The 128,138-nt window shown below is 46.9% G+C and overlaps 1 protein-coding gene across 5 annotated transcripts; it reads right to left on the bottom strand.

Moving 5' to 3' along the window:
* Positions 1-30,601: 30,601 nt before the first annotated feature.
* Positions 30,602-126,640, bottom strand: KIZ (kizuna centrosomal protein). Of its 5 annotated transcripts, none has more exons than XM_064475927.1 (13): positions 126,497-126,640; positions 122,415-122,477; positions 119,339-119,501; positions 109,922-110,014; positions 96,129-96,774; positions 95,436-95,751; positions 66,567-66,714; positions 59,046-59,211; positions 58,149-58,214; positions 48,029-48,133; positions 45,382-45,478; positions 37,682-37,725; positions 30,602-30,687 (listed from the first exon to the last, which is right to left on the bottom strand). In XM_064475927.1, exons 1-13 carry the CDS (start codon positions 126,583-126,585, stop codon positions 30,617-30,619), a joined length of 2,067 nt encoding a protein of 688 aa, XP_064331997.1. In that variant the 5' UTR covers positions 126,586-126,640; the 3' UTR covers positions 30,602-30,616. The 5 variants fall into 5 exon arrangements, with proteins under 5 accessions (XP_064331997.1, XP_031290185.2, XP_031290186.2 ...); XM_031434325.2 differs by lacking the exon at positions 30,602-30,687 and adding an exon at positions 35,853-36,055; XM_031434326.2 differs by lacking the exons at positions 30,602-30,687; positions 126,497-126,640 and adding exons at positions 35,853-36,055; positions 123,460-124,830.
* Positions 126,641-128,138: the final 1,498 nt, after the last annotated feature.

Below are 128,138 nucleotides of genomic sequence, written 5' to 3'. Positions count from 1 at the left end.
ATTTTTAAGTGTATAGAGGAGTTCTGAGCCCCAAAACTTTGAGAACCTCTGTCTTAGAACATAAAAATGGAAATGGAGTCTGCAAGTTTCTGCTCTTAGAGCCCACCCAAAGCTACTTTTTCAGATTTCCATGATTTTGATATATTCTGATCTTGTCTCAAATGCTCCTGGCAACCTAAAACCACGTGAAGTCATTATCACCAGGTGCAATCCACAGGTACAAATGGACATGACCTTGGTGAGCAAACATACCAAACATGTTTGTTCATCTGCAGTCCTGTCCTCACTGAACTTCAGAATGCAGCTCAGAAATGTGAGTACAGAAAGGTAATGCAGAAATGTGACTGACTGAAAGATGTGTCTGGTTTTTTTTTAAGGCCTCAATATGTATATTTAGCTCTAAACTTTCTCAGTCACTGCTCACACCTTAAGTTAACCAAAGACATAAAACAACAAACAGCATACCCAAAGTGTGGGAAAACAGGGTGTGTGTCCATAGTCAGATGGCTTGGGAGCTCTGGGTTAAACTGAGTTGAGTACACTACCTTTCTGTGGCTGTCTTAGAGCCTGTTTGCACGCCCCATCTCTCTGTTTCTCTAACCAGGAAACATCTTTTTCTGGCGAGGCATTTCGTGGGCCTTGTAACCCTCAGCTGCTATGGGAAATGATGCTGTGTACGTGTGTGATTAAGCCATGACTGGTGTTTTAGCAAGCATGGCTGTGTGTATTCCAGTTTCAAAGAACAGGATTTGACCAAAACCACAAATTGAAATCCATACTTGTTGTTACATAGATTTTGAGGACAAATCTCATGTTCTGAAACATGACCCCAAACAGTTAAAGTCTGCTAACACATGATTTGCTTGTAAAGCAGGTACGAGAGGTCCTAGATCCAGCACCATGAAAGTGTCTCAGTCTATTTCATTCCATAATGTGGTACTTGAGAAAATTCTGGCAGATTTCTGTTTATGGCCACAGGTTATATTGTCTCCTAAAGAAAAAAGACATTCTGTCTCCTGAAGTTTACAGAAGTCACATGTTCAAGGAGATGAACGGTAGTAATTCCCTCCAGGGGTATAAATGGATGGAAAAGGCCTCGTTTAAAGGGCAATAAAGTGTGAAGTACTCAGAAGTGTTGAAGGTGCGACCTTAACCCTGCAAGCTGATAGCAGGCCCAGACGTTTATTTACAGTGACACAAGGGACACTGATCTGCCTTTCACTAGAACATCTAATCCCCCTTGTTAAGGTGTGTCTTTAGTGGACACCTGCTTTCTGTTCAGAGTTGGCAAGCTTGGAATACAAATGTGACTGCCCCGGCTGACATTCCTGACTGAAAAAAAAATCATGGAGATAAGAAATCATCAGGGAAATATATCAACTCGATTTCAGTTTGCCTCAGAGAGGACCTTGCCTGAAGAGGATATTGGCTTTGTGGTAGAAATTGTGGTCTGTCAATTACAATAGAAGTGGAGATGAATTACTGAGGCGCACACGAACCCCAAGATCTCTACTTAGTCCCTAAGTACGATCGTAACAATTGTAGATGTCTCTTCCTGACGTCAAGTTGTTAACAGAGTCCAGTTTTTGGAACAGAAAGTCAACACGAATCAGAAACACCCACAAACACTGCCTGTCTGCTCCAGCCAAGGAACTGAGGGAGATCCGGAGTATGATTCTCTCGTCAGGACCTTGCAGAGGATGATATAATGCATAACCACGTTCACAGCTAAGTAGCAATAAGCCATTTGGTTTTTTTTTTAATTGAAGTATAGTTGATTTACAATATTGGATTCATTTCTAGAGTACAGCATAGTGATTCAGTTTTACATATATATATATATATATATATATTCCTTTTCATATTCTTTTTCATTATAGGCTATTACAAGTTACTGAATATAGTTCGTTGTGCTGTACAGTAGGACCTTGTTGTTTAAGCAATAAGCAATTAGAATAGCAATTCAAGAAAAAAAGGGGGGGGCACAGTTATTTTCCATCAAATTAAACAAACACAGCTTACTGTTAAGAGTTCAGAGCAGAAAAAGAAAAGGTTGGTGGGAGCAGGGAGTCGAGCAAGAATTTACAGGGCAAGTGGGATTGGGAACCTGTTTTGAGGAGCGAGCAGGATAGAGCGAGCTTCACTAGAGCCCGCCCCCAAGCCCCGCACGCATGCGCAGGCTCGTCTCCTTTCAGTCCTGCGCTTTCTGGCCGCGGACGTCACACTGCTGTCCATGGTGCTGAAGTGCGGGGCCTTTATGTCCCGGGCTGCAGCTCCTCTTCATACGAGAGGACCAGCACCGTAGGAAAGTCTCTCCTCTGTCCTCCTTTTGCCTTGTGCAGTGCTGTGCCCAGTTTTGTTTTTTTTTTTTTAAGGGACTCTACTGAGATATAATTTATATATATTTAAATGTATACATTTTAAGTGTATATTTCAATGAATGTTGACAAAGATACGCACTTTGGAAACCACCACTACAACCAACATACAGAACAAGTCCATTGTCCTCCCCTCCCCCCACAATTCCCTGTGCTCCTGTGCGTGCAGTAACAACTCCCTCCTCACCCCCAGCCTCGGGCAGCAACTGTTGACCTGCATTTTGTTAGATTCGTCTTTTTCCTAGAGTTTCCTATAAATGAAAGCTACCATTTATAGTCTGTTGTTTGACTCCTTTTACTCAGTATTATGTTTTTGAAATTCTTCCACCTTGTGTGAATCAGTCTTTTTGACTGTATAGAGGCACCACAATTTGTTGATTCATTCACATGTTGATGGATATTTGGGTTGTTTCCAGTTTTTTGAAATGAAGCTTCTATGAACATCCATTTACAAATTGTGTGTGTGTGTGCGTAAATACTTTCATTTCTTTGGAGCAAATACTGGGAATTTGGGTTGCTGGTAGGTGTTGTAAGAAACTTGTTGTAATGTTGTAAGAAACTTCCAAACTGTCTTCCAAGTAGCTGTACCATTTTACCTAAACATATGTTTGATGATCATAGGAATGGCCTCCGTGAGCATTCTTGTCATTGTCAAAAACCCTGGGAGGCTCTCTGATTTCTATGGAGAGGAATTCATACTCTGGACTAGTGTCTTTCGTCCTCTACCATCTGCCTTTACTTTGCTTTTTTACCATCCTGGTATATACTTACTTCACTCATTCATGCACCATTGAATTACTTGCTTGTCCACAGTTGAGCCAAACGTAAGTGACAGTGCTTCCAGGTCTGCACATGGATTTGCACTAGTCCAGCTCCTCTTTTTGCCTCATTGTCCCTGTGACCACACACCTACCACCCAAATGTTCAGGGTTAGGCACCAACTCAGATGCGTGACTCACCACATTCTTAAGACAAATTTCACAGACAACATTAGTCTGAAATTGTATTTGTCTCTAAACATTCCAAACATGTTTCTAGGATTTCTGAAATCCCCGCTTTGAAGGGAGGGGAGTACAGAGGGCTCTCTCTTCACAGATTCAGTCTACAAACATTTAGTGAACATCTGCTTTGAGCAAAGATGGGAGATACTGTAACCAAGCAAGACCCTGTGGGGCCTTCCCAAGACAGACTCCTTCCTCATATCTTCTGCTGTAGCTCCTTTCAGAAGGACCCAGGTAATAGTATCTCATGCAGATTTCCTGAGTTTTCAGATGCTAAAATCCACCACCAAATGGAAGAAATCAACTATTCGATGATCACAGGCATGTAGCCCCCAGACTTTCTGGCACCTAAGGACAACTTGATGGTGAGCGATCAGAGAATTGTGCACAGCTGACCACATAGCTTGGGATGTCCTTCCCTCAGCTTGTCTTTAAAAAGCCTCAGCTGAAAAGCTTTAGGGAGCTCAGATTTTTTGGGCACGAGCTACCCATGCTCCTTGCATGACTCTGCAGTAAACCTTTTTCTACTCCAAAGCCCAACATTCCAGTTTGTTCTGCCTCACTATGCATCAGCACACAAACTTGCCTTCAGTAACAGTTTTGGTGAAGCCAGCCTAGGAGTTTGTGCTCATGGTGGGTCCACCCCAGCCAGCAGTAGCCCTTTCCCTAGCAGCTGCCAGAGCTCATTTCACTCCAGGGAACTGAGAGGGACTGTCCTTGACGGGTGCTGGCCGACCCAGCATGAGTCTGTCTGGAGCTGAGAAACGTCCAAGGCTGCATCTGCATTCGGTGTCGCTGGAGGTGAGTGGCTCCAGCTTACACAGAATTCTCTCCACCCGATCTGGGCTCATCCCCTTGTGGGAAGTGAGCCACCTAGGCTCATTGTGAGCCACTTTGGGTCTGTTCTCTTTTGACGGCTGGGAGGATCTGATCGGAGACCCCCACCTGGGAGTGAAAGTGGGATTTTTAGATGGACACCTCTGATTGTCTGTGCGACCATAGCTTATGTGTTGTTTGTGTTTTTGTGGTATCGTTTTAGAGCGAGCGACTCCTGCTTGTGCAGGATGGGAAAATTCTACCCGCTCCACCTGGGCTCATTTCCTCCTGGAAAGTGAACCATTCTGGGCTCACTGGGAGCCACTCTGGGTCTGTTCTCTTTTAGAGGGGGGCCAGGCCACTCTGGAAGCCTCTGTCTGGGAGTGGAAGTGGAGTTTTGGGGCTACACCTCATCTGATCCTTTGTTTGTGAGACTGTGTTTGTTTGTACGTGTGTGTATCGGTACTCGCATTGGCCGGTTGAGATGTCTTTGCTGAGTAACAGGGCTCGCGTGGGACAAGTCCAGGGTATCCCTCCCTATGGCGTTGGCATCACCTGGGGTGGAGAGTTGGTTGAGATTCTCCCCTTTTGGATTGATGGGTGCTGGTTGGGAATCTCCCTTTTGGGGCCAAGGAAACTGTGACCCTGAGAGACTGTTTTGGATTGTTTTCTTAATTGCTTGATATTTGATAACATCAGCTGTGAATAATTCAGTGTGGCTGCTTGGAGCTCTGTTCCAGGACATAGTCGCCCTAGGGAATATTTTGCAAAACTGGGAGATCTTAAGCTATGCTCCCATAAATAAAAGAAAATGATACTTTTTATTGTAACACTGTGGGTTCAGTTCTCTCTGAGATCTGGAGAACAGTGGTGCCTGACGGCCCTGCTATTATATCAAAGCAGGCCGTTTGCAACCTGGCTTTTATCTTAAGGGTGTGTGTGTGTCTCAGTACCCGAGTCCAAATCCTGTTCTACCTGGTTTTACTGAAAGTGTGAATGTGAGTGAATAAATGACATGTCTGCTGGATATTTGGGAACCAGAAAAAAAAAAAAATCCCTGAATACAGCCAAGATGGTTGGGTTTTGTGAAAACAGTTAGAGGAGGAATTTGCTCTTCTCCTCCTGAGTCTTTGAGACATAAATGATCTACCTGGGCTCAAGAAAAAAAAAAAAAAGTTTTGGTTTTTTTTTTAAATTCAAGTGGAAAAACAGATCCTTGGTTCTGTCTGTCTTTATGTGAAAAACTAACTTGTAAATGAGCTCTATTTAGTTGACTTGGAAGTATTTAATTTGTAAGCACTTACTTTTAAGTGTAAAAAAAGCTAGACAGAAGAGATTTCAGCTTCCCATGATCTAGGAAATATGCAATACGGATCTGATATTAAAGCTAGCTTAAGCTTATTGGTATAATCAATGTAAAGTTGTCTCTTACTGTACCCAGGTTTACTGAGGGCCAGTAAGTTCATGTTTCTGTTGCAGAGTTTGTTAGCAGAAAGAAAAAATTAACTCGGTACGTTGAAATTCTTGAGTGAATTAAATGCAAGCGAGCTTCTGGGTGAGCCCTTTAGAAGCAATTGCTTTAGGAATGTCTACTTAGAAATGAGCTCTCCAGATATTTGGTAACTTGAAATGTTAGGGTTGTGCTAAATTAAATTAAACAATGAAAGTTTATTGAATGGTTGAAAGCTAGGTCATTCCCAAACAAAATAAGATACTGAATCACTGGAAACTGAGATTTTTAACAGTTGGGGGTTCTAATTTAAATATGTAACTAAAGCTTCTAAAAATAATAAAGGAACCATTTCAATATACAATAGGAAAGTAAGATGATATGCTTTGAGTTAAAAAAAAATAGTATGAGGAATGGAATTGCATTTTTTTAAAAGAAAGCATTTGGTCCTAGAGCTGGTTATTTCTAGATGGGAAAAAATAAGGGACAAACTAATGTGGTTACAGGAAGTTGTGGAAAGTTTGTAGAGAGGGAGCCCTGAGAAAGGAGTTCTGCACATGGTTAGGCTGAGATGAGGTTGAATTTAATTGGGTGAAAGGATTTTGTTATTAAAAGGAGGCTGGTGCAGGACTGGATCTGGTTCCTCTCTGTTAAGAGAACAAGTTTACTTGGATTGCTTCTGATAGCAGACCGTGTGAAACTTTTTTGTATTTTTGATAAACATCCTATGAAATTCTAATTAACGTTCTTTTGACTTCAGCTAACTTTGGGATGCTTCCGAGGGCCCTTGAGGCATCTCAGAGAAAAGCACTAAACTAGGACGGCTTGACATGCTGAATTGCACAGGAAGCATAATCAACTGAGTGATAAACCTCCTCAGGCTACGTGGTGTGGATGAATGTCATTAATACAGACATTCTGGAAATGTACAGAGTTTCTGAAATTTGGACACGTCCTGGTATAATGCTGCCATCATAATTCTGGTTGTTCCCTTAGAATGTTGGGTGTCACAGTGACTTGATTAAACCTCCTTGTCAAGGACTTGGTGGTCAGACCGTTTGCCTTGCCTTCTTGGGTCTTTTGTCATTTTTAGACAGTTGAGCTGATGCTTTGCAGGGCTGCTTCATCTTGAAGAGTATTCATAAATAGGGCATTTGACAAGTGCAGCTTCCTTTAGGTGGTACCACTGAGATGGGTAAGTTATTTAAGGTTCTACTGGAGACTGATTTCATGGAACTGTTGCTAAGAGGGGTTGATTACGTGGCATTTGGTGGAGTGAACGTGGTTGAATGTGGTTGTAGGTTTTTTGGGTTTGTCTGAGATATGGCTGGCTTTGAGCTATGTTTTGTAATTGGACTATTTACCAACTGTCTCCTTTGTCTCCCTATCAATATTGCCTCCAATGTTTGGGATAGAAAGAGAATTCCCGATTGGAGTTGACACAGAGTATAACTACTCATGACGGATAACAACGCTTGCTTTAAGTCCACTGCTGAAAGCACATGTGCGGTGCTTGTGTAACAGCAATTGGGTGTGAGTGGTAAAACGTGTGGCCTCTAAGGTGTTTCCCCATTTACACACCTCTGAGCCTGCTCACGGTCTCTGATTAGTTCCCTCCCCTCCTTGTTGATAACTAGGCGAATATAAAAGAGGGCTAGCGCCGAGGGACGTGATCTAAACCTGGGGCAGAATCTACCACCTCAGCGTCAAGGGACAGATATTTTGATCATCAATGCTTCCTACTGAAAGGTTTGTAATCAAAAGGAGAGATGATGGGAAAATCTGCACACATTGAGGTATGGGGAAGTCATTCTGCCTTGTGCATTGTTTGATGTAAACTTTACTGACCAAAGTGGCCTGTTTTATGGCCTTTTGGACAGGCATTGTACATCTGTTTTGGCCTGGAGGAGGGGAATGCATTTGAAAGTCAAAATGGAGTAGCTGTGGTTCATACATCCAGGGTAAAACTAGGTGGTCACTGTGGACCTGATTTTAGACACATTCCTGTACTGTTGAGAACTCTAATTTTCTGAGCTGCGTCATGCTCCAGACACCACCAGCCATCCCTAGAGCAGTGTCTACTGGCAGCTGCAACCTTATGACCTCAAGTTCTCTCCTTTTGTAACTATTGCATTTTTAGACAATAAAATTGCTTTAGATCAGGTATCAGCAGAAAAAGAGACATGTAGTGGCCCATAGCTCTGGTTTTATGTATATGTTAATACCACATCTAAAGTCAGAACCTACTCAGATAAAAGTAGACAGCCAGCTGCATGTCCCCGCAGAGGGCCTGGTCTCCAGGCTTCCTCTCCGGAACTCCTTGGGGAATGAGACCTTAATCATGCAAGACCAGGACTTGGGACTCAGGAATCTTTCCAGCTCCAGGCCCGTGCCCCGGCCCGAGGGAGGACTCCTCCCTGTCTCAGTGGGAAATTGCCGGAGTGGTGCCCACCCCACGCCCTGAAACACTTGCGGAGGGATGAGACAGGATTGGCGGCGGGAACTGAGTTCCTCTGCCGGGTTTGTGACGAGCCTCTCTACCCAAAATGCCACCCTCCGATGCATGCAGTGTGGCAAGAGGGATGTGGTGTGACTGCTGAGGTGGGTTAGAGAAGGCAGACAGCCTCTACCTGGCTCGATCTCTCCCCTTCTCCCTTTCCTCCCTTCCCCCTTCACCCCCCTCCCCCCCCCCTCGGTCTCTCCCCATCACCATGCTGTGAGGAAACCCAGCAGCCACAGGGAGAGGCCGTGTGAGGTGTTCTGGCCGACAGCCCCAGCTGAGGTCCCCGCCTTTGGATAATTCCAGTCCCCAGCTTTTGAGCTTTCTGGCTGAGGTCCCAGACAACACAGAATGAATTGTCTCCACTGTGCCCTGTCCAAATTCCTTTGCCATAGAAACTCAGGGATGACAATAGTTTTGTGCGACTGAGTTTAGGGGCAATTGGTTCTGCACAAGAGATGATAGAAAACACCCCGTGCTCACCATCCAGAATAAACCAGAGCATTTCATCCCCCCAGGAGGTTCTCTTGTGCTCTTTGCAGTCGATGCCTCCCCCACACCAGAGGCTCCTCTCTCACTGTCCTGCATTGGTTTTGCTTATTCTGCAGGGGGAAGACCCTGGGGAGGAAGGGAGTGAGGGATCTAGGCGGAGGGACCAGCCAGCGTAAAGGCCCCCAGACAGGACGGATGGAGAGTTGGAGAAGCAGCGAAGAGGAGACTGACGGGGTCTGAATGGTCAGCATGGGAGCCCGGGGTGTCTGCAGGTTGCAAGAACCGGACGTGAGGCCTGAGCCCTCACTTTCCACTTGTTGAGGCCTAGGTCCCAGTCAAGGCCAAAGACCCTCGAGGAGAACAAGAGAAAGAAATCCTGAGAGCCTAGGAGAGACTTCATGCTCAGAACTAGGAAGTTGCAAGACAGAAGCAGCCCTACTGGCACCCTGGGGTGGAGGTGAAGAAGTTGTTTTGCCCTTTAAATAAAGCCCCTTATACGTCGCTCCCCCCGGGCGTGAGGAGGTTCCCTGACAGCGACCTCCAAAAAGAGTTAGCGGTGCCGGGTATCAGGGAAAAGAAAACTGACGCTTTTAAAAACGTGTTTTATTTTGAAATAATTTCAAACCCTCAGAAAAGTTGCAGGAATAGTACAAAGAATCCCATATCCTCTTTATTCAGACTCATGACTTGTAATCATTTCCCACATCTGTTTTATGGTTCTCTCTCTCTGTCTCTCTCTCTCTCTCTCTCTCTCACACACACACACACACACACACACACACACACACACACTCTCTTTCTCTCTCTTTTCTGAGCCATCTGAGTACGACTTAGAGGTAACATGCTCCTTTACTCCCCAGTATCTGAGCGTGTTTTCTATGAACAGAGAAATTTGCTCACACAGCGATCACAATCAAGAAAGCCATTGATAAAATACTTTTACTAAGGGAACATTCCCTGTTCCCTGTCCCCGTGTTGCCGTCTGCCCAGCCTCCTCCTTTACGGCCGCTTTCCCAGCCAGGGCGCAGTCGGGGACCACACTCTTGCACTGGGTTGTCTTGTCTTCAGCCTCCTTCAGCCTGGGGCAGTTCTTACTCCTTCCTTGTCCTCTTGAGCTTCACATTTCTTAAAAGTACAGGCCAGTCCTTGTGTAGGAAGTCCCTCTGAGAGACCGGCTGGCGTTTCCCCATGACGGCTGTTGGATTATGCATTGGGGGGGTAACTGCCCAGAAAGGGAGCTGTTTTCTTCTCCGTGCATCTCGGGTCCGTGTGCCCCGTGCTGGTGGCCTTAACATTGATGTCTGCTTTCTCCACCATAAAGTTCCTGTATTTCTCTTTGTAATTAAGGAGCAACTTGAGAAGGAGTAGTTTGAGACTATGTAAATATCCTGCTCTCAATCAAATGCTCATGCGCTAGTGTTGGCTTCCTGCCTCGGTATTATGACAGCTGCGCAGCGGAGATGCTTCTAAGTGCGTCACTCCTCCTACATTCATTACTCGGCGTTCTGTGGAGACATAAACAGGAGAGAAAGGGAAGCTCCTTTTACAGTAGAATGCCACCCGATAATGTATGCTTCTGTACATACGTACACACACACGTAGATATATACAGATACACCAATAATGTATATGTAATTTATATAAACTCTGCAGTATCCTTGGCATTCTAATGTTGAAACTATGTGTATGTGTAAATATATATGCACACTGTGTGTGTACGTAAACTGCCATGGGCCGGTGGATTCCTATTTATAGTTTAACCTGCCCTTATTTATCTTGATGCTCCAGTTTGGTCGGTGGGAGCCCCTTCAAGTTAGCGTCTGCTTCCTTTTGCTATATTTTCATGGCTTTTAGAGTATGTCTTTTCTTTCCAGCACAGTAAGATGTTTCCAGCTCATCTTTATTTATTTATTTTTGGGAGGGAGGGGAGGAGATAGTTAGGTTTATTTACTTATTTAATGGAGGTACTGGGGATTGAACCCAGGACCTGGTGCTTGCTAGGCTCGCACTCTGCCACCAAGCTACACCCTCCCTCCTCCGGCTCATCTTGAACTTCCCCTGCTCCAGTGCTGGAATCAGCCATCTCTCCAGGGTGCCCCTCGAAGCCCGTTACGTTTAGAAATGAAATTCAGTCTAATGAAGACGCAGACGTGTCCGTGTCTAAAAGCCCCACGTGCTCCGTTGGTCTATCCACTAAGCTCCCCGTCTTGTGACAACAAATCTTTCCTTCAACACCGACATTCCACATAAAATTGAATTTTATCTCATTTGATTTTCTTTTACGTCTTAATTATTTGTGGTTAACTCACTGTAGAATGATTATTAAAAAGAAAATTTTGACGTACTCTGTTTAAGTGTCTTATGAAGTATATGATACATTTTCCTCCCTTTTGCTTTGTGCAGAATGAGCACTCTCAGCCATACGACGGGATGGGTAAGCTTTTATAAACCCATTTGGACACCTACTTAGCCATCACGTGGAGTACTGTTTGTATGGGGAAAAGCTTTCTGTGGGTAAAACAACCAATTAAAGGACTTTGAAAGACAGGTTATTCACAGATGTGTTCAAAAGCCAGGTGAACCAGCCAGTAAAGTTTAAATTCCCCTTTACTCCTGAAATTCTCTCTGTAATACCTTTTGAAACTTACTCAAAGCTCGATCTTGCAGTTGGGGGAAAGCATCCTTCTGGCACAGGACTCAGGCACAGCATCCTCTCCCAGGTCCCTCCAGGGGTCAGTTCAGGAAATCCCTGCCAAACGAACTTCAGGGGAAAAGCGGTTGGTTTCTTCTGTCGCATGTCTTGGAGACACGGTTTGCCCGAAGTGTTAGAGCGCCGACAAAACCAGGTGTGAAGGATAATTTGTTGATGCCACAGAGGTGCAAGGCAGTTCTTCTCAAAGTGTGGTCCTTGGACCAGGAACTTGTAAGAAATGCTTGTTACGAGCCCCTGTCCCCTCTAAACCTCTGTGTCTGAATCTTTGGAGGGGGGGCCCAGGAGTCTCGTTTGAACACACCCTCCTGTTGATTCTGATGTCCCTCAAATTTGGGAGCCACTGTTCCAGGGAGAAGGGCGAGGGTGGGGGCTGCAGAAGCCAGCTGGCTTCCCTGGGAGCACAGGCTGAGAGCAAGAAAGCGAAGCATCTCAGACTCGGAGGCAGGTCTCCTGCCGCCGGTGGAGCTCAAGCAGCGCAGCTGGCCCAGAACCACGCAGGCAGATGAATCTGAGCCTCCAAGGAGTGTTCTGTGTCCTCAGAAAATCCACGGTGGACAGTATTAAAAGACACGCTGAGCATGGCGGGGAGGGTATAGCCCAGTGGTAGAGTGCATGCTTAGCATGCACGAGGTCCTGGGTTAAAAAATAAATAAACCTAATTACCCCCGGCCTCCCACCGCCTCAAAAACGCTGAGGCATCTTAAAATTTTTAGGGGTTTATTTGAGTAAAAATCAAACAAGAAGGAAGCGGTAAGGAGCACGTCACCACCAGGAGCTGGGGAAAGACTTTCACAGAGTAGAGCTGAAAGCAAAGCAAATGATTTTTTTAACTGAAATGTATTTGGACATAAAACATTGTGAAAATCTAAGGTGAACAACCTATTAATTTGATGCATTGTGTGTATTGTAATGGGATCACCAGTGTAGCAATAATTAGCACCTCTGTCTCGTTACATAGTTATCACTTCTTTCCAGGGGGTGGAGTGACTAAATCCTAGTCTCTTGGCAGGTTTGGGGATGATAATGCAGCACTGTGTCTGTACGTGTTATACTGGGTATAGATCGCCCAGGCTTCTTTACTGCTCGTTGCAGGGACCCTTCCACAGCATCTGTCCTATCCCTGCGCTGCCCTGTGCTGGGCTGCCCTTAGGTTCTCATGTCTCAACCTGGAGGCGTTTCAGGCATAAGTTTTGGTTTGCTCAGCTCGCTGTGTGGGCATGAGAGCCACCTCAACCTAATGGCCTCTTCTGAAAATGAGTTCAGTGCCAGTGAGAGCAAAGGTACATCTCTGCTCGCCGCCGTGGCGGTTCCCCAGCCCGCGCCTGGCTCTGTCTCAGCACAGTCCTGGGGGCGCTGGTTTTCTCCTGTGGGTCAGACCTGGCAGGTGAGGACGCGGGGAATCCGAGGCACGGAGCGAAGGGAAGCCCAGGTGGACCTTCTTGTGGGGAAAGCATTGGAGGCCGGGGGCGGAGGGCTGATGGGCAGGGTCAGAGGTGCAGGGGGCTTCTCCCCAGTCTGTGGTCGCCTCTCGTCGGTCAGGGAGCAACCCCTCACCCTGCCCTCGTGATGGGAACGTGGCCTGGCCACCTCAGAGTCCTGTCTGTGATCACCAGGGTGGGGAAGGATGGCCGTCAACCTAAACGGCAGCTATGATCATATTTGATAACTGCCTAATGTCTCAGACTAAAGGTTTCTGCTGCCCTAGAAAAGGAGCTGGCTGCTTTCCACGGAGGAAGCAGAGTTAGAATGGAGGGGTCAAGAGGGGTCATGGGCCAGCTCCACAGCTGAGCAGGCAGATGGGGACCCACTGTGCGGCTCTGGCCTCACGTGGGCTGACGTCGGCTCCCGCTGTCTGACAAGAGAGGCTTGGAATGACTTGAACTTCAGACGTCTGCCAGAAATGATGACGCTGGCTGCTGTGATGAACACTCCTCTGACCAGGCAGCGTAAGATCCAACCATGCGCTCCGTGTTTGATGAGCTCAGGCCAAGATCGGCCTCCGAGGGGAGAGCCTGCGTCTCTTCTGCTCACTCAGAGCGGGACTCGAGAGCCCTACTGGGCCAAGAGCTCTTCAGGGATCTCCAGGCTGCCCAGCAGGGGTGCTGCCGACCTCCCGGTTCTAATCAGTGGCTTTTCCCCTGAGGCCCTAGAGAAGCCCGGACTGCAGCCTGTCTTCCCAGCTCTCGCAGGGCTGCTTCCGCAGGAGGACAGGGGAGCATTTAAGTCAGCTGGACATCTGACTTCCCAGGCCTAGTGCAGCCGGAGGCTCCTGCAGCGTTTTGCTTTCTGGGGGTTTCCTAGGGGAGAGAATCAGAGGCAGGAACTGGCTAAACCAAGGTCACAGTCCCTTTCCCTCTGGGCAGAGGGCTCGCAGGAAAGGGCGCCACCTTAAAAGGACTGAGATCACAAATAAACCTCCCGAAGTGCTTGTAAGCATTTTTACATTTATTAGAATAAAATATTGCCTCCCCCATGCGGAGTACAGGCAGTCGGCGCCCCAGGCTCCTTCCACACAATGCCAGCTGGAAGCGTGTGGGTTTACCTGGCTTTGGGCCAGGTCGTGTGCAAACCGAGAAGAGCGGTTACTGCGCCTGCGCCCGTTTCTCCGGGCGAGAAACTTTGTGTTTGCTGTCCTGACTAGCGCTGCCAGCCTCCCGCGTCCTGAGCTCCCGTCTGTCCCTGCGGACGCTTGCCCGCCTTTCCCACCAGCACAGGCAAGTTGTTTCCTTTGGGTTGTTTCTTTCACCCTCTTCTTACCATTGCTGCAAGACACTGTCACCTTCCTCTCCCCGTCCCACTCCCAGGTCTCACACTTTCTAAGCACCCCCGACCCGAATGCTTCATCTCTGCTCAGAAAAGGTAGACGTGAGGGGGCCGGAGGCTCCCATGGTGGGGGAGCTCTTGGACTTGCTACCCAGAAGCCAGTGATCCACCAGGAAACAGAATTAACCTGGGACGAGACCCATGAAGAAGCCAAGACGCCGAACAGCGAGGACTCGAGGTGTTTATGTGCGACCATCAGTGAAAATGGTGCTCGGGGAGGCCCTGACTCACCTAGGCTAGGCGAGTGGTGCCAACCGCAGAGCAGTGGTGGCCCTCGTGACGCCCACGGCCTGTGAGGGAGGAGGGCAGGAAGGGAGCCCAGAGTTGCCCGGGTGAGAACCACACCATGGCTTCTAGTTGTGATCTTTTTCTTCAGTGAAATGCCTTTCAAGAATTCTTTTTTTTTTTTTTTCATTTCTGTAATGGAGGTGCTGGGGGTTGAACCCAGGACTTCGTGCCTGCTGAGCACATGCTCTGCCGCTGAGCTGTTTCCCTCCCCCGTCAAGAACTCTTCACATCTATAAAAACCAACTGCAATGAGGAAGACTTAGGCTTCCTGGAGTTAAAATAAAAATGCTGTAAGAGAGATTTGGGGGCACAAGTCGTGAAGTTAGAGTAGGGACTGCTGTTGGACGGCCTTACTGAGTTACTGCTAATTGTCTGAATTGTACGACAGTGACATTATTTGGTGGGAGAGGGCCTCCTTCTTCAGAGACTCAGGCTGGGGGATGCAGGCCGTCAGGAACAAAGGGGAGGTGGCCATGGGGACAGAGCGTGCAGGGCGTCAGAAGGCCCAGCCATCTGCTCAGGACCAGTCGCAGCAGGTGGGAGACACCCCGCTGTGAACGCCCGCCACCTGCGGATAAACCCACCCGAGGCACAGAGACTTCCAACAGCCATGGCTCGGCTGCTCCCTCCCTGTACTTGGGGCGGGTATCCCATCTCTGCTTCTCGCAGCCTCCCCGCCTGTGGTGCCCCAGAGGGCGGGGGCCGAATGGAACGCCTGGCCATCGGCTGGGTTCCTGGGTTCCCGGACACACATCCGTCCTCTGCACGCGGCTAGCGTGGGCTTCCGCCCAGCCCATTCTGGGCTCAGAGCAGCCAGACTTCTTCCCGGCCCCCGGCTCCCCTCAAAGTGCAGAAGTGGAAACTGCCAGGCCTTCCTCAGCTTCAGTCCTGGCTCCAGGTCACAGGGGCGGGCCAGATTCAAAAGATGTAAAGACCCAGGAGGAGGGGGCTCCTGGGGGCCACCAGGTGGACAGCCCACCACGCACAGAGGTGCAGAGCGGTGGCCAGAGGAAATCAGCTGTGAGCCAGCAACCACAGGACCAGGGCGCATGAGAGATGACCGTGTCTCAGATATCTCCCCGATCACACCAGGGCACCTCCGTGGAAGCGCAGTGACCAAGCTGTTCCACGGGAAAGGGGAAAACAAGGGTTCCCTTATGCAGCCCCTCCCCAAGGACTCAAGAAGCTTGTGTGCACGGGGGATGTGATGTCAGGTGTTTCCTGGAGCTATCTGACCATGGCGCACACTTTTGAAAAAAGACTATCATTTGCGACATTAGGAGTATAAAGACTCCAATTTGGATTTTTTAAAAACTTAAATTTAATAGCACTTTTGAAAAATGGTAAAATATACATAAATGTACCGATCATCGGCATCTGGAAGTGAAGAGTTCAGTGGCGTGAAGTACATTCACACTGTTGTGTGACCATCCCCACTGTCCCGTCTCCAGAACTCTCTGCGTCTTGCAAAACTCAAGACGCGGCACACCTGAAACCCTTAACTCCCCGCTCCCGCTCTTCCCAGCCCGGCAGGAGCCACTGTTCCACTCCTCGTCTCTATGAATGTGGCTACTCCAGCTCCCTCTGATTAGAGGAAGCGCACAGTGTTTGTCTTTTTGTGACTTGTTTACAGCTGTCTCTGCTTTCTTTTGATGACTGTTTGCAGGGAGTATCTTTCCCCATCCTGTCAGTTTCAGCCTATTTGGTCTCTGGATCTAAAGTGAGTGTCTTGTGAGCAGCATGCAGCTGGGTCACGTTTCTTCTAATCCATGCCGTCAATCTCTGTCTTTCGATTGGAGAGTTAAGTCCACTGAGATTTAAAATAATTACTGATAAGGAGAGACTTGTATCATTTTGATTTTTTTTCCTATATGCCTTACAGCTTTTTTGTTACCTCATTTCTTGCGTTTCTGGCTTCTCTTGTGTTTAGTTGATTTTGGCAGTGAGATGTTTAATTTCCTCCTCCTTTCCTTTAGTGTATGTTCTATAGCTATTTTCTTCGTGGTTACCACGGGGATTATATTTAACATCCTAACGTGACAACACTCCAGTTGGAATTTATGCCAACTTAACTTCAATACGTATAAAACCTCTGCCCCTGAACAACTCTGTTCTCACCCCTTTTTAGTTATTGGTGTTATGAAATTATGTCTTTTTTTGTTGTGTCCAGAACACACTAGCAATTCGTTTTCTATGCATTAAAACGTTAAAATTTGTATTAAACAAAATGTAGAATAACAAAACCAAAGTTATAATAACAGCTTTAAAAATAATACTTTTGTAACACCTTTACTGTGGTATGGTTTCTGTTCAGTAAACTACACATATTTCAGAGGTACAACTTGATGAATTTTGATGGATGTGCACACCAGTGAGACCACCACCACAATCAAGGTAGCTGTCATTTCCATCACACACCAAGAGGTGCACATTTCAAATTCCCAATTTACCCTTCCCACCCACTTTAATCCCAGGTAACCACAAGTTTGTTCTCTGTGACTGTGAGTCTGTTTCCGTTTTGTGGATAAGTTCATTTGTGTCCTTTTTTAAAGATTACACATGAAAGCGATACCATATGGTATTTTTCTTTCTCTTTCTGACTTACTTCACTTAGAATGACCATCTCCAGGTCCATCCATGTTACTGCAAATGGCATTATTTTATTCTTTTTTATGGCTGAGTAGTATTCCATTGTATACATATACCACATCTTTTTTTTAATTGAGTTATAGTTAGTTTACAATGTTGTATCAATTTCCAGTGTAGAGCACAATTTTTCAGCTACACATGAACATACATATATTCATTGTCACATTCTTTTACCACATCTTTTTTATCCAGTCATCTGTTGATGGACATTTAGGTTGTTTCCATGTCTTGGCTGTTGTAAATAGTGTTGCTATGGCACTATGTGTCTTTTTATATTTTCCCCCAGATAAATGCCCAGGAGTGGGATTGCTGGATTATACAGTAAGTCCATTTTTAGTTTTTGAGGAACTTCCAAACTGTCCTCCATAGTGGCTGCACCAATTTACATTCCCACCAACAGTGCAGGAGGGTTCCCTTTTCCTCCACAGCCTCTCCAGCATTTATCATTTGTGGACTTTTTAATGATGGCCATTCTGACTGATGTGAGGTGATATCTCACTGTAGTTTTGATTTGCATTTCCCTGATAATTAGTGATGTTGAGCATCTTTTCATGTGCTTGTTAGCCATCTGTCTTCTTTGGAAAGATGTCTAGGTCTTCTGTCCATTTTTGGATTGGATTGCTTGTTTTTTTTATATTAAGGTGTATGAGCTGTTTGTATATTTTGGAAATTAGTCCCTTGTTGGTTGCTTCATTTGCAAATATATTCTCCCATTCTGTAGGTTGTCTTTTCATTTTGTGGATGGTATCCTTAGCTGTGCAGAAGCTTTTAAGTTTAATTAGATCCCATATGTTTGCTTTTGCTTTTATTTTCATTACTCCATGAGCTGGTTTAAGAAAACATATTGCTATGATATATATCCAAGAGTATTCTGCCTATGTTTTCCTGTAGGAGTTTTATAGTCTCTGGTCTTACATTTAGGTCTTTAATCCATTTTCAGTTTATTTTTGTATATGGGGTCATAGAATGTTCTAACTTCAGTCTTTTACAGGCAGCTGCCCAGTTTTCCCAGCACCACTTACTGAAGAGACTGTCTTTTCTCCACTGTATATTCTTGCCTCCTTTGTCATAGATTAATTGCCCATAAGTGTTGGGGGTTATTTCTGGACTTCCTATCTTCTTTCATTGATCTGTGTGTCTGTGTCTGTTTTTGTGCCAGGACCATACTATTTTGATTACTGTAGCTTTGTACTGCAGTCTGGAGTCTGGGAGCGTGATTCCCACAGCTCTGTTCTTTTTCAAGACTGTCTTGGCCATTTGGGGGCTTTTGTGTTTCCATACAAATTTAACAATTTTTTTGTTCTAGTTCTGTGTGAAATGTAATTGGTAGTCTGATAAGGATTGCATTGAATCTGTATATTAGCTTGGGCAGTATGGCCATTTTAACAATATTGATTCTTCCAATTCAAGAACACAGTATATCTGGCCATCTGTCTGTGCCATCTTTCATTTCTTTCATCAGCATCTCACAGTTTTTGGAGTGCAGGTGTTTTGCCTCCTTAGGCAGGTTTATTCCTGGATATTTTTTCTTTCTGATGTGATGGTGAATGGGACTGCATCCTTAATTTCTCTTTCTAATATTTTGTTGTTAGTGTATAGAAATGCAACTGATTTCTGTGCATTAATTTTGTATCCTGCAGTTTTTACTGAATTCCTTGACGAGCTCTAGTGGTTTTCTGGTAGCATCTTTAGGATTTTCTACGTATAGTATCATGTCATCTGCAAACAGTGACAGTTTTACTTCTTTGTTTTCAATTTAGATTCCTTTTCTTTTCCTTCTCTGATTGCTGTGGCTAGGACTTCCAAAATTATGTTGAATAAAAGTGGTGAGAGTGCGCATCCTTGCTTGTTCCTGATCTTAGAGGAAATGCTTTCAGTTTTTCACCAGTGAGCATGATGTTAGCTGCGGGTTTGTCACATATGGCCTTTATTATGTTGAGGTATGTTCCGTCTATGCCACTTTCTGGATAGTTTTTATCCTAGATGAATGTTGAATTTTATCAAAAGCATTTTTTGCATCTATTGAGGTGATCATAAGGTTTTTATTCTTCAGTTTGTTAACATGTTGTATCACATTGATTGATTTGCAGATATTGAAAAATCCTTGCACCCCTGAGATAAATCCTGCTTGGTCATAGTGTATGTTCCTTTTTATGTATTGTTCGGGTTGATTTGCTGGTATTTTGTTGAGGACTTTTGCATCTATATTTATAAGTGATACTGGCCAGTAATTTTCTTTTATTGTGGTATCTATATTTGGTTTTGGTATCAGGGTGATGATGGCCTCATAGAATAAGTTTGGAAGTGTTCGTTCCTCTGCAGTTCTTTGGAATAGTTTCAGAAGGACAGGGGTTAACTCTTCTCTAAACGTTTGGTAGAATTAGCCTGTGAAGCCAACTGGTCCTGGACTTTTGTTTGTTGAGAGTTTTTAAATTACTGATTCAATTTCAATACTGGCAGTTGGTCTATTCATAGTCTCTATTTCCTCCTGGTTCAGCCTTGGCAAATTGTCTCTTTCTAAGACATTGTCCATTTCTTCTAGGTTGTCCTTCTGGCTGGCGTACACCTGCTCACGGTGGCCCCTTATCATCCCTGGTATTTCTGTGGTGTCAGCTGTGACGTCTCTTTTTTCATTTCTGATTTTATTAATTTGGCCTCTCTTTTTTTCCTGATGAGTCTGACTAAAGGTCTGTCAATTTAGTTTATCTTTTCAAAGAATCAACTTTAAATTTCATTGATCTTTTCTAGTTTTTTAAAGTCTCTTTTTCATTTTTTTTCTACTCTAAATCTTTATGATTTCTTTTCTTCCAGTAACTTTGGGTTTTGTTTGTTCTTCTTTCTCCAGTGGCTTTAGGTGTGAGGTTAGGTTGTTTATTTGAGATTTTTCTTGTTTCCTGAGGTGGGCTTGTGTCACAATAAACTTCCCTCTGAGAACTGCTTTTGCTGCGTCCTGGAGGTTTTGGGTCATTGTTTTCATTTTCATTTGTCTGATAGTATTTTTTTATTTCCTCTTTGATTTCTCAGTGATCCATTGGTGGTTTAGTAGTATGTTGTTTAGCATCCATGTGTTTGCAGTTTTTGCAATTTTTTTTTTTTTTGTAGTTGATTTCTAACCTTATAGCATTATGGTCAGAAAAGATGCTTGGCATGTCAATTTTCTTAAATTTACTGAGGCTTGCCTTGTGGGCCAACGTGTGGTCAATTCTGAAGAATGTTCCATGTGCACTTGAGAAGAATGTATACTCTGTTGCTTTCGGATGGAATGCTCTGTAGATATCAGTTAAGTCCATCTGGTCTAATGTGTCATTTAGGGCCTGTATTATTGACTTTCTGTCTGGGTGATCTGTCCATTCGTGTAAGTGGGGTGTTACGGTCCCCCACTATTATTATGTTTATTGTCCATTTCTCCTTTTATGTCTGTTAACAGTTGCCTTACATACTGAGGTGCTCCTGTGTTGGGTGCATATATGTTTACAATTGTTGCATCCTCTTCTTGGATTGATCCCTTAAGCATTATGTATTGTCCTTCTTTTTCTCTTGTAACAGCCTTTACTCTAAAATCTATTTTGTCTGATATAAATATTGCTACTCCAGCTTTCTTTTGGTTTCCGTTTGCATGAAATATTCTTTTCCATCTCCTCATTTTCAGCCTGCATGTGTCTCTAGCTCTGAAGTGGGTCTCTTGCAGACAGCGTACGTATGGGTCTTGTTTTTGTGTCCATTCTGTCAGTCTGTGTCTTTTGGTTGGAGATTTTAAACCATTTACATTCATGGTGATTATCCATACATTTGTTCTTATTGCCATTTTGTTAATTGTATTGGCTTTGTTTTGTAGGTCTTTTTCTCTCTTCTTTTTGTTCTCTTTTCTTGTGATTTGATGAGAATCTCCTTTTACATTTGTTGTAAAGCCAGTTTGGTGGTGCTGAATTCTTTTAGCTTTTGTTTATCTGTGAAGCTGTTCGTGTGTGTGTGTGTGTGTGTGTGTGTGTGTGAAGCTTTTGATTTCTCCATCAAGTCTGAATGAGAGGCTTGCTGGATAGAGTATTCTTGGTTGTTTTTCTCTTTCATCACTTTAAATATATCATGCCACTCTCTTCTGGCCTGTAGAGTTTCTGCTGAAAAATCAGCTGATAACCTTATGGAAATTCCCTTGTATGTTATTTGTTGCTTTTCCCTTGCTGCTTTTAATATTTTCCCCTTATCTTTAATTTGTGTCAATTTGATTACTAAGTGCCTTGCTGTGTTTCTCTTTGGGTTGATCCTGTGTGGAACTCTCTGTGCTTCATGGATTTGGGTGACTGTTTCCTTTCCCAAGTTAGGGAAGTTTTCAGTTAGTATCTCTTCAAAACTTTTCTCAGGTCCTTTCTCTCTCTCTTCTCTCTCTGGGACCCCTGTAATGCGAATATTAATGCACTTTATGTTGTCCCAGGGTTCTCTTAAACTATCCTTGTTTCTTTTCTTTCTTTTTGCTGTTCTGCAGTGGTGATTTCCACTAATCTGTCTTCTAGCTCACTGATCCATTCTTCTGCCTCACTTAGTCTATTCTTGGTTCCTTCTAGTGTATTATTCATTTCAGTGATTTTATTCTTCAACTCTGTTTGAGTATTCTTTATATTTTCCAACTCTTCACTAAAAACTTCACTCTGTGCATCTGTACTCCTCTTGAGTTCTCTGAACATCTTGGCCATCATTACTCTGAACTCTTTCTCAGATAAATTGCCTGTCTCCTCATCACGTATTTCTTCTGGGATTTTATGTTGTGCCTTGGCCTGGGAGATATTCCTCTGCCACCTCATATTGTCTTTCTTTCTATTTGTATTTTTAGGTAGATTAGTTACTTTTCTTGAGCTTGGAGAGGTGGCCCTCTGTGGGAGATGTCCCATGCGTCCCAGTAGTACGCTTCTCTCATCGTCACCCAAGGACCAGTGTCACCAAGGACACTGCTCCCAGTGTAGACTGGCCTGTGTTTGTGGATTCCTTCCACAGGCTTTGGGATTGTTGTTTTCTTATTTCTAGTATCTGCCCCTGGTGGATGAGGCTGGACTAGAGGCTTATGCAGGGTTCCTGGCAGCAGGAGCCAGTGCCTGCCCACTGCTGGGTGAGGCTTGGTCCTGGACCTCTGGTGGGTAGGGCTGTGTCTAGAGACCTTTGTGGCTCGGGAGGTCTGCTGATGGGCGGGGCTGTGTTCCCAGCCTGTATGATGTTTGGCCTGAGGCTTCCCAGCCTTAAGCCTGCTCGCTATTGTGGGGCACTAGGTCTTGGTGCTAATGATCCAATCAAGATGTCAGCCTCCAGGAAAGCTCATGCAGATTAACACTCCTGGAATGTCCGCCACCAGCTTTTATGTCCCCTGAGTGAGCCCCAGCCATGCCGCACATCCTCAGGAGAGACCCTCCAAATCCAGCAGGCAGGCCTGGCCCAGGTTTCTATAAAATCACTGCCTCTGCCCTTGGACCTGGTGCACGTGAGATTCTGAGTACACTTCCCAAGCAAATGAAGTCTTTTTCCCCCAGTCCGGTGGGGCACCTGGAGTTAAATCCTGCTGGCCTTCAAAACCAGATGTCTTGGGGTCTCCTCCTCCCAGTGCTGGAACCCCGGGCTAGGGAGCCCGATGTGGGGCTCAGAGCTCTCACTTCTGTGGGAGGGCCCCTGCGACTTAATTATTCTTCAGCTTGTGGGTTGGCCACCCCGGGGGGAATGGGGCCTGATTCTATTGTGAGCACAGCCCTCCTACCGTCCTGCTGTGGTTCCCTCTTTATGTTTCCAGTTGCAGAAGATCCTTTTTGCTAGGTTCTGGTCTTTTTTCCCCCCGATGGTTGTTGAGCAGTCAGCTGTGGCTTTGCTGTAGTCATGAGGAGAGGCGAGCTTGTGGTCCTACCACTCCACTAGCTCTCCTAAGATAATGCTTGTGAAAAAATATATTAGTCTCTTAAATCATGTAGAATATAAAAAATTGAGTTATAAACCGAGTTTCAAATAACACTAGCTTTTACAATTGCCCATGTATTTATCTTTACTGAGATACTGATTTCTTCACACAGCTTCAGGTTACCGTCTAGTGTCCTTTCATTTCAATCTGCAGGATTCCTTTCAGTATTCCTTGCAGGGAAGGTCCAATGGAAACCAACTTTCTCAGCTTTTGTTTATCTGAGAATGTCTTAATTTCTGGGGCAATTTTGCTGGATGTAGGGTTCTTGGTTGACAGTTTTTTTCCTTTCAGCACTTTGAATACAACTGCCCCACTGCCTTCTGGGTGGACAGTTTTGGTGAGAAATCTGCTGATAACCTAACGGAGCACCCCTCGCAGGGGATGTGTTACTTCCCTTTTGCTGCTTTTAAGCTTCTCTCTTTTCTTGGCTGCTCTGCCGCGTGATTGTAGTGAGTCTCGGTATGGGTCTCTGAGTTCCTCTTACAGGAGTTTGTTGAGCTTCTGAAATATTTACAGTCATGTCTTTCATCAAATTTGGATGAAATATTATTTTCTTCAAATAATCTCTGTCCCTTTCTCTCTCTCTCTTCTCCTTCTGAGACTCCCAAATGTGTTTGTTGGTCCAGTTTATCATGTCCCACAAGTCCCTTAGGCTCTGTTCACTTTTCTTCAATTTTTTTATCTTTCTTTTCCTCAGACTCAATAACTTATTGTCCTGTCTTGAAGTTCACTGATTTTTTTTCTTCTGGCTGCTCAGAATGCCTTTGAATCCCTCCAGTGGATTTTTTATTTCAGTTATACACTTGTCAGTTTCAGAATTCCTTCTTAGGTTTCCTGTCTCTTTACTGATGCTTCCACTTTGCTCGTATGTTGTTTTCTTGACTCCCTGTGTCTCCCTCCAGTTCTCTGAGCGTCTTTAAGGCGGTCGTCTTTGTCTAGCAGTTCTGCCCTCCGGTCTTTCTCAGTGGTTGTTTCTGTTGGTTTCTTTTTTTCTTTTTCTTTTTTCCTTTGAATGGGTTGTTCTTTCCTGTATGCTTTGTGAATTTTTTATTGAAAACTGAACATTTGAATCTAATAATGTAGTAAGTCTGGAAATCAAATTCTCCCCCTTCCTCAGGGTTGGCTGGTTTTTTTGTTTTGTTTTGTTTTGTCTTGCTTGTTGTAGGTCATGTATAGGCTGGGGATCAGCCTGAGGTATAAACATACGTTCTCAGGTCGTTTTTCAGCCTGCGTATTTCCCTGGGCTTATGTGGTGACTTTATAAATTCCCTCGAATTTGTGGTTCCTTGCGGAAGTCCTGGATTTTAAATATCTGGCCCCCAAAAGGGAAAAGTGGAAAAACAAAGGGAAGGGGAAGGGGGATGGATCCTGGCCCTTTGATTCCCCTGGAAGTTGATTCAGCTGGACGGGGAGGGGCTTGCAGCACTGGAGGGGTTTAGCACAGGCCACCTGCCTAGTTTCTGCACCTCCAAGATCAGAAGGAGCAATCAGAACACAGACCCCACTTTCTGGAGGTCAAGGTCCTCATTGCCTGCTCTGGCTCCCAAAGCTGCCCGTAAGCTGCTCCAGGAACTCGGGCACAGCTGCCTGCCGTGTGGATAAGGGGTGTCGGGGGGTGGGCATCTGCCACCATGCTGGGAGCTGAAATTGGCCAAAATTAGCTGTAATTTACCACACAAGCCCTCCTCCAGAAGTTTAGAGCCTTGATGTAGACCCCAGAGTCCCAGGACAGTTTCATCGTCCACGTTCTGCCAGTACAGAGACAGGTAAGGAGACCGATTCCTGGGGCTTCCTGGTCCACCACCTTCCCAGAGTCCTCCCTCTGCCAATTTGGATCCTTGCCCTCTGGACACGCAGGATGAGTTTCTCACTGCATCATAGCTGAAGCTTCCCCCTGCCTGTCCTCAGTGCCCGCGTGGCACCTGTGCCCTGCTTCCCACATGCGTGTTAATAGTCTTTCTCCTCCACGTCCTCCCAAGGGCACTTGCTGAGGCTCAGCCTCACCATGTGAGACTCAAGAGCCCAACACGAGCTCTCTTGGAATGAGAAAATTCTAACAGCTCACAGGGAAAAATGATTCCCTGGTCACGGGCCTCTCGCATCACACGCGTGCCCAGAGTTACTGAACCCCCAGCAGACCACTTGCCAAACTCCTATTGGTCCTTTGAGACTCAGCCCGCAGGGAACCTCCTGACTGAATCCACGCACAGGCAGTCCTTTGTGTGTTTGCGCAGTGCAGCAAACAGGAATACTGTTAGCTGATGTTCATTGCGTGCGCTTGTTAAGTGAGTGAGTGTTACTTCTTACGGTATTGCAGAAATGTCTCTGAGAACTGTTTGATCCTTGAGACCAAGTGCAGGCATCTCTGAAAAGGGAGAAAGAACTGGTCCTTGGCAAGAATTGGGACTGGGATGCAAGGCTGACAGCCATCCTCGTGGCCCTGGAAGGAGCCGTGCACAGTTTGATTTCAGTTGACTTCCTACCGTGGTCATAAATGTGCTCACAAGTGCGAGGAAGGCCTGGGAACAGGGCCCTACAAACGCCCCGTAGGAAAGCACTGCGGTGACTGAGCGCAGGGGGCTGCGGAGCGTCTTGCTGGCTGTTTTCTCCAGCACGTTCCCTCGGTTGGGAAGCATCCGGCTTTAAGTCTGGGAAGGCAGGAGGTGGCTGGCGTCCTGTCTGTCAGTATCATCTGTCTCCATCTCGGAGCTGCCAGCCCGACAGCTGGGGAAGAGCAGGATCAAGTTGACTGGCAGGATGTTTCGCATCAAATGAGCTTGTGCGGAATAATCGTGTGATAAATGAGGCTCTAGAGGAACCAGGGTATTGCCCTCATTCCAAAAGTGAGATGTGGCCTTCCCCAAGCTCACAGAGCCATCTGTCATCAAATATCAGCCCTGGTGTCGGTGGCTGGCCTGGCCGGAGGAAATGGGAAACATTAGCTAAGGGAGGCAGATGACAACACCACGTCTTTCAAAAGAAAAGATTTACAGGGCGCTACCTCCAGGAGCCAGAGATTTCTGGAAGATTTTGAAGTCACTGTATAAAACCACTACCCAAAGCGGTTAGACTTGAAATCTTGGCTGCTGAATGCTGATGCCTCTTTGCGCGGGATGAGCTCAGTGTCTGTCACTCGGGGTAAGTTCTCCAGTAATATAGTCCTTATCTGCTTGGATTTGGGGCTGGTGGTGCCGCCATCCCCTTTAATGTGTTTTCGCCAGTTCGCTACATCAACATGTGAGCGTCACCGAAGCACTCTGCTCATGACACAGGTGCTGGTGACAGGCATCTGGGAAGTGGATGAAAGCTTGAGAGCTGGATGACAGCTGCTAGGGTTGTAGTTGTTTTTGTTGAGGAAAAGGAGGAGGGAATTCACGAGCTGACCTGTGAGAGAGAACGGGGCGTAGGCACACCTCGTAGGTCCATAGGCCAGCGGCTGGGACCGACCAGGTGGCAGCGGGGAAGGTCTGGGAGGGGCAGAGAGGCACGTTGGTCATTGGAAAAGGAATGCGATTAGAAAAGCAATTCACTGAGATGGAAAGTTCAGGGATAGCCGAGTCCCAGATGCTGCAGACTTTATGGGCCTTGTCTGCGTAGGGCGTTCAGCCGGGCTGGCCCCGGAAGGGTTTAGTCCTGGGGGATGTGTGGTTTCCTGCTGTGATGCGAGACCCTGGACAGGCCTCCATCGGGAGCTCTGGGGATGGGTCCCGGGGACAGAGCTTAGTAAGGTCGACTTTGGTGGTTCAACTGGCAGAATTCGCCTCTGATCGGGTTTCCCTGTTTAGAACAATCCCTCCGCAGTGTGTTCCAGGAGCAGGACTGGGGGACGTTGGCGGCACAGACAGTGGGGTGATGGTCCCGCCCCCTCCCGCCCCCTGCCGCGCGCCCTGCTCACGGCGGAGCCTGCAGAGCTGGGACCCGCGCTGTCCACGCACCCCTGGGGCCAGCGTCCGCTGCGGGCTGGGTGCCCCCCGTCAGCCGTGCTGGTGTGAGACCTGGAGATCGGCTTCATTCCAGGGGCTGGGAATGGGGGTTACTGTGTGATACTGGGGCACAGAGTTCCAGGGGCACCAGACGCAGCACAGCCCTGGAGAGGGATGGTGCGGGCGGCTGTGCAACAACATGAATGGGCTTCCTGCCACTGAACCGGACACTTGAAAGTGGTGATGATGGTAAATTTTATGTGTATTTTACTATAATTGGAAAAATATTTTCTAAATGAAAAAAATTTTAAATTAAGAAAAGAAAAAAATCATTCCACTCTTGTGCATGTGTAAAGAGGAAAATACAGGCCAGTTAAATATGTTCATGCTTTTTAAAAAAATTTTCTTAAAATTGAGAATAGTTGATGCACAGTGTGGGATTGGTTTCTGGTGTGCAGCATGCTGACTCAGTTAAACATGCACACACTCACATGTACATTCTTTTTCATTACAGGTTACAAGCCGTTGAAAATAGTTCCCTGTGCTCTACAGTGGGACCTTGTTGTTTATTCGGTGCATAGTAGTTTGTATCTGCCCATCCCAAACTCCCGATTTATCCTTCCCTCTCCCCTTTCTTCCCTGTTGACCATAAGTTTATTTTCTGTCTGTGAGTCTCTTTCTGTTTTGTAAATAAGTTCATTTGTGTCATTTTTTAGATTCCACATATAAGTGATCTCACATGAGATTTGTCTTTCTCTGTCTGACTTCACTTAGTGTGATGAAATGGCATTGTTTCATTCCTTTTTTATGGCTGAATAATATTCCATTGTGTGTATATATACCACATCTTCTTTATCCAGTCATCTGTTGATGGACATTTGGGTTGTTTCCATGACTTGGCTGTTACAAATAGTGCTGCTGTGAACATTGGGGTACATGTGTCTTTTTGAATTATATTTTTCTCCAAGTATACGCTCAGGAGTGGGATTTCTGGATCATATGGTAAGTCTATTTTTTGTTTTTTAAGGAACCTCCATACCGTCCTCCATAGTGGCTGCACCAGTTTACCTTCCCACCAACAATATAGGAGGGTTCCTTTTTCTCCACACCCTCTCCAGATAAATCGTTTGTAGACTATTTAATGATGGCTATTCTGACTGATGTGAGGTGATACCTCACTGTAGTTTTGATTTGCGTTTCTCTAGCAACTAGTCATGTTGAGCATTTTTTCATGTGCTTGTTGGCCATCTGAATGGATTCTTTGTAGAGATGTCTAGGTCTTCTGCCCATTTTTTGATCGGGTTGCTTGCTTTTTTTATACTAGGTTGTATGAGCTGTTTGTATATTTTGGAAATTGATCCCTTGTCAGTTGCATCATTTGCAAATATGCTCTCCCATTCTGTAGGTTGTCTTCATTTTGTGGATGGTTTCCTTAGCCGTGCAGAAGCTTTTAAGTTTAATAAGATCCCATCTGTTTATTTTTGCTTTTACTTCCATTACTCCAGGAGCTGGTTCGAAAAATACATTGCTGTGATTTGTGTCCAAGAGCATGTTTTCCTCTAGGACTTTTGTTGTATCTAATCCTACATTTAAGTCTTTGATCCATTTTGAGTTTATTTTTGTGCATCCGGTCAGGGAATGCGTGGAGCACTCTTGGTGGTAGGTTTTTCCCTTTCATCACTGTAAGTTTCCTGCCACTCCCTGAAGGATTTTTGCCGAGAAATCAGCTGATAACCTTGTGGGAGTTCCCTTGTATGCTATTTGTTGCTTTTCTCTTGCTGATTTTAATACTTTCTCCTTATTTTTAACCTTTGTCCATTTGACGACTACGACTACGTGCCTCTGTGTGCGTCTCTTCGGGTCAGTCCTGTGCGGGACTCTGTGCCTCCTGGACTTGGCTGTTTCCTTTCCCAGGTGGGGGAAGTTCCCAGCCGTGATCTCTTCAGATATTGTCTCAGCCTCCCCCCCACCCTGCCGGGCCCCTGTAACGCGAGTGTCGTGCACTTAATGCCGCCCCAGGGCCCTCCTGAGCCTTCCCGTTCCCGATCACTGCCCCCTCTGCCCTGCAGCAGTGGCCTCCTCCGCTGCGTCCGCCAGCCCGCTGGCCTGTTCTTCTGCCTCGTCCTCCGTCTGTTGGTTCCTTGTAGTGCATTTTCATTCCACTTGTTGCATCTTTAAGTCTGTCCAGTTCATCTTTATATTTTTCACTCTTTGTTTGAAACTTCTAACTCCCCGCTCTCTGCACCCATTCGTGCCCCGAGTTCTTGGCGCATCCTCACGACCGTCACTGTGAGCTCACTCTCGGGGAGACTGCCTGGCTCCATGTCACTTAGCTCTTCTGGGCTTGTGTCTTGTTCTTTCGTCTGGAATTCCTCTGCCGCCTCATTTTGTCTGAATTTCTACTTTTATGTTTACTACGTGGCAGGTTAGTTATGTTTCTAGACCTCGGAGAAGTGGCCCTCTTTATAAGAGGTCCTGTGTGTCCCAGAGGTACACTCGCCTCTTGTCACCCAAGGGCCAGGAGCCGACCGGTCCCAGGCTGCGGGACTGTTGTCTTCTCACTTCCGGCTCTGCCCCCTGGCGGTGCGGATGGTCTACGGGCCTCTGCGGGCTTCCTGGTGGGAGGGGTCGGTGCCCGGCCTCTGGCGGGTGGAGCTGGGTCCTGGCCCATTGGTGAGCAGGGCCATGACTAGAGGCAACTGTCAGGAGGTCTTTAGGCAGCCTGTCTGCTGACTGATGGGGCTGGGTCCCACCCAGGATGTTGTCTGGCCTCGGGGGTCCCAGCAGGTAAGCCTGCAGGCTGTTGGGTGGGGCCAGGTCCTGGTGCTAATGATGCAATCAAGATGTCAGCCTCCAGGAAAGCTCAGGTAGATGAACACTCCCCGGATGTCTGCCACCAGCTTTTATGTCCCCACCATTGTCACCGTTTCATCCAAGCCCCTGGCACCTGTTCGGCAGCTGCTGATCCAGCACTGACTGACTCTTGTCCGGCCAGCACCACACAGCCCAGCCTCAGCTGTTAAATCGTGGGGCGAGTGAGCCCGAAGCAATGACATATTTCTCTTGAGTTTTATTAGCTGGTGAACTGGATGAGCCTCAAGCGCGGCGGCCAAGGTGCTTGATCCAAATGGAAATCTCCTTCCCTGTCTGAAACCCCCCAGTGGCTTCTGAACACTGACCAGCGGAGCCAAGTCCGTGCTCTGCTGCTCGGGGTGCAAAATGCTTCACCATCTGCTTCTTAAAAAACTTACGAACTATGTGAAGCTCACAAAAGTGTGGAGAAGAACGTAACATGAAGTCTCTGCCCAGATGTGACAAACAGTGGCAGCTGTTGACACTCGGCCGTACTTGCCTGGAATATTCGATTTTTAATCTAAAGGAATAAGCAGTCGCTGGGGCGTCGGTGTTCTGTGTGTGACCCGCCCCCCTGCGGTCCCCGTCTCACCCCGGAGCCGGCCGCCCTCCTGGAGGTGTCGGGGGCCCTCCGCCCATGTTCTACACATTCACTTTATATGAACCCTTTCCTCTCTATCAGCCACACGCTGGACTGTTCCGTGCTTTTCGCTTTCATATGTGTTTTATTAACTGTATAAATCCCCCAGCAACATACGTCTTACAGCTTTCCTGGGGGTGGGTGCTAATGTTTCCGAACGTTCACCATTTTGAACAATACGGCAACTGACGTTTGGAGCGTGTCTCTGTGTCAGTGTTGCTCCACAGCAGCTCTGTTAGGAGAGACAGAATAAAGCCACACGTTGGACTCATATATGTCACTTAAAATGTTCTCGTAGCCACATTAAAAAATATGAAAAGGGGGAGGGGAGGAAAAAACATAAAAAGAAACTGATGCAATTAATTTTAGTAACATTTTAACCCAGCATGCCCAGTGTGTGCATTTCGGCATATAACCAGCATGTTAATGGAACATCATAGTCTTTCTTTCCTACCAAGTTTTCAGATCGATACGAAGTTTCCGTTTGGGTCAGATATGTCACTCCTGCCTGGTGATCCCTGTGTAGGACGCTGTGGCTGGAAAGCAGACATTCAGAGACGAAATCACAGGGTCGCGGGGCACATGCCACCTGCAGCCTTGCTTGATATTACAAAGGTGCTCATCACAGTGTGTGCGGGTTCCTCCTTCCGGGTCCTTCCTGACTCGGTGGTCTGCCTGGAACCTCGGCTCGGCTGCCGGGCGTGAGAAGTGTTTGCTTCACTGCTAAGTCTGGGTGCCTTCTGATGCTCACTGATCAGTTGGCTTACCTCTTCTGTGAATTTCTCATTCCGACCCTTGGTTCGTTTTTCTGAGTTAGTTTCCGTATTGACATGTGATCCTTTATGTACCCCAGCGGCAGGGATGTGATGGGCAGGCACCCTACAGATGTCATGTTCCGGCCCACGCTTTGTCTTTTCCTCTTGCCAGTGTCTTCGTCACACAGAAAAGCTTAATTTCAGCGTAATGTTTACCAGCATTTTCCTTTATGACTTTGTGCATCTTCTGTGTGGGTTAAGAAATTCTTCCTTGCCCGGAAGTCTTAAAGACACTTGGCCTATTTTTTTTTTCTTTAACAGGTTTGAAGTTTTCCTTTTCGCATTTGGCTCTTTATTCCAGCTGGAATTTCCCTCATGTTTAGGGTGATGTAGAAATTTAATTTTACCACCATATACCCACCAGGATGGCTTCTGGAAAAAAAACCCAGAAAATAACACGTTGATGAGAATGTGGAGAAATGCAAACACTCGTGCACTGCTGGTGGGAATGTTAAATGGTGCAGCCACTGTGGAAACAGTGTGGAGGTTCCTTTTAAAACGAAAACTAGAGTTACCGCATGAGCCGGCAATCCCGCTTCTGGGCATTTACCCACAAGGTTGAAAGCAAGTTCTCAAAGAGGAATTGCTTATGCTCACGCTCACAGCGGCTTCATCCACAGTAACTAAAACACGGACACACCCCGAGCATCCATTGATGGATGATGGAGAAACAAAAAGAGGCACATATATACCATGGACTATTGTTCAGCCTCATAGAAACGGGACATTCTGACGCAGGCTGCAACACGGATGAATGTTAAGGATGTTACACGGAGTGAAATAAGCCAGGTGCTGAAAGGCGAATACTATGTGATCCCACTCCTATGAGGCACTTAGGCTCGTCAAGCTGTAGAGACAGAAAGCAGGCTGGTGGCTGCCGGGGCTCTGGGGAGGGAGGACGTGTAACGGGGAACAGGGTTTCAGCACTTAACGGGGATAAATGTGGAGGTGGTTGTGCACCATTATGAATGTATTAGATACCACTGAGCTGTACGTTTAAAAATGGTTAAGACAATAAATATGAAGTATATGTAATCAAATTTTTTTTTAAGTAGGAAAAAAGGTACTGGAGGAAGTGGAAAGGCATTAAATGTGCCATGGATGGTTAGGTGGATGGGTGGATGGGTGGAATGGTTGGATGGGTCGATGGGTGGGTGGATGGATGAATGGGTGGGTGGGTGGATGGTGGGAGAGAATAAGACAGCGAGGGAAGGAGAAGGGCCTTCATTTTCTCTAACCCAGAAAGAGAGAAGATGCCAGGTATTAAGAGATGGCCAGGAGGGGAAAGCAAGAGAGCTTCTACCTCAGTCTCAGAGAAGCAGGGCTGTCTCCTGAGCCCGGGGTAGGGGTGCGAGGCTGGCAGAGCGGGTGTGGGACATGCTCTCTCAGGAGCAAACGAAAGGTGGCTACAGATGTCACTAACCACTGAAAGAGAAACTGATGCAAAATAAATATTTTATGATTGCCAATAACACATTTAATTTCGTGCTTTGCCATGTGGATTGCCAGTGGGTCCAGCACCATTCATTGCAAAGTCTGTTATCGCCTCATGGATTTCTGAAACGACATGTCTGGACCCAGGTCTCATGCCTGGGAGTTTTTCTGGGGCCTCTGTTCTGTTCCACGTTTCCATCCCTGGGCCAAGACCACAGGCCTGATTACGGTCTTGATAATAAATCCTGGTGTTTGCCGTGGCCGAGCCTCCTCCTGCCTGTCCTTCAGAGCTGTCTTGACCCTTCTGGACCTTTAATTTCCTTATTTAAACATTTAATGACCAACGTGTCAGTTTCTGAAGACGACCTGTTGGGATTTTGATTGAAATAGCATTGACTTTTTGAATCAATCTGGACAGAATTTGTGATCTGATCAAATCTTCCCGCCCATGAACATGTAGTTCACGACCGTCAATAGCTGTTTAAAATGTCATCTTTCACTAATTTCTTAAAAATTTTAAGATTTTTGACGTGCAAGGTCTATCACTGTAAACAGCATCTTTAAGCACATTGTTTTCAGGCTGGTGTCATCATCCTGCTGGCTTTTGAAGCTGCTCTTATATCAAAACCCTCCCTGGTTCTCATGCTCTTCCTGGAGGGCCTGCGTCGTCTTTGCAGACACCGTGGAGGCGCCGACCTGCGGCCATCCCTTTCTCCCTGCCATGCTGCCCACGTGTCCTACACCAGCTTCACATAGCGACCGTGTCATCGACATGAGCTCTGTTGTGGCTCTGGGCCCTTAAGCTGTCCCTTCTCTGCCCATAGAGACTCCTGCTCCCTCCAGCTCCACCCTCTCCCATACAGATGTCACCTCCCATGCGAGGCTTCCCTAAGGCAGCCCCAGAGGAATGGTCTGTTTGCACCCCTGAGCTCTGGGGGCGCAGGCAGCTACCAGAGCGTGTGGCCACCATGTGGCGCACTGCAGGCTTTGTCTCCTTTGCTGGAGTGTGGACACCAGAGGGGAGTGACAGTCAGATCCGTCCTCGTGTCCCCAGGGATGAGCCCCGTGCCCAGCACACGAGAAGTGTCGGGAAGGCCTTGCTGACGGGGCAGATGGTAAAGCCGCGTCTGCACTCCAGTTGGCAGGGGCTGGGAGGTGGCCACCCCACGGCTAGGATTTAATCCTTCGCACTCTGGGCTCTGGGGCTTGATTTCATCATATTAACTCAGCCCGTGAAAGCTGGATGTATGCGCAGGAAGACCAGCGTCAAACAGTAGCGAAACACGTACTGGTCTCTGTTTCCCGACACCAAGCTGCTAAGATCTGGGGAATTTCCTGGGCAGCTGCAGGGTGCGCCGGTCACTGGGAAGGCCAGGCCGTGATCAGGACCCTGCAACTCTCAGCTGCGACCTCCTGGGCTCCGGCGAGCGGACGGGGCTGAAAGCGGAGGTACTGAGTCGGCCGTGCCTGCGTGATGAAGCCGGGGTGCAGCCACCGTGGAGGCGGCCGGCAGGCTCCCGGGCGCTGAGCGCCCCGCGGGACCCTTCCTGGTACCTGCCTGCTCGCCTCAGCCCTCGATCATCTCCTTTTATTATGAAGTGGTGAACGTGCACAGGGGTTTCACTGGGTCCTATGAGCCATTCTAGCAAATTAACAAACCCCAGGAGGGACGGTAGGGACCCATTTGCAGGCCAGTCGCACAGAAGCTGGGACCTGGGGGCCCCTGGAGTGGGGTCAGTCTGGCCTGAGCCGCGAACCTGTGGGGTCGGCACTAACTCCGGGGTCAGACTGCCCTGAACTGTGGGACGTGCAGCTGGTGTCAGAGCTGGTTGATGTGGGAACCCCTGGCCCCCAAATCTGGGGTCGGAAGTCTCGAGTGTGGTGGTCGTCCGAGTGAAAGGCAGATGCAGGTGGTGAAGCCAGGCCGTGGTGCGGCCCTCACCTGGGAGACAGGCCCCGCGGCCCCGGAGCTGCACCCCCGCACGCGGCCCGGCACCCGGCCCTGGGCGCTGCCATTTGCTTAGTAGAGTTTTAAAGTCAGTTCTCTTCTCTTCCCTACAATGTATCGTAAAAGGATACTTTCTAGCAGCTCTTTACATTTTAAACCAGGGTCACTGGGTAAGTAACAGAAAAGGAAAAAGAAAACGTATTCCATTTGAGCTGCACCTGTGGAGGGGGTCGGCCCCAGGCCGCTCGGCTAGGACGCACCCACCCCGCAGGTGGCTTCCGCACACAGGGGTGACCTCCAGCAGGGCTGTCGCCGGAGGTGTCAGCCAGAGGGCCCTGTGTGTTCCACGAGCATTGCTGACAAGATCCAGTCAGTGTCCTGGCTGAAGGCTTTGTTTTCTGGACGTTACTATCAACTCAACTCCAGACTAACTTGGGTTTCACCGACTTTTCCATTAACGTCCGTTTTTTGTTTCAAGGATCCCACCCAGGACTCAACATTTCACTGCGCTGTCTGTCACGTCTCCTTCGGCCCCCCTGCTCTGTGACCTTGTCTGTCTTTCCTTCGTTCTCAGGAACGTGGCAGTGTTTTCTCTGTTGCTAGTGGTGTCGTTTCTGCTGAGAAACCACCGCTCAGTGCAGGGTCACAGGGGGTTCCCCCCGTTTCCCTCTAGGAGTCTGACAGCTTAGCTCTTACACTGAGGTCCTTGATGTGCTGAGTTATGGCCTGAGCGCAGTGCGAGGTGGGCTCCACCTGCCTTCCTTTGCACGAGGCCGCCCAGGGTCCCAGTATCACTTGTTGAAGAGACCACTCCTCCCCGCCCTGAATCCTTATTGAAAATTGACCATCAATGTGAGGCTTGATTTCTGGATGATCAATTCTAGACTCTGTATAAATCAGCAATGCTTCACTGATCCATGTATGTGTGCGCAGCACCACGCTCTCAATCACTGTGGCCTTTCAGTAAGTTTCAAAACTGGCACGTGTGAGTCCTCCGGCTTTCTCAGGGCTGTTGTGGCCATTCTGGGCCCTGAATTTGCATATGAATATTTCTACAAAGGAACCAACTGAAGATGGATGAGCACTGTGGCTGGTCGTCCCTGTGCTTTCTGGTAACACTTAACAAATGTGCCAGTTCATATTTATGCCATGAAATTTCACTGGAACAGTAACATGGCCCCAAGTTTTCACGTTAAACAATTAGAAAACACAAAATAACACGTTTATTGTGAACATCCCATCTGAACACAGGGTTTTAGTTTGTTGACAGGCTTTATTTCCAACAGGTGCTACAGCTTACAGGTCATAAAAATCATCAGAATCGTCAGTGGGCGTGTTACGGTTTCTTGGACGTAAAGCAGCTTCAATTTCTGAGTTGCTGTCATCAGACTCTCCCCAGAAGGCTGGAAGAGGAACCGGACACTGGTCAGCATCCCTGCATGCGGGCCAGCTTGGCTTCAGCAGCCCGACCGGGTCACTGGAGCCCTGGTCCGGCCCAGCCTCCCAGGCCCCTGCACGGCACACCTGCCCAGACGTGCCTGGAACACAGCTCAGCCCTGCACAAACGTGCCCATTTCTGTGTGGTCTACACCTTGTTACGGAAAACGCTCGGCAGAGCACGTTCTTTCCCTTCTGCTCAACTCTTTACGGCATGATCGGGGCTCGGAAGCAGGGGGCCTGGGGGTTCCATCAGCCCAGACACCTCACCACGCCCCTCCATCCTCAGTAGAGCCGAGAGGAGGGAAGTCGTGGGGAGGCGCAGCAGCGAGGGTGCCACAGACACATGTTTACTTGGGAGGGGATCCTGGGGCCCATGATGGGAGAGGGACCCGGGGAAGACAGAGGCCCCTCGCAGGGCAGGCAGTGGACAGCTGGGGTCAGTCCTGCGGGGGTGGGGGGGCTCTGAGAGGCTGCGGACTCTTCCCCAAATCTTCCCACAGGAGAGGAAGGAAGGGGGCCATTTATCCACCAGCTCCAGCCCTGGTTGGCTGGGGTTGTTCTCAAGCAGGGGTCAGCTCCCTGGGTTCCAGGTCGCCCGTGAGGGCTGAGCTGGCTCCTTCGGCCACAGGAAGCCCTTGGGGGCTCCAAGCTGCCTGGGGTCTGGTGGTCCAACACTGACCACTGTGACTGCAGACCCACAGGCTCTGCCCAGCTCTGTGGTGATTTTTCATACACCCCATTTAATCCTTGCCCCAACCTGGTGAGTACAAAGTCTCTGTTTTATTGAGCAAATTGAGGCTGAGAGGTTAAGTAACTGGCCACAATCACAGTGACAGGGGGTGGTCAAGCCAGGAGTCCCCCCAGGGTGTCTGACTCAAATCTGTGCTCTGGGCTGGGAAGAGGATCTAAGAGACAAGAGGAGAGGGAGACCAGGCGCAGCCGCGGAAAGCCAGCGCTGGATGGAAGGAGGGCTCTGAGGGATGCAGAGGAGCTCCCTGGACAGAAGGACTGTCCCAGAGAAGGAACAGCAGGAGCAAGGGCACTGAGGCACGAGTGTGGCGCAGTGGGAAAGTGCCCACGGCTGGACCCAAAGAGGACAAGACGTCGGCAGGGATCTTGCAGGCGGCGGGGCACTGGCTGTTCTTCCCCTGGAGTGCAGGGAGGACAATGGGGGTTCCGAGGCGGGTGTCCAGCCAGGGGAGGGCAGCCGGGAGCGGGGAGAGTGGGGGAGTTTTCCACAAGAGCCGTCAGGTCACGAGCAGTGGGTACTCGGGGGCATTCGCGGGGAGGACAGGGACTGAAGTGGGAAACATTTCATGGTGGAACACACTGGTGTGGGGGCCAGGATGCCCTGCACTGTGGTCCACGGCCCGAGCGTCCTCAGACAGCCCTGGCCCTGGAGACCGGTGCTCAGAGAAGCCCCTGTCCCCTCCGAGGCCACCACCCCCCCCCCCCGCCACCTGGAGAGCTGCGGGGCCCGTGACACAGGCAGGCTGCGGCCCACAAGTGTGCAGATGACCCACGCACCACAAACCACTCTTTTAGTTAAAATGCAAAATCAAAATCTGGTCTCCAGTTAGCTCTCTTACCTTTAGACTTTAAATTGGTAGTTGGTTTCCTCTTATTTTCATACCTGTAAAATAAAGACATAACCTGAATCCTGAAAAAAGACAGGCTAGCACCTTCACAGTGAGCACGGCAGGGAAGCAGCACATGCGACTCACCACCTGGCCAGGCACTCTACATTTCCTCCCTGGGTGTTAAAAGCAACACGCAGGCATCAGGACCCCCGAGGCCCGAGGCTTCTGCAGGTGTCCTTCCAGGAGGGCTCGCAGTGCACCTCTGCGGGGATGGGGTGGCCTCGGGGTCCCGGAGAAAGCAAGGCACCCTGGACTCTGCTGTGACAGCGGGCAAGGATGTCCCGGAGGGACAGAGGCAGGCGAGCACACGCCGGGCCCCCAGCCCTGGCTTTGAGCGCACAGCATGCCCAGTGCTCACTGCTCACTCTGCTCGGCCACGAGAGCACCTCCCGGCTGACTCGCCCATCCACCACCAAACCCACGGCCCTTCTCCTGTCTCAGCCGACAGACCCCCGCCCTCCAGTCCCTCTCAAGCCCCGGGCCACTCCCCTGCCCCACCCCAGGCCCTGCCCACCCCCAGCACCTCCCAGGGTCCTTCCTCTTCCCTGTGCACCACCCCACCCGCTCGCAAAGCCAGCATCTCTCGCCAGACCGTTCTGACAGCCCCTGACGGGTGACACCACGTCCCCCTGGTCCCCTGCAACCCACTTTCCCTCGGCAGCAAGAGTGGGCTTGTGGACCACAAATCTCATCACTCTGCCTCCTCACTTACAACACTTCAGCACCTCCCCTGTGCTTCTGGCAGAAGAACTAAATCCTGGACAGGGTCCAAGGCTGATGCCCAGACCTCATTGGACCCTCCTGTGTGGCCTCACTCCCGAGTCATCATCGAAGTTGCTATTTCACAGCCATTTGTGTCACTGACATGTGACCCTCCCCGGGCTATCTGTCCACAGGAGCAGCACCGCAGCGTCGCAGCTCCCCCCACCCCCACCGGCGCCCGAGCTTGAGCGCAGTGGGTGCTCAGAATATGCAGAGTGGACAGATGGCCCTCACCATGCACGGGCCTTGCCTGAAGGCATTTGGTCAATTTAAAAAAAAAAATTAGCTTTTTTCCCTTTTTTGTTTTTTTTTGGGGGGAGTAACTAGGTTTATTTTTTAAATAAAGGCACTGGGGACAGAACCCAGGACCTCGTGCCCGCTGGGCACGCGCTCCACCCCTGAGCTGCACCCGCCCCCTCGGTCAGATGGAACCCGGCTCCCACGTGAGCTCAGTCAGGCTGTTCACGCTTCTTCCCAGAACCAGACACGGGGTGGCCGCGCGGAGGGTGGAAGGTGCTGCCGGGCGCTCCCTGCGCCGCCCTCTCCCCTGCGGGGCGGCTTCTTTTCCCTACGGGAGACCGTCTCTGTGTCTCTGGGAGTCGACCTGACACTGCAGTTCCAGGCTGGTCTTTACCACACACAACTCCCAGGTCGACACATCTTCCTCTGCGTCACACGGAACGTGGAAGGCCAAGGCGGGGCCCAAAGGGCGGCGTGAGAACTTCCCGTGGACTGGACAGAGCCGTCAGCGGGGCCTGGAGTCCAAGCACCTCCCCTGCCCGAGCTCGGGGACGCATCTGCGAAGAGGTGGACGGCAAGCGGTCCCTGTCACACCTCCAGCCCTGGACGAGCTGGGAAGGGACAGGTGGGGCTGTGTTACCACCACCCTTGTCCAGGCGACACTGAAACCGCTCACGTAACCTTCAGGAGTCGCACGGCACTGTTCTTGGCCTTTCCCCAACCACAGAAAGTGAGCATGGCCTCAGCCGGCGGGCTGCACGGGACCAGGCGGGGCCTGGGCCCAGGACTGTGGGGCCGTCGTGAAGCGCGGCCGCGGGGTGCTGCCTGAGCATCGACCGAGGAGCCCGCCGCCCCGGACAGTCGCGGCAACCGCTGGACTCCAGGGGAGCAGACGCGGGCATTTCCCCCACACGCTTACGTAATTAGCCTGGATGCCTTATTGCACTAAGACCACAGAGAACTGATCAGATTGAGTCAGTGTGAGCGCGTCCCTGGCCTCGTCACAGCAGGACAGCGGTCTCTGTGGTGTCCCCCCCACCGCCCAGTGAGCCCCACATGCCCACCAGTCAGAGGCTCCAGTTAGTGCGGGCCACGCCAGCCCAGTCACACCTTCCCTCTGCCCGTCCATCAGGCCGTCTCAGTTCGTGACGCATTTCGGTAACTGCTGGTAAATTCCCTCGCTGTTGATAAGGAGCCAGGGCGACGCGCGCAGCCAAGCGCTTCTGTCCTTGTCTGTGCTGCCCGCACGGAGGCGGGCGGCCAGGGTCTCACCGCAGGTCCCATGGTAAGCCCGGCCCCCAGCCCGGGGTGAACGGCGCCAGCTGTGACCCAGTGACCCGGGCACTAAAGAAAATAGTCAAAGTTGTAAGCGTCGGTCGCCTGTTCATTTTCTATGCACAGAAGGCCAACAACACTGATAGAAACGGTCCACACGAGTAAAAAGCAAGGTGGCAAGGACGTCTGCTAGCATTCAGTTCTGCCTGCGGGCAGCACGTAGAGACAAAAGTGAGACAGAAGCAGCCAGGAAGAGGCCTGAGAGCGTCTGGAGGATCGAGCCAGGGCCTTCGCGGTGGGGGTGGTGGGGCCCAGAGAGGTTGAGGGATGTGTCTCAGCACACAGAGCTGGGCGGGGCGGGGCGGGAGTGGAACGGGATGCTCTTCCCAGCTCACAGAAGTTTACAAAACACACGTTCAAACCATGGTCTCCGCCCCCCAGAGAAGCGGTAAAGCAGGAGGCAGGGGGTGGATGCTTCCGGGAGCTGTCATGCCCAAGGCCACTCCCTCAGCCCTGCAAGTTCCCCTCCTGAGCAGGCTGGTCTGTGAATCAGCAGGAAGGCCCCCTTGGAGCATCCAAAGGGCTCAGAGATGGCCCTGCGGGGAGCGGGGGCCAGGGAAGCAGCCTGGCTGCACAAGCCTGTTTGGGAGGAGGTGGGGCTCAGCTGCAGGGGGCCAAGGACAGGTGAGGCTGGGGCTGCATGAAGCCTCCTCCTCCAGGAGCTGATGGACAGGAGCGCTCAGGCGGGTGGGAAACTCCCCTACCAGGCCTCCCACCAGCGGGGCAGGGCCTCAGGGGGCAGCAGTTCCATGTTCACTCCCTCCTTCTCTCCGCAGATACCACACAGGTGACAAGGTGACAACGCCTCGGGCTCTGTGCTCTGTGGCAGCAACAAACAGGACGTGCTTGACCTCGGCCCTCAGGGCTCTCATGCTCGGATTGGGGACAGACACCAAAACCATACCTGCCACTGCAGAGGGGGCTGCGGGGAGGGCTGAGGACTGATGGCGGCAGAACTGGGGGTAACATTCCGGCCCCACACGTGCCGGGGCACCCCCGCCCTAATCCAGCTCAGGGCCAGGAGGCAGACAAACACCCCTTCACTGGCAGACTGGATGGAGGGCAGGCCAGCACCCCGAAGACACACTGGTGGGTGCTCATCCAGCTCCTGCTCCCGAAAAACAGGGGTGCAGAACACGCGCGGACAGGATGGAACCAAAGCTGATGTCTGTGTGCACGTGCCCCGGCTCCCGCAACTCATGTGGGTAGCGCGATGGGACACAGGGGTCCTGCGGCCGGGGTACCTGACTCCGCAGAGGCGAAGGCACTCATGCACCTGGCTTTTATAAAGAAGAATGCTTGCGTGGACAGCAGGACCGGACACTGATGATCACACACTCAAAGTGCAGCGGTGACCGAGCACCACTGACGGAGAAAAGCCCCTGAGCAGCAGGCTGCGTGAGTGCAAGGCCGAGGCCGGGCGGCTGGGCAAGCGGAGGGTCCTGGGGCTGCAGCGCAGGGCTGCCTCTGAGCTGGGGAGGGGGAGGCAGTCAGGTTTCTTCATTGATTTCTGCTTGGAGGAGGTACAGGGCACTGGACCTGGGACCTCTTGGGTGCTAAGCGTGCACCCTAGCACTTGAGCTGCGACCTTCCCCTGCATTTCTGAAGGAAGGCAGTAGCTACAGGCCACCCACACACACGCCAAGCTGCCACGGCTTTGAGGCCACGTCCGTCGAGACGCCGAGGGCCCTGTGGGGAACTCGGTCTGTGGTGCTGGGGACAGTGGGGGAGCCCTGGCGGTTCGAGGCTCTTGTTAGAGGCCTGAAAATAATAACTAACCTTCCAGATGTGGGCTCTACACTCTGAATTCTATAACTTTTAATGATTTTGACTGCTAGGTACAATCAGAATTAAAATGTCTCATAGCATCTTCTGCTAGAATTTTCTTCTAAACAGACATGTGTCTGAAAAATACAAGGCAAAAAAAAATTTAAAAATTCAAAAAAAAAAATCCCAACAAGTGCGCCAACAGACCTCTGAACCCTCCCTTTCAAGTGTCCGAGGCCGGCCAGGTCGAGGACAGTTTGACACAGTCTGAGCGCCCCCTGGTGGCTGGCCGGGGGCCCTGCAGGTACCATTTTCAGGGAACTTTACTCCTCCCCTTCAGCTATCAAACCAGAGACTGTTCTTTCGAGCTTGGAGTAGAAAAAATAAAGTAGGCGGGCTTATGGCAAGAAGCGTTTGGAATACTTATTAAGAAGCTGCTAAATTGGGAGAATTTATGGAGAATGTAGATTTGCTAAGCCAGAGACAGAGATGGGGCTTTTATATTAGAACCTAGAGGACTTTCAGGAAGACCTCATTTTTATTTCTTGGGACTGCTGGTTCCTGGTGATCTTCACATTTCCCCGGGGAAATGGCACACGGGCCGCGGAGGAGAGACGGCGAGCACTGGCTGCAGCCTGGCGCCCTCCGCTGGCCGCTCCCGTGGCTGCAGGGCTGCCCCGAAGGCCACCCACGGCGGCCCCCAGGGTGTAGGGGGCGGGGTGCCTCTGCTACCTCTTCCCTAGTCAGGCTGCAAGCACATCCTTTCCTTTTGGCGAAACATCATATTGATCCAAGCCAGAAACTGGCGGCTAAACTACACTGTCCGCTGAACAAATGGATGGGGAGGGTGAGGCGGCTTCCTGGGAAGGTGCGGGAGGCAGTGTCTGCAGGGGAGGAAGCTCTGGCATGCACCCTGAACAAAAGGGGACAAGTGGGCTTTACTCTGAGAGCCGCATCCTATTAGGACTCACTCCTTCCTACATCCTTTCATCCCCACTCAACCACAAAATGATTTTGCTGAAGCAAAGACAATGGTGGAAAAAGATTTACACTGAAAGAATCTTTAATAATAAACTGTTGCCGATCTGCCTACTTGCCCATGATTTATAATACAATAAACACCGGATTCTGTTCCGGCTCATGCACGGAGGCCGCGGCTCCGGCAGAGGGAATATGAAAGCACTGGGACCCCACCACCATCACAATGAAATGAGCAGGGATAAATGTGCTAAGAGTATCTCTTTGCATCTTTTATAGCTGGTGTGTATTAATCTGTAACGCTTATTAAGAAAGTCATTGCTATGCAAAGCAGCACCAATCCCTTTCTCTGGCTTTTCAACAGAGCGCACTGTTTAGCCAATAGGACGGACCCTCGGGCCCTCATTCTGCATTCATCGCAGGCAACATTTGCACAATGTATCTCTCAAAGGCGGCTGAAAGGAAGGCCTTAATACTCATGTAAACAACTGCAAACCAATTACTTAATGAATCAGGCCCACACATAATGAGGTGCAGACAAAGAGCTATAAATGCATTTTTGCGCCCAAGCCGCTGCTTTAAAGTAAAATCCCTCAGCTGTAGTTTGGGCTTAACTAGCACATCATAATTATTGTCTCCAGGACATCAGAGGAAGCCATTTTTTTTTAAGGTCCAGCAGGGTCTTTTTTTTTTTTTTTTTTTGAGGTTGCTCATCAGCTCACTGACAAAAACAGAGCAAAGAAGAATTTGTAAAAGGGCTGCGGCAGCACCGCACTGCCATGTTTATTCTCAAGTACTGGGTTTCGAGACCACTTGTAAAAGCAATAAAGCACGAGGACTGACTGCGGGACGTGGGAGCCTTGCATGTAAGCCGCTACGAAATTGCAGTGAATTTAGGCGCAGGCGGCAGAGCCTGGCTCTCCACAGCCCAGGGTGGCGACCACCACGGAGCCCGGCACGAGGCCCTTGAGGCGACACGCAGAGCGCCGAACCCGCACACCCCACGCCCGGGGCTCCGCGGCACACCCAGAACCACGGGTTGCTTAAAGCCTTTTTTTCCTTCCCTTAAAAGGGATGATGTTATTACCTGTGATTCAGGAAATTAATTTCATGCAGAAACAACAGGACTAACAAAAGGCCCCCGCCTCAAACTGAAGGGGAAAAAAGTTTGATTTCATAATGAAATATAAATGCAAGACGCGAAATGATCAGACTGAGAACACGTTCTACAGGATCCGACTGCTTGCTGAGTGTACTGAAGCTTGCCCAAAGAATATATATTTAAAAGGTTTAAGAAGAACTGGGCTTTTTAGTGCTTCAAAAATATAAAGGAAACAAACACTTCTAACAATCTTTAAAAACAAAAGGGATGTGTTACTAAACCAAACGGTGACATCAAACCCTGAAACTACCTGTGGAGTTTGTTTCCTGCAGGTCCCTGCAGCAGCCCTCGACCTTGCATCTGGCACAGCCTGAGCAATGCAGCGCTTTAGCGCCTCCTGCCCCGAACGCACCCTCACTTCCTTCAGAAACAGAGACGACAACTCAGATCTTAAAGATATTTCCAAAATTAAGTAGTTCCCTAAAATCAAACTTACCAGGTTTCTGAAAGCAAGAACTTAATTTCAAAGAATTGATCTCATTTAAATGTATTCCAGGTCCTGAAAATAATGTTTTTCAAAACATAAATGAAACTGAAAATTTTTTCCATTGTAAAAACACATTTCTGAACAAATAATTTTACCTTACTGGACATCAGAAATGTAAAGTTCCTGTTTTAAAATTTCATCGGGGTGAGCAGTTAATTCAAATGTAACACAATCACCTAAAGACATCTTTTGAGGAGAAATCTTACTACAAATGCAGACTTGTGCTATCTTAAATGACATTTAGCCCAACGCAGAAAGGTAGCTGTTTCACCAACGACTGCTGCTTTCCACAGCCATAAATTCTCCCCATGTGGCTCAACGCCATGGCGTGGCATTTCACCCCGATGACAAATCTAGCGCTCGACTCCCTTATCAGGGCTCGAAAACTTACAAGATCTGCTACAGTTCAACAAATGCAAAAAGAGGAATTTTGTTCCTTATGGACAATAAGCAAGAAAGTATCAGAAAGGGAAAGAACCACCCAGCCCAAATGCTTGGTAAAAGCGCGGAGCACAAAGGAAGCGCCCAGCAACGGCTTGTGCACATATCCGCGTCTCCCAAAGAACAGGCCACTTCCTTTCTCTGGAGCCCCATCTCCCTGCCCTGCCCGACACCCTCCATTGTGTGCTTTCTAAGAGGCCCTACTGGGAGCAGCTGTAGACGCTAATTTGTGGTTCACTGAGGTGTCAACTGAGTCTTAAACCAAGGAAACAGCAGCTGCAAGACAATACTTGGCCCTGGTGCAAATATTTTCAAAGGTAGACTGAAGTTTCAACTGTCATTTCAGAGAAACAAAAACCTAAACGGTAACCTTCCATCGAGTCACACAACAACGTAACACCAGCCAGAGTGTAGTTCATGGAGAAGTGACATTTCTCATCTTGGGGCCGCTGTTCAGAAAGGCGCGCGCGACTTTACCTTGACAAAGGGCTCCCTTCGCTAGATGAAAAGCTAGCTTCTGAGGCGGTTTTGCGAGCTGTCTTTGTCCGGAACGTCCTGCTGCCAGTGTTCAAACCTGTGATGAGCACAAACGTGGAGAGTGAGCGGGGCCGCGGCGGGGGAGCCACGGCCCCCCGGGAACTTGTGAAACAAACGTCAACAGGGGACGAGCTGTTCGCCGAAAGCCAGGCGCGTCCGAGGCTGAGGAAGGCCACGCTGGCTGAGATGGGAAGGAAGGGGGCTTTCCTGTGAGGCCTACACAGAAGCCACAAAAAGCAGGAAATCAACCCATTCAAAGGGCACTGCCTCAAATGGCCAAGACCCGTGTGGGCACGTGGCTGTCCTGCGGCACCAGGCTCTGGCTGCCCGACGCTGCCCAGACACCGGGAGCTGGGGACCGGGTCTCGGAGATAACCGACTCCTCCAGATGATGGTTACAGCCCACCCATCCTGAAGTCCCTGTGCCCAAGCCTCTTGTTTTCCTCTCTTGCAGAGAACAAGTCTCCACTGAAAACCACCAAGGCCACCTCTGACCAGCCTGGACAGGATGGCGGGGAAGATGTACTGTCCACCCCTTTCCCTGGAGCCGGGGACCCAGGCTGTCCCCACGGTGCTCCCAGCGAGCAGGCAACACTTGACCTCTGTGTCCTGGGTGCCCTCAGCCTTGGATGTTTCTGCCACAAGGCTGATTCTCAACGGGCGGGCAGCCAGGATCTCAGACAGAGACGCATGAGCATCTTGGCAAAACGCAGCCGCTGGGCTCCTAACCCGTGCCCCACCGACCTGCATGCAACCTCTGCAGCAAAGCTGTTCTCTTAACAACGTGCCCATGTTGGGCCCCAGGACGGTCTGCACCCCCTTAAGAAGACCAGGGCTCTTCAGACACGAGGACAAAGTGGCTCTCCGCAGGGACAGGCGCAGAGCCAGAGACCCAGCGTCTGGCACAGACAGGAGCTGGAACGCGCGCTTCTGGGGGCTCCGGGTTCAGAGTGCACACCCAGCCCTGCCTGTGACTCTGGGAGAAGTTCAGCCCTGCGGTGGCCCTCCCAGCCCACTTCCTGCTTCTCTGTTGGGCTCAGAGAAGTCCTAAGGATCAGGGTGAGGGCGAGAATGAAAAAGGGACGCGTGACCAAATGCCAGATAAACTCCAGGGCTGCATCGAACTTCAGCGACAGCCAACACGATCAGAAGCACATCTAAGCCCAGCGCCGGGGAATCTGGAACCTTGCGAAGCACGTGGTGTAACTCTGAGTGAGGACTAAGGGGCCGAAACCTCGGGGCGCCTGGCTGCACAACCCGCACTGTGTGCATCACTTCACGTGGGTAAGTTAACAGACTAGCACGTGGACTGTCAGCACGTTACCAGTGCTGCAGTTTCTGATGCGCGGCCGAGGGACGACACACCCTCTGAGCCGGTCTCAGCAAGTGGGTTTGCGGTGCCACCTTGCAAACCGCGTGTGCCTGCTAGCGGGCTGCAGTGCTCTGAGCAAGGCAAACTGGTAAATTAGGGGGTTGGACAAACACTCTGACACCCCTCTGGACTGATTCTGTGACTCAAATGTGAAGAAGGTGATGAGAGCAAACAGGGAAGGGCTCACAAGGGCTGCGTCTTCCCAGCGCGATGCAGACCTCCACTGGGCAGAGCCCGTTTGTACCTTAACAAACTACCAGGTCTCCTGCTTGAGGAGTTGAAATAACCACCACCGCCGTGGCCAGCCCTCCCGGGGGCTTCTCTCCAGCAAGCCCTGCACCGGGCATTGAATGTGCAGAGGCTCCCTGAACCCTCAAAGCCACCGAAGTAACTGAATTTTGCAGCAACTAATTGTAGCACTGATACTGCCCAGGAAACAGCTCGCCAAGGACAGGCAGCGAAGTCTGCTGTACCTAAATATGCCCTTTCAAAAAGAATCTCTCTGATGAAGACATCTTGGAGGCAACTGGGAAGTCTGAATATGGACTGGGAATTATGTGACATTAAGAATTCACTGTTCATTGTGATGGGTGAAATTCCAGCACGGTGGTTTATATGACAATAGGAAAGTCGTTAAAGTGTACTTCCTTCTGTATTAATCCATTTACAAAGGGAGCTGAAGTAACTTTTACTAAATGGAAGGTAATAAAAACTCTGAAAAATAGTGAAAATGTAACATAAAATACAAGAAAACTAAGAAAATTACAATTAAAAAACAAAAATCTTAGATTGAAGGAGCTACATTTAAGCTTAAAACTGAGCTTTCCTTGGGACTTACAGTCTTTCCATTTAAAGAACGCCAAGTCCCCCAGCATTCTGGGACGGGGGAGGCCCAGACGACACTCCCCGCCGCTGATTAAGAAACTGGAAGATGTGCAAAGAGAAGGAACTGGAGGTATCTCCTGTGGCGCTCAGGGTCAAGGCACCCTCAGGACACGGCTGGCAGAGTCCAAGGGCCCGTGAGGCCATCGCCAGCACACACCCTGGAGGGAGGCCTCTTCCGAACTCCTGTTTGTCAAGGACTGGAAAAGTGACCCCATGACAGCCTGTTACAGAGCAAAGCCCAGAAACCTTCCCAGAGGGAGCACCCTTCCCTGACAACGCAGCCCTGGCCACAGCCTGGCCTCCCAGACACTGGCCCGTCTGCCTGCTTACCTGGCAGTGGCGGCACAGAGGCCTCCGCCTTCTGGAGCCTGTCTTCAGTTTGGCGTGCGCCGTCCTGAAGGGTAGACAGCTTCAACACCTGGTAGACTTTCGTCTCTACAGATTAGAAAAAGGCACAGAAAACTGGGCATCCGATGTGCAACAGGATGAAGGTGGACCCCAACCTTCCATCATCCACAAGAATCAACTCAGGAAGGATTCAAGACTTAAATGTAAGACCTAAAACTAGGGGAAAAAACGTAGGAGAAAACTGAAAATGTAGGAGAAAAGCTTCAGGACACTGGACTTGGCAGGATTTCTTGGATGCAACCCCAAAAGCACAGTCAACCAGACAGACAAGCAGGACCACCTCCACCCTAAAACCTCTGCATGTCAACAGAAACAACCCACAGACCCCTCGGCCCGCTCTCAGAATAGGAAAGACGGCTGGGAAAAGCAGGAAATAAAAGTCCCGTGACAGCCCCGGGTGACGCAAGCTTCCCCACTGCCCGAGTCCCAAGGATGCCTGAGTGGAACGGAGGGCAGAGTCAGAGTTTCAGCAGAGACACACCCAGCGAGGCAGCATCCGTGGGCACAGACAAAGGGCTCCTGCGGTCAGCACGGGGCGCTGGCTGTCGGCTGCACTCCTGCTTTTGCTGGTTCAATTTAAGAACTTAACCACAAACCCCTAATTACTAGAGTAAAACTACCATCACACTGAAGAATGGAAATACAACTTACCCTGCCCTTCTGAGAAAGATCAAGACAAAAATAAGTATCTGAAGTGAGCACTGCATTTTGGAGTAGGAAATGCTATGTAATTAAAATATGTACACAACAGGTCCTCTTTACCTCTGAATATACTAAACCCTAAGGCAACCTTTTTTTTTAACGTTGCTGGATTGTGAAATCAGTGTACCCTGGAATTAGCATTTTGAAAAATGTAGTTTAGAAAATACCAGAGGCAGCCTGTGCAGAAGGGGAAGCGCTGCCCTGAGTGCCTTCTCCGTGCGCCTACCGGGGGCCGGCCCAGGACAGGCGGTGTCTCTGGCCGCGGGTCTGCCCCACGGCCCCGCACGGCTCAGCGGGGCGGCGTCCCGCCACTCCCTAGCTGCCACCTCAGACTCCTCGTCACGTGATTCTGGGAGCACGGAGAAGGTATTAATAAAAATCAAAGATGGAGTGTCTGAATTCTGAAAAGGTAAAGGAGCACCGTTCAAGAGGTAAAAATGCCGTTTTGTTTTTATTTTCTGGAGATCAACCGAACAGTGTTTTAGCTCTCAGGACACAAGGCCAGGCCTTAGTGACATTCTGCCACTTCCACATTCAGTTAAATTTGTTTGGTCAAGGAAAAGGTAGCAAAGATAGAAAGAACTTTTTTAAAAAGAAAGAAAGAAAAAAAAAAAAGCAGCTCCTTGACAAACCAAGTCTCCTGGTGGCCGGAGCTGGGGTGGCCTCTGTCCACTGCCTCAGGTAAATCATCTGACTCCAGGGAGCCAGCCCTCAGCTTCTCAGAAACCAGGGAAACACGTGCTATTTATTTTCAGGAGAGGATTTTTGTGAAAAATATCAGGCTAGTGGTTGTGAGGTGATTTCAGACAGGGGGAGTCCGTATGCCGTCCAAATATAAGACTGTCTCGTTACTGGTCTGAGCCCCGGATGGAAGACTGGGAGGGAGCTAGCCAGCACAGGGGCCAGGTGCCCACAGGGCAGGCCCCGCACGCCTTCCATGCTGGTTCCTTCTTGAAGGATGTGGACCCTTTCACGGGCTGCCCATCAATGCTGCCGAGTCTGCTTTCAATGGTACAGGAGTTTGGAGGGAGAAAGCTCCCCCCGCCCGCCCGCTCTGACGCCCTTCCCAACCGCGGCTCCGCACCGGCACTCAGTCCTTGAACCTCCTGGGGCCCCTCTCCAAGCAGGGCCCTGGCGCCTTTGTCTGGGATGTGGCTGCCCTGACCCAAGTAGTAAAGGCTGGCAAAACCCAGGCCCGTCGCCTGCCCCACCTCCCGTTCTGTGAGGTGCGAGGGCAGAGTGGAGCTGCAGAGGAACAGCGTCAGTGCGCTCAGCTGGAGGAGCTAACATTGTGCGGGGCAGCAGGAGGGACCCCCAGCAGCCGGCGCCCAGAGCGTCTGGTCAGAAGAGCTGCACAGAATAACACTTGAAGGACTGAGATGACGCAAAAAGGGAAAACAAAATTAAAGTTTGGTTAAAAATATAACCAGGAGAGGTTAAAGACTGCAGCCTGTGCAGAACCAAAGGAAGAAGGGCTCGGGTACACAGGCTTTGTGAACAGGCCGGACAGGGCAGGCCTGGAAGTGTGGGCACTCTGGGGCCGCATGCCCAGACAGATGTGACCCGGCTGGGGGAGCAGTGGGAGGGCTGACCTGCAGCCTGCTGGAGACCTCGTGCCCGGTCCAGTGGGGACAGCTGTCCTCTGGCCTCAGCCGACGGCTGCTAGCAGGGAAAGTGGCCAAGTTTGCCGGATTTGTGCTTTTAGAAGAAGTTAAAATGTTGCACAGGCCGAACAGAACATAGCTGCAGCCTTGAAAGTAGACAGCAGTGAGCAATTTTTCATGTGTTCACTGAAAGTGGCACAAGAACACGTAGAGAAACTTCAGCCACGGGGTACAGGCTAGGTGTCAGTCTAGGCTTCTCAGCTGAAGAGCTGCCCGAGCCGAGCCACAGCGTCCAGGGAGGCTACAGCAGCTGCACGGGGGGCAGGACGGAGCTGCCTGCACCAAACGGCCCTGGCTTCAGGCTCTCTGGGGGCAAGAGTGCACGTTCTGCTAGGGGAGCTCACACAGTTCAGACATTCTCCTGGAACAGCCCAGAAGCCTCAGCCAGGATGCCCGCTGCACTGAGGCAGGGCTCCGGCCTTGAGGTCTGCGGCATGGCAGGCCCAGACTTCTCCAGAAAGAAGGACAGTGAGGAATGAAGCGGGTAAAAGCCGCACGGTGTAGCCCCGCCAACCCACAGGTATGAAAGGAGTTAGGGGAGAGACGGGAGCCACGGGAGCACATGGAGACGCTCCAGCCAGCCTGCTGCAGACAGGGTGGGGACGAGGGTCACACAGGCCCAAGGTGCGAAGACCCTACGCCCGCCAACTCGAGGACCACGCAGCCCCTCAAGGCTTCACTTGGTAGCCTGTGACTCAGAACTCCAGAGAAATACTTCCTCCCGTTAGTAATGATGCTGAGTAGTGCAAACAATGAGAGAAAACAGGGATTTCTAAGGAGACAATGACAGTCGACGAGGTGCCCCAGAGAGCTCGCTCTGGCTCTCTGCTCCAGGGGGCTTGGCGATACTCAGAGCTGTGTCAGGATTTAGCTTCCAAAGTAGGAAACACTGCAGCTTAAAATACAAAGTAAGGCAAGGGGGCCGGGGGCGTAAATCTAACCTTTGCTATCAATTCCAGACTGATGACACAAGGAGATAAATTCATTTTTCCCTCCTTCATTACATAAGCTGGCTGAACCCAATCATCTACCTTCCTGCAAAGTGGTGAATGATCACTGAGACTGTTTTTTCCCTTCTTGATATGCATTTGGTGTCTAGGAAATGGAAACAGAAAATGAAAACGTGCTGAATAAAAGGAGGCAGGAGAGACGATGCTGAGGAGAGAAAGAAAAAGCCCAACTTCTTACCGCCGTCCTTTTATATGCAAATGTACACCTGCTAAAATACTTCTAAATCTACAGAGAAAAAGAAAAAGAGAGTATCTGATGAACAAGTGCTTTTAACAGCCCGTTACAAGAGCCAGATGAACAAGCGGTTCACCAGCCTCGGAGGGGTGGCTCGCAGGCAGAGGGTCCGCCGTGGCTTTCGCGGAAATCCCTCGTGAAAAAAAGAAGAGTTGGGCCCAGAAAGGGAACAACAAAAGGAGATGCGGACAATACTATCGCTACAGCTGGAAAAACGGCCTTGAACTGACAAATAGCTGGGCACTTCTGAGTCAGGAAGGATAATTACCATTCCTGTAAGAAATGTATAGAAATTCTCAACTCAACTTCAAAAAATATTTTCTGTCCATGAGCCCCTCAGGGCTGTTACTCTCCACGTACTTTACGCGCACGTCAGTTTTCCATGCACACTGCACCAGATGTGTCGCTAATGCAGCAAACCCAGTTGCTTTTGTAAAATGAAATGAAAATTGTGGAATATAATTCTAAAATTAGTTCTTAAGATACTATTACTTAAAACACAGAAATCACTTGTCCAGTAATCTACTCAAAACCTTTAGGGTAAGGGTGCTTCCACAATTCTGAAACACAGAAGATGCATCTACACTTAGGATTTTGTTTTTAATGCCATCCATCCATGTGAATGTGAGACACACGGGCCGGGCCCACGGGCAGTCCCCTTCCACATCCAGACCTCCCATGGGAACCCCTGCTCCACCGGCGGGCCTGGCCGCGCGTCTCCCGCCCAGCACCTCTCCGGCCTGGTGCGCAGCCCCGGGTGCGCAGGGGGAAAGCAGCTCCTGGTTCAGGTGAGCCGCCTGCCGCTGCTGCAGAGGGCAGGTGTCTACCTCACACTCCGAGTGTCTCTGGGGCAAGTCAACAATCACACCTGAAGTCAAATGCCAGGCTTCCATGGGCCTTTAATGAACATTCCCAAACTGAACTGAAGCAGTTTTGCTGATACTAATCACATGCAAATTCATAACCACGGCGCTGCCACTCACCAATGCTCAGTCACGGGAGGTGGATCTTCAACCCTCAAGGTCATGGGATTGTTAACTTTTGATTATCTTGATCAGGAAGCTGTATGTTACTGCTATAATTAAATAGTTTCTTAAAAACAACATTTTTAGCAGTTTGCACTCAATGATTTATAAAATGAGAAGAATTGGAAATAAAGACAATATTGGCATCATCATCACCTCTAGGAGGGCAAGGAATAATCGCTGTGCAAGATGAACCAGGAGCTAGAAATTTAAAAAGAAGAAATCTCTCCTCATACTCTGTAGTGGGCTGAACAGTGTCTTCCCTCCCGAGTCATGTCCACTGAGAACCTCAGAATGTGATCTTATTTGTAAACAGGATCCCAGCAAATGCATCAGCTAAGGATCTCAAGATGAAACCAGCCTGCATTTATGGTGGGCCCTAAATCCAGTGACTGGGGTCCTGCCAGGATGAGGACATAGGGACACAGAAAAGGAGGCAATGTGATGACTGGGGCAGAGAGTGGAGTCACCTGGTCCTGGAGCCACAAACCAGGAGCCACCAGGGGCGGGAGCAGGCCAGGCCTCCCGGGAGCCTCGCAGGGCCTGCTGACCCTGATTTCAGGCTTGGGCCCCTGGAGCCGAGCGAGTGCAGGCTGTCACGGCGACCCTGGGCAGAGTGCACCCCCCCGTCCCTGGTGGTGGTGACACAGCTAAAGCCCAGCCTCTCCTCTCTCCACCTGAGTCTCCTGCATCAAGTGAGGGTGTCTCACTACGTGACCTACAAGGGCCCTTCCAGCTCTGAGACCCCAGCTTCACGTTCTCAAACCCAGGCAGTCACCTGTTACGAAAGCCTGCTGCCTGGTCTCGGCCCCTAGGGGCTCGCGGGAACTGGTCGGGGGTGTGGCTGGGGCACAGGGTTCTGCTGTGCGGCCACGGGAGAGTTTCACAGGCACCTTGAGTTCACTTGCCTGAATGCACCCAGTCAAGCGCTCTGCAGAAAGGGGTTTCCCATTCCTCCATGACCATGGCACAGAGCAGCACCAGCCTGCCACGTCCTGAGCAACGAGTTCTTGGCTATGTGAGCAGCAGGCCCCAAGGGTGAAGCCCCACTAGCCCAACCCGTCACAGGAATGGGGCCACACGGGCAGGGCCAGGGACAATCCAGCAGCAGACAGTGGTTCCTGGGGCCTTGCCTGAGTTGGGGGCTCCCTGCCCCAGGCACAGCCCAGACACCCTGACTTGACTGACTACGCACTTCTGGGAAAGAGCAGGTGACGCGGCTTCTCGGTGATGGCTCAGCAGGGAAGTGCTATGCCCCTGGACTCCAGCCGTCCAAAGCTGTTACCCCAGTTTTCTCTCCCAGGATAAATCAAGTCACCAATGACAATGTGGCCATCGTCTATTTCCAGCCTTTCCCCAATCTGATGTAAAACTCAAGCAATAACGTTTGGGGAAGCACTGCCCAGAACCTCAAGTGGCACCCTTCACGTCTCTGCTGACCTCCCGCAAAGCTTCTAAGTGGACGTACCTCGTATGACCTTGAATCCTTCGGCTTGCCAAAGAGTATCAGTGAGAAATGGCAGTCAGGCAGCCACTTTCAACACAGCTTGGCCAAGAGAACTGGTGTCAAAAGAATGAGAGGCTGAATGGACATTCTTAGAGGCTTAATCCTCTCCAGATAAAAGCTGAGAGCCCTTTTCACATGGAGCTTAAGGAGATGCGTTTTGCCAGGATGGGCACGTGGGGTGGGAAAAGTGTCAGTGGACTGAGTGACTGAGAGTATTCTGGCCTGAATCAACAAGTGATCAAGGAAACTCCTTAATACTCTCGTTTTTATTCATTCGCCCGACAAACTGCGTGCCCACTGTGTGCCAGACACCATGTTGGAGGCTGGGCTTTTATGACATTTAGCACAAGCTGCATCATTTGCTCAAACTAAAACTCCTTGAATTTACTCAAAGGTAAGTTTAGTACAAAAACAAATAAAATTGCCAATGTGGGAAATTTCACTTTGGGGGTATAAGCAGTTCAGAGGGAGACTTTCTCTCTTCCATCCTGGCCCAAGTGCTCCAGGGAAACGCACCTGACCCACTGCTCCCTGCGTGTGTCCCAGGCCTCATGTCCTCAGGCTCACCCCTCCCGACCAGGGCCACCGGGATGGTCTGCACTTGGAGGTCTTTGCCAGCTCCCACCCCTCTAGGCTTTGTTCATCATTGCTCTCAAAACCATCCTTGCAAACCTCACCTTTTGTTAAGACACATACTGACGTTTAGCTGGTCCAGACACCCTGATACAGGCACCTCTCTGGTAAAACCAAAGAGGCAGGGTGGCGGGATGAAAGGGGCTGAAAGTTTAAACCCTGAAGTTTGAGTGTGACTCAGGATCTGACACACTGACTCTATGGCCCTGAGTAGGGCTCTGAACCCTGGCCTGTCTGCAGAACGGTCTGTTCACCTGCAGGGCTGCTGGGAAGGTTAGAGATGATGGAGGCTTGGTGGGGAAGGGACCCAGGCTTTGGCTGTCCCTGGTACTCTCAGGACTCTGCCCAAGTAAAAAGTGAAATATATATGCAATTTATGTTCTATTTATCATGTACAGAAAACCACACAGTCACAGCTAATCACATTACTGATATTCTACCTGGATTCTTCAGTGTGGACAACTAGACTAATGAAAGGGCTAGACTGTGTGGATTGTGTTAACAGATCCTGGGCTGTGGCCACGCTTACTCTGTGTGTGTGTGTGCGTGCGTGTGTGCGTGCGCGCGCGCAGAAAGATGTCTTGTAAATGTCGGCACAGAGAGGAGCCAGTGTCTCATGCTGGCGATTAACAAGGCTGACGCCTCAGAGTGACAGCAAACTCTTTCAGGATGAGCCCTGTGCCCAGAAGACCTACGCTGGGGGGAGCAGCAGGCAAGAAGCGAGACGACCGAGAGCACTGGCTCGTCTGGTCCCTTCACTGTTGGGGAATGAGAGCCACAGGCACTGAGATAAGAAGCAGCATCAGAGCTGCCAGAAACAAGAGCCCCCCTCGCGCCCTGGGAGAGCCGCTCCCTGCCGTGGTTCAAGCAGGTGGCAGAGAACCTCTCACCTGGGGGACGTGCAGCTAGACCGGCCTGAAAGCTCTCCGGGGGCCTTGCTGGGCAGGGCCACCATCTCTGCGTGCCCCCACAGCACGCTGGGGTCAGACCCCCAGGACCTCTGACCTCTGCACAGTGCACACTGGAGACTTTCAGAAGACTCTTGTCAATGAACCGTTTACAAGCGTGAACTCGTTTCAGATAACTTTCTTCTATGTGAAAACGAAACCCTTCCTGTGAACAGCCAGCAGGGCTAACGTTCTGTGAACCACTCTTCCCTCTCGTGAGGACAGTGGTTTCCCCAAAGCAGCCTCTGGAATGTTCCTTTCTTTGGAATATTCTAGAAGGACTGCAGCCCCCACACAAAGGAAAGCCTCAAAAGAACCGTCATGAAGGGGGAGCCAGACTCTACTTTAAGTCAAACTCTATGCGTGCCTTACGTTACCAGAGGCCAAATCTCCAAATAATGATGGCAAAAGACACACACATTTAATGACGAGACCAAGGTCAAGAACTAGAGATCAAAGCAGCTGTGACCACAGACAGCCACGGTGTTGGGCGGTTGGGCACCCGAGCCCCCAACACCAACCCCGGGGGTCGTGGCCGTGGGGCGGGACCCGAGGCTCTCCAGCTCAGGAAGTTCTCTGCATGTCTCCCAGGTTATCTGTGTCTAGTCCTCTGGTGCACAGCAGGCACGAAGCATTTTTTTACTGATGGGTCAATGGCAGGACACTAGGATTACACTTTCTCTAAAAATCTTCACGGCACACAGCCCTTACGACTTCCAGGCACATCGCACCTCTTCCCACACGAGGAGGAGAGAGATCTGAAACCCTGCTACTTAACTATCTCCTCTCTTATAAAGAAATTCTGAGACAGATACAGAGGACAGACTGGGGGTACCAGGGGCGAGGGGGAAGGGACACGGGTGATGGGGTCAACGGCACACACTTCCAGTTACAAAAGCGGGACGTCCTGACGGTGTCTCGTGCAGTGTGGTGACTATGGTTGGCAATACTGTACCGCACACTGGAGAGCTGCTGAGAGTAAACCTTACAAGTTCTCATTCCAAAGAGACAAAACTGTTCCTGAGTGGTGACAGGCGTTCCCTAGGCCGACTGTGCTGAACTGACCGTCTTGCAGTGCAGACAGTCAGTATGGTGTCCACCAGACACTGAGACAACTAAGTCAATTATACCTCAGTTTTTTAAATCCCATGGGTAAACCGCATCTGAGTTAATTCTGGGGACAGTCCCTGACTCGCAGCGAAGGGCGACTGGAAAGGACACTGAACAGATGAGGCAGAACAGGCAACTCATTCTCCCCAACAAGCCCTTCTGATCCCAGCAGGTCGTCAGCTGCTCCCGCTCGCAAAGGTAAATGCAAAAGAAAAGTGTCAAAGGCTCCTTGGGTTAATTCTATTAATAAAACCCAACGGGGGACTCTCTGAGTTTTCTCAAAATGAGGAATAACAATGCAATAAACATATCACTGGGAAAATGTTTAAAAGAAAAGAAAACCTCTGTATTTTAGGGTGAAATACTATGTGATGCAGAATATACACAATAATTGCTCTACTATAAACTCCTTTTTCAAAAAAAGAGTTCATCACAGAAACATGGATTTAAAAATTAATCACCAGGCCATGAATTGTACTGCCGTACAAGAAAGCCATTCTTTCTGCTTATAAACCGCAAAACTACCACACATGCAGACACATGCCTCAGTGCCCCGTGCCCCGGTCTATCTACTCGTATAAATATTTAAAGTCAGACCTCTGAATTTATAACGAAGTAGCGCACCACTTTACAAAATAAGGCACTAGTAAATTTCAACGTGCGCCAAACAGAAGTCTGCTCAGAATACTAACTGCCGCTGCGGCTGCTCTAAAACTCAGACAAGCGAGGACGTTCTGATCTCATCTAACCAAGCCTAACACATGTGCAGAAATCTTAATAGGTCTTGAGGAAACCTCATCACTAAAATGTTTAAATGTTCAGATGGGCTTTGTAGCTGGGGCCCCAGCAAGCGTCCTGTCTGGCACTTTTCCCTGCTCTTATTATGACAATACATATCCAATTATCACAGGAAAGGAAAAGAAAAATCAGAAGCATCTGTCGTTTGCCCCAGAGTGACGGGGTGCCCTGCAGAGCCTGAAGCAGGTGCTGGGAGGCTCGTGCCGGGGGCGCTCACGTGCGTAAACGTGTAGCATGACTGTGAAGAGCTCAGCAGACACGGTCACCCTCCCCCTTCCCGAGCGCTCGCGGAAGCTCCAGCACGTGGCGGTTGGACACGCTGGCTCTTAGCGGAGTCCACAACCACGAACCAGACGTTCTGGTGACTAAGAAGGCTGACTCCGCTTCTGAGGCCCTCAGCCACGACGTTACCTGTGACCGGCACCCCCGCTGCCACACTCTCCTCCTCGCTCTCGTCTCCACAGATACTTGAAATGTCTAAAAACCAAACACATGATAAAACACATTTCAGGGTTATGTTGCTGAAACAGGCCTTTGGTTTTTTTAGCTGCATTCCTTTGATTTTCATTGCCTCCCCACCTCCTCTTTGGGGTTAGTTTATTTCTGTTCCGAAACAGACTACTCCTAAAAGAAAACCTATTCAAAAGCTAAGGCATCTCCATACTGCTTTCACGCAAAATAATTAAGCCTGACATCCATCGAATCTGGGTGGGGCTCAACCCAAGTGAGCCTGTGCACACGATCAAGTTCTGAACGCCCTAAGCAGCTCCTCGGGGTCTTGGAAACACCATCCTAGCAGTTTAGGGCATGTCTTAACAGCAATACTACGATAATCACAATTTCTAGATACTAAAAACTGGGTATTACATTTTGGGGGTCATAAATTCATTGAGTCTTAATCATGTTTAGACTTTTATAAAGTTCTATTATAATTAAAAAGGTTGTTTGCTAATTATGAGTAAATTCTATTATCAAAAACTTCACAGGGCTTTATGGAATCATTTTAGTGGAATCATCTTCCTCTCTGTGGGATGATCAGAAGTATCCACTGTCGATTGTTGGTTTTGTTAAGGTTTCATGCCTCATTGGCAACCAGCAGAACTGCAGACCTGCAATCAGGTTACCCATTCCCATGAGACTGGCTGAAAGCATCGATTTTGGGAAGGGGGTCTAAATGGGTAGCGGGGTCTGCATCCGGAATCGGAGGCACTCCTTAGGCAGCGCTGTCTGATGGGCACACATCAGGAAACGGGGTGTCACGCTGACTCTGAACACATTTTTGCTGGATGGACCCTTAATGACAGCTACCTTGTCCCCTGGTAGGAACGCTGCTGAGCCACAGAGCGGGTTTTGCGTCCTTTGTTCCACTCCTGTCACTCCTGGTGGACGGCGACCCGCGTGATGACTCACTGCTGCCAACAGTCAACCTGCCGTCCTGCTCCTCTGAGAGGGCCCCTCCCAGTGACGCTGCCGCCTGCCAGGTGTCAAAGAAAGCACCAAGACATAAAAACACACAGGAGCCACGTTCCCCTTGGTCTCAAAGACCCAGGCTCCAAATATGAATATTTTAGGTCAAGCTTTACTGAGGAATGAATTGCCTCCTGACATTTAACTGAAATTAAAACGCCTTCAAGATAAAAGAACATCTGATTATTTTCCAGCGTAATTTAATTCTTCTTAACAACTTACATTCACAAGAATACATTTTTTGAAGACTGAAGCTTATGTAACGCAGTGTTTTTCTACTTGGGGGTACGTATCTGAGACGTGCCCACCTCTGCTAATCTGGGCTGCTTTATCCAAGATTTACTCTTTTCTCACATGAATCCTGTTTTTCAGGCATCCAAGACAGTTGGTTTGGACTGAGGAGATCTGGAAAAACATGGCCCTGTGGTGTCACCATTCTAGAAACAACCCCTGAACTTCCTCCCAACGGGCAGACTGTGGAGAAACGTCGGGGCTGGGGCTGAGGAGGATACACCATAGTGAAGAGAGAACGAGCCTTGCTGGAGGTCACAGCCTTCAGTCAGGACAAAGGCACGCTGCACTTTGCCTCTCAGTCTGGGGCAGCTCGGGGACTCAGCTGCCCTGAGCTGCCTGTCTGCTTCCTGAGGGCACCAAGCTGTCTCACCCACATCGCCCCACATGTCCTGTGCAGGGAGCTGGGCACAGATGTACCACAGCCCACCTGAGAGGAGGAGAAAAAGGGGCCACTAACAGGACAGGTTAGTAATACCTGTGTTGGTTAACTTCAGGCCAGCACTCTTCCCAGGAAGTAGACACACACTGGGAACCAGAGGTGAACGACCAGTGGTGACATCGTCTGGCTGCCAGAGCACACATGTCTCTCTCTTCCTGCTGGCACGAGGAAGTCTGCCCAGGGCTGTGAGGGGAAACCTCTGTGGCAGTGTGACCCCTTCCATGGAGCAGACTACAGCAGCAAACACAGGCCAGGGCCCAGCCCAGCCTGTGGGGAGTGGACACGAGACCCTGCAGGTCAAGGTGAGGTGAGGAGCTGGACAAGGCCCCACAGGTCACCTCCAGTCCAGGGCGAAACAGTAACAATGAAACCACCTAGCAAACCAAGGAAGAGGCTGTGAAGAAAGAAGTCAGGGGAAGTCCCTGAGGCAGACAAGGGGGATCTAGCCTGTGAGTCCGGCTCTGAACATACTCCGAGGCCACCACCATCGGCCTCGACATCCCTGCAAGGCTCCTGCCTCCAGCCCTCTTTAGGACCAGCTGGCCTCTGGGACTCCTGGCCTATCCTGGGGGCTGGTGGCTGACTGTAGGCGACTTAAGAAGGAGTCCTAGCCTCCTTGACCAAAGAACCTGGCATCAGGTTAGTCTTCCTGTCTGTCCAGTTTCTGTAACCAGGAGCTTTTCCTCCGTTTGTATAAAGATGGCCTCGGGTTTTACTCTCATTGTTAACAACTCTGTAGAATGACCTGTACAGAGTCCCTGTTTCTGCAGACAGAGGTTCAGGGTACAGCCTTTCCCTGGAAGCTCAGGCCAGGGCTGGTTCCCATCACTGGCTGCCAAGTGCCCCAACCCCAGCAGCATGGACCCACACGGACCACTGCACCACACCTGCTACCAGCATCTGTCCAGAAGATAGGACCTGCCACCTCCCAAGTCAGTACGCTCTCTGGACCAGCCTAGTGGGTCTCATTTCTAGCTCTCTGCCAGTCCTGGTCTGGTTTGTCTGTTCCCATAGAGAGTTAAGCTCCTATTCCGTGTACCCAATAATCCTGGATACATAAAAAACAATTTAGAATATGAACAAAAAGAACTTACGCACTAACTGTAACTAATAATTTCTTGGCATGACTTCGTAACAGCCACTGTCTTACACATTTTAAGAATAAAGCTGTAAAGGCCTGTTGAAGGGTTCTGCTCTTTCTACTGTAGAACCTACAGACACGGAGAATGTTCTAGACTGTCAGTAACTCGCATGGCTTCTCACCAGTCCCTCAATGATTCACACATCCCCTTAATATAAGAGCTTCTTTTGCTTTAGTTGGGTTCCAACTGGGCTTCAGAAGAACCAAACTGACTTGCTATAATAGCCCTGCAAACATCTTTCTAACAAGCCCCTGTAAGCTGGGTGAGAATACCAGCCCACAGCTCTACAAAGAGCCTTTTTTTTTTCAACCACAGTAACCACGGTGACATGAGTATTGGGGACACTGCAGGTTTTCATGTATTTCATACATCTTATCCTATTCATCTTAACACTCACATCTCCAGGATTTCTCTTTATTTTTTTGATAGGAGTGTTTATAAAAGGACTCATGTTTTAAGATAATTCTAGAGATCATTTCTCAAAGATGAGTATTTTACATCTATCATGATTCTGACGGTCACACGACGACATGAGAATGATGGGCTTGACTCTGCTGGACCATGAAGCCCAGAGAGAGGGCAGATCTGCCCGGGGGGTCATCTGCAGAGGACCTGACAAGCAGGGGATAATGATGAGCAGGGACAGAAACAAAAGTCAGCCTCAGACAACGAATGGTCAGAAGGTCCACTCAAAAGTCCAGCAGAAAACAACACGTGCAGAGTCAGGAAAACACCTGTGAGGCATTCTCAAGATGTGCTGTTTGCAGCCCTCTGGAAAGGCCCCTTGGCAGGAAGGCCCCAGTCTGAAGGGGCCTGCAGTGTGACACTGACAACAGGAACCCAGACCCACCCTGCCCAGGAACCAAAGCCCAGAGAAGAGCAAGCAGGCGCCGCGCCCACCCCATGCCCCCGCTGGGCCCGGGGCTCCGCAAAGGAGGGCGCTCTCTCTGAAAAATGCCACCAAAGATGGCCTCCTGGTGGTGCTCACGAATGGACTGTGTGCAGTGTCAGCTCACCTGTTAGCTGACAAAGGCTCTCGCTCATCTCATACATTTGGCGCCCGGGGCAGGGGCGACTGGAGACTGTTCTCCAAGGTCTGCAGCCAAAGTCAATGCCGACAAACTAGTCCCTCACTCTCCTACCTCCCAGGAGCCAGGAGAAAGTGCTAGAAATTCATGCCAAGGCGCACACTGCCTGCAGGATGACTGATGCTGACAACTCCATGTTTCAGATCTTGTGCAAAATAATCATCTTGTGAATTACACTTAGTGGGACACCTAGAATTAACTGGCTCAATTCCACTAGCGTTTTCTCAAAGTTCTAGATCTAGAACCCTAGGAGTCATCTAGGCTGACTCTTTTTTTAGGCTGACTCTTAATTTACATCCAGAAACTTATAAATTGTGATATTCAAATGCATAAATAGATGGATGAAGACATTAATGGAAAAGAGTTTGTATCCAAACACCATTAAGAAAAATAAAAGGTGAAAATCAAACTGTTTAAAATTGTAGCAAATTGTACAAATTTATATTAAAATAGTTCCCACAAGTCAATAAGAAAAAAAATACTACTAACCTAATAGAAAAATGAGCAAAGAACATGAACTGCAAATTATAAAACAAGAGCTACATATGGCTCACAAATGGGTGGGAAAAGTCTGACCTCAACTGTAATGCAAAGGTCAAGTGAACAACAAAAGTTGGCTGTCATTTGCACTTCTCAAACTGGTGCTCCAAAAAAAATAAATAAATAAAAGTAGACAGTATCCCGCTTCACAAAGAGCTCAGGGGAAGCTGCTTCCTCCTGGTTAACTGACGACCGCGCAGGTGGGAGCAGGCAGCGCAGAGCAGGACCCGAGAGCCCACTCTGACTTAGCACTGCCCCGTCTAGGAGCTCACTCCCAGGAAACAGCAGGCGTGGCTGTAAAACCTGAACTGCTCAGGTGTGCTCTGAAACTAGAGGAAAAATGAAAAACAACTCATAGTGTTCAGCACCGGGAGCCTGGTGGAAGAGACGGTGGCGCAGCCACACAGGGGTCTCCGTGCAGCCATCGGGCGTGATGCAGAACCTCTGAGGGGAAGAAAGCACGTTCACCATGACAAGTGGGGATGAGGAAGCCACGCACGCAAACAGCACCACCCACCACACACTGTCAGGATGTTAAACGTTAAACACCACACACTGCAATGTCAACAGGGTTATACTCAAAAGAGTCGGATAACGGGCAATTTTCTTTTCTTCTGTTTACCTTACTATTCCAAGTTTGTTTTTTTCCGTTAGTTTTATTTAAGAAACATGCTAGCTCTAGAAGCATCTGATTTCTGCAATGGGTGGTACAAATACAAAGTGGACATGAAAATACTTAATAAAATAAAATTACCTCCCATATATAAATCCACGCTATTGACGCAGACACAGAGGAGCAAGAGAACGAAACACTGCAGACAGCACGCAGCGGCTCCCCTCCTGCAGGTTCACCTGACCCTCCCTCAAGACCCTCCTGTGCGCACCAGATGTCATCTTCCAGTTTCACAGAGAAACGCACGCATCAGCACTTAGGTGCTATCTGAATTGTAAGAGAGGAAGGAGATTTCATCTGTGTAGCAACTGAAGGAATGGGGAGGCATTCACGTGAGCCAGCGAGCAGGAACTCAGGAGGTAAGAATGAAGCAGCAGCCCTCACTTAGGGAGGGGCGGAGGGGCTGCTCCGCTTTGCCTGCAGGAGGTCCCCTGGGTGGAAGCAGACAGCACTTAGGAGAAAAGGAGTATTAATATACTTTGTATTTTAATGAAGCATCCAACTCACTTTTTTTTCCCAAAGTAATAACAAATTTTTCTGATTTAAAAGTGGGCGGCTCAGTTATGTAACGGCCTAATAGGTGAGGCGGGTGCTGCAGCTCTTATCTGGTCTCCAGGGGACATAATCCGGGTGTTGGAAGCTTTATTGATGTATTTACTCAAGAGACGGGACTGACTGCAGCGGACAGCAAGGGGCCCACAGGTAAACATCATTTACATGCGGCTGTTTAATTATCCATTTACCCAAGAGATCACAGTAAATACTCCTGAGCTTCATTAAAGTCTCAACCAAGTGATTTCCAGTAGAGCTTCCTTAAATTCTGAAAATCTCTTACTTTTAAGATTTTTATCTACAAAGAAATATTTAACCCATACTATTTACCAAATGTATATATTGTTCCATGAGGGAAACAACTTGAAGACATGTGACTGTGCTAATCACAGAAAGATGACTCCTGAGCCGGCAGCACCATTCTGTGTTCGTGTCTGCCAGCCCCATCCTGCCCACAGCACGCCGGGAGCGCTGCTCTTCAGGGCTGTGCGTTTCTTCAGCTACAGCCCAACAATCTGAGAAACCACCTGCTTACTTCTACTTTTAAGGATGGATTTTGTCACTCATTTACTGGTAATTTTTATGGTTGTCACTAAGATGATGATTTAAAAAGGAACAAAAAACCCACTAGGGGAGGCAGAATATCATTTGATGCTTAATTTATTAATTGGGCAGTCCCTTCCCATTAGTAACAGAGCTATTACTGGAAAAATTATGAGTGAATTGGTTGTCTGGAACTTAGAATAAGTTTTCTAACAAAAACACCATCTTTTTTCTTTTAAGATGATTTGATGGCAAAGGACCAATACTAATTTCACCACTGACATGGCTGAAATGTGACGCATTTGCAGCAAATAAGAACAGAAAATGACGCTGTTTCAGAATAGTACTAAAATACAATGGGTAATAAAACCTGAAAACAAAATCCTTCTAAACATCTACATTTTTCAGTAGATATGGAATGAATCGAAAAGGCTCTGTTCTTCCTAAAGAACACTGTTCTTTCGTGAAGAACATTCACACAAAAGGTATTACACTGCAAACCAAACCAAACCAAACCAAACCAAACCAAACCATGAGTTACTTCCTGCAGCACACGTAAAGTAAGCCAGGAGAAGGAAAACGTGCAGGAAGGACGTGCACAAGGTTGTATCTGAAAAGGGCAGATCTGCGCAGGGCACACAGGGCTGGATCTATACCTGCAGTCATCACTGCAGAAGGGGGAACTCGGGAGGAGGAAGAGGAGAGGGGGTCTGAAACAACAGGGCACAGGGGTATCCACATGCGAATGTGGGTTGGTGAGTTCACTGCATCCCCCCATGTACGTATGTTTGGAATGCTTTAAAGTCCTTCTACTCTCTTTTAATTAAAGGGCCGAGGGGGGGAATGGGGGGCTGGAGGTGCTCTGAGAGGCTGGAGCGTGATGGCAGCGGGTCTGGACTGCACAGCGACAGGGGCTGTGGCTTTGGGACAGGTGACATGGTCTGCCTCCAGGAGGGGCATACGTAGGATCCTTGAACTTCGCATGTGATAAAAATAAAAACTTTAAAAGATGAAAGCCGGAAAGCCCTACATTACGTACAAGGATGAAAGAACATACTTTGAAACAAGACAAACTACAGGACATTAAACTTGGGGGAAGGAAGGCCAAGTTTCTGAACATGGTTTTCCAGGGAACAACAGAGACCAGGATGCGGGGAACCTGGGCTCTGGGTCCTCCCCTCCCATCTCCTTGGGAATCTACCCAGTCTCTCCCTGGGCTCCAAGTCTGAGCCGCAGCAGGCCCCTCCTCCACCATCCCCTCCCAGTCCAGGCGGCAGCATTCCCGGAAGCCCTGCAGGGCCCCACCACAGCCCAGCTCGGAGAGCTCCGTGACCTTCCACACTCCTCTCAGCCGAGCACCAGCCCCTCAGCCTGGGCCAGCCCTGCCCGGTGGGCCTGGGGCTGCCCTGCCCTTTCTCGTCCCCGTCCCCAGGCTGCCGTCCACTCTTCACCACAGAGAACGACTCCTTCTCCTGGAAGAGTGCTGGCTTTCCTCGTCTGTTCTTTGGCTCCTAACAGCCCTTGTCCATCAGCAACCTGTATTTTAAAGGTCGCTCCACATTGCCCTCCACTCCCTCAGACACGAAGTCTGCCGTCACTGCTTTTCCATCGGCCTGCTCCCTTCTCAGAGGGTCCACATCCCCAGCCATGCTCTCCTTCCCTGAAAGGAGGGGCTGCATTTTACTTCTGTCTTTCCCTCTAATGGGTCTGGGCTGATGCCTATGGACAGAGACGGTCAATACATATTTGCCGAGTTGGCATAAATGACCAGACAGCATTTTTAAAGGAAAGAGAAAGAAAACCAGAATTTTAAAAGAAGCTTCTAAGTTCCTTGGGAAAATGCTGTGGTAGGTATGTTTAACTGGGTTACCTCCAGGACTGGAATTAACTTTATGTGAGGACTTGAGACTCCTACACAAAACACTGAGCAAAAGATCAGACAGGTCACACAAACAAACAAACCACAAAACCTCACTTACAACTTACCATTTCTTAAAAATATGTTAATCATCGTTAAGAACATAATTTATTTCGTCAAATGACTAACTTGTACATGCTGAAACTTATTAAAAAAAAAACAAAACTGCTAACCCTTGTCCTCTGGTCCATGCTTCTGACTGGGAAAACTTCAGACAGCTGAGCGGCCCCTTCCTGGAGAGAACTGTCGTGCCCTTTCAAGGTGGCAGCATGCTGACCCAGTCCTGCCCTCGGCAAGCCTGAGGCTGGTACTCGTTCAAACCTACAAAACAGCAGCAGAGGACACATTAGGGATTTGTGGCATTGGGTTACTGATGAGAGCCCCACGTTTTCAAAGGCCCCATAATCAAGTTAGTAGGAGACAGCTTACCCAGCAAAGTCTAGAACCTAATGTATGCTGGGCTAAGGGAGTTTCCAGAGTCCATGTTTCTTTTTCTTTTTTTTTGGTAACTTTTATTTTATTTTCATTATGATTTCTTTGCTAGCAAGCATTCTTAACTCCATCACCACACTGGATCCACACCAGGATCCAGGTATTTTGTGCCGCTGCTACCATCTAGCCCAGGTGGCGTGTGGTATAGCTTGGCAGCTGATGTCTTTAAGCTCACACTGTGTGGCCTGATGCGTGGCTGTGGCCACAGATCACCGCCGAGGTGGCCAGGCTCCTCTCAGATGTGCTTAAAAGAAATGGACCCCACTTCCATCTCAGCTATGGTTTCTCCTGTTGCACTCTTACTTTGGGCCACTTGCCACGGTTTTTAAATTAAGACATCATTAGGAGAGTTAGAAAGTGAGCCTACGCTGCTGCCTGGACTATGATATTCAGACACTAAAAGGGATCAGGGCCGCTCAGAAAAATGCCCTGTTCTGGGTCTGGGGCAGCAAATGCACAGGATGAGCCCAGACACCCCATCCCTGCAAAAAGGAAGGAAGCATTCAAAGACGACTGAGTTGTGTGCAAAGGCCCTGGGGCTATCTTGAAGGGGATCCCATTGGCCAAAGACAGGACAATTTGAGCACCAAAGGAATAATAACTGCAATGGACTGAAACACAGCAAATATATAAAAATACATGAGCTCTTTTAAAAATTAAATACATAAATAAATTGTAAAAAGTAATTAAAACCTTTGGATTCAGCCTTAAAAAGGAAGGAAACCTTGTCACATGCTACAACACAGATGAATCTTTAGGACATTGTGCTAAGTGAGAAAAGCCAGTCACAAGGAGGCAAATATGGCAGCAGTCCACTGCCACACGACCCCGCAGCTGTCCAGCAGAACAGTGAGCGCGAGGGGCTGGGAGGAGGGCGAAGGGGAGAGTTCTGTTTAACGGGCACAGAGTTTCAGTTTCCTCAGACGGAAAGGTTCTGTGGATCTGTTGCACAACCATGCAAATGCAGTTAGCACTACTGAGCAGCACACTTCAGAGTGGTTTAGATGGTAAGCTCTGTGCTTTTACCACAGTTAAAAATATAAACGAACCAGCCAGCCTGCGGAAGCCACTCGGGTAACAGGTCGTTATTCTGGAAACTAGTTAAGTAAAGGGATATAATCAAGCATTTATCCTGCCTTTGTGGTTAAAAAAATAAACTTCAGAGTTACCAAGCTGTTGACGGGGAAAGTTTTTCCAACTAATCAATGCAGAAGAAATGACTGAGTTAGAAAAGTCACCATGGTGCAAGTGCAAATTAAGGACCACACCTAGGAAAGGATCATGCTCCTGAGAAACCTGCGTGCTGCCAAGCTCTGTGCCAGAGGCACCAGTCAGCCAGTGCTTGAGTCCACGGACGGGTCCGGGCAGCAGGAACAACAGGACGACCGGACACGTGCTGCCCGAGGAGGTGGGATGAGGAGGCCCAGCAAGGCCTGTGATGTTGTTTTGCCAAAATACTGGCTTGGAATGTCATCCTGTATCTGGACCTAACCGCCAGTTTACAGGGAACATCGTATTGCATCCTGAGCCAAACACAGCAAATGCAGGACTTCTTTTTTTGCTACAATCAAGGCAAACTAACAAGGACTAGATAATAAAGAATTTTGTTAAATGGTAAAGTATTAAATTAAAGAAGTATTTGTGAGTGAAGAAAGCTGTCTGTTTTAAACTACTCAAGAAAAAAATGTGGGTGATGGAAAGAGATAAAACAAGACCCGCAAACTGCTGACAACTGGTGGATGCGGGTGGGGGTACATGGGGCTTCACTGCACTATTCTATCTGCTTTTGTGGATGTTTAAACATTTCAAAGTACAAGTGAAAAAAACAGTGTATTAATATCCGCAACTTACTTGGGAATGCATTGGAATAAAAGGCTGGAACTGACAGATGGGTGGGCAGGGGAGAGACAGATTTGGGAGTGTGATCAAATGTCAACAGTGGAATCTTAGTGCTGAGTATGTGGATGTACAGTTCTTTTCACTTTCTGTATGTCTGGAAATTTTCATAATAAAATGTTGGGGAAATGTTAGGGAAAAAGTCCAGGTACAATTCAGAACCTCCTTTAATAAGTCTTAATTGTTACAACCTTTGCCTGACCTAACCCTGGTTTTTCTCGAGATGTGATGACAGTGGGGTTCATCACTGGAACCCCTGAAGTTACTTTAAAACTTCCCAGAAAGATCCTAAGGTTCCAGCTGGTTTGGCAGAAAGCCCCTTCAGGGACATGCCTTTCCTGGTGACATCTAGACTTCACCGATGTAGAAAGCCACCCGACTCCTTTGTTCTGATTCTATGTGAATGAAGCAACCTTTGCATTTGTACTTGTTTTTGTTTCTGTTTTTAAATAGAGGCACTGGGGACTGAATCCAGGACCTTGTGCATGCTAAGCAGGGGCTCCACCACTGAGCTATTCCCCACCCCCATACTCAGTTTTGCAACAGAGTTCTCGGCTAGGAAAACGCACTCACAGGCCATCAGCAAATTCTAGTCCAGTGAGCAGATATATTTCTCACAATGAGTTAATAAATTGTGTTTCGAGCCTGAAAACATGTTTTTAGTTAGGTTGAATTAAACTTGAAAGCGATGAGTTAAATTAGTTGGGATGGACTGAATTATCAGAGACCAGTCTCTCTGGTGATGGATACATGTGATTTCTGCAGAAAGTCGAGGCAAGACTCTGGTTACTGATACCTCTGCCAACTGTGACCACGGTTTGGGTCCTGGCATGAAAGAATCAGCTAAGGTTCCTAAAATTATTATACTTGCTTCACAAAAGGACAAAACCCCTTAACTGGCTTGCGTGGGGTCAAAAAGCACATGAGCTTTTGGAGGAGGAAGAATATCCAGAATCTAGAACCAGGGAGAGTGAGGGGGGTGGAGGGGGTGGGGGGGAGGGTGGAGCTCCCAGGTGGAGCACATGCTGAGCAGGCACGAGGTCCTGGGTTCAGTCCCCAGCACCTCCATTAAACAAGTACATAAGTAAACCTAGTTACCCCCCCAAACAAAACAAAAAGAATGTTAGAATCTGTGACTTCTGAACAGCTAAGCCCACACTTAGCAACAAGGAGGGCACAGGCCATGGCTGGCCTTGCGTGGAGTCCCGCCCCTGGTTCGACACAAACACACCAAGTCAGAAAGTCTGCGGAGTCGTACAAAGGACTTAAAGGATTTTTTTCCTCTTTTTTACACTTTACATTGGAAACTTCTTAATTATCAATGCCACAGAGAAAAAACAAAGCGTGACGTCAGCTCAATAATATACTCCTCCAATTAAAAGTAAACAAAACAATAGGCTTTAAATAGTCTATAATTAATTTCACATACCTGGAATGGCTTCCAATCAGAAAACTGCAATTTAAGCAAATATTCCAACACTTCCTAACTGCAACTGATTAACAACAGATTGGTAATTTGACCAAAGTTTTAAACTCAAAGTAATAAATACCTTGAATTTCATTCTAAACACAAGCGAAATAAAATAAAGAGATTTCTACATACTGTTCTCCAAACACTATAAAGCTCACTCAGCTTTTCAGCCTTGTGTTGCGGCACAATTGGGTGGCTGCATCTGCAAGTAGTCCCTGACAGAGACAGTTAGTTGCACTTGGAAAAAACAAAGTCCTGGGGAGTCTCACTATGGTTTCCACATAAGAAAAAGTAACTTAGTAAGTAATCACTTTTATGGTAATATACACTTTCCAGGAGGTAATAATGAACACATTTTTAAAATCCTTAACCTAGTGAAAATCAATAATAGGATGATAGCAATGGTTTTGTTTTTCCTTTTAAGATGCTTCATCTTGCGACTTAGAATTCAGAAGTCTCCACACTGTCTCTCAGAGTATGCTGCAGGACAGGTGTCCCATTTCACAGATGGGATTAGAGAAGACGCTGACTGCCAGCATGTGGTCGGGGGCACAAGCAGGGCCACTGCCACACCCAACACAGACGGCTCTGTGCACAGGCTGTTAGTAGTCCCAACTCTCTGGAGCCTGTGCATTCTGCCTGGCTTAGAATTCTGTGACACCAACGTCATTAACAATTAAGGAATGGAAGTAGGTCATTCTCTTCAAATCTGCGTTTCTGGAATGACCAGTTGACTGCTTCAGTCCAAGAGACATCACAAAGCAGCCAGAAATATTTCACTTAGGAGAACACCCAGCAATAAGCCCCAAGTGCCGAGAGGCACTGGAGGGGGAGAGCGACGCATGCCTGACACCTGTTAGAAAGAGGCCGCATTTACCACCTGATAGCTAGCTCTCACAGGTCATGGAGACACTTGGCACTTTTTCTGAGGCTAGAGGGTAACCCAGGGACAATCAGTGTGCATAAACCGCATCCCCAGTCATGACACATAGGGTGACTCTAATTGTGGCAGCACATAACAGTGACGTTAGCAAGCATTCCTGACTTGTTATCTGGCTTTAAAAAATGACTGTGGCAAAGAAACAGTTCTGAAGGCTCCAGATATTAATTTTAAAATTTGTGTTGGTCGTAAAGAAGGATCATTTCTTGGGGAAGGCTGATTTACACAGAACTGTAGATCAATGGTCATGTAAAATGCAGCCTCTCATGATGGAAATCAGCGCTCTATTATGCATGTTGAGAAACGTAACAAACGTTCGTCTAGTAGATGTGGCTTTCATGTCTTGTCATCCAAGTCAGTCTGGCAGCCCAGGTTAAGAGAGTCACACAATGAATCATTAGGTCTAACAAGTCAGTCTGCAAAGAGAATTATAAATGCATATACGCTTTTTACGCCACGTATCACAACTGTGGTTTATGCCAAACAGTATATCAGCAGACAAAAGGCAATGAGAAAGCAGTGGGGGTGGGTTACAGAGCCCCACCGTGGCCACCAAACGACCAGAAAGATCCCTCCCCAGACAGTCTCTTCCACCCCCGCGTAAAGGAGCATTTAAGGCTGCCGTTTTTCATTTCACAGGATAAGAACGTGCATGAGGATCTCCGTGCACTGCCCTGCACCACTCTAAGTTGAAGAAGTCCTGACCAGGAAGGTCACTTCCAGCATTCTCTGTAGTTTGGAGGCCGGAGGACAACGCAGAAGGCAGTGCAAACACATTCCAGACTCGTGACCCCCACGTGTGGCCTGTAGAACAGGGCCTCGTGACAAGGTCCTTCTGGAGACGCTACCCTGACTTCCCCTCATGCCTTGATGGGACCAACACATAGAAGATCACATCCTCCTCCCTGTTTCCAGCGCTCACGTAGGGGCCTGTGGGGCTAGCGGAAGAGAGAGAGCAATGCTGGACATGGGACCACCAGACCCAGGCCCCCTCGCTCTCTCAGAAGGGCTCTCACAGACGCTGCCCTGCCAGCCACACCTGAGCAGGAATCTGTTCTCTGCTAGCAAAGGGCGGGGTGTATTTTATAAGAGGAAATGAACGCAGTCCTCCAAATAAAAATCAGGGTGAGGACACTGGTAACATTCACACACCGTGAATCTGGCACCGGACACCAGCCCTGGACAAACCATTATACACATTACACATCTGTAACTTCATGTATTCAAGCCTACAGAGATGCCACATAGCTTCTGAGGCCATGAGAAGAAACCCAGACGGCTGAAAAGATGGCCGGATGGTATAGATTTCTGACTGACTGAGGCAGATGTACAAGAACCTTGGATCATATAAGCCAACGATCCTGCAGACAACTCAGCCCCCCACCTGACGCCCCCCACAGCAGCCCAGCTTTCTAGCAGTCACGGCGCATCCTCGGAGCAGTGCTCTCAAACTTGAGGGAGCAGAGTCCCCTCACCCACTCACTCAAACCCGGATGGCAGGGCCCCACCTCCAGATTCCTGATCCAGTGGACCTGGGGTGGGGCCTGAGAACACGCACTCCTAGCAGGCTCCCAGGGCTTGTGCATGTGGTCGGCCCAGGAACATACCTAGGGGCCTGTATCACCAGCACGGCCCTGGAGACTCAGGACCCATCGAGGTTTGGACCGGCCTGTAGCTGGCGGCTCTACTGTTTCACTGAGATGCGCGCGCGCCAGACAACGCCAGCAGGTGTTCCCTCCCCTCGAGTACGCCTGAAAGCACCGCTGTGAGCTGGGACTGGGAGGGACACATCCAATTAACAATTAGAAACAAACACATTCACAAAGAAGCAGACGGTGAGTTCTGTAAAACAGTCACACGGACGGCTACCCGAGCCTCGTGCAGTGCTGACCGTGCGGACTGGGGTTCTGCGCCCCTCCTCGGGGACAGGAAGCGCCCCCCACCCCAGGAGCAGCTTGGCGGCAGCAGTACGTGTCACGTCCTTCACTGCTGCTGCCCCGGGGGGAAAGCCTTGGGAGCTGGTGAAGGACAGCTGCTCCGCAGGCTTCAAGGTCTTCTCTGAGTGTCACTGTGACCACAGAGCCTGTAAAATAAAACAGGTGCCGTGTGAGGGGCCATTTAAGTGCAGACGGCCACCTTCTAGAATCTATGGTGGTTCTTCCTGGCTTAGTGACATATATCTGTAACACAATCTAGACATAAAAATGCAACGACGAGACTGTCTCTCCACAAAGATGTAAAAATGGGGCAGTTTGGAAAACTTGTGTGGATGTGGCAGTTTCAAATCCATCAGAGGAAGTAGTTTTTAACCCTTTGAAGACTTTAATGATGTTCAAATCCACAGCTGTGCAATCTCATTTCACACTGCACCTGATAGGAACGCCAGATAATCTCAACAGCAGAAAAGACTAATTTTATATTGTCAATCATAACAAAGTTAGATCTCTTTGACTCACAGGAAATTTACTTAAATTGTCACTGCGAAGAAATGGAAAACTGCTAGCTGAATGAAGTACAGGTTTCTGAATGCAGAAAAATGACTATTATTTCTCCTTTCAGATCCCACAGCAATACATTTTTCTTTATTCTTGGTAAGAACAGGAAGGCGTGGAAAGAGGCCTTCATCACCCACCTGCAGTCTACCTGGGGCTGGTGGAGTGCAACCACCTGGCCGCTGTTTCAGGTTAGGTCCGTCACCATGTCACAACAGCCTCCAAAGAGACTGGTCAGTCACTTCCTTTAAAAAAAGGTCTGTCTGGGGGAGAGCATGATTCTAAAAAGCTACGGAAGAAAGTATCAAAAGACCAGGGGCAAACCCTGAGCAAGGGCCAGGGCCTGAAGTTTCTGCACCTCTCCCAAACCCGAGGACAGCAGGCGACACGCAGGCACTGGTGCGCCTAGCGGCGGGGGCGCAGGGGAGCCCCCTGCAGGGACGAGCACTTCATCTGTGCCATTCTTAGGAATGGCGATTCGAGAAAGCAGGTTAGTGGTTTCATCGCTGTGGACGGACATGGCAGCCCTGATGCCGGAACCTGCACCCCCACCCCGCCCAGGACCACAGCAGGGCTCAGGGGGCAGTGCTCAATCACACCCGCTCGTCCAGTCGGAACCTCCATTTTTTCCAATCTGATCAGTCAAACGGCAGGCCCGCTCAGACCAGCCGGCCTCCCACCTGTCTGCGAGCTACTGGCTGCCTCCTTCACAGGCATCTTCCTGGCCCTCCCACCCCTCCCGTCCTGAGCTTCTCCAGCACCAGGCTGACCACACCCGCACTCTGCCATGACCCTTGGATGCCGAGTCTTCTCGACTAAACCGAGAGCCTGCCGAGAACAGTAACCGGATGTGGGATCCCACAGGTGCTGAAGACACACTTCACGATGCTGTGCTGACTGACAGGCCAAGATTAAAAGAAGATTAGAGAAATTCACAACACACCTATTGTCATGGTCTGTTTTGATATGTTGGTGTCACACCAGTTGGGGGCTTCCAGGGCTTGGCAACGAGTGAGCAACAGACGGCCACAAGCACTGTCCCCACGGAGTTAGGGTGGACACCAGATTAACTCAGTGCTTGTCTGGCTGAAGGATGAGCTGGTCTATGTCGAGGATTTCTAACAGTTATCTCCCCATGGGATATCAAACTTCGTCTGCAAAATATCCATCAATCTTTTGCTGAAAATAACTCTCCCAAGTAACTCACACACTGTATGAAGCTAAAGATTAAAGACTATGTGTTATGAAAACACTATTTTAGGATTCAAGATCCCAATTTCTTTCACGCCTTCTATTTGATTTTCTACAAAATAATCCAGCCAGAGGGCCTCGGCCTGACAGCCTGTGTCCAGTCTCTCCCAGGATTTGTGGACCAGCCTGGCACCAATGCCTGGGCCCTTTCATCTGTTTGTTTTCTGCAAAGTCCAGCAGGAGGACAAACCTGCTGGATGACAACTAATCGCTAGAAACGTGAGCAGCACTTGAAAGAGGTGCATTGTATTTTATCCAACAACAGTTAAGCATACAATAAATAGAACTCTTTTTTGGCCAAGTTTAAAGTAATTGCTTTCCAAGAAAGCTTCTTTTCCGTCTTTCAGTTACACAGAATTTAGGATATAATTTAAAAGAGACAATTCTATGCCAGGCTAAAGTAAATACGCAAGGTACATTTTTTTTAATGAGAGAATGAGAGAAAAAGTGCTAGATTCTTGCCTTCAGTATCACAAGCTGAGAATTACTTCTTGGCAAATGGAAAATAAACTTTCCCTTAACTCTAGCAGGTGACCGTCACACAGGGCCGTGGGTGTCATCTTCGGTGGCCTCAGAACTCCGTGCTTCAGCTGCAGTGCTGCGAGCTTGACTCTGGGATTTTATCTTCTCCAGGAGACAGCAGTCAGTCTCAAATGGCCTGGTGATCACTGACTATAAGTAGGGCTGAGTCTGCTTACATAATTTACGTAATATAATGTCCGTTGTTAAAAAGTTTTAAGGAACACGTTTTATTGTCTTCTCAATGAGGTTAAAAAATCATAAAGCAGTTGGTCACATCCAGAGCAAAGTTTTAGGGAGGAAACTATTTCAGAATGAGCAACAACAAACAGACATCACCGTAGGGGTGGCCGTGCGTGTGAGCCTGAAACTGAGGAATAACCCAACACATCAGGTGGGAAGAGGCAACCGGGTGACCTGTCCCTGCGGGCCGCCGCAACTCGCAGAAACCCCCAGGCTGGAAACGCAACTTCTTTCTCCTCTTGGCTTCGGTCCCACCTTCCTTCCAAAACATAAGGTGGCTTTGATCTTTACACTAAGAACACACGGTCTGGGTGGAAAAGATGATTTTTAAACTACCATTTCATCGGTTCCTAGGTCTGGTTTTCTGCACTTAATTCCCAAGGAAATTGGTTGATTATGGTGAACAACATTTAAAACTCTCCTAAGACCCATGAAGGTTCTTAAGTTTAAGCAGAAGTAACAATGCGTTCACGCACCAAACGCTCAAAGCCCACAACTGCTGCAAAATATAACTAACAAACCGGAGCCGACGGCTGTCAAAGCCTGAGCCGCTAACTGAATGTGTGTCGCTCACTGGTCCTCCCGAAGCAATTTAGCACCTACACCAACCAGAGAAAACCTCCCTGACCTCCCACCCACAGGTACCAAACACAGCTGAGAAGCAGAGAGGCCCGGAGAAGCGCCGCTTCCATGAAGATGCAAATTGAGATTTAAACAGGGTAACAATCGGCCTGAGCTAATCCCTTTACAGAGGTGTAAATGCTGTTGAGGGCTGAATCCCAGGCTGCCAGCTTTTGTTCAGCAGCATCACAGACAAATTTCACCCAAGAGCAACGCCAAGCCTCCAACTCTGAGGACGGCTGATAAAACAGTTTCATCAAGGCAGCGCAATTTGTTTGCTTTGATATCAAACTTCCCGACCAGGAATCCAGACGTGTGAACGTATAAACCGCATCCAGAATGAGAGCCCTGGGAAAACACACTGGAAGCCACCCTGTCCGGCCTGCCGGCCGCCTGCTGGAGCAGCTGTACGTGCGGCCACAGTGAAGCTCATCGGGGGCTCTGTCTGCACACGAGACGGCTGTAGGAAGGACAGACACACACAGCTCAACAGCGCTTCTCTTTTCACAGGCTGGCCTCCAGGCCCATGTTTTGGTGGCAACCTCAGCCCCATTGTGCAGCCCTCTGGGTGGTCCCTCCCAGGGGGCCACTTGAAGGGCGCACAAAGCCAGGAGGGGGGTGGGGAGGGGACAGAGGACAAAGGCCAGAGGAGGGGCAGTCCTCAGCAGGCCGGGACCAGGGGTCAGCAAACAAGGCTCCTCTCTTTCCCGGGGAAACAAGGGCCCCTTCTCTTCACCTGGAGACAGAGCAACCAGGCCGACAGCTGGACCGCGGGGCTGGGCTTCGCGGCGCCGTCCCGCCCTGTGCGCTAACATCCTGCTGCGTGAGCAAACCCGTGCCTTTTCCCCCTTGTTGGCTTCAAAACAGACCTGATCCTGCCCCATTTCAATTCTCAGAACTACTCCCTCTCCCAGGCCGCCTTTCTTTCTTTCTTTCCTTTAAGTTCCTTAAGGAGCCACTGGAAGGCCAGAATTTCTCATGGGTGTTTCCCTCTGCCCTTCAACAGGGACACCCAGCCTGAAGCCAGGACGTGCCCTGGGTGGCCGGGGACCCCCGTGGCGGCTGCAGGGCCCTTGGTCTCAGCACGCTTTCCCCTTGGGAGCTCTGGGGGCTCCAGCTTCCCACTTGGCTCAGAAAAAGCCCTCCCTGTTCTGAGGGTGAAGGCTGGAAAACATCTACTCCCAAGCAGCAGACTCACACAGACATTCAGTCCATCAAAATGACAAGCAAATTAAAATGAACTTACACTGACGAAGGAAGGCAGTGAGAAAAAGAGAGACAGCTAGCGGGCAGCCATGAAAGACGGGGACTTGGAACGTCTGCTCACACCCCTCGGACATGAAGGGCCCACCGTCCGTCTCCCAGCCAGGACTCCCAACGGTGCGGTGAAGCTGGGAGGCCATACTAAGCGCTCACTTTCTGCTTCGCTTTTGGCTTCGGTTGTCTCATCTGCTTGGCCTACCGCACGCACTCCCCAGAGTCCTCGCTGGGGGAGGCCTGCCCACGCAGGCATCCAGCTTGAGTCTTCCTTTTCTAATCCCACCTTAAAACGAATTTGGTTCTCCCGGAAGCCCGCCACCAACGGCTCAAAGTCTGCTCTTCAGAAGTGAGGAACAGAAGTGAAACACTGGAAGTACCGTGAGCCATAAGCAACAGAGAGGAGGAAAGTGTGCAGATTGCCCCCAACCCCCAGGCTGCATCTCAGCTTTGCTCTGAGGACCCAGTCCCCACTGGAACTCACCCACCTTGGGTGGGGCTCCAGGTGGGCACAGGATCCAGGTACGAGCTGGGGGCACACCTGTGCTCCCGGGACTACGCAGGGCGTGGGCACATGGTGTGGTCAGAGCAGTGGAGACACGCTGTGTCTGGACAGTGGCCCTGAGGGAATGGAGCCCAGGAAGGGAAGGAGAAACTGTGGCCAAGGGCATCACCTGGCGTCCTCCACTGGCTGCTCCTGTACCACCCGGGAGCTGACACCTGGGGGCACAGGGACGGGGAGGGAGGTCGAAGAGGGAATGCTTATGGTCTAGCTTTTTGCAAAAAAGGCTGCTTCCATCTCAGCCCGTTACCATGACTCCTGCCGGTGATGTGCGCGGAGCCGGCCCAGGACAGCACTGGAGTCAGTAGAGGGGACGGGACAGCCACCAAAGGCTGTCCTTGCTCCTGACAGAGACCCAGGAACAGAGAATTCCCTTCTGCCCTCCTGGTGTCTCGACGAGGCTCTTGGCACTCGTATCTCTGCTCAGGAACCTCAACCAGGCAGCACAGGCTGGAGGAGGGGACCAGGCCTCACCAGTCTCCTGTGTCCCTCCCAGCCCCGAGCTGGCGCGATGGCCTGCCCCCTGCTGAGCCCCACCAGGCCTGCAGAGGGCGCCCTCTGCAGTGTCCGCTGGTGGCAGAAAGACTACCCCAGGGGGGCTTCTACATCTGCCTCTGGGGCCTGGGCTGGGGGACTCCAGCCAGCCAGGCTCACTGATGGCAACACCTGCCCACGGCATCCCCCGAGGCCTGCTGGCGGCCCCTTTTTCTTGGAAACATGCCACATTCCAGTCTCTCCTACCTTACCTGGGTCTTAAGACAACTGGGGCCTGACTCCCAGGGTCTCCCTCCAGCTTCTGAAACCAAGGGTAAACTTGTTCCACTCAGAATAAACTGCTTTTCCATCTCAAATCTGTACGGAAAGAGGCCCAGTTCTGCGACACCCCCAGCAGGATTTAGCCCAACCGCTGGCAGAGGAGCGGGTCTACGACACATCTACCCTAACTCCATCTCCTTCACCCCTCCCTCCCCTCCCCTCCATCTCGCTTGGTAGAGGAGGGGCAGCAAGGGACATGTGACGTTCCTGAGGACGCAAGAACACCAAACCCTCAGTGGCACCACCCGAAAGACCAGCAGGTGGAGTGGGGAGAGCCAGTCTGGAAGCAGGCCCGCAGGGCTGTCCCAAGGGTGCGCAGAAGGGCCTGCAGGGTGCGGGCCAGTCTGGGCCCTGAGCCCTGGAGTCTCACAGCAGCATTCTGCCCTGAGAAGAAATCGCTGGGAGTGAGCTCTAAATTGGTCAAAACTAGAACAATAAAGGGCTGAAAAAAGAATCTTTCCACTTAAAGCGAGGAGGGGAGAGAACCAAGAGGTCTAAGAAAGTAAGAGGCCGCCCCATCAACATTCTGGGAGAGCAACAGGAGAGGGAGCTCTGGGGCCACCAAACCCGGAAAGCTGGCCTGGGATGCAGGACAACTTGGCTCACCGGAGCACGGCCGCAGGGGGATATTTCAGGCGCCCATCAGCAGATGTAGGTAAGGATAGCTCCACGGCACAGGGATGCTGGAGTCAGTGAGATACGGTGTATGAAGTGCTCAAAGGTGATTCCAGCTAGGATTATGATCACTAGTAGTGTATCAAGCTTTACTCACCCCCTAAACCTGTCCCTAACATGTTGATATTAAAGATGTCAGGCAGGCCAAGGGGAAGTATGGTAAAACGCTACTGTCCCACCCCACGTCGTCCCCGCTGGACTCGGCTCCCTGGCCCCAGAGCAGTGCTGAGCCCGTGACTCCCCGGTCCTGCCTCCAGCCTCCCGACCCGGCTGCAGGCTGACAGCTACTCACACAGCCTGCTCAGACGTTCCCGCAGCGGTTAGACTATGCTTTCCTTTATGATAAATTTTCAACTCTGATTATCTTGTTTCTGGAAGGTATCCCCCTTTTTAGGAAAACTTTTATCACACCCATTTGGATGATTATTTTCTGGCTGGACCCTGAGTTCTGGGGCCTCATTGGTGACCTTGTGTCCTGATGCTCAACACAGTCATACTTAAGGCATGACACCTAACATTTCTCAGTGAAAAAGGCTGAGTAAGTAAAATGCCCATTTTGTCATGATTCTGATTCTCTGATGCTAGAAATTAAATTTACCAAACACCAAGAGTTAGAAGTAGGAGCAGCAGAAGCCAAGTTTATTTCTAATTTAAAAAAAATGGGGGCTGGCCACTCCTGTTTCACCTCACGTATTTCCCTGAGTCTTGACTTCTGGAACCATCCCATCAGAGCACCATTCATTATCAATTAACTATCAAATTGCCAACATGTGCCAGCCACTGTACCAGGTGCTTGTGCCAAAAACCAAACCCGATGAAGGCGATAAAGGAGAGCTCAGAGGTCAAGTTCAGTTAGTCAACGTGGTACTAGTCAAAAGGAGAGCCAATGTAACAGCCACCAAAGGTCGCAGCTCTGCCATTCTTCCTGCCAATTCTCAGCATGTCTGGCCAAGGAGAGAGCTAGAGAACAACCCCAGCCACACAGGTAAATTCTTGATTTGTTCCTGGTGGTCACCTCTAGTTAAAGACAGGGGACTAGGGGCAGGGCTAGCCCGACAGGAGAAATAAAGGGAACAGGTTCATATTCCGAGTACTTTTTCATAAATAGGCATAAAGCACAGCCACATTCTGAAACTGCATATTCTGTGTGTCAGCAGATGGTCATGAGTTTGGAAGGCTTTCGAGAAATCACACACAGGAAAACAAGAAAGCATTGTGCACAGCCTAAAGGGACAAACTGTTAACAGACGTGAGAGGGCTCATGACAGGGAGAGAGACGAGACGGAAGAAGAGAAAGCCAGCCCCGGGAGAGACTTAAAAGGTGAAGGCAAACTAAACTAGAAATGACTTGGCCAAACTATGCACTTCACCGTTAAACCTGAAAGGGACCGAATGAGACCTGGTTTCTGAGGCCTTCAGACAGGAAGGCGCAGCCAAGCAGCAGTTACTGTGAGGGAGAAGCAGGCAAGCGGCGCGGGGCTGGGTCGGGGCGGCCTCGGGCGTCGACGCTGTTTCTTCACCGGGCGAGGCTATAGGGTATTCGCTCCGTGACAGTCAATCGAGCGGCACACCCCAGACTCATGCCCTTCTCTGCATGTCTGCCGTACTTCCACAGCAGCATTTACCTTACACGGTGCACGCGGCAAGCTTCCTGCAGCGCCATCAGGGTAGTGCAGTAGTCTCTGCACTAAGAACAACAAATACAAAACACGTCTTTGATAGCATTCGAGAGAGAAAGTAGTAAAGAATCACAGAATCAAAGTCTAGAGAAAAAGGAAATTCAGAGAGAGGAGTAATTTTTGGAGCACCTTTTCTTTGAAGGGCATGTGTCAGTTTCTGAGAAAGCAGCTGGCAGTGTGAGAAGCTGAGTGGAGCTCCAAATGACCCCAGAGAGTAGGAGAATAAAAATTCGAGTCCAGGACCACCAAGGAAAAGGAACCTTAATGAATCACCCACATTTGGAGCTGGAAATGCAAAGGGCCACTTCCTACAGATAAGGGTGAGACAGAAATTGTCTGGCCCTCAGGGGGACTGAAGCCTGGCTTCAGATCATCTCAGTCTTCAGACCTGGATGAAAATGAACCAGGTCGGCTTCTGCTCCAGACGCTGCGAGGCGCAAACGTAAACCCTCTTTAGAGGACGAGGGCTCTAGGCCTCCAGCCACTCCAAAAACGCTCCTGTACAACATCCAATAAGAAATGACCAGAGAGTGGAGAAAAACAAGACAGAGTGATTAAAAACAGAGAAATAAAAGAAAATACAAACAGACCCACAGGGAATAATGAAGATACAGTAACTAAGGTATTTACATTGTCCTGGAAGAGTGTAAAAACATTAATTCACAACAGATTTTGAAAGGTTAGAAACTTACAGATCAAATGAAAATTAGTAAATATCCAGGTCATTAGAACTATGGAGTCAGCCAGCTTGAGCTCATGGGGACACGCAGAACCCCACACCCAACGAAGACTTCACGGTACAGTCTTTTCAAGCATCCACAGGCATCTGAAAAAAACTGGCTACGATCAACAAAGACCAAACAACAGTTGTTGTTTAGAGCACATTCTGCCAAAAATGTGATAAAATTGGAAATCTGCGATGAAAAGATAGTCCTCCTTTCCCCCAGTATGTTTAGAAACTAAAAAAAAACAAAAAAACAAAAAAAACTTTTCTTTTTTCCTGGATTGAACCCAGGACTTTGTTCATACTAAGCACTGATCTACACCAACCCCCAAAATCATTTTTAAATAATGCCTATTTAAAAGTATAATCCTTGTAAACATTTAGATAATTAAACTTATCAAACTGAATGACACCAACAGTGTTACTTGTGGGGACCCGTGGGGTGCAGAAACGTAGTACGTCAAGGGAAATTCAAAGCCTTCAGAACATATGCTTGAAAATGAGGAAGACTGGAAATTAGGCATTCAACTCAAGTCAGAAAAAGAACCACATAGTAAAACTGAGGAAAGTAAAGAGGGAATAATAAAGATAATAACAGAAATGAAAGAGATTTTTTTAAAGCAACAGATGGGATCAAATCTGGTTATTTGAAAAAATAAAATAGACAAATATCATGTAGGATTTGATGAAAAAAATAGGGCAGACAAAAAATTATAAATGAAAAGAGGGGACATGAAACAAACAAAAGAAAAAACCTCACAGACACACAGATCAGATTAGTGGATCAGATTAGGGCAGAAGTGGGATGGGGGAAAATGTGTGAAGGGGGTCAACTGTACGGGGGCACGCGACAACGATCACTCTGCAGTGTGTACACATGTCAGACTACACGGCTGACCATTCAAAAAAAAAGAAAAAGAAATAAGGGAACATGACAAATGATTATTGACACAGGAAAAATTCTAAAATATAACATGCTCACAAATTTGAAAACTTAGAAAATGGATCTCTTTCTGGTACACTACACATTTTCAAAACTTACCCAAAATAAATGAAAACCTGCGTATACATATAAGCACTTAAGAACTGGGACAAGTAACCAAACAAAATTTGCGGGAAATTTCACCAGCCAGCCTGTCGCTGGTGAAAGCTCTTCAGGCTGTAACTGTCATGAGTCCTCAGTGTTACCCTGGCCCTCGCTCCAGGTCACCCCTCTTCTAACCGAGGCTAGCAGCCTCTAATGAGGGCTGGGGTTGGCCAACGGAGACTTCTTTTAACATCTGCACGCACACAACATGCGGTGACAACGGCTGTAGTTACCGCCTACCTGGCTGACAATCAGGTCTCAGGATTACCTCCCTCTTAGAAACCTGGTTATGAATCTTTAAAAAATTTAAACCCAAATAAGGAAAAGCCTCAGATTTTTCAGTTCAAAATAGGTGAGCTAACAGGGGAGGCACAGACACGACTGGAGAAGGACGCGCGGGCAGAGCGAGCACCCCTCCCCTGCCCCGCCGGCACTGGGTTAGTTTTCCAAAAGTGCAATGCACGACCTGACTTTGGGAACAGTCGCCAGAATATGTGGGGTGACAAGAAAAAGCTCAGGGGGGCACCTGTGTTGAGGGGCAGAGGTCATGTCCAGGAAAAACAAGTGACGGTGAAGGAAAAAAGCAACTGAGAACAGACACCTGCAGGACACTGACTTCATAACTTCGCTTCCAGCCCCTCTTCACATGAGCTCTGGGTAATCTCTGGAAGGACACAGTTGTGGCCCATTACTCCAGGTGACATGGTTTCCAGCAGTAAGCCTTCCTCAGATGCGACGACTTCCCTCCTGTATTTACCTTTCAAGAGGGGCTGAATTAAAATCACCGGGTGAGAGTCAGTCTACGTGGTGGCATTCTCACAGCCTCGAGGAAGCCAGGCTTTCATCCGGCTTCGCTTAAAAAGCAGTGTTCCCTCTGGCCCTCAGCCTTATGCCGGGGGAGAAAGAACAAAGCAACTCAGCACGCAGCCCGCGGGGCAGAGGGAGGCGTGGGCGCGCCGGCCGCTTGTCTGAGGCTTGAAGGCACAGAAATCAATGTGGACAGAGTCACAGGCCAAACTGCCGCTGCTTGGTTTCCTTTTCTTTCTCTAATTAAAGAATCTATTTGCTTCTTGAGCTTCCTTATTCAACCTTCCTGGTGACTCAGAGAGGCAGGCAGTGGAGGGTTATTGGGAGACGGTTGAGAGTGCAGGCTCTGGACCCAGACGGCTGTGTTTGAAGCACGCTGAGCCACTCTGTGACTCTGAACACAACCTCTCTGCATCTGTTTCCACCTCTATAAAATGGTGATGACAGCAGGAACGACTGGACTACCAGAAATAAAGGTCTCCCCACAGTGCCTGGCACAGAGTTGGTGCTTTAGAAGGAATAGCACTATTTGGTGGGGATTCACGTGGCAGAGCAGAGTACCTAAGGGCATGAGTCAATCTGGGTGTCAGCTCCATCTCCAGCTAGCTTTGTGACCTGGGAAGGTGACTCAGTCTCTCTAAACCCCACCCCAACCATCCTACTCAGCATCTGCAGTACAACCCTGCCTCGGTCCTCCTCACTCTTCACTGCAGACTCCTCCCAGATTCCTTTCTGGTTCCTTCTGGTCTCCCTGACCTTGGATGTGGACTCAGGCCGTGGGCTGCTTCCTGTGTGCTTATTTCCTAACATTCCTCTCAAGGCCCCGGCTTTAAAATGCATTTATACTCTGATGACTCAGTAGAGCTGCAGGATACAAAGTCCACACACAAAAATCAGTGATATTTCTATACAAAGAACAATCTAAAAAGGAAATTATGAAAATAATCCCATTTGCAATAGCATCAAAAAGAGTAAGATACTGTTTAAAAATAAACTTAACAAAAAAGGCAGAAAACTTGCACACTGAAAACTACAAAACCCTGTTGGAAAAAATTAAAGAAAACACAAACAAATGGAGTGACATCTCGTGTTCATGGAAAGGAAGACTTAGTATTGTTAAAATGGCCGCACTACCCTGAGTCACCTACAGATTTAATGCAATCTCTCAAAATCCCAGTGGCATTTTTTACAGAAAAAGAAAGAACAATTCTAAAATTCGTACGGAACCACAAAGGACTCTGAATAGCCAAAATAATGTTGAGAAAAAAGAACAAAGCTGGAGGACTCACATTTCCTGATTTCAAAACATATTACAAAGCTACAGTAATCAAAATATTTGGTACTGACATAAATACAGATATAGAGACCAATGGAACAGAGTAAATCCATGCACACAGTCAATTGATCTTTACCAAGAGTGTCAAGAACACACAATAGGAAAACGACAGTCTCGTCAACAACTGGATAGCTACATGCATGAGTAAGAATGTAACTGGACCCTTATGTTACGGGACGCAAAAAATCAACTCAAAATGGATTAAAGACCTGTAAGACCTGAAGTTGTAGAACTCCTAGAAGAAAACAGGGGAAAAGCTGCCTGACACTGTTCTCAGCAAAGATTTCTTGGATATGACACCAAAAGCACAGGCAACAAAAGCACAAATAGACAAGTGGGTCTAAATCAAACTAAAAAAATTCTATACAGCAGAGGAAACCAGCAACAAACTAAAAAGCAACCCACTGAATGGAGAAATTATTGGCAAATCATATGTCTGATAAGGGGTCAATGTTCAAAAAATATATAAAGAACTCATAACTCATACAACTTAATAGCAGAGGGCAGAGAATCTGAATAGACATCTTTCCAAAGAAGATATACAGATAGCCAACAAGTACATGAAAAGGTGCTCAGCATCACTACTCATCAGGGAAATGCAAATCAAAACCACAGTGAGATACCATCTTACATCTGTTAGAATTGCTATCATCAAAAAGGCAAGAAATCACAAGTGTTGGCAAGGATACAGAGAAAAGGGAACCCCTGTGCACTGCTGGTGGGAATGTAAATTGGTACAGTCACCATGGAGGTTCCTCAAAAAATTAAAAATAGAACTACCATATGATCCAGCAATTCCACTTCCAGGTATTTATCCGAAGAAAATGAAAACACTAACTTGAAAAGATATATGCATCCCCATGTTCACTGAAGCATTATTTACAATAGTCAAGATATGGAAGCAACCCAAATGTCCATCAATGGATGAATGGATAAAGAAATTGTGGTATATGTTTACAATGGACTATTAGTCACCCTGCAATTTATGGTAACATGGATGGACTCTGAGGACATTATACTAAGTGAAACAAGTCACTCAGGGAAAGACAAATGCTGTATGACCTCACTTATATGAAGAATCCCCCCCCCCCAAAAAAAAACTGAATTAATAAATACAGAGAACAGATTGGTGGTTTGGTAAGCAAAGGGTGGGAGGAGGCCAAATGGGTACGGCAGTAAAATGTACAAACTTCCAGTTATAAAATAAATAAGTTCTGAGGCGGTAACGTCAAGCATGGTGACTACAGTTAACAACACTGCATTATATATTTGAAAGCTGCTAAGACAGTAAATTCTTAAAATTTTCACAATAAGAAAAAAAGTTTAACTATATGTGGTGATGGATATTACTAGCCTTACTGTGGCGATCATTTCTCAATGTAAACAAATATCAAATCATTATGTTGTACACCTGAAATATATATATAAGGTTATATTTCAATTGTATCTCAATTAAAAAAAGATAAAAATATTTTCAAATGAAGGATAACTAGCCAAAAAAAAGTTAACTTTTCATCCACATGCTGGAACAAATGGACATCCACATGCAAAAGAAAAAAAAAAAAAAGAAGAATCTAAACACAGACTTCATACACTTCACAAAAATCCACTCAAAATGGTTCACAGTTCTAAACATAAGACACAAAACTATAAAGCTCCTAAAAAATAACCTAAGAGAAGACAGACCTAGGGTTTGGCTATACCTTGGGTATAGCAATGACTTTTTAGATACAACACCAAAGGCATGGATCCATGAAAGAAATAAATGATAAACAAGACTTTATTAAAATGAAAAACTTTTACTCTGCAAAAGACAATGTTAAGAGAATAAAACAAGGCATATATACTGGGAGACAATATCTGCAAAAGACACATTTGATAAAGGACTGCTATCCAAAATATACAAAGAACTCTTAAAACCCAACAGTAAGAAAATTAACAACCTAATTAAAAATGGGCCAAAGACCTTAAGATAGCTCAACAAAGAAGATGTACGTATGGCAAATAAGCATATGTAAAGATGCTCCACATCACGTGTCATTGGGGAAATGCAAATTAAAACAACAAGATACCATTTCACACCTCTGAGAATGGTCCAAATCCAGAACACTGATAACACCAAATGCTGGTGAGGATGTAGAGCAACAAGAACTCTCATTCACTGCTGGTAGGAATGCAAAATGGTACAACTGCTTTGGTAGACAGTTTGGAAGTTTCTTATAAAACTTACTAAAGTAATGAGACTACTAGAAGGAGAAGAAAGAGAGAAAGGAGAAGAATATTTGAATTAATAATGGCTGAGAATTTTCCAAAGTTAATGACAGACACCAAACCAGAGATCCAGGAAGGTTGGAGAACCCCAAGCAGGATGAACACCCAAAACTGAACAGAATATCATAAAAATCCTTTATGTGTACGTATGCAACAGCAGAGCATCAGAATACATGGGCAAAAACTGATAGAACTGCAAGGAGAAAAAGATAAATCCACTATTACAGCTGAACACTTCAGCACAACTCTATCAGTAACTGTTATGTCCAGCAGGCAAACAGTCAACAAGGATACTGCGGAATGGAGAGCGTCTTTATTCAACTGGATCTAACTGACATTTATAGGACACTTCATCCAACAATAGCAAAATACACATTCTTCTGAAGCTCACGTGGAACATTTGCCAAGACAAACCACATTCTGGGTCATAAAACACACCTCAACAAAGTTAGAAGAACAAAAAGTGTCATAGTAAGTGTGCTCTCAGATCACAATGGAATTAAACTAAGACATCAATCACAGAAAGATAATAGGAAATCTAAAAATGTTTGGAGTTTAAACAATGTATTTCTGTATAAGACTTCTCATTTGACCCATGTATTAAGAGAAATTTAAAAATATCTCAAATTGAATGAAAATGAAAACAACAACATCAAAATCTGTAAGACGCAATGAAAGCAGTGCTTATGGGGAAATTTATAGCACTGAATGCCTGTTTTAGAAAAGAAGAAAGATCTAAAATCAATAATCTAAGCTTCCACCCTAGGGAATGAGAAAAAAGAAGCAGATTAAATCCAAAATAAGCAGAAGAAATAATAAAATTTAGAGCAGAAATCAATGAAATTGAAAACAAGAAAATAAGAAAGAAAAATCAACAAAACAAAAAGCTGGTTCTGGTCCTTAAAAAAAAAAATCAACAAAACAGATAAACCTCTAACCAGGCATATCAGTCTGCTCAGGCTGCCATAATAAAATACTACAAACTGGGCTACTTCAACAACAGGGATTTCTTTTTCATAACTCTGGAGGCAGGGAAGCCCAAGGCCAAGGTCCTGACTGATCTGGTTCCTGATGGAACTTGTACATTGGCCACCTTCTGTGTCCTCACATGGCAGAGAAAGAAGAGCTCTGGTGTCTCTTCCTCTTCTTATAACGGCTCCACTAGCCCTGTAGGATCAGGGCCTTACCCTTCTGACCTCATTCAACCTTGATCACCTCTTCACAGTCTCTATCTATAGGTACAGTCACTTGGGCACTGGGGCTTCAACATATAAATTTGGGAACAGAAACATTTCATAACACCAGGCTAACTTAGGAAAAAAAAGAGAGAAGACACAGATATCAGAAATAATGAGGCCACCATTATTGATCCTACAGACACTAAAAGGATAATAAAGGAATAGTAAAAACTCTATGCTCACAAATTTGATAACTTAGATGAAATGGACCAATTTTTTGAAGTATACAATCTACCAAATCTCACAGAAAGAGATACAGATAATATCAGGAGAACCATTTAACTTAAAGAAATTGAATCAATAATAATTTTCCAAAACAGAAAGCACCAGGTCCAGATGGGTTCACTGGTGAATTGTACCAAACATGTAAAGAAGAAATTATACCAATTCCCTACAATCTCTTTCAGAGGCTAGAAGCAGAGGAAATACTTCCTAACTCATTTTTCCCCCTAACTCACTTCGTAAGGTTAGCATTATCTTTATACTAAAAACAGATAAAGACATTACAAGAAAGGAAAACTACAGATCAGTATCTCTCATGAACATAGACGCAAAAGTCCTCCACAAAATATTAGCAAACTGAATCTAACAATGTATAAAACATTATATACCATGACCAAATGAACTTTATCCTAGGTATAGAAGACTGATTCAACATTTGAAAATCAATGAATGTAATCTATCACATTAACAGGCTAAAGAAGAAAAATCACATGATCTTATCATTAGGTACAGAAAAAGCATATAAAAAAGTCAACACTCATTCATGATAAAAACTCAGGATCCCAGGAATCGAAGAGAACTTCCTCAACTTGATAAAGAACATCTACAAAAGCCTACAGCTAACATCATACTTAATGGGGAAGAACAAGATTCTTTCCCAACAAGAGCAAGAACAAGACAAGGATGTCCCCTCTCACCACTCCTCTCACCATTCCTCTTCAACACTGTCCTAGAAGTCCTAACTAACAAAATAAGAAAAGGAAATAAAAGATACATGTAGGTTGAGAAGAAATAAAATTATCTTCAATCAAATATGACATGCTTTTCTATGCTGAAAATTCCAAAGAATTGACCAAAAAAAAAAAAAAAAAACCCCAAACCCTGGAGCTAATGAGTGATTATAGCAGCACTGCGGGATATAAAGTTAATATACAAAAGCCAATTGCTTTCCTATATAGCAGCAATGAACAATTAGAATTTGAAATTAAAAAAACAATACCATTTACATTAGCACCAAAAAGAGAAGTATTTAAGAATAAGTTTAACAACATATGTACAAGAACTATATGGAGAAAACTACAAAACTGATGAAAGAAATCAAAGAAGATCTAACTAATGAAGAGAGATTCCATGTTCATGCACAGGAAGATTCAACACTGTTGAGATGTCAGTGCTTCCCAACTTCATCTATGGACACAATACAATTCGGTCAAAATTCCAACTATTTATTTATTTATTTATTTATTTTTGGATATTGACAAACTGATTCTAAGTTTATAGGGAAAAGTAAAAACCTCAGAGGAGCCAACACAGCACTGAAGAAAAATGCAGTCTGAGGCCTGAATACTACAAGACTTCCAGATTTACTATAAAGTAACTATACTCAAGACAGTGCAGTACTGGTGAAGAAACAAATATATCAATGGAACACAACAGAGACCAGAAACAGACTGACACAAATATAGTCAACTGTTCTTTTATGAAGGAGGAGAGAGAATTCAGTGGAAAGAGGATAGTCTTTTCAACAGGTGGTATTGGAACAGATACCCACATGGAAAAAATGAATCTAGACACTGACCCTATGCTTTTCACAAAAATTAACTCAAAATGGATCACAGATCTAAATGTAAAATGCAAAACTATAATATTTCTAGAAGATAACATAGGAGGGAATTTGGGTGATCTTGGATTTGGCGATGATTTTTAGATATAATACCAAAAACACAATGAAAGAACAAAATTGATAAGTTGGTCTTTATTAAAATAAAAACCTTCTGGGGCTCTCAAGATGGTGGTGGGTGCCTTGAGTGGCTCAGTTCAGCAGTAGTGATGGGACGGCACTCACTGAGGGCTGGCCACTCCTAATGGCTTGAAAAAACAGAACAAAACAAAACAAAAACACAAAACCTTCTCTTCTCAAAAAGACACTGTTAAGAGAATGGAGAGACTAGCCACAAACCAAAAGAAAATATCTGTAAAACACATTCTCTCCGCGATAAAGGACTTGTATCCAAAATATACAAAGAGACTTAAATCTCAACAATAAAAAAAATGAACACCCCAATTAAAAAACAGGCAGATCTGAACAGACATCTCACCAAAGATATACAAATGGTAAATAAGTACATAAAAAGATGCTCAACATCATACGTCATCAGGGAAATTGCAAATTAAAACAATGAGATACCACTACGTACCTATCAGGATGGCTAAAATCAAGAAAACTGACAACACCAAATTCTGACAAGGATGGACAACCACAGGAACTCTTATTCACTGCTCATGGGGATAAAAATGGCAAAGACACTGGAAGCAGTTTGATGGTTACCTACAAAGTTAAACGCAGTCTCACGTACAATCCAGCAACTCACTCCCAAACGAGCTGAAACCTTATGTCCACCCAAAAACCTGCACACAGTCTACAGCAGCTTTATTCATCATTGCCAAAACATGGAAGCCACAAAGATGGTCTTTCAGTAGATGAATGCATAAGTAAACTGTGGTACATCCAGATAATGAAATATTATTCAGCACTGAAAAGAAATGAGATACTGAGCCATGAAAAGACAGAAAGGAATCTAAAATGTATTTTGCTTAATGAAGGAAGCCAATCTGAAAAGGTCACATATTGTATGATTCCAAATATATGACATTTTGGAAAAGGTAAAACTACAGAGGCAATAAAAAATCCCTGTTACCAGGGGTTCGGATGATGAGAAGGAAAGAGAGATGAGTGGATGGTGCAGGGAAACTTTTCTGTGTGACACTGCAAAGGTGGATGGATATCGGACATCATGTATCCGTAAACACACAACACAAAACAAAGTCTCAATACATTGCTCATTCACTAGAGAAAGAACCAGAGCAAGTAACACGTGCAAGAGAAACCGCTTGTTGGTTAATGCAGACGTGCACACCCACCTTTCCAGGTCCCTGCCAGTCTCCCAGGTTCCACCCCTGCTCACCCGCACGTGGCCCTGTGTGAAACGCACCTGCTCAGATGGTGAGGGTACAGGAGATGGTGAGGGTACAGGGAAGGACGAGCGCAGGTTACTGGCTGCTGGGCTTCTCACTCCGCCACCCTGTCGTCACGAGAACACATCTGATCCGGCCTGTTTTAGGTCACTACGCGGAGTGACTTCTACCCATTGCAAAGTTACAATCTTTGATTCCAATTTGTCAACTGTATTAATTTTCCACTGCTGCCTCACAAATTAAGGACGTAACACAAATTTATCTCACAGTGCCCAAGGGGCACGGGTCTGGGTCTAGGTTAGCGGGGTTCTCTGCTCAGTGTCACTAGGCTGAAATCGAGGTGTTGGCTGGGGCACAATCTTATCTATGGCTCAGGGTCTGCTTCCAGGTTCACTGGTATTGGCAGTGTTCAGGTCCTTGTGACTGAAGGCCTGAGGCCCTCGGCTCCCAGACGCCGCACACCGTTTCCCACCACCCGCCTTTGCAGGATGGCAGCTCATGCCTTCAAGGTAAACAGGAGAATATCTCAGCAGCCTTGAATCTCTCTGACTTCTGTAAGAGCCCAGTCCTTTCCAAAGCCTGATCTGTTTACATCAGGCCCACTCTAGATAATTCCTCTTGATTAGCTCAAAATCAATTGATTTGAGACTTTCATTGTTTCTGCAAAATTCTAAACCTGTCATACAACAGCCTGCCATGCGGGGGAGCTCCACCAACTCACAGTCCCGTGGGCGCTGGAGGCCAGGGGGCTACACAGGTGTATGCCAGGGGGCAGGGATCTCAGGGGCCATCTCAGAATTCCTTCTGCGTCTACCTGATGAAACTAATGGATGTCCGATTACTTCTCCCGAGTCAAGTTACTCACCATGCTACTCTTCTCTCAAAAGAGCCTTCAACGTTCTGTGAAACACAGAGATGAACCTAAATATATCAGCTGGATATTCAGGGCCTTTCTCAACCAGGTGCCAGGCAACACATCAGCCCTCTGCTCTAACAACGCCTACTGAGTGTGCTTTTAGTCACACCCTGCCGGCTCTGCCCCTTGTGTTCTCTGTACCTGCACTCCTGGTCATACTCTTCCTTCAGACCCAATTTACCCCACTCCTTCCTCCTCCTTATTCAAAGCCTGCACAGCCTTCAAGATGCTGCATCGTCACCTGTATAAAACCTTTCCTGACCCTTTACCACCACTCAGCGGCACCAGACATGCTGAAACATAATACAAGGCAGGCCTTGCTTTATTGAGCTTCGCAGATACTACGTTTTTTTACAAATTGAAGGTTTGTGGTAACCTTGCATTTTCAAATAATGGTTAGCATTTTTTAGCAATAGGATATTTTTAAATTAAGGTATGTCTGTTTTTTAGACATAGGGCTACTGTACACTTAACAGCCGACAGCATAGTGTAAACGCAGCTTTTACGCACACCGGGAAACCAAAATACCAGTGTGACTTGCTTTCCTGCGATACTCGTTTTATCGTGGGGCCCTGGAACTGATCCGGAACATCTCGAGGTGTGCCTGAAGCGACCATCATCGCTGCCATCAAATTGGAGGTTCCAGTTTCCTGATCACATCCTTCCGTGTGTCTTCCTTTGTCCCACCTCTTCACCTCTGTTAACTAAAATTCATTCGAGGAACTTTTCTCCAGGCCCCCTCCAGATCCACAAGTAAACTGAGATAGGGACCTTTGAGGTCACAGTGGTACTTGGTAAGTAGGATGCCACAGCCTCAGGTTAAGAATGACCCATCAGAGCAAAGGAGACGGGCCCATGCTGAGGAGGAAATAAGAGGACGCCGGCAGGTCAACCAGCATCACTTAGAACCACCTTCCACCTCCTCGTGGGGAGGACCTTCACCACACAAAGCCCACAGGCTCAAGCTGGGTGACACAGACACAGAAAACCACCACTGCTGACTGACCTTTCATTCTGGGGGTATTTTATTAAGATAAACACTCAAAAATTCCCCAAGTACCTCCACTTTCCAACAAATTTGGGAAACCATATCCCCAAATTTCAAGGAGCTGAGTTTTAAGTCAGAGGAAAAAGTCATTCATACAGGACAACAGGAGATAGAACATTCGTAATTCTACACACATACTCAACTAGTTTCATGGCAGACAGAGACTGAGTCCTGGGAGGTTCACTAGTCCTCCAGTTAGCCTACCGAAGGACTAACTTGCCCAGTGAGCTGCTGTAAAAAGCAGCCTGCAAATACCAGCCTACAGTAGAAGCGCTCTCTCTCTAGTAATAAAGTGTCTGATGATGTCCGTAGCACCCACACCTCTGTGATGAGACAGACGTGCTGTTACTAGGAAAAGGCACTCGGTTTGCCTCTGCAATGAAGCCAGCCTCCCAAGGGCAAGAGCCATACTGGCTCTTCCGTCCACAGTGCAAGCACTTTGCACCTGGATGCTCTTAGTCAGCATTTCTTAAACATCAGTTTGCAGTCGGTCAGACTATGAATCAAACTTCTCACCGAAAGGAGATAATGAGCGGTTAAGAGGCAGCATATGAACAGGGACCGTGGCACTTTGAAGAGAACACAGCCCCTGGCACGCAAGGACGCCCACCACCTTCTCACTGCTGCTGGGGCTGCTGGGAAGAAAGCGCAGAGGGCGGCGGCCTCACGGTGCACCGACGTCCCGGGGGGCCCGCCCCAGGCCCGTGTGTCGCTCCTGTGCCCCTGGCCTTGGCTTCCTCATTGTGAAAGGCAAGCCCCACCTCAGGCTGTTGACTTGGGTTCCTTCCACCCTTAAGAGAACTGACGCCATTAGTGCTACTTTTATTGTAGGATTGGTTCTCAACAGTTTCTACATTTTCTGTAATTCCGAGTATCTCCAATTACTAGTAAAAACCATCATATATGAGCTTTTATGAGTTGGATATTATAAGTACTCAAGATATATAATACTAATGTTCCTATTTAACCTTAAAAATTCCAATGTCCTCATTTTTACATTCAGAAAAGGAAAGCTGGCTTAGAAAACCTTATTAACTCATATTTAATCATATGACAAAAATGACACTATGGCAAGGGATATAAGGATTACGCGTATCAATTAGACACAAAGTTCTTAGTCTCTAAAGCTGAATTCCTAGTAAGTTTAAGTGTTCTTGTGTTAGAACAACTCCAAAATGATGTATTTTCTCAAAGGATGGCAGGTATGGGGTGGGAGAATGACTTACGAATTAACCATGGATTGTTTAGATACAATTATTAACTGCCAAGGACCATGATTTCAATGATATTCAGAGTCTCAAAGCTATTTCATTAAAAAAAAAAAAAAGGAAAAAAAAGAAAAGAAAGAAAATTACCCCTTATCTAGAAGACTATTTGTGAGACTTACGGAGCTTAAACCTTCATGGCTGAGTGTTCCGTAATACATTCCCCATGAAATGGTCTCTGAAAATGCCTATAATTAAAAACAGAACAGTAAAAAAAAAACAAAACCAAGCGGCTTACTCTCTTGTTGGTGAGTTAGCGGAAGATTCCTTTTTTGAATCAGGAGAGCTCAGGGTTTGCAAAATACAATGATGTTTCCCTGTGAGTGGGGCATCTCCTTCTTGCCCAGTGAGGATTAAATTTAAGGCCTCGGTTCCGTCTTCTCCCTCCACGTTGTCACCTGGATTTGGCTGTGGTTCTGGGCTCTTTAAAATCAGATCATCTTCACTTACAGACACTGTGAGGTCACTACTGCTGATCGAACTTTCCTCTGCCTCCTCTTCCTGCATTTTCCTGAAAGGCTTCTGTGACTCTGGGTCCCCACAAGGAAGATGATCTGTCACAGGGGATATAAACAGATTACTGATCATGAACTTCAGGGAGAAGTGGGTAAGATGTTCTACCTCACAGAGCAGAATTCGTCATCCATGAGAAATGTGCAGAAACAATCCACAGCTATTTGCAGTATTTTAAAACTTATGAAAATTTAAAAAAAATTCACAGTGGGTTTAAAAAATCAGAGAACTTACTTGCAAAAGTATTTCCACATGTGTATTTAAGAAATCATCAGAATGGAATTTGTTGGCAAAGTAACCACTTTGTTTTTTGACAGATAAAATTAGACAGTATTTGTATTCTTACCTAAATCCACCACCGCCCAGAGAAACTAAATACCCACAAAAATCAGCAGACAATCGCAGCCTCTCGCCCCACCTGAGGAAGCTGCCCGGGCAGACGGCCTCTCTGGAGGACACTTGTTTTCGGATGTGCCGTATTCTGAGGCTGATGCCGGAGGGACTGGCACTCCGGCTCTGTCTTCCTCTACTTCATTATGTTCCCATGTCAGAATTGCTCCCTCGGATCCCTCGGATCTGCTGGAACTGTCACCCTTTAAGTCACTGGCTCTGTTCTCTGGACTTAATCTTCTCCATGACGGGGAATGGAGTTCAGCAGACTTCTGGCCCTCAGATAAATTACTTCTGCCCTGACGTGTGCTGCCTTCCGTCTCCAAGCAATGAGTCTGTTCCTCCTCGGACCACGCACCAGCTGTGACTGGCGTTTTCTCACCCATCTGAAGACATGTCTTTCCATCTGTTTTGTCAGACTTACTTAAGCACCGCGTGTCACTATTAGTTTGTACTACACAGCTGCCTGTCACATTTCTGCTCTGGGCTGTCTGCCGGTGTGAACGTGGGTCAGGGATTGAAAAGTTCTTTGTGGGCTGGGGGGGTTTCTGCTCCGTACTGAAATCTCCCATGCTTGAGACAGCTGACAGGTGACGGCCCATAAAGGTTGTTGCTGGCTGATACAATCCTCTTGACACGGCTGTCTGGCTGTTAATTTTAGCCAGCATTACAACCTGTAGCACCAAAAAAGAGATGCAGGTTAAACATACTGTGTATGAACAACTGGGTTATTTAGGTTGTTTTCAGAAATGAAATGAGGTAAAGGCAGCCTGACCTATGAAATCAACACCTCCCACATTTTACAAAGCTCATGGCTTCCTGCAAAATGAATGACCAAAACAGCGTAGTCCACACTGTTTACATGTGATAACGATGTTGGCTCACAAGGCAAACACTGTCTAGAAACTGTGGAATCTGTATTTTTCAAAAAGAGATACATACATTACATTGCAAAACACGTGCATGTACTTAATGCCACTGAACTGTGCACTTAAGCTTGGTTTAAATGGTAAATTTTATGTTCAGCATATTTGAGCACAATTGAGAAAGTAAGCTGTGAGTTCTAACCACTTTCCACAGAAGCTTGGGCTGATGGAGCTAGGGAGGTGTTTGACACCAAGAAAAGGGGCAGCATGTAAAGGGCTACTGGGGCTTTCAAAACTCTATTTCTAGTATTGTGTGTAATAAAAAAAAACCTCTAATAACCACATACTTATGATTGAATTAAAATATACTGCATGTGTGCAAAATAACCATAATTTCCTATCAAACTGCAAATAACAACTGCAATTTTTCCTGAACTACTTGAAGAAATTTTAAAGACATTTAAAGCAATTTAAATTTACTGGCATGTCTACGGGGAGAATGAGCACTGTCTCTTCCTTAGAAAGAGGTGGGGCGGAGTGCGGAGAGGAACAGAGCAGTCAGTTCAGTGGCCTGATCCGGGGCACACAATGGGAAGCAGACTGGGAAGTAACAGTCCTACAGCCTTAGAGAAGTTAACTGCTTTTCTTCCAAAGGGATCAAAGCTTCTCCACATACGTAACACATTTAGTCCACAGAGGACGGGAGAAGAGATGGAGAGATGCATTTGCACCCCTCCTCTGCAGATGGAAAAACTGAGGCCAGTGTTTTCAGAGAGAACATGCCATTCACACGGCTGAGACAGACGCCAGGACTCACTTCTCTTCAAACATACTCTCTCTCCTATTTCCAAAGATAAAACAAACAACTTTGAAGCTAAAACAACTAAAAAGGGATGTCAGAGAAAGAGTAGAACAAGGACCTCTCAAAGTCCTCTGCTCTGTAAAAGAAACAATAACACTGGAAAACATCTTGAGAATAACTTTTCAAACTCTGGAAATTAACCAAAAGCTTGCAGCAATCTGCGGAGCATTGATTCAAGAAAAACATCTGAATCGTGGTAAGAACGGTGCACCTCACGTTTTAACTTGCCCTATTCCCACTTACCCCTCCTCAGATCTAGAGTAACCTTGGAAATCAGCAGCCTTATAGACACTGAAAGGGAGCAAAGAAGGATCGGAACCCCTTCAAAGCCCACTGCCAGAGAGCTGTCGTGATCTGACCTGTCTAGTGAGTTTCCGCAAGACCACCCTCACAAGACTGTGTTTATTTGACCTGACTTAGAGCGGACATCATGCAGAGAGCCTTTCCCCTAGGGGCAGTTATTAAAAATAATCAGAAGTAATTGTTTAATATTGAGGCTGCCTAAGGCAATGGATAACAGTTGGGCAAACAACAGGGTAACTGAAATAACGTAAAAGGAAAAGCTGGTGAACGAGATGTTCACAGGGGGCTTTGGAAAGCTCCAACATACTACTGGAAATCTAGACTACGGGCAGCTCAGGAGAAGTCCTGAGAAGGGCCTAGGCTCTCACTTCAGGCTTACCTTGAAGCTCTGCACTGGCACTCATGTGATGGCTAAGGTGGAGCTGTAAACTGCCCGGATGAGTGTTGAAGGTGTGCCCCAAAACACACCCAAAGCCCCTTGGCAAGGGCTGTGAGACTTACTGGTTTCAGGCATTTAAAGAAAGCTCTGTCTAATCATTGGCTGGTATCTAAGCTAACTGAACAGAACCTCAGTGACAACATATCACAAAGAATACAGACTTTACATAATTAATTCAGAAAGTCACTAAACAAACACACAAAAACAATAAACTCTGGGCGGGGGTAGAAAATGATGCTCAGAGTGGCCATATTTTTATTATTTAAAATGTCCAAACATTAACAGAAATTGACGAGTCATTAAAAGAAACAAGAGGGTATGATCCATACAGAGTGGGGGAAAGGCAGTCAGTCAAGAGAGACCATCCCTGAGGACGTGCAGATGTTGAACTTACTAGACAAAGGCTTGAAGTCAGCTAGTTTAGATACGTTCAAAGAACTAAAGGAAATCATGTCTAAAGAACTAAGGGAAAGTATGAGAAATATATCCAAATGGAGATGATCAATAAAGAGATAGAAATTATTTAAAAAACAGAAACAAACAAATTCTGCAGTTGAAAAGTACAATCACCAGAATGAAAATTCAGTAGAGGGGCTTGGCAGAGAAGAAAGAATCAGGCAGAGAAGGAAGAATCAACATACCTGAATATAGGTCAATTCAGAGTCTCCAGATTGAGGAAAAGAAAGAAAAAGAGTGGAGGAAAATGAACAGAACCTCAGAGACTGGTGGGACATCATCAAGTTCCCAAACTTGATGAGAAACATTAATTTACACATCCAAGAAGCTCAACAAGCCCAAGTGTAACAAACTCAGAGAGCTTCACCTAGATGTACCGTAATCAAACTACTGAAAGTCAGAAAAAGAGAATCTTGAAAGCAAACATAGAGAAGGGATGCCTCACATAGAAGGGATCCTCAGTAAGCGGTGACTTATCATCGGAAACCATGGAGGCCAGGGAGCAGTAGGATAACATAATCAAAATGCTGAAAGAAAAAGACTGGCAATCAAGAATTCTATATCCATCAAGACTTTCCTTCAAAAATGAAGAATTAAAGGAAACAAGAAAACAAAAAAACAAACAATGAAGGAGAAACAACACTGTAATTCAAATACACTTCAATTAAAAAAAAAAGTTAATCCAGTTTGGTGCAGCCATTGTGGAAAACATTATGGAGATTCCTCAAAAGACTAGGGATAGACTTACCATATGACCCAGCAATCCCACTCCTAGGCATATATCCAGCAGGAACCCTAATTCAAAAAGACACCTGCACCCCAATGTTCATAGCAGCACTATTTACAATAGCCAAAACATGGAAACAACCTAAATGTCCATCGACAGATTACTGCATAAAGAAGCTGTGGTATATTTATACAATGGAATACTATTCAGCCACAAAAATGACAACATAATGCCATTTGCAGCAATATGAATGTCCCTGGAAAATACCATTCTAAGTGAAATTAGCCAGAAAGAGAAAGAAAAATACCACATGATATCACTCATAAGTGGAATAAAAAAAGAAAGAAGGCAAATGAACTTAAATATAAAACAGAAACAGACTCAGAGACATAGAATACAAACTTGTGGTTGCCAGGGGAGAGGGGGGTGGGTAGGAATAGACTGGGAGTTCAAGATTTATAAGATACTGACAGGTATATATAGAATAGATAAACAAGTTTACACTATATAGCACAGGGAAATATATACAAGACCTTGTGGTAGCTCACAGTGAAAAAGAATGTGAAAATGAATATATGTATATTCATGAATGACGGAAAAATTTTGCTCTACACCAGAAATTGACACAACATTGTAAACTGACTAACTCAATTAAAAAAAAAGTTAAAAAGAATGAAGGAGAAATAAAATGTTCCTCACTAAACAAAAACAATTTGTCACTCTTGTACCCTTCCTATAAGAAATACGACAAGAAGTCCTTTAGGCTGAAATGAAAAGACATTACACAGTAATTCAAGTCCATGTTAAGAAATAAATAGCACTAGTAAGGGTAACTACATTGTATTTGGGCTATAAATACTTTTTTTGTGTGTAACTCTTTTTTCTCCTACATGATTCAAGAGACAACTTCATCAGGCAATAATTGTAAATCTATGTTGTAGAGCAGCATATAAGATACAAAAACACAGTTTGCATTACAATAGTATCATGAAGGAGCAGATAAGGAATGGAGCTATACAGGATCGAGGTTTTGGCATGCTACTGAAATTAAGTTGCTATTAAATTGTTAAACTTGATTTAAACTGTTAAAAACAGTTTGAGATACAATTCACCAGTCATAAAATTCATACTTTTAAAGTATACAATTCAGGATTTTTAAAGTATATTACAGAGTTGTGCAGTCATCAGTCAACTTTTGAACATTTTCATCACCCCAAACGGAAACCCCATTCTCTTTAGCAATCACTCCCCATTGATCCTCCTTGATCCTTGATCCTCCCTCAGTCCTAGGCAACCGTTTACCTACCTGTCTGTCTCTAATATTTGCCTATTCTGGACATTTCATATAAATTGAATTACACAATATTTTTTGACTAACTTCTTTCATTTGACACAATCAGGGTTTATACACACTGTAGCAGGTGTAAGTGTTTCATTCTGTTTAATGGCTGGTGACATTCCATTGCATGGATACATCACATTTTGTTTATCCATTTGTCAGATGATGAACATCTGAATTGTCTGCACTTTTTAGCTATTAAGAAAACTACTGCTATGAACATCTGTGTACAAGATTTTGTATGGATACAGGTCTTCACCTTTCTGGCATGTGGAGTTGCTGGGTAATATGGCAAGCACGTCTTAACACTGTGAGGAACTGTGAACTGTTTTCCAAAGTGGCTGCACCATTTTACATTCCCACCAGCAATTATTTAAACTTCATAACCAAAAAAAAAAAGAAACTTGCAAAAATTAACTGCCATGCACTACAAGGCAATGCTACATGTGAAGTGGCTCAACACTTGCAAAGTAAAATACTGGCTCCAGTAAAATACCAGCAGGGCTTCCACAGGGGGGCAGCTTTCCCACCTGCTGAGATCAGGCACCAAGACAGGTGTTTCTTTTTTTTTTTTTTAAGATAGTCTGTCATTTTGTTTGCTTTGCAATAGGAAATGGGGTGGTCTTGCTTTATTATGTGTCTTCTCAAAGCAGTTTTCACATTATTGTTGACAGTGGAATAATATTAGGAACTGAAAAGTTTTTTGAGAGACACACGTTATTGCCAAAGGAAGAAGCGTGTGTCAGTGTTTAAGGATCTGACATAATGATCACCTTTTCTAGGCCTTCCTATTACTTTCTGTAGTTGAGTGCTTGAGGTAAATCTATAATCCAAGATTTTAGTTCAGTTCTTCCTTTTCCTGTCACAGTTATCCATCTGTAGTCTCTTAAAAAATACTAGACAGATGTTACAACTGATACCACAGAAATATAAAGGATCATAAGACTACCACAAATAACTATATGCCAACAAACTGGACAACTTAGACGTGGATAAATTCCTACAAACATACAACCTATCAAGACTGAATCAGGATGAAACAGAATCTGAACAGATCAATGACTAGTAATGATACAGAATCAGTAATTAGAAACCTCCCAACAAACAAAAATCTAGGACTAGAGAGCTTCACTAGTGAATGCTACCAAACATTCAGAGAATACATACCAATCCTTCTCAAACTCTTCCAAAAAACAGAAGAGAAAGGAACTCTTCCAGACTCATTTTATGAGGTCAGTGTTACCCTATACCAAAACCAGACAAGGCTGCCACAAGAAAAGAAAACTACAGGCCAATGTCCCTGATCAACATAGATGAAAAAATCCTCAGCAAAATATTACTAAGCAGAATTCAACAATACATTAAAAGAATTATACACCATGACCAAGTGGAACTTATTCCAGGAATACAAGGATGGTTCAATTATCTGCAAATCAGTAAATGTGATATACCACACCAAGAAAATGAAGGATAAAAGTTCTATTATCATCTCAACAGCTGCAGAAAAAGCATTTGACAAAATTCAACATCCATTTATGATAAAAAAAAAAACTATCAACAAAGCAGGTACAAAGAGAACATATTTCAACTTAATAAAGGCCATATATGACAAACCCACAGCTAACATCATACTCAATGGTGAAAAGCTGAAAGCATTTCCTCACAGATCAGGAAGGAGACAAGGATACTAACTTTTGCCATTTTTATTCAACATAGTATTGGAAGTCCTAGCCAGAGCAATTAGGCAAGAAAAAGAAATAAAAGGCAACCACACTGTAAAGGAACAATTAAAACTGTCCCTATTTGCAGATGATATGTATTATATATAGAAAACCCTTAAAGACTCTATCAAAAAACTGTTAAACAATCCCATTCACAATTGCATTAAAAAAAAACCTAAAAATACATTTAACCAAGGGAGTGAAAGACTATAAATTGAGAACTATAAGATGCCAATGAAAAAACTGAAGACATAAATAAATGGAAGATATTCTGTACTTATGGATCGAAAGAATCAATATTAAAATGTCCATACTATCCAAAGCAATCTACAGATTCAAAGTAATCCTATCAAAATTCCAATGGCATTTTTCACAGAAACAGAATCATCTTAAAATTTGTATGGAACCACAAAAGACCCAAATAACCAAAGCAATCTTGAGAAAAAAAAAGTAAAGCTGGTGGCATCATGCTATTTGATATATAAGTTCTTTGATTCCAAAATATATTACAAAGCTATAGTAATTAAAACAGCATAGTATTGGAATAAAAACAGACACGAAGATCAATGGAACAGAATACAGACCCCAGAAATAAACCCACATATACATGGTCAATTAATTTACAATAAAGGAGACAAAAACATACAATGGGCAAAGGACAGTCTCTTTACTAAGTGGTGTTGGGAAAACTAGATAGACACTTGCAAAAGAAAAACTAGACCACCACCTTATACTATGTACAAAAACTAACTCCAAATGAATGTAAGACTTGAATGTAAGACCTGAACCATAAAACTCCTAAAAGAAAATACAGGTGATAAGCTTTTTGACGTAAGTCTCGACAATGAATTTTTTAATCTGACACCAAAAGCAAGAGCAACAAAAGCAAAAATAAACATGTGAGACAACATCAAACCAAAAAGCTTCTGCACAGCAAAGGAAACCATCCACAAAATAAAAAGGCAACCTACCGAATGGGAGAAAATATTTGCAAATCATTTATCTGTCAGGGGGCAATATCCAAAATGTATACAGAACTCATAATTCAAGAGCAAAAAATTATCTGATTAAAAAATGGGCAGAAAAATTTGAATAGACATTTTTCCAAAGACGACACAGAGATGGCCAAGAAGTACAAGAACACATGCTCACTATCACTAATTATCAGGGAAATGCAAGTCAAAACCACAGACAGATATCACCTCACACATGTCAGAACTGCTATTATGAAAGAAAAGAAAAGAAAAGAAAAGAAAAGAAAAGAAAAGAAAAGAAAAGAAAAGAAAAGAAAAGAAGTAAGTGTTGGTGAGGATGTAGAGAAAAGGGAAACTATGCACTGTTTGGTGGGAGTGTAAACTGGTACACTGTGGAAAGAGTATGGAGGTTCCTCAAAAAATTTAAAACAAAACCACTATATGTTCCAGCAATTCCACTTCTGGGTATTTAACTGAATGAAACAAAAACACTAACTTGAAGAGATACATGCACCACAGGTTCATGGCAGCATTATTTACAATAGCCAAGACATAGAAGCAACCTAAGTATAACTGATGGTGAGTGGATAGAGAAGTTGTGGTAAAAATACACAGTGGCATATTATTCAGCTATAAAAAATGAAATCCTGCCATCTTCAACAACATGGATGGATTTTGAGGCATTATGCTAAGTGAAATAAGTCAAAGAAAGAACTATACTGTACGATCTCTCTTACATGTGGAATCTAAAACAAACACAAACCAAGCCCACAAATATAGAGAACAGATGATGGCTGTCAGAGGTGGGAGGTAGGGGATGAAAGAAATGGGTAATTTTTCTTTAGGTTAAATAAATTGACTATATATTGGGAGCTGGGGAAAGTGACAGCAAAGCAAATGAATATACTTGAAAATGCTTACTAGTGAACAGAAAGTAACTTTTAAAATCAGGAGTTCATCTTTACTGGGGGAAGGGGAGAGGACCTATTATGGAGGTATCAGCAAGGTTAGAACTATTCTAACCATGTGACTGGAAATCAATGACAGCTTTCAGAGCAGGCGACTCTTGACTATTACTGCACTGTGAAAAATACATTTGAATTGTATTTCACGTTTTGCAGAATGCTAAGGTAATCTTTATTTTTAACATATTAATTTTTTTTCCCACAGACAAGGAAACTGGTAAGTACTAAGGCGAATGCAGAATGCAAAATGGAGCTATCAGGCCTAATTTCCAGCTTTTCACACAATATAATACTGTTCTTACTTTCTACGTAAGCAAGTCCTTAAGTCATACTAAGATTGCCAGAAATTCCTTAATAAAAATTTACATATAAGATGCTGAAGGAATTATTTACTTTATTGTGTGTTATAAACTGAATTGTGCGCCCCCCCCCCCCTTATGTTGAAGCCGTCATCTCCAATGTGACTGTATTTAGAGACGGGACTTCTAAGGAGGTAATTAAGGTTAAGTGAGGTCACAAGGACAGAGCTTTAATCCAACAGGACTGATGTCCTTAGAAGGGGCAGAGACATCAGAGATCGCTCTCCACACACGTGCACAGAGAAGCCACCTGAGGACACAGAGAGAACAGCCATCTGCCGCCCAAAGAGACAGCTCTCACGAGAAGCCACCCCAGTTGGCACCCTGACCTTGCCTCCAGACGCCCAGCCTCCGGAGCTGTGAGAACATGAATTTCTGTTTAAGCTACCCAGTCCGTGCCACTGTGTCGTGGCAGCCCAGGCTGACGAGGGCATCACGACAATGTGGTTTTTAACTCTTCTTTCATTCTGCCACTGGGACAGCTTACAGACGCAACTGAATGTTGACAACCGAGCGAGCACACAAGGAGAGGTTACTGGCCATACAAGCTAACAGAGGATGGAACTACCAAAATTTTAAAATGGATCCATTAAATTTAGGCTTCAAACGTATGTTCTGTAAGTTATTTTGTATTGTAATCACCTAAAATCACCTACGACCAGTTGTTACCACCAGGTAGCTTTACCTCCCGTTCGCTAATTCAGAGGCACCTCCCCTCCCCACCCTCCGCCCATTCCCCCTGCAGGCCTCTCCACTATTGAAGGTACGTGCTGAAAAGCCGGCACACCCTTGTATGGTCACCTAGTGGAGAAGGAGACGATGAGGACAGTGACGGCGGGGAGGGTGGCCACAGGGTCAGTGAACACTTGTCCTGCACCAGGTGTCCAGCCGACTTTTATGCATTACCTTTTCTAGCCCTCACAACCACCACGGTATCACTGCCGCTCTGGCAAGGTTCAGCCAGGTTGAACAATGTGCTCTTGGTCATTGGAGTCAAACCCAAATACAAGGACGCCAGTGCCCATCGCCTGTGCCACAATACTCAAAACTGAGTAAGTTAAACTCAAGTTGCATTATTAAACTACAACTTTTCTGAAAGAAAAACCATAAAAATTCCTAATAATGAATCTGAAGTGGATGTCTGACTTCTTACTAAATTCAACCAGTACAAACTCAGGCAGCACCTGGGTCAGCTGGAATATTACCACTCACTCTCTCCCAAGGTTAGGCGAAAACGCACCATCTAAATGAGTAACTCAAATACTTCACGCGATACATCTAGGCTGGTTTTATTCAACCAGGAATTTCTCCCAACTTTTGAGAAGCATTTGGCCAACACCACCTTAGAAGGCAGTACAGCAGGGTGGCTGAAACACGGACGCTGAAGCCAGCGTGGTCTGGGTCAGAGTGTGGGCTCTGCCTAGCAGCACAGTCCTGGGCAAGTTAATCAACTATCTAATGCTACCAGAATTAGAAGCAGGAGGAACCCCCTGCATAACCACTGCCACATGGCCCCTGCAGGATAGCTTCCAACCGTGGGAGCAGAGCACCCCAAACAGCCTTCAGCCCTGTGATGCTCCTCTCTGGTCCTTCACGTTCTCCAGCCCTGGGAGAACAGAATCTTTCTGTGAAGCATCCAGTCCACTTCTGCTTTTAGTAGAATATGTTTCACAGTATAACAGTTCAAAGAAACTTCACAACCCCCACCCCCAAATCCAGGCTCTCACTCACAAATGCCATCTCGTCTCTCTCGGTACAATTTATGTATTCATGTGCTGTGTATATGCTCTAGTCACTGCTGCTACTGAAAACTGAGCAACAAGAAGAGCATGCCTAGAGACCAACGGAATTAGAGTTCACCCCAAAAGAGAAAAAGACAATGTGTAACAGAGGAGAAGGATTACTGTATTGCAGTAAAACCTGTGAGGATCCAGACAGGGCCTGCACTTTGTCTTCTTGCTGTCTGTTAACCACCACTACCGAAGGTTACTAAGTACACTCACCTGGAAACAAGCCTGGGGGCCAGCAGGCCAGTGATGACGCCCCACAGGACTCTCAGGAGCAGCCACTGGGTGCAGGAAACACCGGATGACACACTGTGAACCAAGCTAGACTTTCACACTGAAAACAAGGCAACTATGACCTGACCTGACGGCTCTTCTCAGTAGAGCACCCAAGTTACTTCTTTTGGTTGAAAAGTTGCACAACCACTTTCTAAAGATATATTGTTCTATAATTCAGAATTATCATTAACTTGATAGCTCCTCTCCCCTTCATTAGCGTTTTCCACCCAATTAGCTTTTTCCACCCCAAGTCAGGTCCTCGGTTCAGCCCTCACATCTGAACACATGTGAGATGTCCTGGTTTCCTCTGCCCCGCCAGCCCTTTCCTGCAGCTCATCCCGCACAGCCCGGCTGGGGACGCGACTACTCCAGGCACAAGTCCTTCCTCCACCTGCCTCTGCGCGTGCGCACTGACTCCGGGAGGCGATCTCAAGTCCTCGAGCCTGGGACTAAGTTCCATGATGCACCTTTCCAAGCTTATCTTCTCCCACTTCCCGACAAGAACGTAAGCCTTCAGCCAGACCCACAACCACCCACTGGGCTTCCTGCTTCTACACCCTTGCTCACAACCTCTCCCGACCCGAGAATGTCTATCACATCCCCCGTGGCTGACACCTGCCCACCATCCTCGCCAGCCCACACACCACCCGCCCCACCAAGCCATGGATTACTCTCTCTCTATGTGGCTCACATGGCCTGCCCCGTGTAACTGGCACTTGGCACGTGCTATCTGGTGCCACAGAAAGAACATGACTTTGTGGGGAGCACCCTGAGGGCAGGCACTGCAGCATTTTGAGAGGGACCCACTGTGGCTTCTCAAACAGAGTATGTGTTCAGCAACGATTTACTTAAGTCAACCACCAGCTTCTGGCCAGCCCCTGGAGCCCAGCGCTCTGGGCACAGAGACTAACCCTTAGGACCGCCCAAGGAGGAGGAGCATGGGTTCCACTGAGCAACAAAATGAACTCAGGTGATCCGGAGCTATTCTGGGTCAGTATATAACAAGGATTAGCTAATTCTGGATTGTGCTGAAACATCAGTAGGAAATTGAAAAAGGCAGCGTATAAATGTCTCAAAACATTACCTAATTGATTCTTACATACAGCTGACAGTCAAAGCTTTCAAGGAGATGACAATTTTAAAAACACTTTTCTAATTATTCTATGCAGTATTTTAAGGAATTGTTGGCTGTATGTCTCTTGCCCTAATCTTAAATATGACTTAAAAGGAGACTATATAAGTATATGTAAGGTTAAGGAATCAGTAGTGCAAATAGGAAAAAAAAGTCTTCCGTTTTACTTAAGTACCATTGACACCACCACACTAACATTGTGTCTATCAGGAAAGGCACAGAAAGAACAAATTGGTTTATAGATGAAAAAACATGCCAATTATTTCATGACCAAATGTCAAACAGAAAGGCTGCCTGAATGGTTCAGAAGTCTATCACAACTACCACATTTGGTGTACATTTAATGGCACAGAAATCATTTATCATTAAAGGCCTTTTTATATGGGTCAAGGCTGCTGGAGCTTGCGGTTTTGTATCTTACAGTTTAAGAATGCTCTAAATTCTAGGTTTTTTAACTTTCTAATCTTTGGGAAGAAAAACTAAAACTTCCTATACACTCAGATTAATGCCTGCTAATGCACAGAAAAAAGAAAAACTAAAACCTTACTCCTACTATAAAAACAAAATCATGTGGCCTCTGTTTCTTTTCTGATAAGAGTCTTAAATACCAAACAGTTAACTGCATAATAACATTCACTGGCAGCCAGGCAGCCTGCTTAGCAGATACATAAAGCAGGTAAAAGGAGAAAAAGTTAATTTCTTGGCTGAATGATTCCATCGGTAGCTGCAGGGCGGACCTGAAAGTCTCTCAGTAAAGTAGCCGCTGATTCTTCTATCAATCTGTCGCACACATTCTCTTCCAAGGAAAGCATTAAATATGAAAATCATATCCCGTTATCATCTGTCCCCAGCTTTCGGCCCAGCAAGCTTTTCTTAATGAATGCTGCAGCCTAAGGGACAGCGCGCGCGGGCTCCTCGGAATAATGGAGTGACGCTGCCATTTCTGCTTATTACAGTATCGCCTGGCTGAGGGGGTTTCACACAGTCACAAGTGACTACTCTTGCCAGCATGCTCCAAGTTATTACAAGATGTTTTCAGACATTTCATCTAAAAGAGCTTTACTGCTTTTAGTGAAGAAAACATCTATGGTCTTGAACAGAATCATTTATATGGAGATGGGTGGGAGGATTAGAAGCCGGCATTATGGCAGACACAGCGGAATTTATTTAAGTATTCCTTGCCATTCTTTTTGTCTGTTGCTTGGATATGCAGTCCTTTCTTTCCACTTTATCTATGAGAAGGTTAAAATGTATGAAATTATGTATACGAAGAAAAGAAGCAAAATGCCACATTTTGTTTACTTCTCGCTTAAAACATTTCTGGACCAAAGAAAAAAGGAGCTACAAAGAATTACTTTGGAAAACACAATTTCACCTACAACAACACTGAGATTTTCTTTGGAGTCTATCTTACACCCACAGTGACTGCCTTACAGCAAATTTAATTGAACAAGATATTAAAGCAATACTCTATAAACAAATGTCTTTAAATAATCAATTAAGGTTTAATCAAAAAGATCTTTGTAATAAAATGATTTTACTTAAAACAATATCTTAACAGATGAACCCTCCAAAAATCCTCTGTTAACAGAAAGTTTATCATTTAATTTATTACCTTTTCTCTGTCTTCATCTTTCAGTTCATGTTTTTCCCCCAGGCTATCTTTTGAGAGTAGCTGCATCTTCTTAATTTGAGCCTCATACTCAATCTAGAGACAAGCAGAGTTTGATCTTGTGAAGGGTATTATTACAACTAGCACCTGTCTATGTTTTCAGTCTTTATGACATACTAGGAACGAAGCAGAAAGTAAAGGCTAATATTACTGAGAAAATTCAACTTACCTTAGAGAACGGTTTCACAAACAACACATTATGAATTCTGTAAGACGTTATATGTTTTAAATAAAACTTGATGGATTTTTTACTTAGTCTTTTATCAATTTAGGAAATAAAACCTTGATATATTAAGCTACCATGAAAATCCAGTTACTTTATTATGAAAGTAACACATTAGATAGTGTTTTCTCGGAAAAGTTTTGTCCTTAAAAAAGGAAAAGAAAGCAATCCTACTGAATTCTTATCTGTATGGTATCTACGTAATATCATGGTCCTATTAGTCACAGCAACAGAGTATATTATTCGCTAGATCATCAACTTAAAATAAATTCTGTTTTCCATGAATACAAACACACTGTAGACGTCAGTGATCAGCACCATAGGAATCAAGTTTGCTCTGGTGCTAATAACGACATACAGATGTCTGCATCATTATCACACTAGAACTGATGAAAGTGATTCCATCATAGAACGACTTTTTCTTAAAAGGAAGGCATAAAAAGCACTTTGATTCATATGTTGGTAATTAAAGCCTTAAAAAGTCCCTGATTGTGGTCCATTGCAGATAAGTATCAGAACATTTTCTAAATTAGGCAGTGATGCATTGCAATTAGAAACACTCCTCTGAGATAATCAAATTAGAAAATTGTTTTCTTAGCAATTTGTTTTCTGAGCCTTTGTTTTGGCATATAAAAAAATGAACAGACAATAATAACCAAAACTGACTTGCCTCCCTCAAAATATCTTAGAAGGTATTACACGCTGCCCCATTTTTAATAACAGTTAAGCAGGGATTTCTTTTTTCTCTATTAGAATGCTATTAACACAACAGATAGCAGCAATGATACAAACAGATACCTAATTAAATAAGTTTCATAAGGCCAGTACAAATGATGAAATAAGCCAAGAAAAGATAAAGAAATAAGGCAATTAAGAAACTACAATTTATAACTCTCTGTTCTATACCCACTCCTTTGAACTCCAGAGAGATTTAATTTTTAACCCAAGAGCTTTAAACAGGTATAATCTACAAATTCCAAGAGAAAGTATCTTTAAAAAGAGACAGGGGCAGATTACAAAATAAACAAAACAAACAGATTTATTACATAATAACCTTAAGCAAAAATGCTTTGTTCCTGTGGCTACAAAAGCTCTCTGAGATCAGCTGTAAACATGCACTGGGCATCACACCTGATCTCCTCATTCTGGGATCATTCAGTAACAGCTCCTAAAGACAGAGCACTTTCTCATGGAAATATGAGAGTATTAGTCCATTCATTTCACTGAAGCAAAAAAGTGGTAACTGCATTAGGGCTTCATAAAGAACAGCGAGGAAGTGTCTTCAAGAGTCCAATGTAGAGTGTTCTCCATGCATCTGAAAAATTTATTGAATTGTAAGTACTCCTCTAAATGAATAATGCAAATAAAAACTGTACATTGTATTTGAAATTGAAATAGTTACTGTGATAAGTTGATAACTGATACAAAATAACTGCATGATTGAGGCCCATGGATTTGAACTGTTCCTGCTCGTCTTCTTTGCCTTTTATTTTTATACACGGTACTTGGTTGTTATCCATCCAACCCTCCTCCTGAACACTGGAGAGCAGGGGTTTTCAACCGTGCTCTGCAGAAGCCACAGGGCTCCCCAGTTCCAATTCCTCCTTTACCTGTAGTTAAGCAAAGGGTTCTGCTATGTTTTTTGGGGCAGGGGGAGTTTACGTGGAAAACACTACATAGTTGAATCTCTCCAAGACCTGCTAGCTAAAGATACCTAATGAAGCAGGAGAGCAGGTGTCTACCTGCACCTATTTCTCCAGCCATTAGTCTTTCGCATTTTACTCCCTGTTTCTTCTCTGATCAGGTCCCATGTGCTGCTTCTGCCTCCACGAGACATCAGGCCTTGCACTGTATCCTTTCTCCCGGGCGCAGACTCGGGCCCTATTCCCTCATCATGTGGCCTGGATTCCCCACGGTCAACTTGGCTGCTTCAGGGGCCAAACTACTCAGGCCCCAGAAGCATCTGCAGGCCCAGAGCCTCTCTAAGGACAATCCTTGCATCCAGCAACTCGCCTAGGAAAATCTGTTTTAATAAACCCAAGAGCACTGAATCAGCCCACGAGGAAGTGGCTCTGTGCTGTACTGCTTCGCGGCCCTGGGCTAGCTGCTGCCCCTAAATACAGGAGGCCTGTCCTGTTCACTTCCTTACTCTGTACAGGCAATTCATTTCAGCTCAATTCATGAAATCTGTTGACAGTGATCTGGGGTCACAGGAGGAGGAGACGAAGGCTCTGGCAGATCTTTTGTGTCTGGGATAGCTCCACACTCACGACCCATCCCGTTTTCCAATGTGTTCCTTCTGTTCTCTTTTATTCTTATTTACACTTCCTCAATTTCCCCTCGTCACATTACCAGCTGCCTGAAAGCACCACCATTACCTTTTTTTCATATGCTTTCTGTTTTTGTTGGTCTTTGGGACTGTACAGTAATTCTCTGTTACAGAGCTGCACAGGGCTTTAAGATCAGCTGGCTTGGCCTCCTCATTTACAGGTGAAGAAAGGCTACACAGAGTTATGTAAATTGTCTGGTTTGATTCTCAGATGAATATGAGACATGGAGCTACAATTCACAGTCTTTGTGTTTTCTTCTATTTTTTTCCAGCATACAGGCTTCTTAGATGTTGAACTTTTACCAGCAGATATGGTGGGATATTTATTTATTCAACCAGTACACATTAACAGGCAAAACATTTGGTTGGTAAAATGGGATCTGCTCCAGACTTTGTCCTCCAGGAGCCTGAAGGTCATGTCTGCCCACAGTGGCTGTCACAACAATTAGGAGGAACTAAGTAAGAGCTCAAAACATTTGCTCTCCTCAAATTTTACCCTCTACAGGCACATAGAACCTGATGACAGAATTTTCAGTAAGACCCACATCTTTAAATAATGACATTCTATCTTCAGAACGCCTCTGCTATTAAACACAAATGCTTCTGGAGGAACACCATGGGGCACAGTCAGCACCACCTTCGTTCTCACTCAGCTGTCCATGGTCCATAAGAGAGGACAGAAATGGGGAAAACTTCAGTGGGTGCTTACTGAGTGCGCACTCCAGGACACGCTCTGGGCCAGACACGGAGCGCGCTGGGACGGCAGACGAGGAGCTGGCCGTGAGGTGGGCAGACGGACACGGAAACGAGGACAGCACCGAGGGAAGTGCCTAGCGAGCTCACTATGACACAGACGCCAGGCAGGAGGCAGGGACAGAGGCCTTCTAGCTGAAGGAGGTAGGAGATAATGTGGTGCTTTCAAGGGAATCCAAATCGTTCAGCAAGTGTGTCAAAGAGAGCGAGAGTGTGCACGTGTGCGGGATATAAAGACGTAGCAGGTTGTGGGGGAGGCATGGGGGGATGGGGGTAGGGGATGGGGGAATAGTGAGGAAAACATGGGGGTGGAGAGGAACGTGGGGGAGGGAGAGGGGGAAGAGATGGGGATGTGGAGGAGACAGGTGGGGAGATGGGGGAGGGAGACAGGAATCGGGGAGCAAGCAGAGACAGGAGGGAGGGACGGGGGTGGTGGGCGAAGGTGGACGGGGAAAGGCTGGGGAGAGGAAGCGGGAACAGCTGCGAGTCTGTGTGAGCAAGACAGAAGGACCGCATGTGTGTGCTGGTGTGCATGGTCAGAAGTTTTTGAAGCCGTGGGGTGGTGTGCGGGCGGAGGCCAGCATCTGGGCTCTGTCCTGAAAAGACCAGGCACTCGAGGATTTCAGGCATAGGAGAAGCGTAACCAGACAATGACCCTCCCGACCTGGGGACCCTCCCTGAGTGCCCAGCATGCCAGCCTCACACCGGCACATAACGTGGAAGGCTAAGCAGCCGCTGGCGACCCTCCACACAGGACCCCGGGACCTGCCTGGTGCTCCCACAGTCCAGCACCCTTATCTCTGTGCTCACGGCTCCTCAGGAGCTAGGAGGCCGCCCTGCCTGCAGGAGCATGTGGTCAGTCAGCTCCCCCCCATCCTCAGTCAGGGATGCTCAGGCACCCTGTACGCCTGTCCCAGGTGCTCTGAACTACCTGCCAGGCGCCGATCGTGGTGGTTGACTTAACACCCCTGTTCTGCCACCCATCCTCCCGTCTCCACTCCCCACCTGCCGACCAGCATCCCTGCCCTTCCCAAACAGGCCCCTCACATCGGAACCCTTGTCTCAGGGTCAGCTCTGGAGAGCGCCAACCTGAGATTAGAACAAAGGGCACCCCAGCAAAACTGCTCTAAGAACCAGCTGAGGCCCTTCCACCAACGCTGCTAAGTCAGGGAGTGGGGGGCAGGAGGAGGGAGAGAAGGGCACAGTCTTCACCCCTGTGAAGATACTCCTGCTGACATTCATGAAGTGAGTTTATTCAGCCTCTTTATCCATCCGATTAGTAGCAATACAGCCACAAAACTGTACTTTCAAAACTACATGACATCACTATCCTTATAAAGCCCTGAAAATAATTATAGGCCCCCAAATACAGAAATAAAATCCAAAAAAATCCATTGAGCTTCAAAGCTTTTTAGCCCATTTTAAAAGACCTCAACATTCTATAATTAAGAGGTCCTAGTCCTACAAAGAGGGAGAAATTCAGTAAGAACCACATCTTTAAATAATGACATTGTATCTTCAGAACGCCTCTGCTATTGAACACAAATGCTCCTGGAGGAACGTTAATACAATTTGGGCAAAACCCCCACTTCTCTCACACTGCTTCACTTGGCTTCACTTTCTGGAATTTCACCAGTTAAGAGGTCCATCTGCAGTCACTGGACTCTATTCAAGGGAAAATACCCTGGTATTTTGGAGTGTATGTTCAGAACACCTGGCACCTAAGACTTCCTTGAGGTCAGTCAGCAAAGGGGTGAAGACCTGAGAGCCAAGTGGGGTGGGATTGAGGGAGACAGGTGGCTCCGCACCCCTAAGGCTACGCCTGGACGCTGGCACAAAGGGAGAGGCAGGAAGACACCAGAGACAAAGCCCGCTCGGATGCTCAGCTCACCCACGGCTTGCTGAGTCAGTGGTGTCACCAGGATCAGCGTCTGGTTTCTTGGGAACGTAAGGCATCCAGCCTCGGACTCAGGGTCACAGCCAAAGTACAGTTCTCCACAGAACACACATCCCTCCCGACTGCTGCTACATGATCTGCCCTTTTATGCCATCGGCAGATTTCTTTCTAAAGGCATTTCTCGTGCAAAATTCAAAGAGGAACACCTATGTAATTTTTGAATGATATTTATGAATCGAGCTTTACATAGTCCTACAAATTTTGTTTATCATTCTCTTCCTTAAAATGGTTCCCCACCCTGATATTATTTAGCAGCTCATGATAAGGTTTTTAAACACATCCTATCATATGCAACAAATGCTCTCAGTATACAAATATTTACGAAGGATGACGCTTCCTTTCAAACTGCTCCCTCTCACATTTGGTTATAATGCGACAAACAATTAAGTACAGCATCAGTAAGAAAATAAGAAAAATAAGAGGAAAACTTCTATTATTTCCTTTATTTACTGGGAAGAAGAAATTCCCTGCTATGTCCACCACTTTAATTTTCTCTGCGCAACCTCTGAAAAGAAAAGAGGTTTACAATATTGATAACAACTGCTTTTGAGCTAAGCATTCTGCCTGAGTACTGAGAGAAGCAATGTGGAGTGCTGTCACCAAGACTCACTGCTGCCTGGGCACATCTAGCCTCCAGATCTTGGTTTCTAAATACCTTCACCCACTCAAAGGGACCGCAGCTCCTTGGGTAAGAGGCCACTTTCATGTCTGAGGCATGAAAGTATAAGTAAACCTGGACCACATTGTGCCCAAGAACAAAGAAGGCTCAGAATTAATGGGGTCATGTCAAAAGGATAAAGGGGCCAATTTGAAGAGACTCTCACTAGCAAAACTTGGGAAAATATAAGCAACAAAAGAATAATTACAGTAATTTACAATATACTGACTAAATACAAATTCACAAGTCCGTGGTGATTAGGAGAGAGAGAAGAGATGAGAGAAGGAAAGAAAGCTCTTCTTTACAGAAGAACGCCAGCTAATAGATGCAGAAGATGGAATTAGCAAACAGCGCTTCACAACTGGCGCAGGCATCATTAAGGGTCCTGAAACCACTAGGGAAAAGGCTGCTGACGAACAGGTATTCCCAGGATATCAAACCACCACACTACAGATAATTTACTGCTTTACAGAGGGAAACAAGGTGCCTTACGACAGAGAGACTGGAGATCACCACGTTAACCACGGCACCAAACTCAGCCTCGCTCTAGGACCGCCTGATGTAACGCTCCTGACAGGTGCAGCAGGACACGTGTAGACCCAGTTGTGATTATTTAGCTTTAATTAACACTCACAAAATCAAAACTTCAGTCCTCAGGGTCACAAGCCACATTTAAGTGCTTAACAGCCGCGCACGGCTGGTGGCTGCCGTATTAACAGCATCAGTCCAGACAGCACATTTCCATCACTACAGAAAGCTCAACTGGGCAGAGCTGGTCTAGACAGAATGCCCAGTTTATGGGAAATATGGGGGACACTACACAAGTTTAATGATGTCTCAAAGAAATAACATGAGCATTCTACAGGCAACTGGCCTGCCTTCTTCAAAAGCCAGTGTCATTAAAAAAAAAAAAAAAAGAAAAGCAGTAAGAGACTGAATTAGATTAAGAGACTTAAAAAAATAACCAAATGTAATGTGTGAACCCCCACTGGCTCTGGGTCTGGAAAAATAGAGACTTCTGGGGGGAACTGGAGAAATTGCAATATTGCCTCAATATTAAAGAATATTATGGAATCACTACTCATTTTCTTAGGTGTGACAACGGTATTATGACAATGGAGGAGACCGCCCTTGTTCTGAGGGGATCCACACGCAAGGTTTTAGGGAGGAAATGTCATGGTTTCTGCAGCATACTTTCAATGGGTCAATAAAAAATACATACACGCAGGCAAAGCAAATACAGCAAAGTATTTACAGCTGTTACAAACCCCCACAGACAGGAGGGCTCACACACAGCTGAGACGGGCCGCTCCCAGCTCTGGAGGCTGCAAGTCGGAGACCTAGGTGCCGGCACTTACCTCCCGGTGAGAGCCCCCCCACCACGTCATGAGCCACTGCCCCCTCTGCTTTCATGGGGGAAGGGGCCAGGAGCTCTCTGCAGCCTCCATTATGCGGCACTAACCCCACTCACCAGAGCCCCACCCTCACAGCGTGCGCACCTCTCAAAGGCCCCACCTGCTAATAACATCACTTTTGGAGGTTAGGATTTCAACATCTGAATTTAGGCAGGGGGACACAAGCATTCAGACTGTAGCATGAATGTTCATTATAGTAATTCTTTTAATTTTTCTGTGTACTTAAACATTTTATAATAAAAAGCTGGGGAAGACTTTGACAGAGGAAAAAAAGTAAGGGAAGTGCTGAAGCCAACATGTCCTGTAACCAGACGCAGGGGGGTTAACTTGGGCAACAAGCCCCGAACAGCACAAGTGGTGACAACCAAGCCCAGCCCTTCACGCTCGGCACAACTTGTGTAGCAGGAGGTGACCCGCAGCCTAAGGCAACGGGGAGCCCGGGGCACAGAGGGCAGGGATGGCGGTGGTGGTTCTGGATCGTAGAGCCCCCGGGTTCCCCTCCCTGTTCTCCCCCTTGGCCTCCCCGCCCCCTGCCCTACCCGGCCTCCAGGAACAGAGGCCAGAGGCGCCCAGGCCACAGAAGCAAAGCCCTCTAAGGAAGGAGGCCGTCCTAGAGGGAACCCCATGAGGCCAAGAGAGACCACGTGCCAGGTGCTGGGCCGTAGTGGCCAGGCCGGTTTAAGTTAACTACCTGTGTCATATAACAAAGAAGAGGTGTTCCAGCAATTCCTCAACTAAAGCAGAAGTCTGAGAAAATGCACTTTCAAGTTCTCTGAGCAGACGCTGGCCACGTGGTCTGTCTGCCACCCGCTACTCCCCTCTTGATCCCTACAGCTCCTGCCTGAACCTGGATTTTCATGTTTTTTCCATTTCTTTCTGATAGACAGTTTACAAAGCTCTTTGGTTGATCCTTCTGCCCTAAAGCTTACCTTCCTTCAATTTGTCTTCCGTGTTGCTACTAACTATATCTCTAAATACAAATGCTATCATGACAGTTACATCTGCTGTGTTTCAGTAACTCTCCCAATTTTGCAAGATAAAAATCCTTCTTCCTAGTGTTGTACTCAAGTTCTTTCATGGTTAGTCTCATTTTTCTGACTCTTTTTTTGGGGGGGGAGGGTAATTAGGTTTACTGATTTATTTTTTGGAGGAGTTACGAGGATTGAACCCAGGACTTCGTGCATGCTAAGCATGTGATCTACCACTTGAGCTATACCCTCCCCTACTCTTCTTAAACACCCTATGCTTCTTTTATATTGGGAGTACAAGCTCCTTGAGTTCTACATCTATTTAATCCTTGTACTTACAGTGCATAGCACGCAACAGCCACTAAATACGTATTTAGATACTGAATGAATAAACAGTGGATTCAGGCAGAAAAGTGAAAAAAGAAAATATAAAAAATTTTAAACAAAAAACCCTGAAAGTTATTTTATCTAACCCCTTAACAACTAAAATACTAATATCTGACAGCTTTATTCAGTGGTGTTTCCGTATCATGTCAGTGGGTATTGTGGTGTCAGCATTCATATCAACTAAAACAGCATCATGTAAGAGCCCCTCCTGGTCTCAGAGCTGTTCAGTATCTTGACCGTGATGGTAGATACACAAACCTGCACCTGCTAAAACTGCATACTACTTAACATAAACACACACAGATGAAACTGGGGCACTCTGAGTCAGACTCCTGGATTGTATCAATGCCAACATCCTGGCTGTGACATTATGCTACAGCCTGCAAACTGTTACCTTTGGGGGAAACTGGGCAAAGGTATACAAGGGATCTCCCTGTACTATTTCTTACAACTTTGTATGACTTAACAATTATTGCAATAAAAATTTCAATTAAAAAAAAAACAGTCGGCCACACGGTAATGAATTCCCAGAGAAAGCTGACAGCTAATCTTAAGGATGAACAACTGAATATTAATGACTGCCACGGACCTGAAACTTACAGCTAAATTTCCAATTTTAGCAAAAAAAAAAGACAAAAACCACCCCCATAGTACGAAAACAAGACGTCACCTTCAATTCTTGAAGCTTCTCTGCATTTGTGGCAAAGTGCCCAGCATGAGCTTGGACCTGCTCAAACCTCTTTAAATATTCTTGGTTCCGAGTACGCGCCCTCTTTTCTGACTCACATATTTCCTTCAGGTATTTCTTTAGTTTTACATACTTCAGCTTAACTCTGGAAAAATAAAAGCAGATTTTTACACAATGGAGTTAGAATTGAAGAAGTCTAAAGAGGAGAATTTTCTTTAACAAAACTGTTAATGACACAGGGTATTCTAAGGTATTTTACCCAAATGCTGAAGCCTAAAGGACAAGGGTACATGTGCATTTTTAGAGAGGAAATTAATGCAGCATCACTGAGGTATCACATCTAGGCATAACTCTCCTGAGAAACGGATACAAAACCACATTATACCATTCACACATAAAGATTTATACGGATTTCTTTCTCAAAATTAAATGTGACTTCAAGGGCAGTGACTATGTGGCCATGTTCAGATGGACAGCTTGTTAACATTCTTTTATGAGACAGACAATTTCAAAACCACCTGCTCATACAGAAACAGAATCCAACAATAAACCACAGTCTCTAAACATCAAGAAATTTTGAGGGGGGAGGGTATAGTTCGATGGGAGAGTGCAGTGCTTAGCATGCACGAGGTCCTGGGTTCAATCCCCAGCACCTCCATTAAAACAAATAAATAAACCTAATTACCTCCCCCCTCAAAAATAAAAAAATAAGCCAAGAAATTTTGAAATTTAAAATGCCCTAAAAGCTCTCAGATATTTTAAAGTTTTGTTAGAAATTGCAATGACATACTAAGTGTTAAAATATTTTACGATATATGGACTGTAACTCTACTCAAATTGTGAGAAAACCTTTGGAGACTCTCATTCAAACCCAGGGTCAAAGCCAGCAGGCGGACGGCTGAGCAGTGCCGTCCACTCCCCCCGCAGAACCAACACTGCTCCTCCGCCGCCTCCTCCTTCACGAGTATTTAAGTCATAAAAGAGCCTGGTACACAGCATTTCTACTGTTGGCTCAATAATTATTCACCATTCTCTTTTCAAGCAAAAATAAGTTGAAAACTGCAAAATGTTCACCCTCAAAAACAGATCTGCAAAGATGCTGGAAATGTTAAAAATGAATCAACAAACCTTCAACTCCCACCCCTAAGCCAGTAATTGTCAAGAAATTTTTTATTGTGATAATAATTCTGATCTTGGTTGGCTGTCCCCATTTTTCCTCCTGAACAAAAACCTTAAGGCTGGGTTTACTGCAGCCCACGTCTGCCGTTTCTGACACAAGTGACAGTGATGGAGGTGGAACCCAATGTACTGTCTTTCACACGGGAGTGATGAAAACTAAACCGGGGTGGATAACAGAGGCTCTGGAAAGCCACCGTGCCAGGCTTCTCCTGCGCTCCCCACACTCCCCCGGCTCAGCCTGTCTTCCCAGCAGCACCGGCATGGGCTGCACCTGCTGTCCAGCCTGTCCAGGGCCGCTCTCCTGAGCCTGCAGCAGGGAAAGCCTGGATGTGAAGAGGGGTTATCAGCTCCTGGGGTGGCCCTGACCACAGGGGCAGGGGGGTGGGAACCAGCAGGTAGGGAGCCCCCTCCTGCTGCCCCAGAGTGGACACTAATGAGGGGCAGGGCGGCGTCTCCACGGCTCATCTGAAGGTCCGGACAGATGGAGCCCCGGGGCCCACAGTGGGGACCAGCCCCGTCTCCAGGCTTATGTGACCACTTCCTACAATAAGCTACCACCTGCCCAGATCCGGTCTCAGGCGCTGCCTGCTGGGGGAAGCAGGCCGAGGCAGCCCTGTCAGACAGTCTGGGTTTTCTCCTGCGGGCAGTCAAAGGAAGCCTGCTTTTAGCAAACCACACCCCTGTCTCCCAGGAAACAAGAGGCTGAGAGAGGACGAACTCAGCAAATGGCAGCCTGGTGAAGGTCCTCATCCTCTCTCACGTCATCCGGCCCACCACCACCATGCCAGGAAGCCCCCCAGGAGCAGGCTGCGGGAGAAGCCCGCACTCCACCTTCCATCCCTTCAGTCGGGAGCTTGAAAGGTGGCAACGGCCACGGACCCTCCAGCTCTGGGCCCACCTGTGAGGCCACAGCATCTCCAGCACTGCTGTCTCCTCCTGTCTCTTCCAGAGCCACCAGAACACACAGCTGCCTACCATGAAGTATGGACACAAACTTACAACCGAAGGATCACTTTGAAGATGAGAAAACAGAGGGGCCTGATGAGTGATTTGCTCTTACAGTATTCTTGGTTTCTCTCTCTTCTGGATGAGAGGTTTTCATTTTGCACTCGTATTACGCTATGGCTAAGTCACAAACTTAACTCTATCATAGCCAGAAAACCTTCATGTGAATAATAAAGGTGGTAACTTTTGGCTTATGGATAAAGTTCAGTTTCCATAAAACAAAAAAAAAAATTAAAAGTTTGCTCTTATAATGGAAAAGAATCTGAAAAGAAAATATGTATGTATGTACATGTATAACTGGATCACTTTGCTGTACAACAAAAACTAACACTGCAAATCAACTATACTTCAATAAAAATTTTTTTTACGTTTGATCTCAATGTTAGAGTAAATAACCTAAAAAGGATAACACATATACTATCCACGGCTCAGAATAGTTTGAACAGTCATTGTCATACACCCACAAATGAGACATCCACACAGCCCTGTCTACAACAGTTTGTTGGAAGGTCACCTACAGTAATTATGCCTTAATCATCACACAGACTCAGTGTGTTTAAATTGTGACCAAAAAGGTAAGTAAGACTACAGTGCATCTCATTCTTAAGATAGTTAAGCAAAATAGACTCCTGAAATAATAATGCAAATACCAAATAATGAAAATACAATCATTTTTACCTTATACTTTAATCAAATTGATTCTTACATTTGATGCTGATTACATTAAGTTGCAGTGTTTACCTGAAACAGTTACACATTAGAAATAAGAGAATGGTAACAGTACTACAACTATGTTATTTATAACATACATCAGAGTTAAATTTTAATTAATATATGCAAATTGGTTTTAAAACTTTCTGCTATCATATCTTACCTGCATATGTCAGATTGATTATATTCATAGAGTTTCCTTTCCAGGTCCAGTCTCTTCTTTTCACTATAATATAGAAAGAAAATATTTTATGAATTAATCATACTGATCAGTAACAGGCAGTCAGATTTAGAACACGATCTCCTTTGAAATCACACCTTTGTGAGAAAGTTTCCCTGGTCTAAGAAGCAGAAAATGCCAGCTGTGTTTGAAACTCAAGATGCAAAAACACTAGGGAAGTCTAAAAAGCGAAAAGGATACCAATATGCAGCAAAAGGAACAGGATTCTCAAAGAAACAGGGAAATGTATAAAAGGCTGGGAAGCAGGTTGATTCATTCAGCAAGTATCATGTCTTGAGGGCCACGAAGATCCAGGCTCTGTTCGAGGCCTGGAGACTGACTGACATGGTCAACAAGCTAACCAAGGCCCCCACCCTCTGGCAGTGACATTCTAGAGGGAAGAAGAGACAATAAACAAGATAAATATGCAAAATACAATATGGCCAGACATCTCTGAAAGCGATGGGGTGCCACCAGGTCTAGACACAAAGCCTCCATAAATCCATCCCAGGCTGAAGACTGCTGGCTGGCTCTGCTCCAACCAGACAGACCTGGGCAGGGCACAGGCAGTGCTGTGTTAGGAAGAGGCCTCTGAAAAGCAGACCTGGCCTTGCTCATGGTTAGCAGAGACCAGGGCCCCTAACACCATTGCTTCAAATTTGGGGCATTTAGCCTGTGATGTCCAGGTGAGCACTGGTAGTAAGCTGGAGGACAGAGCTTACTTCCACACCTGCACACCAAACCTGGGCAAGAAGCGGGGGAACTCGGCAGCAGAGGAGGTGGCAGCAGCAGAAGCCAAGGGCTAGGGAGCAAAACTGCTGAACAGGAAGCCATCCCAGTTCCAAAAGAGCCCCTGGGAGGTGACATGGACAGTTGGTGAAATCTGACTGGGGGTCTGTGGGTTGGTATACCAATGTTAGTTTCCTGACTGGAACGGTTAAATGGTGCTCATGTAAGGCAGTACCCTCATTTTTTTGGAAATACACACTGGAGTTTCTGGGAGTGACGGGGCATCGTATCTGAAGTTCTCAGATGGTTCAGGAAAGTTGAGTGCTTTTATAGACAGGCAGATAGACTGAAAGGGAAAAAAGAAGATGTAAAAAAATGTTAAGAGTTGAGGAATTGGGTGAGGGGAATATTAGAGGTCTTTATTCAATACTTGCAACTTTTCTGTTGCAAGCTTGAACTTATTTTAAAGTAATTTTAAAAATCACCTTTGACCTCTAGTGAAAAAGGATCAGTTTTTACGGGAATCCGTAACCTCCCAAGCAGCAGTTCTTCTCAATAATAAACATAAAACTTCTTTGTTCCTGCTCTACCTTGAGTACATACAGATATCTGCTGGTCATACTTCTCTATTATGACACTTCAAACACTGAAAAATCACAAACACATCATCATGGCCTTCTGACTCCAGGCAAAAGGATGCCAATCTCATGAACTCTCACAGGTCACCTTCCAACCATATCCACACCACAGTGTCCCAATGCTGACTCTCATTTCTACTCTAAAATCAAGACAAAACAAGATATTTACCCCAATAAAAGGCCAGAGAAAGGCTTACTAGGAGGATCATCTGGCAATTCCTGCATCTTAAATCTCTATTTCAGAATCTTTAAACACCCAGCCCTGGCACCTATACCTGTAGGCCCTGGTTTCAGTCACCTCTAGCCCTGACCTGGACCTTTCAAAGTTTTACACAGCTGGGTGGTCTGTAAAGAGCAGCCGCGGGGCTTAATTTTTCCTTCCAAGCCACTTGTTATTCTGTTTTTGTCTCAGGTAACACTGCAATGACCCACCTCTAAGAGGAGCAAGACAGGGCAAGTTGTTTTTATCTCCCACTCCCCGGGTGTGTCCAGACTGTCAAGGAGCTGTGACCACCCAGGGTTGCAGCCTTTAAAATGATTGGAGAGTTTTAGGAACCACAGTCCTTATGGTCACTGGAATTGGTTAAAACAAACAAACAAAAAGGTACATCCAAACACTCAAATAGGACACAGATGATGATAGACATTGCTCACCATTTTCAACTTTTTTACTTTATGGCTCATAGCTCGACTAGAGGAAAAAAAAAAAAAAAAACCTGAGGCCTTACTTTATATATTACTCAACGCCCCTCATTTCTGGTGAAGAACCAGGTCAGAGAAGCTGAAAGACCTGCCCATGGTCACACAGCCGCTCCTGGCCTAGATTGTAGATTTCCATACTTCTTCTGCCATTTCCTCTGAATCCAGTTACTTGCCTCTGCACTTACCAGCTAGGCCTTAGAGTAAGCTACAGACTTTTAAAATGAAAAATGAATACACAAAGTAACAGATCTGTACTGCGTTAAAAATAAAACAAACCTCCAAATGCAGAACCATGAATAGGCTATAAAATTTGACTCAAATTCCTTATATAATTTCAACAGCCTCACCTGGCTTAATAGTTAAAGTATTAAGTGTTATAAACATAAAGTGAGTAATAATCATCACAGTCATTATACCATAAGGACTATAAACAGCCAATCGTTCCCAGCACGGGAAGCAAAAATGATAACTGAAATTAACTTAGTTTTTAAAAGATGCCATTTGAACCAGTAACAGTGGAAAATTAGAACTTGGGTTAAGAGCTACAAATAACCAAAGGCCTGAGGTAACTAAGCTACTCTTTGACTGGAACAGAATCAAAGAGCACTTTAAGGGTATACTGATGAACCGAGCGGCATCTTGTCTCTTAATTATCAGGTATGTGCAAACACTTAATAACACCTCTGAAATATCACACTGCCTCTTTTCCGCGTTGACTGGAAAATGGTCATTATTTAGTGGCAATCCGCGGCTACTCGGCTTTACACAAGACATTCACAACTCTGGGACACCAGCTGGTTGACTTGGGGATTTCTTCATTTCTTCCATTCTTTCATCATTTATCAAGCCCCTCCCCAACTTCAGGTTCTCTAAGAGGAGCTAAAGATCCAGCTAGATGTGGTCCCTGTCCTCCTGGAATTCTCAGTCTACCCAGGGAGCGAGTCACTTAAGCCATTATCCAGAAGGGCTGTAAAGGGAGGGCAGGTAAGTTAGGAAATGGCGGATGGGTACTTGGCGCAGGAAAGGCCCTGCAGGAAGTGATTTCTTCAAAGCTGCAGGTGAGGTGAATGGGTGAGTGAGCAGCCACATGTCAGGAAGAAAACAGGACGCAGAAAAGGGTTAATTGGTAAAAATATGTGAGGGTAATTAAGAAGGCCTGTGATGGACGCTCTATAAACATTCGACAAGAATTAAATCTAACACAGGACGAATACAATTACTTTTCAAAGCCACTTACTTCTGCCTTTACCTTACGTGTAATTACTGTCATTTTAGAATTGTCACACACAGCTCTCCTCTTCACTAAAATGATTCTGCAGCTTTTAACACTCATTAAACGTTTTGTTTATCAAGAGATCCAAAAATCTATTTCCTTTCCTGTCAACTAATGAGATTTCCAACTCCAATTAACTTAGCAGCTAAATATTAATCCAACAACTTATCTTTTATGTAGTTATTTACAGTAAATTGTTTTATAATCTTCTCTCTTCAGTGGTTCTTATCGCTCATGTCTTAATCAAGGTATCACGAACCCCTTGACGGCTGGACTTCTCTCTCTCTCTCTGGAAATTTCCCCCATTCCTGGCAGATCTGGCCCCCAAGGTCTCCTGCATGTCAACAGGGCGTGGGTCTCACACACAGACACACACTAGCTCTCCCGCCGCGCTCCCGGCCCTGTCACCGCCGAGGCGGTGCGGCCGTCAGGGCGGGATGACAACCTGAGGAGGCCCGGGCGGGGCGTGTAGCGGGGCCTGCCTGAGAGTGACAGGCAGGAGAACTCCCACTCTCGCTCCGGGGCAAACCCGGCGACGCGGCCGCTACCCCCGCGCAAGCCCTCCAGTGAGGGGACGTCTCTGGTCAACTAAGCGCTCCAGGCCCCGCCGTGACCCGCGGGCGGGGCAGGGCGGCGGAGCCCCGGGCCGGCCGGTCCCCCGCCCCGCCCCGGGGAGGCCGTACCTGTCCCGCAGCCCTTGCTGGAGGCGGCCCAGCCTCTCGTAGTAGTCTGGGCTCGCCTGGGGCGCAGACGGCGCGGAGGCCCGACGCATCCTGTCGAGACGCCGGCTCCTCAGGGTAGCGGAGCCCGCGCAGTCCAGACGACCGCCCCACCATGCACCGCGGGTAGACGCGCGCCAGACGCCGCGCAGGGGGCGGGGCTGGGCGGGTAAGTGGGCGGGGCGTCAACCTCCAGGGGCGGGGCGGGGCGCCGGGAGTGGGCGGGGAGCTGGCCCGAAGGGGCGGGACGCCGTGGAGGGGCGGGGCAGCCAGCCCGGAAGGGCGGGGCGTCCGGGGAGGGGGCGGGCCGAGGCTGCAGGCAGGTAGTGGAGAGGCGGCCTTGGGGGATCGGTCCCCAGCCCTCTCCGCCGCGTGAGTGGCGTCTTTCTCTCCCCTGACCGTTCAGAGTTCTCACGAGAGAGACCCTGGCCCTCCTCCTGGCGGGGGCCTTCTCTGAGGGCCAGATTAGCAGCCGACCCCGCGATCCCCGCCCCCTGGATAGAGAATGGAGGCCGGGCGGGAGTGATTCACGTGATCACTTTTGTCTTTGGTCTCAGATTGCTTTAATTTTACAAGGTGTATTCTCTCCTTCCCTCCCTTCTTTCCAGAATTTGCTGAGTGCCAGCACTGTGCTAAACTTTTTCTCCTACTAGCACTTAAAGCAAAACAAAGCACAAAAAAGACAAAGACAAAACCCACAGTACTAAGCAAGTATGCTCAACCCTGACGGAAGAACAACCCCCTGACTTGAAAACCCAAGCTGACCCCGCGGCTGTGGCTAGGGCTCGGGTCACGTTAACGGTTGGTGAAGAGCAGAAAGTTGCTAGCAAATGGCTTGCAAGCAGACATTTGTGCAGACAGCTCGGTAGACAAACACCCTGTACAACACTTGGCGGGGACTCTACAGCCCCCTGCCTGGCCTCCAGTCCCTTCTTCCACTGCCCAGCCGTGTGACCACGTACAAATCACCCTCTTGACGTCCCGGGTTCCTCATATTACAGGGAGGCTGTTCCTGCAGGGCCCACCTATGTCCTTTCTGTAATGATGAGACTCGTTAATGTAAGTAGCAGAAGGGGGCCCAGCACACGGGAAGCATCATCATCATTACCCACGTAGGGGAAAAGCTTCTTGGAGATTGATAACCATATTCCAAAACCCACAGGGAGGAAAAAAAGAAACTATAGAATTTCTTTAGTTTCTTATTCTTCACTTCTTTTGTTTCTTGTCAGTCATTAATTTCACTTAACTCGTGTGCTAGGCGACAAACTAGTAAATAGATCAGCAGCAGCAGCAGTGGACCATTCAAAGCTCTGCGATGTAAAATTGACCATTCAAAGGCCAGACTTCTCTTCACATTTGCCAGGTCTGGAGCAAGAGTATGGATGGAGACTCTCACACCATCTATTGAAATGTTAAATAATTATAAATCAAGATGACAAATTGTAGATAAAGTATGTCCTCTCCTACCTTGACTAATGTGTCTCCATAAAACACATGGGAGCTCATATGACTCAATAACAAACAACCCAATCAAAAAATCAGTTGACATAAATAGAAGTTTCTCCAAAGAAGACATACAAGTGGCCAACAGGTACATGAAAAGATG

This window comes from Camelus dromedarius, chromosome 18 (genome assembly GCF_036321535.1).
Source record: "Camelus dromedarius isolate mCamDro1 chromosome 18, mCamDro1.pat, whole genome shotgun sequence".
Lineage (NCBI taxonomy): Eukaryota > Metazoa > Chordata > Mammalia > Artiodactyla > Camelidae > Camelus > Camelus dromedarius.
The sequence above is the reverse complement of the archived record's forward strand: the minus strand, read 5'-3'. Positions and strand labels throughout refer to the sequence as shown.

Coding starts and splice junctions, on each gene's coding strand:
- KIZ (XM_031434325.2), bottom strand. CDS start 126,585: ATGCGTCGGGCCTCCGCGCCGTCTGCGCCCCAGGCGAGCCCAGACTAC. Junction 119,502..122,414: donor AATCAATCTGACATATGCAG/GTAAGATATGAT, acceptor TTATTTTTCCAG/AGTTAAGCTGAAGTATGTAA. Junction 59,212..66,566: donor GCATGGACCAGAGGACAAGG/GTTAGCAGTTTT, acceptor GACACCTGGCAG/GCGGCAGCGTCACTGGGAGG.